Below are 142,089 nucleotides of genomic sequence, written 5' to 3' on the forward strand. Positions count from 1 at the left end.
AATGCTGGAGATACCTTCCAGGTTTCTGGCCTCTAGCGTAGTCCTGCCAGGGGATGCTACCAGGGACACCTGCTCCAGGATAGACTGGCCAGCAGTGCTGGCCAGTGCAATTAGAACAAAAGGTCTCTAATTAGACAACAGACACCTTTTTGGATGATGTTACGTTATGGGGTAGGGGGAAGTGCTTTTGTTTTGTTTGTTTATCAGTGGTGCTGGTAACTAGGAGCCTGTTTCCTGAAGTTTTCTTTGAAATGCCACTGGAAGTTGAGCAAGTAGCTCCCTGGGAACCCTCAGGTTGTTACTTTCATAAAACTCGAAGTATTATAATTTCAAGCATAAACATCGGATACATTTCAACTAGCTTCCTAGCTGAAGCTTTTCCAAGAAACTTTATTGTGTCTCCTTCAAAAGGTCTGCGTATGAAAACAGCCAACAGAGGCATGCTCTCAGACAAACAGCCTGACATGCAATGGTTTCTGCGTACGAAGTGAAAGGTGTAACACTTCCCTCTGTTCCTACAGAGTGCTCTTCCAGCAGGAACCAGCCTCCTGCCACCAAGAGCTGGGCTCAGCTTGTAGGCATCTCTGCTGAACCACCCAGGCGCCTGTGCAGCACTGAGCTGAAATAGGGTCTGGGGGAGGTTTGAGCAACCTGCCCCACTGCCTGAAGCTGCAGGGAGGTCCAGGGGTGCAGGTGGGTCATTTCATGGAGCTGCTCTATGGGTGAGATACCCACTGGGTGTTTCTTTGCTCCTGGTGGCTCTTGGACTCTTTTAGACTCCCCTACACTCTGCAAATTCTTATTGCTTCAGATCTTCTGTCCTCCTCTTTGCCCCTGACATCAGGACAAGACAAAGGCCAGCCCAGCGAGTCCTTCAGAGAGAAAAAGATGTGGAATAAAAATGCGTGCTTTCCTTTAAAAATTAAATAGAAGGAGGCTTATAATTTCTCCAGAGTGGAAATTGCACCTGCCAGTCTGTTTTCTCAGGCCTCGGCTCCGTGAAGTACTTCAGCACAATTCTAACTTGAATTGCACAAGTTCTGCTCCTGCCTGGCTTCGGTTGATTGACTCATGGGTTTCTAAGTTGGTCACGTCCTTCAGGGACCTGCTGAATTGAATGGAGCCTTTCCTTCCCTCCAGCTCAAGGATGAAGAATCGGAGCTAGTGTCAAACAGACAGCTGGTTCTTCAGCATCTCACCATCCTGCCTTCAAAACCTGCCTCCTGCCCAAGCTCATGTCAAAACGTTCTGCTTTGAAAGTTGCATTACGGTTTTGTTTGACAAGTAGAAGTACAGAGAGGTGCTAGGTACTTCATAATGTTTCATGTGGGAAACTATTTAAGATTTTTTTTTTAGTTTAAAAAAGTGTTTTCTCAATGTCTTGTTAACCTCTTGCTGCCCAGCTGGAAGAAATATTCCTGCATACCCACGTTTGCCTAAACCTTTATTTCCAGATGTAGAAAGGTACTAGAGGCAGTATTAAGAGAGCCTTGATTTTGAGTTAAGTTGGAGAGAGACTCTCCACGTGCTAAAGCTGATGGACGCCACCAGCAATAGAGCCTGATGCTGACCCTGAGTGGGGTCCATTGCAAGGAGGACCCTGCTTTGCCTTCTGCATCATCAACACCAGAGAAGTACCAACTGGACTTGCAGGACCAAAAGGAGGTTTTCACTAGACTGTAAACTCAAACCTATGTGCTCACAGTGATGTGTCCCTCTGGTGCTTTAGGATTTCCAAGGGAAATTTAGCTGTTCTCAGCATTTTACTTTAGGTCTTGAGCATCTTCTAGGAAGCCCAGTGAGCTCCTTTGTCCTGTTCCTTGCAGACAGTGGGTTTCTCCTCTTGTTCCTTCTGGGCTTGTCTCGGTTAAGCTGTCTGCTCAAGCCTGCATGTGAAACAGGACACAACCTGCGTGTCTCCTGCTGTCTCTGCCCAGGGAAATCACGTAAATACCTTCTGCTTATTATGAAATACCTTTCACCAAAGGAGGAGAGCACTGAAGTCTAGTTGTGTCTTGGGAGAGGATTCTGACAGATTTGTTCTGCTTCTTTTAGGTCCTAAAGATAAAGAGGAGCAGTTGTTTTCTTCATCCCACTGCATAACCCAGGCAGAGCATGAGGGGGCTCTGAGACATGGGCAACAGGGCAAATGCTGCTGTTGTCTTCCCATCCTGTTCCCTCTTTAACACCTGACTGCCCTGTTCCTTTACCCCACAAGCCCTATCTAATGTCAGGAAAGCCTTCTAGCCAACATAGTTTTCAAATTAAAAAAAATTACTTGTTATCCATCCAATTTCTATGAGAGGAAATTCTATTAAATCCCCACAAGAAAGTGCATTATAGCTGTACTTTCAGAAGCAGACCCTTGAATAAACTTTTTTAGTTATTTCACATAACTTCCATTATGACTGTCATTATGAAGCAGATGAACATTTTCTTGAACAATTAGATGCGGGTGTGTGGAATAAAGAGTGTAGTTCGCCTGAGATCATTGAAACCTATCTGTTTGGGTGATTCATTTTCTTCCAACTAGGCTGCCCATAATAAGCTTTTCTTCTCTGGCTTTGTCTTGTTTCCCATTTCAGTCGGCCACAATGCCCGAAGAATTGAAAGAATGTCTTTCCCCATGTCCTTGTGCTGCGACTGAGCCTGGCAAACAAAAAAATAAAATATTTTTTTAAAAAAAAAAAGCAGAAAAAGAAGAGAAGGAGGAGGCAGAGCAGATTAAAAATAAAACAAGCACTGTTCCTTGTGGTGATGGTAACTTGGGGCATGAGGGCCTTGAGAAATGTCATAGAGTAAAGGATGGGAGATGGATTCTTTCTGCTCCTAACTGGAAGTGAAAACATCTGTTTGCATAAAGGATGGTAGGATATCTCCTGTGTGGTCTCGGCAGTTGTATCGGGTGGAACCACGTGCAGGTATGGGGATGCACAGAAGACCTAATCTCCTGGTTCCACAACTTCAGTAAAGTGACCTGTGTTAGTAAGGTGCTCCTGGTGACCTGTGGAAAATCAAATTCAGCTATCCAGTGTGCATGTGTGTTACAAAAGTTTAACACCTGGTAGGCAGGGCTGAGCCCAAGGAAAGGAAACAGTATGTCAAAGTCTTTCTAAAATACAGGGTGTCCTCTCTACATCTTTCCCGTGTCCCCATCCCATGGTATGGGATTGCTCACAGAGGTGCAACGAGCTCAGCTTAATGCTTTGTTCAGCTCATTATTTCCTGACAGCTTCTCTTTGGAGCTGATCAGGATGTTGGTGTGATTCACAACCAGGCTCTGCTGTCCTGTCCAGCAGCAAGGAGCCCCAGCAGGGTCCAGTGTCTGTCCTGGTGAAGGCATCTCCTCCTCAATACGGCTCCCTCTCCCCAAGGGCAACAGATTTATCGTGCGTCTAAAAGTGCAGCTTACTCCTCCCATACCTCACAAACTGCTTTAGCAACTCTGATTTCAAGTGGATCAGTCTGATTTTCCTTGTTTTGATGGCTGTGCCTTAAAGCATGCTGTGAAAGCACGACTGCAGCTCACGCTCACAGGAGTGGGTGTCGTGAGTCTCCTACTTGGAGAGCTCATAAAGCAGGTGGGTTTTTTCCTGCACAGACAATGTACATAAATATACCTGGATAATGTGAGATGACTGATAATACAGGCAGATTTGTTGAGGATGTTGTCACTTGACAAACAAGTAGTTTTGTAGTGGGCTAAAGCCGTATTTCCATTGTTCATCCAAAATTAAACATCAGCCTGCTAGGGCGATCCCTTGCTGTTTTACCTCTTCTTGCAAGCAAGACAACAGCAGTACAGCTAAAATTCATGTCTAGTGGCTAGGACTGTAAGTGTTCATTTCCTGGGGTGGTTATCACCCAAGTCTCTACGCAGCAGCTTGATATTTAGTTGGTACTGCTGCAAATGATATGGATATCTCCTGGCCACCTCTAAGAATGCTTTGTATATCAGTTTGTAACTCAAGAAATTGCTAGAGAGTCTAAGAAAATAAAGAGCTTTCTTTGGTTCTTTTAAAACAGCAGAAGCAGCTGACTTGGGGTCTGCCCTGGGCTTCTTGTAGATATATATTAGCAGGGATTTAATTGAATGGAAGCTACTGGAGAATGTGAGGCAAGGGAAAATGTTTTTATAAGAAAAAGAAATGGCAAAACTTGGGGGAGAAAGCGGAGAATGTGAGACCTTGAACTGAGCCTCTTTGGGGAGGGGGGAATAAAAAAAGGAAAAAAGTGCCTGCTTGAATAATAGACTAACTAACGACCTTGAACATATATGGTGTGCATAATAAGAGTGAAACAAAGGAACCTCTGAATATGAGGCATTCTTAGACTGGAGAATAATAATCACAAGTGGCAAATTTTTAAAAATGGAAGATATAGAATATAACAGAAGTAATGGGGACCTGAACCAATCTGAGATGAGAGAAATGACTGAAGGGGTTTAGCAATAGGCTGGGCTCATGAACGGTCTAGTTACTGCTTGCAGCAAAGTCAAGCTTTTCTTTCTGCTCCGGGAGGATTTTATTGATGTTTTATTACATTTGCCTATGTGTAAACTCCACTTCCTACTCAGACCACTGGCCAAATTTGGGGGGAGTCTCTCAGCTCAGTTCTGCTACCCAGCTGCACCCAGCCCTCCCTCTGCCCTCGTCGTGACGCAGCCCGGCTCCAGCACAGCGACTGGCAGGGGGTGGTGGCACCCGTTGGTGCTCTGGGGTGGCATCAGTTCACACTAGCGAGGGATGTGGACTGATGTTCACCATGGGGCTCGATGGGTCTGGCAGGGTCAGTGGGTACATGGGTTCCCACTGGAAAGCAGTAACACTCCCAGTTTGTTACCAGCACTCTCCATAGGTGGTGGGAACTAATGCACAACACTAAAATAGCAAGGGCTCTCATACTGCTTTCCCAGTCTGTTACAGCATCTCAGATGAGCAGTGGCAATTCCTTAAGCCAACCTGACTGCTTGTGGATCATCTGTTTCTTGCTTGCTTTGCTTGTCGGTTGTCTGTTTATTGCTTTCTTCTTCTATTGTGAGTGCAGGTTTAACACTGTGCTCCCCTGAAGGCAAAGCCCCTGCCCACACTGTAGCTTCCCAGGCTCTTTTTCACATTGGGTATGAGCGTTGCAGGATATTTAACCCCAACAGTGAGATACCTTGCACTTTTCCTGACCAAATCCTATATGCTGTAGTCCCTTTGTAACTGGTATTCACAGCTACTTCTGGTTTAACTTGAATACCTCAAGGAGAAATGTCTTAAACATCTTCTCCAGATCATCAGTGAAGATGTGAGACTCACTTCTGAAGTGGTCCTCTGCATGTAACCCTAGTTTGGTTTCTTCTTAATAATCAGAGCTACTTCTTTATGTTGGTGGTATTGGCCAGTTTGAGATCTATGTTTCAAGATTTCCTCCTAGATCTCCCTTCAGGTTGTTGTTCGTCAGAGGTTGTGGGGGATGTTTTACTTTAGCTTCCCTCTTCATCCCCCCTGTCCTAGGAGCTTGTGAGTTTGTCCTCCAGGATGCTCCTCTAATGCTGCTGCCTGTGCTGTGGATTTACGTGGTCACTACCCAGCATCCCCATGGGTGGGCTGGCCTCACCACCTCCCAGCTCTCTCACCTTCCCAAAATGGGACCATATGAGAACAGATGTTTCTGTTGGTCAGAGATGGGATTTGTCTGGATCTCTGTGCTATGGAGGTAGATGTCACTGCTTGCGTGCAGTGGGAAAATCTTTGCTGCATCTATGCCTAGACCTTGGCTCTGCAAACAAGCACTAGAAGATGCATACAAGAGTCTGTGGGGCCAGATATCTCTTCCTCTCCCAACCCTGGCTGAAGCCACTAATGACTGGTACAGAAACCTCTCAGCCACACTGATGTGGCTTCAGCCAAGCTTTGCAAAGTCAATGAGGCTGGATTTTTCCTGGTGGGTTTCCATCCTATGAGGATGCCACTTGGCTGCTGGATCCTTCTGATGGAGAACCCATTCCTTCACAGAGCCCAGAGGGCCCTGCCAGGTTTCCTTCTGCCTGGGCCCTACTGCTTTGTGTGGATCCTTGTGTTGTCCTCATTCTTCACACCACAAAAGATTAAAGATAATGCTAATAATATAAAAATGCCTTTCTGAGAATGGCCTGCTGGCTGGTATTATGCCATATAAAGACTCTGTGAAATAGCTTGGGTAATTTATACTCATTAGGAGGAGAATGCAGTAGATTAAAGGTAGCAAGGGTGAATAGCTTCCCATTTTTGTCAAACTTGCCTAACCCTTTATTCACCTGCTGAAGCCATTATTTTATAATAATAAAAAAGAGGAGAAAGAGCCTTGCATGAACTTGGGGAGAAAGGGAGAGAGTGCAAGCTAGAAGCTATTTTCTCAAGAGAGAAATGCAGCATTATAGATTAAAGGTGAAAAGACAGCCCTCATTTAAATCAATCCACCTCTCCGAAGCATATTTATTCACAGATTAATTAGAGTTGCAAATGAAAATGATCTGGTTGGTGGGAACATTATTGAGGCCTTTAAAGTGCGGGAGTGAAGATTAAAAGGAAGCACACTTACCCTTTCCTTATGATCTAAAGAGGAGATCAAAAGAGTCGGTGTCAAATTAACAGCCCTGATGATTTCTCTCTTCTTCTAGTCCTCCGTTTATTATCTAAGGCTCATGTTGATACATGCAGGATGGAGACCGGCTTCCCTAAGCAGCTGGTGCGTGAAGTGTGTAGAGACCCTTTAGACAATTTGGATCAGTTAGGAAGGTCCACGGCTACCTGGCTGTAGGTATCATAGGGAACACGTGTACGAGGGAGGGAAACCTTAACATTGTGACTGTCAGAAGACATGGCAGGGAGAAAACTTTAATATGATGTATTGGGTGTTGTAGGGAATTGTTCAAACTGTAGTAACATAGCCAGATTGCAAATTACTTTAACCTGTGGTTAAAACATGTTAAATTGAATGTCCAGCCTCTTGTGGGGATGTGGGATGGATTTGGGACTTGTTAGAGAAAGAAACATGATTTTGCTCGGCTCGGAGGGAAGGGAGGCACATACAATCCTTGCAAGACTCCACCAGGAGCAATACAAATGCAGCAAAGCAAGGAAAGACTACTCAACCCTTCTGGAAGATGGTAGCAGAGGTGAATCAGCACTGGAAAAGACTGTATCTTGTTATGGGGTCTAAATGTCTGCCTGTTGGAGACAGGGTTAAGAGAATTGCAAACTCTGGTGCAGGTGGGTTGGAAGCAGAGTGGGGATGATGCAGAGCTGCCAGGGAATGTCCCAGCAAAGTCCATCACACTGAAGCTTCTTGCCTGTCGGGTCACAGGTGCTCCCTGGGGGAAGATGGTAAATGGCTGTGTTTGGAGGCAGAGGGAGAGATGTGCTTTGCTGAAGACCTGACATCAGGTTGGGTACATAGGGAAGGGATGCATTACTGAATGTGACACCAGAATGGGAAAAAGCTTGTTGGCTTGAGGGATAGACCAGATTACAGCTAATTTAGTAGATATTTAGCAGGGCAATTCTACTGCTCTCCAAATGTAAGAAACCCATATAGTAAGTACGTAGCTGTAGGTATCCTATCTGTTCTTCATTTTTGAGTGGATTTCCAGTCTTAGACCACACTGGCACACCTGGGTTTGCAGCAAAGCACCAAGCTCAGTTGCAGTAAGCAAATGAGAGGAATGATAGATTAACAGCATCGTTCTCGGGGGAAAAAAAATTCATCTTCCTCTCCTCATCTTGCCCCATGGAGCATGTTATGAACTTGAAAAAACTCCCAATAGGAGAGAAAGTAAGTTCACACTCAACTGTCTGCAACCCCAGGCTTGAGAACAGCTCTGTTCAAAGAATTGTCTCAAAAGGACCAGAAATAAATTTCCCCTGCTGAGATTTTTCAGAGCATGAAAGCTGTATTTAGATGTACTAAGAGCATTTTGCAAAAATATGTTCATTTAAATATAATCTTTAAAAAAAACCACCTTGGATTGTTCCATATTTAATTTTAAAAAATTAAAAGAAAGGTACAAAAAGGGATGTACTGAGAATGTTTTCCCTAAGCATGTCTCATCTATTTTCTGAATTTTGAAGGCTGGAAAAGAAACATCAACCATAATCTTGGTTTGTTTGGTTTGGGCTTTTTTTGGTTGTTTTTTACATGGTGGTCTTACCTGTGCAATGAATAAGCTGATCTTTCTCAACACAGACTCTCTCTGCTCTGGTGTTTTGGATTTGTCCCCATGTATCTAGTGAGGATAATGGTAGTGGTGGTGTAGACGAGGTTCAAGGGGTTGTCCAACTGGATGGTTGCAAAATAACTGAGGTCTCTCTCACTTTGCAGGCACACCAAAATATTATAGATGCTGCAGATGTAACATAAATGCACTTAACCGCAGTAGTTCTTTTTTTGAGCCCTATTAGAAAGAAGAAATGAGAAAGGGAGAACCAGCTGAATCCTCTTCTTGTCTGCTATTGGTGTGGGCAACACAGAATGGCCCTGAAGCACTTACAGGAAGGAGGAGAAGCAGCAGCCAGGTGTATTTACTGGCTCTTTCTGAAGGCAGACAAAAGCTTTCATTAAGGCCAGCTGTTTGGGCAGCTTCCTTGTGCCCAGTGCCTGATAAAGGGGCTGACCATCACTCTGGAGGAGGCTGTGCAGAGGATGGAGGCAGAGGCAACCCGGCAGACTCAGCTGAGCTGTGGCAGAGGGATGTCTCGGCGTCTGGACCTGCTTTGGGGTGCAAATGGCTGAGTCCATCCTGAGCTAGGGACGAGGAAAGTCTTGGCTAGTGATCTGGTACTGGCTGCGAGCGTTGGCAGTCATCCGTAGGCGAATCCAAATACATCCAGGCAATCTGGTGCACAGTCCTGTTTCATACCAGGAGGAACGTGCTGTTTCTGTGCTATAGCTATAGGAAGGGGGCTGCTTTCCTGAAACCCGTCCCCGAAAGGCATTTAATGACAACATAGTCCATCTCTCTCTGCTTTGAACTCTTATGTTGATGTACAGAGCATGCCATGCCCTGAACTCCTGAAATTTAATATTTTTTCTTAAGTCTGAAGCGGAAGGCGTGTGAGTTGGGTTCTAATGGCATGGCATGTTGGACACCCGAGAGGCTGGATCCTCTGCGGGAGACCTATCCACCCTGGGGTAGGCTGAGCTGTGAGTGATGCTCCCAGCAGACACATGTCCTAGACAGCGACTGATGTAGTATGAGGGACTGTTCCACCTATTTCTTCATTACTCCACATCTCTGTTAATTTGCTGGGTTACCCCCAGGGGATTTGGCGTGTCTGTGTGTACACAGATTTTTTTTTTTCCTTGCAATTGAGTGTTTCTGCCATCAGACACCCGAATTCTCCCACCCTCTGTACTGGGGAAAATACAGATTCATTGAGGGGGAGGCAGTATTGGCCCCAGCTTTTATTTAGCTTCTTGCTTTATTATTTTTTTTGTTTGTCAATCCCTATCCTCTCCACCTTGTATATCTCTCCACAGGCACGCAGGCGCGGCATGCTCTGCCTCCTGCTTGCCATACCAAGCTACAAATGCAAACTGGGGGTGCTCAGGCATCAGGGGCTCAGCACGTTTTGGAAACTACTCTGTGCCAAAAATTGGCTTGCCAAGCCTGAGAGAGGGCTTGAGATGCCTGCTCCGGACTGTGTGGGCTCAGCCAGACTTCCTCCTCTCCGCTGCAAGGTGACGAATATTTTTGCTAATGGGGCCAGTTGCTTCTCAAAATCTCGTGTATGTTCAGAAAAGCCCAGCTGTGAATATTTCCATGGAAGGGGTCAGCTCTGGCTTGTATTTAGTGACTTGGGAGTCTTTCTGCAATGTCTGAAATAAATGTTTTAAACTGAAAATACTACTTTTCCCCTTGAAGCAGAGTTTGTATTTGGTTGTAGATGCAAATGAGAAACCTAATCAGGTGGGTTCTTTTACTCTAAATATTTTGTTTCTGATTTTGAGAAAACAAAGCACCTGTGCACACAAAGCCATGGTTTGTGTTGTTTTCTGTTCCTGTTTTGGTTTTGATTTTGACCTGTCCACATAGGACAAACATTTTGCATGTAAAAGATTTAAATGAGTCGGGAGACTTGTTCCCCTCCCAGCTCTGCTGACAGGTTCCAGGGTGTTTTCAGATGCTTTCCTGAATTGATGATTTCTAGGTCAAGGAGAGTGTTACATTTTTTTGACCGTTTGTCTTCTGCTAATCGCTGTCAGCCTGGAGATTTATGCATTGATAGTGACAGCAGATGGGGTCACTTTTAATAGGAATTCACAGACCAAATAGTGAAAGGCATGTTGGGGTGTACAGCACAGGAGCTTTTACTGGGTAGACTACAGATACCCAGGGACTGTGCCATACTGAAAACATTTCTGTTTTTAATGGAAGTCCACAAGCTGTTATTTCTTGGAATAAATGCATTTACATATGCTTTTTTCTTTTGATAGTTTTTATGGGAAATTGTCCCATTTGTTGCCCAACATCTGTGGTTGTCTGTGTCTTCCTACATGCTTCAAACACACTGTGTATGTAGCTGGTCGTGCACGATGAATCTGGTTCAGGGGGTCTCCAGCTATACCCTAAATACATGATTGCTTCCTGCAGTATAAACCTCTAGAACCACATCGCAAAACATCTGTTTGCATCCTGGTTTCTTTTCCTGGTGGAAGGAAAATCTGCAGTGACAGTGCAAAACTAGAGTCATCAAGAATGCCAGAACAAATCACCACGCCCTAGTGGCATTGTGTACTAGAGTGGGAGGTGGGGGATCCCACCACAAATCCCCTTTGCGCTAGTGTTCAGGTCTATGTAAAATCACAGTTCCCAGGACATCCAATGTCTTAATTTCTTTTGACTTTGTCATGGTGAAGACCATATAAATCAAATTATGTTCTTCTGTGTGGTGAATGTGATGATTCAAAGGATCACAATAAACTTCCTGATGTTTGTAGTCTGCTTAAATAACTACATCAGAGTTACAGAAATAAAATGACCAAGATATGGGAAAAGATGTTCTTCATGCAGCTGCTTGTGAACTTTGAAGTAAGTTTATCTTAAAAAGCATCCCCACTTATTGTTAATGAAGAAAATAAGTGAAGACCTCTTCTGTCTCTTGTGAACACATAGAGATTTGATACAAATGTGTGTGTCTACCTTGCATTACATCCCCATTGATTAGCAGGGATTTCAAGCTTGCTATTTTCTGACCTTTTCTAAGCTTAGGTCTATTCTCTCCTAGTCACCTGTGCCTCCCTCATCTCATCTTTTACTTGACCAAGCACATCTTTGGGGCCTAGATCTCTGCATCCTCCTTGTTTCTCTTCATTTCTTTGTCTGCCATAGGAGTGTAACACTTTTCCGGTACAGATGTGAGAGCCTAGCAATGTATCTGGAAGTTCTTTCTTTAAAATGACCTGAACAAATCAACTTTAACTGAGGAATTGTGTTTCAGGACAACTTCCCAACATCTTTTGGAGTGGGGAGTTGTGACCTTGAGTCCTGCAGCAACACAAAATGTGTGATATGGGATTATAAGTTTGCATTCCTCTATTTTCCTAATGAAAACTCCATGCTATGCATCAGTTAACCCTGCCATGTGCTAGGTTAGGGGCTTGTCTCGGAGGACATGATTGAGTGGCTTCTTTGCAATGAGTGATAGAGACCTGGTGCAGCTTCAACAGGTCCAAGACATAGGAGAAAAAGGTTCTTACATGGTGCAAGCTCAGGCTCTTTCTTTGCTTTGTGGGTCCCAGATGCTCAGGATGAGCTCTCCCATGTCCTCTTTTCTGCCTGCTGCTCTGTGTGCTTGAAGACCTGAGAGGCACAACAACATTTTGCTGACCTCTGTTTTTGGGCAAGGGCCTCGTTGCTGGAGATGGTGTCTGCTGGGACAATGTATGTTGAAGGTGTTAAATCAGCTCAGCCACTATGTCATGCCAATGGGTAGATTTATCAGATCCATGAATGTAACATTCAGGGATAAAACAACAAACCAGCCTGTCGACCATGATTATGCAGCCACCAGCTGCCATCGTTGTCTATGTGAGATCTGGAAAGTGTCCCATCCTGGTCTGGTGGGTCAGAGGGGTGGCAGAGGATGGACATGAGATGTTCCAGCCAGAAAGCACATCCTGAGAAGAGGAGTTAGGATCCTCTTAGCCCACTTTGAGCCATGAGAAATGAGGTGAAACAGCCAAGAACAAACATTTTGTGTAATAGATATTAAAAAGAAAAGAAAAATCCTCCAAGCACCCTTTGAAAGCTCCTGAGCACAGGGAGTGATGCAGAGCTCCGGTTAATGGACACTCCCTAAGGTTCCCCCCCCCCCCCCCCCCCCATGTACCACAATTGATTGCAGTGAGATTACGATGCCATTAAAATTCACTCTGCCCATAAACTAACGCTGTGGAAAATGCTGACGTTTATAGCGGCTCCTACAAGAGACATATTTCAGTATGAAAGTGAGTCCTAATGCAAGAACTTTATTTAGGTAAAACAACATCCAGGGAGGGGGGAGAGGAGGAGGAGGAGTGGTGGCAATTGCAGAGAATTTTATTTCTTTCAACTAATGGGTATACGGATGCTAAATTTAAAAGACATTTTTAATAAATCTATTGGCCTTTGACAAAATCAATCCAAACCCCATAAACCAAGAAGTCACCCACTTGGTATTAATGAGGCTACATTTGCATTTATTTTTCCTTTACACTAGACAAACCATTAATTTCGTGTTTATGCTTCCTTTGAAGTCTGAATGCTTGTAGATAGATGGCCACATCAAGTCTCCTGCTGCTACATTAATATTTTGCTATAAATGATAAATTTGACCATTTTCTACAACACCCCTTTTTTCTTTAAGAAAGCTGAGAAAATGCGAGCAATAAGTCTTAAGCCCCTGAAAGCTTAGCTGTTTTTTTTTAAATACTCTGCAGTCATTGATTATTAAAGCAGTCATAGCTTTAACTTTGGGTTGCATTTGATGGCACCCAGCATTTTGCTGCTGTAAATTGAGAGATGTTCATTAACCAATCAGGGTCGCTCTTTTTGCACATCATCTTTCATTTGACCGATGTAAAAACTGGATGCAGCCAAGTCACCTCTGCTTCACCCCATCTCTGGCCTCTGAAGGTCTCTTCTTGACATCTTCCGGTTGCTTCCATGCAAGTGAAGTACATCCTTGTGTCCCATCAGGACAGCAAAGGTGCCTTTTGCCAGTTTTACAGTAATTCACATTTATTTTGTGCTTTTCAGGATGCTCTATTGCCTACATAGCTTCCTGGGAGTTGCAGGTACCAGCAGCTCCCAAAATCACCAGCTCCTAGAAACAAAGGGAAAGACCCTTCTGAAAAACTTGCAGGAGCCTAGGATGATGGGTAGGAGGGAGACTGAACTCTTGCAAGGATTATAGGAAAGGTTTGTAAGTTTTAGGAGTCCAGACCCTTCTCTCAAATCAGTCCCAGACCCAGAGAAGGGCACAAGTTTGGTGATGCTCCATGCTTGATGTGGGGCCAAGAATGGGTTTCGTTGATGCAATATGGGTGCATTAGACCTCTCTGAGGTGAAGTGGGAGAGCTGATAGCCAAGAGGGTCCCTGCAGCCAGCGCATGGAGTAGTGCAGCAGTAGGGAAAGTCTAGGAAACACCTAAGCAGGGGCTAGAGAAATGATGACTCTCTCTGATAGAGGCATTTTGTTGTAGCACAGAACACAGACCTGCTCTGAGGCTGGTATTCACATCTCAGACCTGTTCAAGGTTAACTGGGCTGCTGGGACACTGTGGAAGATGCGTTCCTTTTTATACCACTTTGATGGGATTGGTAAGGGGTGTCCAGCCCATCTCTGCCCAACAGGTTAGACCTCCTCCTGAGACACTCCTAGGAATTGGCCCAGAAACTTCTCATGGACCCTGCACCTTGGAGAACATGCAGCACCCCAACTGGCCAGCCCTTGTATGAGGGCAGTGCTTCTGTATGTGTGTTGTAGCAGGGATTTAGATGCTAGCAGACACTTGGCTGCCAAAAGAGAGATTTTCTGTTGTATGCTGCTTGGTGTAGGTGCCTAAATTCTTCCCTGATCACTCCTTAGGGGTTTTCAGATCTACCTGCTGTCTGTCACTCCTTGCTCTTCAAGGAAAGTAGAGACCTAAAATCTTTCAGGGTGACTGCAGGGCATTTTGAAAGAGGTGGTCATGTGTTTTGGTGCTTTTATCTGACAGAGTCCAGTGTTGCAGGAAGCCCGGCTGCCATGCCAGCACTGCCTTTACCCACGGGGCAGGGTGCTAGGGCATGAGAGGCAGATTCAGCGGGCCAAGCACCCCCCGGGTACCAGCTGTGGCTGCAGCAAGCCCCAGCGTGAGCTACATGTCTGCAGCAAGTTGGGGTTTAGTTCCTTTCCAAAGCCCTCTGGCAGCACATCTCTGATCCCTGCTCCCTTTCAGCCCTGCTGCTGTCTCCCAGTGACTTGAGGATGCAAAAAATGCATGGGATGTAGGGATGTTCAGTGGTCTGCGATGAGACTATAGATGAAGGGCTCCTTCAGCATCTGCCTCTTCCCCTTTCCACTCAGATCTCTTATCTGTTATCCGACAGGTCTCCCAGCAGCTTATGTGGTGAAGGATACAAGCTGTATTTTCTCCCTCTACCCTAATCGCAACTGTTCTGTGCTCACGCTTCTAAACAAGGAGCAGGGACCTAAGCACGAATTAGCAGACTAAATATTACTTTTTGGTCTTTTTTTATGAAGCATCTTTTATAGCTATGCTGGGGTTAGATTTCATATAACCCTTGTTTATTTTCTTTGCCAGCTGGAGTTTATGGAGGAGGGAAGGGATGTTATATTAATAGGGGAGTGGCTATTGACACTTGCTGCTATGAAGTGCCTTTATGTGCTTTCAAATGGCAGGATTATGCTCTGGATGGCTCGGTGCCTGAATTGTCTCATGCTCTATTAACAGCCTAGATATGGAGGCGTGAACTGATCTTGGGGGTCTGACATGAAAGAGGACTGAGTATTGAATGTGCAAGTTGCACCCACTCTGGCTTTTTCTTTGTGTTGTGGTTTTTTTTTTTTTTTTTAAATTGAAGAAACATTCCTACTTCTACAGATATTATGAAATTCAGCCCACTGGGATTCACACCTCCCTCCCAACATACCCAGGAAGGATTTGTGCAGCACAGCAGTCCGACACATCCCTTGCTAAGAGTTAGGCTGCTTAATTCAGGAGGTTGGCACAAAAACCTTGAGACTTTTTTTTAACAGTTGTGTTTATAATTTCTCATCATTCTCACTCAACTATTTCTCATTCAGCTCCCAGTGTCTGGACTTGAGAGGTGCACATGTCTAAGCTTCACACCAAACTGGTCAAATGAGAAACATACTTAAAGACATAACGCCTCAATGTGATGTTTCAGAAATAATACTGATCTCATGAGAGTCCTGTTTTAAGTTTCCCATCTTGGGCAGCAGCTCTGATAAACACAGTCCTAAGGCAGGTTTTGTGCCAATGAATCTCTCCCAACATCCAAGATTTGGGCCCAGCAGAATCTCAGTGTTTAGCCCTCCTCCAGCTGGCCCCTCTTTTTTGCCTGCCATCCTGCCAGCTGCTCACATTCTGAACTGGATGTCTTCTGGATATATCCATGGATTTTTTTTTCCCTTCCCCAACAAGTATGAACATGCTAAAGATCAAGTAAATGTGGTAGGCACTTCCCAACAATAATTAGAAATGAAAGCAAGCATGAAACAAGTCTGAGTTTTTCTCATGACAAACTCAAATAGGGATTTCAGAAACCAGACTCATGCCTTTCATTTCATATTTTGGCCTCTTTTTTATTTTTTTCTTTGAGAAAAGAAAAATAGGTCTAGTGTCTAGGACCTGGGAACCACTCCTACCCCATGCTTCTCACTGTCATTAACGTATCTTCTCGTGCCACGGTAATACCAGTGTCAGAAAGGGGCTGAATCTGATGGAGAGTCTGGGCACTGGGGATCCTCCCCACCCCGTCTGCAGGAGCTGTACTCGTGCTCTGGCAGGGGAGGTTAGCCTAGGAGGAGAGGTTTCCCCATAGCCATCAAAATCTGCCTTTGAGCAGAGCTGGGTTTGTAGCCACAAACCAAAGGAAACCTCCCAAGCCACAAAAACAAATGCAAGCATAAAGCCCAGACAATTTTAGTGGTGGTTGTTAAGGGTTTTGCTGCATGTTGCACCTGTTAACTTGTACTGCTCAGGGGCAATGCAATGTGCTCAGAATAACCAACCTTATGTGAGCAGATCACTCATTTTCACCTCTGTCCATCCTCTCCAACTCTGTAACTCTGTGTGTGTTCATAAAAGGATGTAGCTAACAGCATTGCCACAGCTTGAAGCCTCTGCCAAAGCTGGAACCTGGTCAGAGGAGAAGCAGACCCAGACCAGTGGTTACTGTTGGTCCTGATTCTGCTCGTTGAAGAGAATTAAGCAGAACCTCTTCCCTGTAGAGGTGATCTGCTGTATGACATAGGGGCCATCCCCATGGGATGAAGCATGGGAAGATTGCTTGCTGCTTCACAGATATTTCCATGGAGCGGGCATTATCAATAACCTTGTTATCTGATTCACAGTCAGATCTTGGGGCCTGGATTTTAGCTGCTCCATTGGCCAGAGTCATCAGTAATTTACTCCTTGATAGACCAGGAGCAGTTTTTCTTATTCCCGTTGCCCCCTGTAGCCAGCACCTACTCAGCTAAGGAAACTTGGAAATGGGGGAGCTTTAAGGTAATTCAGAAGGACATGATGTCTTTGCCCTACTTTCACTGCAGATCGCAAAGCGAGAGGAGGTAACAGATCTTGTGTGCCGCAGGCTTTCTTTGCTCTTGTCTTTGGTTGGATCCCTGACCAAGAAAAGTCCACTTGAGGGCTGCGGTGCCCCAAACCTTTCTCACAAACACTAGTGACCTGGACTTCCCACTGCCCATCCCAGACACATCATGGTGATGAGCAAGCTGGTTCCATGGAGCCCTCCAGCTATTTTTGCTGGAGGGGAGATGAACTGCTGGGTTCTGCCCATCCTTTCAAACTGGAGAGATGGAAAGGGAGGGAAATGGGGAAGAAGTGGAGGAAGCAGAGACACAAAGACTGATGGTTTGTGAGAAAAGGAAAATAGTACTCCCCCAGTCTAATATCTGCCCTTTATTCTGCATTATAATGTTGAGACTTTCAGACTGGACATGATGTTGCCGGAATCAAGGCTGAAATTAGTTTTCAGCCATTCATTCATAACTGTTATGTTTAAAAGAGGAAAAAAAAAAAAGAGGGAGAGAGAAGGTGGGGGAAACAAAAGTAAATACAAAAAGAGAAATGTTAACATGTGTGGCGCAGAATGTATACAGCAGACAAAGCTCTGCTTGTTCTTTGACAATGGCTTTGAAAAGCAGGTGTCATAGCAGCTGTACAAGGTTAAAGCACAGGGACCATTATGTACAAAATGAGTGAGTCTTTATCCGGAGTCTGCTTCAGCTCTTAAGAATGTGCTTCCTATTGTGCCAGTGTTTGCTGGAAGGACTCCATCTATACAATGGAGAAATTTTTCATTCTCACCTTCCCCCAACCTCCGTTCCACCATCCAAATCTACAGTTATGGATATAATACAGACCTCTGGCATTCAAGGTCCTCATTGCCCTATACTTCTGAAACAAAAGCTATTGTGCTGCACCATGAAAGCCTGCCTGCGGCAGAATAAAGCCGTTCAGCAGTGGACCCTGAGAGAGTATTTGTGAGGCGCTCTCTAAAGTTAAAATCCTGGTGAAAACAAAACACTTCCAATTAAAAATGTTCTCTCATTTTGTTTTGTGTTTTTGGTTTCCTTTTCTCTCTCTCCCCCTCTTGGAGATGTTCAGAGAGATGCTCATATAAAAAGGCAAGTGACCTGTCCTTGCTTTCATTCTCAAAGGGAGAAGATGGAAAGAGAAGCAGGAATGCACAGCCTGGGAGACAAGCAATATTATTAAAAAAAAAAAAGTTACAAGCCAGGCCGGGACATATTTTCTTCCCAGTAGGCAGAGAGATAGGCTGATGTGTTTTGAAATACAAGATGTGAGGCTCAGCAGCTATTTTTTTTTGGGGGGGGGAAATAGGTGGAAGTAGGAAGCACAGGGTATAGTAGGAGAACTATCCTATTCCCAGGTTTTCCATACCCCTTCCCCACAACATGTCCAGCATACCTCAGGTCTCTCCTAAAGGGAGCATGACAGGTAGTCCCTATGTTAAATAATTTGTCCCCTGGGCATGTCTTTCAGGCATAATGGTATAACAGGGTGTAGGGAAGACACAGAGCTGGTAGCTGTTTCTATTGCCTGCCCCCAACCCAACCTTGCTGAAAATGAGCTGTCAGAGCATGGGCAGCCAAACGCATGCTGAAGCTGCGGAAGAGATGGGCGAGTGCTTTGCTGTCACCACCAGTAGATGCTACTGGTACAAACCCACTCCCTTATTTCAGAAATATCATCCCTGTTGGGCTATTGGATCCTTCTTTCTGTGGCATATGTTCCTGTGCTTGTAGTATGGTCCTTGTTGGCTTGCACGCTCTTCCTGGGCACTGAAGGTATCAGTGCATAGCTGAGGAGGTTGTGCAAGGCCTGAGTCTGCCGTGTGTGTTTGAAATGAGTCGAACGCTGAAACGTTAACAAGCTGGCAGGAGGGTTGGTGTCCCCAGCTTCACCTATCCACACCACAAATAGGTTATGATGGAGGTGGAAAAGGCATGGTGTAAGGGGGAGGTGTGTGCAAGGGTTGCTCTAATACCTAAGATCTGTATCCTCTGTGGCTCAAAATGCCCAGGTTTATCAGTGTATCTTGCCTTTGGGATTGGAAAGAGATAGTAAAATGGAGGGGGGGGCGGGCGGGGAAGGACACAAGATACTTCGGGCTTGACTTTTCTGTGGCTAGCTACTTTCTGTATCGAGTTTTGCGTTTAGTGTACATCTGGTGGGGCATGGAGCCAGGCAAGTGAAGCTTTGATTCAGTACTTGCTGCAACCCAGTGCAAGCACACCTCTGTGTAAGCAATGTCTCTTTGAAATCACTGCCTAGCTTATTACTGACACCAGCATCCAGCAAGTCTTTACATCTGTGATGCAGACATGGCTGAAGTGGAACTGAGGTTGAGGAGGAATTAAGCCCGAGGACCCCGGTCCTTGGACACCGGCAGATGACAAAGGCTGGAGTTGTTCCTCTTCCATCCTTGGGTGGTAGCTCAGATGCCAGCTGGGAGTCCCCAGGCAAGCATCCTCCTCTGGGCTTCTTTTCAGTGCACCCATCTGCCCCGATGGCCTCCTGTGCAGTAAGTGTGGAGTTTTCATCAGGACCTGCTCGGACTCTATGGGCTCTTTTCACTTCTGCTTTCAGCACTGATTGGAGCACGCGTGATCTGGTGCAGGGGTTTCACACTGGTTGTTGAGCGTTGTGCATGTACGGTATCGGGTAGGATCTATTGGAATGTGAATTACTCTTATTTACCATACTATATACTATGCTCTGAAGTTAAAAACTAAAGGCAACAAGGGAAAGGGCAGTGAGATAGAGGAAGTAAGGATGATTCACAAGTCAGTGAATCAAGATCTACAAGATTTCTACAAGATCCCCAAAGTAATACACAAGGCATTTCCATGTCCACTAGTGCAAGACCCTGAGGATAAAGAGCCCCTGGCATGCCAGGGTAAAGACTTTGCCACAGCAGCCTCGAGGCATGCAGGTGAGCAGGTACAGCACTGCACGTGAAAGGCAAACCTTGAAACTCTGTGTGGGACAGGCCTTGAGTGCCTCACAGGTTACAGCACCCTGCAACACCTCCTGCCTTTTCTCACTCTCCTCTCACATTGGGGAGGGACTAAAGCAGGGTATGTATCTCTGGATGTCTTATATCTGTCTCGGCAACAGAATATTGCTCTTTGGTCTACATTTGCACAGCTATCCATCCTAGTGTTGTAACTTCTCAAAGTAGTGCCTGGCTTGAGTTTTGGGTTTATACTAAACATACTTCAGAACTGATTTTATCACAAATCAACTTGTCTTAACGCTTTGTCATGCAAATGCATTTAAAAAATCTGGTGAAGAACCTTGTTTCCAAATTGTTAGAAGCACTTAACGCTCTAGCTGTAAGCTCCTGAATGCATTTTATTTACTTTGCATTGCAATCACCTGGGTGCTTATTAAATACTGCATTTAGGAAGCAGTTGCATTCGCTGCACCTTTATGCAGCGTTCTTCTGAATGTCGGGTCTATTCCCAGTTTGATTTTTCGCTGGCACTGGTATTGGCACCCACCCTTTGTAATGCTGTGGTAGGTGTCTGTGGGAGCTGCTCACCCTGTGATCCTTGAGGAGCTAATCCTAGCTGACGCCTTGCAAACTACAGCTGGACCACTTCTTGCTTTGCCTAAGAGCACAAGCCCAAGAATGAATTAGTGTCAGGCATGGGAGGAGGGTGGACTTCATGGCTTGGCCACTGGACATGGAGGTCTTCTGAGTGTGAGAGCCAATGTTTTGGGCCACCAAGGCAGAGGGACAGCAACTGCATTGTTAGTTCCTTCTTCATGACACACTTCCCTCCCCATCATTCCCCTTTTGAGGTGAATGAATGTCTTCCAGAATGAAACCATGGTGGCAAATGGCTCACGAACAGTTTTTCTGCCTCTCACAAAATAACCGCTGGGCAGTATCCCCTTTCTCATAAGAGACGTAGTGGATTCGCAGTTCTTGTGTGGTTTCAGGGCAAAGGGAGAAATGGAGCTAGAAAAGCAAGCTGATGTAAAGAAATGAGCTAATGAAGTGAGATCACAAAGTGTGCAACCCCAGCCGGTTGTGTCTTTCCAGTTACCTTGGTAACTGTGTAGTGATATGATGTTGCTTGGTTTTGTATCCTTCAAGTGAAAGAAGCTCAAAGTACCCACCACTGGCAAAAATATTGGTAAGATATCATATTCATCTACAAAACATAACAATTAAGTTACGGACTCGCTAGATACTGTATCGAAGGGGGAAATGTATCTTCCCCAAAGCCTGGATAAAATGATTTCTGTTTTTTTTATGAGCCAGCAATTTAGTGCATCTTTTGATGGGATTTCTTAGGGCCAAATCAAAGGCATCACAACAGGACAACTTTTTTTCAATGACATGGCTAGCTGAATCTACATCCTTGCAGTCTTACATCTTTCTGCTGATGGTAATGTTGGTTAGAGAGAGATACGGACTCCAGTTCAATAGAAACAGGACTTGAACTATGTTTGGATGGGGATGGACTTTCTCAACAGAGAGTTGAAAAAACCCCACCATCTCACAGTGGTGTAGAAACCTCTCTGACAGATGATAGACATTGATTCGCATCGACAGTGAGCCTGGGCAGGTTCGGATCCACTGGTTGCCTTTCATGCCATTGGCAAGGGGCTGTTATGGACTCACCGGTGGGAGCTTTAGTGGTAGGGGGGGATGGATGCCGTGAGCTCATTCTCTCCCCCAGCTGTCAAATCTTGAGGCATTTCTTCTCTCTGAGTGTGACAGGGAGTGCTACTGCATCCCAGTTACGTTCCCCATCACCCCTCCAGCTCTACAGTTACTCAACACCACTGGGTAAGACAGTTTAGGGTGGTCAGCATGGGGGAAGGGACCTTCATCTGACCAACCACCAGCTCTTGCTCCCATATTCTCCCTTTCCAGCCTCATTTGTGGCCCCCAACCATGAGGCCTGGGGTAATGGTGTCGCACAGGCATAGCGTCTCTGGGGCACGGTGCTGTTCCTATGGTCTGGAGAAAACCGTGGTCTGCTTCAGACTGCCTTGGTCATCTTGGCCCAAGAGTTTCCTTGGTCTCTTTACAAAACCTGCAGCAAACTATTAAAATGAAAGGTGCTAGGAAGGTGAGAGGAAGCAGCACTCCTCCACTGAGCGGGGTGGAAAACACCCAAATAACTTGTTAAATACTGAATGTCATCTCCTTTCCAGCCTCTGCACCTGCAGGCATTGAAATAGCACAAAAAAAGTTAGGCTGGGAGTATTGTCAGCTCTGGATGCAAAATCTGAATGGCCAGAATTTTGCAACTAAACCCAGAGCCTCTCGGGGGGGAAATGTGAATTACATCTTTGCACTGGCTTCATTTCCCCATGCTGTTTTCTGTGCAGTTCTGCAAAGCCCTGGGAGTGTGACCTGGAGACTGGGATGCTCAGAGCTGGAGGGACGTGGTTGGGTTTAAGAGCAGATGTCTTGGAGAGGAGCAGGGCTGGATACAGAGCCTTGTCTCCTTGTACATCCAGGTAAAGGCGAGGCTGGCAAAGGTCTTAACCAAAAAGTCCAAATCTGGCCTCAGAAAAAGCACATGGCTTGCTTTTGCCAATACTGCAAAGAAATTAAACTAGAAAAACAGTCAAACCAACCAACTCTCTGGCTGGTATTAGTCTAGGGGCTGGTCGTGGGAGATCTGTATGTGTAATGTTACATTTACAGTTGGACTCCATGATCTTAAAGGTCTTTTCCAACCAAAATGATTCTATGATTCTGTTCTATGATAATTTATGTCTTAGTTCACTGACAGCCAATTCAAGCTCACCAAAACATGGAAATTTAAAAAAAAAAATAAAAATTCCTAGGGCTACCAACCTTACTTCCCTGCATAAACTTCTAATATCTGCCTTTTAAAGGAGAAACCGTAGCCATGTTACTACAAACAGAGCAGGTAGAAAGATCAGGGCGGAGGCGATAGCATGGATTTGAAGTTTGCAAAGTCACTCCACCCACTGCTCAGACCCAGCCGTTTCTGCGTGGTGAAGCACGTGGAAAGGAGGAAAGGCGAATCGGACATCCATACAGTGCTGTGGCCGAAAGCTGGTCCCTGCCTTTGGGAGGAGAGTCAGAGGATGACAGATGGATGGACAGGCAGGGGGAGCGGGAGGGTGTTTTGCTTTTCCAGTGCCCTGAGCAGGTTTGCAGGCGCCTGGCTGTGCGTTCAGGGCTGTAGAGCCAACCGGCCGCTATCGACAGCACAGCCCCACAAGTCGATAAAAAGGAGGGAAGACGAAGAAGAGCAACAACGCACCTGAAATGGGCTGGAAAGACTGCAAAGCCTAAGTATGTAAAGGCTGGCTAACCAGTGTCCTGGACAGAGGGAGCAGTGAGGAGGAGGGAGGTGGACAAGGTGGATGAACAACCTTTTTATATATATATATTTATTATTATTATTTTATTTTGTAATCTGTGTTCAGTGATTCTGCAATGTCTCAGATGAAATAGCAGACTACTTCTCCCATCGATTAACCCACCAGCCCTTTGTACCATGCCCTCGAGGGGTGCCCGTGTCCTGCTGGGGAAAATACGCCTGCTGTGGGGCACAGGACATGTGCGTGGGCACCGTCATCCTTTATCTTTGTACCATCTCCTTGAAACACCAAAGCAGGTCTCTGGATGGAAAACTGCAGAAAAATTCCTCCAGACAATAAAATGATTCAATTTACTGCCTATAATAGAGGAAGTCCATCATAGCAGGGCGAGAAGACATCAGGCCAGCACTGGATCGACGAGTTTCTGCTGCCATCCTGTGGCCACGGTCCACGTTGCTTTGCCTGAGCCTCATCTCTCTCTTTTTGAGAGACTTGTGGTTTGAGGAAGGTGGAGGCAGATGTCCTGGTGTCCTCTGGGCAGCTCGGGCTGGGGCTGCTCCGCTCCACGCTGCTGCTGCCATCTCCCTTCCATGTGCATCCAAACGCTCAATGCTTTTTCCCCGGCAGCCTGATGTTTTTGCAAAACTCTGTTTTTGTGAAAGTTTCCCCCGGGTTTAGATCTGCAGGGTTCATCTGTGCATGCTTCTCCACCATAAAAAGTCAATTTTTTTCCAAGTTGGGTGGGTTTGTTCCCATCACTCCTGCAACAGCAGAATCCTGAAAACTCCAGAGATCGCACAACTCCCAAAAAGACAAAGTAATTACAAAAACCTTTGTATATTCAGGTCACAGCCCAGAGATTTCTTTTGTTCAGATCAATAGGCTTATCAACACATTTAAAGCCAATACGAGTCAGGCACCCTGTGTAGGGTCAGGATGCTCTCAGGGTGATGTGAGGACAAAACGAGAGGCTCCGGTACATGCCACACGCTCAGGGGTCTGCAGGATCTCCTCCTGCAGCCTGTGCTTCCTGTAGAAATTAATTAGTCAAATGTTTGTGAGCTGCTTTGAAAAATGCAGAGCCCTGGAAATATTCTTGATGTGGTCAGTGACAATATTTATAGGCTTTTTTTTCTTTGAAGTAATCCACGCACTTTAAACTTTGTCATTGCTTTGGATGTGATTATTTTTTAATAGTTTCGCTACTTGCCACATCAGGAGGCAGCTTGAGAAAGTAATGTAAATGAAAAAGAGGACAAGAGGGGAAAAAAAAAAAAAAGGGCTACACGTAAGACTAGGAAAACCTGGGGGGGGAGTCTGGAGTTTTACCCTGGTTTGCCCAGTGAGGAGATGGGAGAAAGGTAACTTGGAAGACAGGAGGCTGGTGCACTGCACAAAACTTGAAATTCCCACCTGAGAGGGAGGTTTGGCCGAAACAAATGCAATAATTTGGCACTCCCATTTCTCCTACTTTTTCTTTTCCTGAAAAATCAACCCAGGATATGCATTAGACACCCTATGACTCTGAAACGGGGGTTCATGCGGCCTTACGTTAATGGCATTGTACAGAAACATCTACACTGTGCATGCTAGAATTCTGTGCCAGCTCCGTTTTGGTTGCTTTTCTAACAAATTTTACCTAAGAAAACTGAGTTGAAGAAGTTTTTAGATAGAAAATTGAGCCTTTTATTAGAAAAAAGAGCATATTTGCTTTCCTTGAAAGAGCAAGAGATACCAGCAAAGGATAGACACAACAAAAGCAAGTAGAGAAAAAGTGTATTTTTCTAGAGTGAAGCTGCGCTTTTCCTTGTGACTTTCCTGTCCAGCTACATGTAAGGACGATGGATAGATCTGAATGGTTTTGAGTAAAAAAAAAAAAAAAAAAAAAAAAAAATTAATGATGAATTTAAAAGACAAATATACAATGTGAAGGATCTTCTGGCACGTCCCCTAATGGGCTGGAGATTTCTTTTCCTTCCTTGCAAGGATGCTCTAGTGCAGCAGTGGGACTTCTGAGTTCCTGGGCTGTGTAGAAAGCTGCCCTAGAGGGGGAAAACAAATCCTGACTCTTCAGAGCCATACAGGGGAAGGTGGGAGAGTTTATTTCTTTGCTGGAGCCTTGCAGGGACATCTGTCCTCATTCCTCATGTGCTGCATCTTCCCTTTTTCATTCATCCTAAAATCAGAGGCTCGTGAAATCCACTCCTTGTTTCTTTCGCTCTACCCAGAGCGCTATAACACAGGGCTGAAAGGAACCTTGAGAGGTCTTCTAGTATGGCCCACATAGGCTTTCTTGGAAGGAAGAAGTAAACACAAGGAAGAAAAAAAAAAAAAAGGATGAGTTAGAAGAGTGTCCTAGGTGCTTTCTGCCCACCAATGCAGAGGAGCACTGCCAAAGTAAATTTTTTCTTTCCAAAGAAACTGGAGACAGACACAATTGTTCTCTTCAATGCCAGGCTTTAGGTCTTGAGAAAGCTGGGGCTGTATTATTTGCAAGCACAATTCCTGAATTTCCAGAGGGAATCTGTTGGTGTCAAAGCAATGAGAAGAAAACAAAGGCTTGGAGAAAAAGACTTGAAATGGTGTTTGTGACAGATGCGTCTGAGCCTTCAGATTCTGGCCACAAAACCTGAAGCAGGAATTTACCATCTGTTTGGGCTTTAGATGTTAAAAATCACCCTCCTCCCTCCCCCCAAAAATAATTGCTGCTGGTGGGGTACGTTTAATACCGTTTTCGATGTATAAGGAAGATGTGGCTGGCACGTGCACTGACGGTATTTCAGTAAGTCACCCGCTTCTGCCCAGGTGACCTAATGGCTGCAGCTGCAGCATCCCGGTGGGTGGGATGGAGCTGCAGGGTGTCACGCTTGCTCCCCCACGATGCGATGTGGGAGAGCACAAAGGCAGTGCTCTTGGCTAAGAGGGAACGCTGATCCATGTTGGGGCTCTTGCAGGTAGGTGAGAGGAGCTGGAGTACGGTTGTGTTCACTCTGGTTTCCCTCCAGTTACCTTGGGTCACCTCCCAGGTAACCTCTCCACCTCTCCAGACTTCTTGCTTTGGTGGGCATCCATGCTGCAAAGGGAGATTTGGGGATAGAGAGGGTTTGCCAAGGAGGTTTAAGATGGGGATTTGAGTCTGAGATACACAGATGGCTGGTGGGAGTGAAGTGGAGCTTTTCCAGCAGTGCTGATCAAGAGGCTGAAAACCACCGTGTTTTTGGCAAACCACAGAGAAGCAGGGCACCAGGATGTACTGATGAGAACTGATACCACAAAACACTCAGCTGTGCCTTCTGTGGGTGGTGGAGAAAGCCATTTTGCATCATGAAACCACTGACCGAGAGCGTCATCCTTGCGATGACGTTCAGCATTAGCTCTGTTCATGTCTTGGATATGGCAACTAGAGCATGCCCGCCCCAGGGTCCCTGCAGCCTCCGTGCAGTCTGGTGCTCGCTCAGTTAAGGTGCGACATCGACTTCCGGAGCCAGATCTTGAGAAATTATCACTGTCTTCTTAAATACATAAAAGCAGAAAAATCCGTTGCTCTGTGGCCCAAAACAGTGTTTAAAGTTGTTCTGGTTGGTCAGGTAAACAGATTTTACCATTGCACATCAAATGTATATGCTTTAATTTATATATTATGTAAAAATATTTCTGTCTACCTCTCGCAGAAGCAGAAAACTTTTCCATGGATTGCTTCCAGTATAGAAAGAAATGAAGGTATCAGGGTTCAGAACACCATGTTGCCCTGAAATGTTTGAGCAGCAGCATGTCATCACCTCTGAAGTCCTTGTGCACATCTAACACACCGACCTTTCAGGCAAGCACTTAATTGAAGACGGTAGGGGCTGAGTGTGTCACAACATGCATACAAGATATTGCAGTTTTATTCTACTATTAACCTAAGTTTCTGCTTTTCTTGGCTTTTAAGTACTTAAATACGCAACCTCGGTGTTGGATCAGCACAAGAGGAAGGTTTTGTAGCGAGTTGTAAAAATAATTAAAAAAAAAAAAACAACATTGATACACTGGAGGGGGCTGAAGTTGTGCAAGAAATACAATACAAGATTAGAGAATATGATTCATGTAGTGAGATGAAGCGATAACTCCCATGCCACCTAGATGTAAGATAAAAGTGGTGCACATGATATTTGTATACAAACACATGAGTGGAAACAGCACAAAGTGATCAAGAAATTATTTAAGGTGAGAAAAGAAGGCCTATCGATCTAAACCTGGAAAAGAAAGGAAACCTAGGCTGGCTGTCAGCAAGAGCATCGATTTATGGGTAAGTACATTGTGAAAAGGCACTATGTGCTCGTCGGGGCTTGTCCCGCGGGACCACTCCCACCTGCTTCATGGAGAATACCTGTGCCATTCAGTTCACAGTGCAAGTTTCTGCTGCCACTCAAAGCCACCGTGTCGAAGCCCATTATTTTGGGCAGTTCCCAGATTCTCTCTTGCAAAGCTCTGATCCAGGAGAATATCCACCGTTCAGGAATGTATTTAATTGCACGGTTAATTACACACGTGCTTGGCTTGTATTAGTGTCAGTGAGACAAGATCCTGTACCTGCAGGATGGTACAGGTACCTGTATTGCTTGTACTGCCTTGCCCGCAGATGTCTCTGCCCGGGGTCCGGGATTGAGCTCACTGGGTCATGTCCCTCCAGAGACTTGATTTAAATAGCCTGTTCCCAAACACCAATAAATCTAGAGAAGAAGTATTAGCAGAAGCCCTGGCAGCTAGGTTCATAAAGGTGTCTAGGTGCCAATGCAGGGTACTGCAGCTCCTGTAACGGGGAGGTGGGGGGCAATGTCATTCACTTGTCCTCTAGACGCACTTGAAGGTCCCAGCTTCTGTCCACCAGTCTGGTCTTTCTTCTTCCTTTGACAATAACAATGTCTGGGGATGCTTCAGCGTGGGTTAGTTTTAAGACTGAAAAGTCAATGGTAGAAAAAGGGAAGGCTGTAGAGAAAAGTTGAGGTTGGGTGAGAATAGAGGTTTCTCTACATCTTCAGACACTACCTCTTGTGTTGCTGCTCATTCATGGTGTTTCCTTATCACAAAACAGGGAAACAACCAGCAATTAAGGAGTTCTCCCGAACTCTTTTTGGCAGACAAAAGCTCTCCTGCCCATACATTTCCTCCTCCTCCTCCTGGGGACAGGCAGGAGTGCAGTAGTTGAGTGAAGTTCACCCTTCATGACAAGCTCATCTTGCTTGGGCATCTACAAAGAGCTGTCATGGTTGAACTAATGAGCTTGTAGAGGGAAAGTGCTCCTTGTTGCTCTTTGAAGACCCTGATAGTGTGAAGCCATGGCTGCTACTCTGTTGGGAAAAACAGAAATGCACAGTGCAGCTCTGCTTCTTGTGCCCTCCCTGGCTACAAACCCATTCTTATCCTGCTCCTCTGAGTCACCCCCTCCACCCAGCCCTGCCTGGCTAATTGCAAAATGTACTTTATATGAAGTTTCCTGGTGTGCTCAGCATTTCTGGGACCACGCTTACACGCCGTTCCCTGTTAGAGGCCACCCAGTGATGGAAGGAGTGACTTCTTGGCACAGCCTGGCTCTTTTGAGGGTAGCTGCCTTTCTTGCCTGATGACTAACACTCTCGAGTCAACCTTGGCAATAAAAGTCATGGGCAAGTAACACCATTAGAGGTCTCTAACCTCCTATAGGTAATGAAAAGCATACATAATTTTCTTGGGCATGTGGCTAAAAAAAAAAAATCATAGGAAAATACTTTTTGGCTGGACCAACACATTTCTTCTGAACCTCCTTTCTGCATCCTATCCTTTCATCTTTTAAATCTCTTTACGTTCTTGTAAGTAAAGTTAGAAACAGAAACGTCATTTTGAAATGAAAACTAGAGAAATTTTCCCTTTGCTGGATTTGCATGTGAAGATCTTGGCTTCTCTCTCCCAGATTAGTTTTTAAAACCAGACCTGGAAGAAAACTCTCCTGAGTTCATCTCCTTCCACACTCACACCAGTTCTGGGTTCTCCAGTGTGTTCACTTTGCAAAAATCCCTGACAAACCCAGCCCCCCTCAGCTCCTCAGACCCCCTTCTAAATAACACAGTACTGCAGCACCTAGCCCTGAAAATAATTAACGTGCTGTTTCACTTGGGCATACTTTGTTTCAGAGAAGCAGCCGAGGCCCGTGCCACTTTCCAAGCTCATTTTTATTGACCTCTGGCAGGTACTGCAAGTGCAGTGCCTGGCAGTTTATCTCCATCACCATGTAGGAGTTCAGCGAGGCTGGGAAGGAGAGATGCAAACAAAAGTGTTATCAGCACGCTATTTGGCTCCTCATGGGTAGAAAAGATGCAAGATTCTTTTGGCACGGTGGTACTTTTTTTTCCCTCCTCCTCCTCAAAAAAAAAAAAAAAAGGCAGGAAAAAGGACTTTAATTGAAGCCTGCAATGTTGTATAAATGGAAGATCTAAGTTTTAATTGAAAAATAATTATAACCACTTAATCATTTTAAATGAGGGCTGTAATTGCAGTCACTTCATAATAGCCAAATACAGACACTTAGATTCCCGCAATAAAGCAGGGATGGTACAGCTTGATTTGCTAATAGCTCTTCCACTTCTCTCCTCTTTTGTCTCAAAGATTAATTCAGGCAAGGGCTATTAGCGCCGTTAATTGGTTCTGCAATTTAGACCTTGTGCTCGTGAATGAGTGACTGATGCAGACCTATCAGCCAATAATGTGAACACTTTGTCAATGTGTTTCTCATTGTCCAGCTGCACATAACTCCCCCGGCAGCGCCTCCGCCACCCAACCTGATCTCCCTGGAGGGATCAAGAAGAGTGGGTCTCCTCCGGGGTGAGGGATTCACTTAGCTTTAGATAGGTCACCTAGATGCCTTTGAAATTATGGCCGGCTTATGAATAAAATAATTAGGCAGTCAAGGCATCCTCCTTGGCAGGGACAAATCCTGTATTCAGGAGAAATCTTCTCCACCGTGCTGGAGTGAAGGAGGTTCAACAGTGTTGTGAAGTCGGTGAGGAGACATATGAGATGGAGAGCAGATATTGGTGGTGGGAAGGGGCTTCTGGCTCCGGGCAGGGTCCCGTGAGGGGTCCCCTTCCTAGAGGCAGTAGCGACAACTGAAGCCAGTCTAAATCACCAAAGCCACAGAGAACAAGACCAACTCTACCCTCAAACAGGTGTCATTTTTCACTTAAGCACTCATGGCATTGGTGATGGGCAGTGGGAACAGCTGGTGGGACTTGGGCTAGCAGGAGCAGCTGGTGACATCCTCCCTGATGAGGCCCTTAATAAAACACCCAGGGAAGGTTTTTTCCTTGCCATATCCATTTTGTTGGAGGTAGTTGGCTGAGGTGAGACTACGCTATTTAGTCTTTACCAGAAACAATGTCCTTTTAGGCCCAGTGCTAGTGAAACTTCAGGTCTAAATTCATTGTTCCATCCTCCTGTTCTGTTTATTTTTAATTTGGTCTTCTCCCAGAACTTTTTATTTCTAACTTGTGTATAATTTGTTTATTTCATTACATTAATTTATTGATATATTGCATTATTCTAAAGCAACACTACAATATTTATGTAGTCCATTATTTATTCATTTTTACAGTTTATCCTTTTTCCATGGTTATTTTGAGGCCATTTCACAGAAAAAGCCAAACCCACTGCTACCACCATTTGCTGAAAATCCCACTGCTGCAAGCAGTGTTTGCAGGTTATTTTCCTCCAGGGCTGGTTTATCAATACAAGGAAGGTTTTTTCCTGGTTCAGCTTTGATCTGGAAGAAAACAGGAGGAGGAAGCAGACCCAGGCAGTAGCATGGGTGAGCATCTCCCACGGTCCATCAAGGCGTATCGTCCTGAAAAGAGGTAAGTTGGCGCTGTCTCTACACATCTCTTCACGAGACACCTCGCACAATGTAAAGGCCATTAACCTCTGTAGACAGACCAACTCCAGGTCGTCTGCCCGTTGTAGCGTCTTCCTCAACTTCAGCATCTCTTAGGCTATTAGTTGGGGAAATTCAGGTGGGTTGGACATCCAGGTATGAAAATAGGGTGTCCTAGGCTGAGCGTTGCCTTCCAGTCATGTCACTTCTCCTGTCTGCAGGGCCACCCAGTCCATCCGAGGTGGAGGGTGAGGAAAAGCATCAAACTATTGCTGAGGTTTGGCAGTGCACACCAAGCACATGAATATATATTCACAGGCATATCTTTATGCTTTAATCTTATTTGTAACATCAAAAATATGTTTACAACTATGCTTCGGTAGAGTTCAGCTCTGGTGCGCGTCTTTTTATCCTAAGAGGAGATACTGTGAGATTTTTGACCCTGTGGAGATATTTTCATCTCCCACTGTTTGGTTTTTTTTCATACCAGAGGTGGCAGCTATTCAGAAGGGGTTTACACTGGCATTCCTTCAGGTTTTTTAGAAATTAAAAAAAAAAAATATTGGTTTTATAACAGAAATTTAGCAGACCTGGGGAGGAGATTGGGGCGAACTTAATTTTTCCTGTTTAAGATATTAAATATTAAATTAACTAAAAAAAATGAAGAAAAGCCACCCATCACCTTCCTTTTTTCTTTTTTTTTTCGTTGTTTAAATCTATTCCCTTACAATGAACAAATCCTGCTGATTAAAAGCACCTGCATTTCCACTACCAAACCTTATTCTGACAGTGTTCATTGGAGGGTGGACCAGTCCTCGCTCTGGGGAAAACCACAGTCTAGGAATAAGCTTTTACAGAAAACCTAAGTAGGGCAGGATGCATTTTATTTCAATGCTGGGAAATCGCGGAGGAATTCCTCAGATGAGAGGTGCTGTGAAAGCTGGGCAGAGGAGGGGAAGCAGCAAAGGCAAGAGCCCGGGATGGTGGTTGATGACCTGGGTGAGAGTCGTAGATTGCACTTCAACATGAGAAACAGTTGTTAAAGGTGATGGTGAGTTTTGAATGAAGGAAGTAAGTGGTACTTTTGCGTCAAGTTGGTAAGTTTAGGTGGTTGAAGGAGTTCAGTCCTTGATTATTTTCACTGTGAAATGCTGTCAGTAGATAAAACTGTTGTTTTGGTTACAGCTATGAAGTTTCTGCTTGTGAGTGATGCTGATGTGAATGATCACCTTACTCTTCTGGCTGCTGTAAATTGGCACAGTCATTGAAATAAATGGAGTGATGACTTGAGCAAGAACTGTCCCTTTGCACATATATACTACTTCCCACCCAGGGACTGAGATGTTCCAAATGGAGATGCGTTTTTCAGGCCTCCCACATTGATCGGATGCAAGACAAATTTATCCTTTTAGTTAATTTATTGAAAGCAATCCCTGGCTGTCATGAGTCTTTGCCGTCACCAGGTGATCCAAGTTGTGACAAACACAGGGAGTGTATTTGCGCTCCAGTCCTAGGCTCTATATTTAGTTATGTGATACCGGGAAAGCTTTCCGTGATTAAGCTATGTTGACCGATACCAAAAGTAATTGCAGGCACAGCACACAGCAGCTGAGGTGTGTCACCAGGACTGGGTATCACTATGTCCAAAAAAGGGTCTGGGACAGAGAGTGAATTATGAAAGTGTACGTGAATCATGCATACTGTTCTTTTGGGGAAAACAAGGAAAATGGGGTAATGTTATGTTTAAACCGGAGGACTGTTGGTAAGATACCTGGAGTTATCTTTTCCCTGTTCAGTGTTTACTTTTGGGCACTAATTTGTGTGAATGGTGTGTAACAAACTTCAGTATTAGGCATAAAATTTTTGGAATTTATTTTTGAGACTCTGGGATAAATTATTTCAAGTAAGAGCAACATCTCCCTCATGGATGCTCTCAGATGGCAAGTCAGAGCTTTATGAAAAGTAGAGTTCCTCTGCTTTGGGTTGGGAAAGGACTGGATGACTTTGCAAGGTCCCTTCCAGCTTGCTTGGTTCTCTCAAAAAAGATGCAGAAACAAAATAATCTCCAGAACCAACCACTATGTTGACACAACAGGTCAGATCTTCTTTAGAAGCAGCTTCACAGGCAAGTCTGTCTACACATTAGACCAAGCATCTAAGAGAGACCCAATGGTCCTTGAGTGAGGGTTAATGTAGCTGGATGGGAGGGGTCCACTTCTTCATGTTCCCTGATGAACTTCTGCTTCCACCACCTAAATGTCACACCACTGGGCTCCACTTGCTCTGAAGGTCCCTTTCTGGATCCTTCACGTGTCGTGTGTGAGTCTGGCACTGCCGAAACAGGATTCATCATCATCTCCTCGTTCCCACAGAGAGCAGCTTTCCAGCAACGTCCCCTTTTATTCTCCAACCTCAAACAGATTGGCACCAGTGGAAAACTGGGCTAGGAAGGAAGTGGTGAGGGATGTAGCAGAACAGAAAAAAAAAAAACCAAAACCATTACCCAACAAAGTGATTTTCTGCAATAAGGTCAGGTCTCTTAGGTGCTCTTGTCTTACAGTAATGCATAGCACCGTGTCTGCCTTGCTCTCATTCTTTGTCCATCTAAACAAGTCCTTGGTCTGCCTGCCAGCCTTGGTCCTCCCACAGCAAACTGCAGGTTCACACCATTCACTCTTCAGCAACTGCTGCCTTTCCTGTGGGCTCCCAGCTCGACTTCACCACGCAGCAAGGTCCATCCGAGCATCTGCTGCAGCAGTGCACTGTCCTTTGCTATATGCTATCCTCTTGTATACACTATCCTTTGTTTAAATATTTTAGTTGCACAAAAATCTGTCCCCAGGTAGATGCATGGTAATAATTGCCTCTTCACCTGGCTCAAAAACATCATCTCTGCCAGCAGAGGATTAGGCTCTCCATAATTTTTGTCTGTTTCATCTGATTTAAGCATCTCCGTGCTTGGCATCCTGGAGCACGCAGTCACTTCTGCAGAAGCTCTCCCTCGGCTGTTTCAGAGGAACGTGCTGGTCCCCATTTGCCCCACGCCGGCTGCACCTCTGCCTGGAGGGAGAAGGTAAACAGAGAGCGAGGTGTTCATGCCATGCGTAACAAACGGCTCTTGGTACCGAGCGAGGAAAATTATCTCACCGAAACAGATAAAGGGAAAAGGGTAGGTTTGTATGGCGCGGACCAGACCTCTCCTGACTCCCGTCCGTGACGTAGGCTGTGCCTCCAGCTAAAAGTCCCTTCTGCCCTGGCTGCCTGCCCCAGACCCAGCTTGTGGAGGCTTGTGCGCGCTGAGTACCTGCCTAACGAGCGCTCGGCACCATGTCTGTGACAATATGCCAGTCCATGGGCTTCGTGGTGTCCGCTTTAGGAATAGGAGGCATCATCGCATCAACATGTATGGACCAGTGGAGCACCCAAGACCTCTACAATAACCCGGTGACGGCGGTGTTCAACTACCAGGGCCTCTGGCGCACATGTGTCCGGGAGAGCTCCGGCTTCACCGAATGCCGTGGCTACTTCACCATCCTGGGGCTGCCAGGTAGGGCTTGCTCACCGCGAGGGCAGAGAGGTGGGAGGGCAGAGCCGTGGGTGCATCGCCTCCCACCTACATTGCCAAAAGCCATGTGTGAATGGTGGTGATGGGTGATTCTTTTTTGGGGGGCGCAGATCGGGGATCCCAAGTTTTAGCCAAAAGAGACCTCAGGTGGTCATCCCGTTTGGACAACAGGTCCCTTGGAGGTATCTCAACCCAAATCCCCTCCCATGGCCAAGCTGAGATTCAGCAAAACTCATTACAGCTGATTATGCTTTGGGTGCCTGAGCTGTTGTCCAGGCAATACGCCCAGGGTAGTAGCTGCTCTGTGAGCGGGGATTTGTCCCCCGTGCCCGGCTTGGGTATACGCTCTTACCCCAGCTGCATGGCTGTGGATGACTTCCCACCAGAAACCACTAATATTCTTGGCATCGGAGAAGATCCTACTCTAAGAGGATATGTCACAGTTCAGCTCACTGTATTTCTGCACAGGCTAACAACACCAGGCTGGATTTCTCCCTAATTCTCCTTTGGTTCCAGTTTTTTCTTCCACGGGTATCATTCCTGTCCTGGTTGTGCCTGGAGTATCTAGGGGTGCAAACAATTAGGTTACAACGGGATTATCTGGATTGCCTTCTTGCCTTAACACAGTGAGAAAAAAGGCACTTAGACTGTTATATCCATCTAGCCTCTATGCTTTGACGCAGCAAGAATGGAGGGAAGAAGCCAATTATATCAGCAAATCATTGCAGAACTTCTGCAAAATGGCATTTCCAAAACACACAGAAATAAGCATTGTGCACAAAAATTGCTTCTTTCACAAGCAGTCCATGTCTGTGCAAATGAAACCAGTACAACCCAGTGCGGCTGTGGCCTCGGGCACCAGTAGGAGGAAGCGTTTCATCCCCTGAGCTGTTATTTCCATGTCATTCATCCTCTGGATCCTCGATCCCAACTGCCGTGCTGCAGCATCCCCGTGCAGGTGCCGAGGGTACCTGTGAGCATCATCTTCTTGCTGGACCCGTGTTTTTGAGTGTTCTTGTTTGTTCACACAGAGTCTGGGGTGCAGACAAGCATTTTCCTAGAGGGATGTGGGTCTGATTCTGCCCAGGGCATCCAATTGTGCAGCCCCTAGCAAAAGCTGTAGCGGGTGCAAGTGAATGCAGGATGATATCCAAAGAGGGATGTCCATGCGGGGCTTGTATTAGCACGCTGCTGTCGCAGTCAGCAAAGCTGAGTAGCTTCACCAAGGAAAAATGCGTGCAGTAAGGGGCAGGACAGGTTGGTAAAACTTGACTCCAACAGGCTAATTGCTTATAGGTAAAGAGATTAAAGTTGCTGTCTGAGGAGCAAATAGAGGTGTAAAAACATATCCTCCCCACGCACCCATACACCCATCACACACTGCACATCTTCCTCAGCTCTGAAAGCTTAAAACTACAGAAAATGTGACTCTACAGAAGAAGCAATTAAACTTTTCAAGTGTTCAGCTCTGGGAACTACTTTAATCTTTGAAGAAACCAGAATACTTGAGGTTTGGGATTTTGTTGTTGTTGTTGTTCTTTCAAAATACCTCCATTGCTAACCTCAGCATTACAGTAAAAAAAACCAAGAGTGGTTTTTTGCAGTTCTCAAGCTGATGTCTGTAGGATGGGCATTAAACTCCGAAATGGGAATACACAGTGATGATGAGGGGATGGATTTCCTTCCTTTGGCGGATGGGCTGCGGGACATCGGTCTGTCCCTTCTCAGCTACATCCAGCGAGCTCTGCGGTTGCTTTCCAGTTGCAGACGAATGGGCACCCTGTCCTAAATGTCAGGATTTCTGATGAACTGGTCGTCTTAGAGGGGAATTGCCATGTGCGATTTGCTGGGCTTATTGCTGTCGCCTACAAAAAGGGATTAAAAAAACCCATCCAAACATCAAAGAATAAAGAACAAACTTTAAAAATAAAGGTGGGTGGGACCCTGAACCCCCTGAAATTGCTGTCCTCATCCTCAGCAGTGTTGGAGAGTTGGTGACTTCCCCGCCGGTGTGTAGGTATATGAATATTTATGTACTTTTGTCAGAACAAGATGCTTTCTGTGACCGGTGCTATCAGCACTGCCCTACAAAGTGAGGTGGATTTTTTTTTTTTTCTCTTTTCTTTTTAATGAACAGGGCTTGCTCTTCTGAAGTCACTCCCTTGCTCCCCCCCCACCCCGCACACCTCACTTTTCCCTCCTGTTATATATTGTCTGACACTTCCAGTCTCTGGAGAAGCTGGTTCAAAAACAAGCGCCCCGCTGCTGTGCTTTATAGATTGGCTCCGTCTCCTGAATTCATCTCCTCCTACGGGCATTTCTTCCCACTCACCGTCGGCGAAGGGCGGCTGTATCCCAACCAGAAGGGCAGGAAAAAACCTGATGCTAAAAATCAAATTATTAATTTGCTAAGATATTATTTAAGTGGCTCATCCCAGTGTTTATTTTAACCATGCTGCACCTTGATCTCCATTAAACCCCCCCTTGCTAACCACGCCGTAGTTAATGGTTTGTCAGCATTTCCATTATAAACCCCTATTTATTATTCTGACAATGGCAATTTATATTGGGAACAATAGTGCCGGAGTGAATAAAAATAATAGGACTCTAGCAAAGCAGCGAGGTGACCTGAGTACATCAATGAAGTTTTGGTTGCTGAAGTGTTGTTTTTTCTTCAATCCCTTGGTCCCATAGCAAAGATTAAACTTGTCTTGCCCATCATCTATCTTCAATTTAGTTGGGAATTTTAATTTCAAATAGATTGAGGAAAAATCAAGATAATAGATGAAAATGAGAAATAACGCAGGTAGTTTATGGCTCTCACCCTTGCTGCTCAGCTATAAACAGTCAGTCTCTGGTGAAATATACCACTTGAGATCTGAGCCTGTTTGTTCTGATTTTGCTTTTTCTTATTATTTTTTGCTGCTTGCTTTAGCGTGTTGGCAGACCTTACTGTGACTATCTGGAGGACACGATCTGAATTTGAACGCACAAACAATAGACAAATAGCTGAGGTCTGGCAAGGCTGGTAGTTTCACCTAGTGCGGAAGCCACAAGGCACTTTCTGCAAAAAGGAGTATTTTTCAGTTGCTTGCAAGTTTGCTAAACTACAATAACATGGGCAGTAATTTTCCTGTTGTCTGTCTTGGTCTCTTATTTTCAGACCTCTTCAAGTAGACCGGTTCAGCCATTCTTGAAAAGGACATTTTTGACCCTTTCAGAACGGCTGAGGCATCTCTCTGCTTGTGGAACAAAAGCCTGGAGACTTGAAAAATAAGAATATATTTTCCTTTCCAACAGCAAACTTTGAAAGTCTGAGAGCACTCTGTTAAAATTCTCCAACTGGTAAATGGGTATGTGCTGCTAGAGTAAAAATTGCCCATGGGAACGTAGTCATGACTGTCCAGACTTTTGCATAAAAGGACTGCTTCCAGTTTTGTTGATGCAGGGTAGCAGAGATGGGTAGATGTTCCCTGAGGAGAATTCATGTCTGCGAAATCTTAATGTTGGTGGCTCTGGATTTTTTTTTTTTTCTTCTATACTGATGTTCCGACAAGGTTTTCTTTTATTTTATACAATGAACACGCGTTTTGTGGCGTAACCCTAGTAAAACCCTTGCTCTGGGGATTTTGGAGACAGGGCAGTCCCCTGGCCAAAGAAACAGCACCTCTGCTCCCTGGAACTGCTTTATGCCCAAAGTTTGTAAGGATGGGGACTGCTAATTGCCATATCATGATCATCCACTGGTGACAGCTGCAGCAAAGTCTCTTCCAAGCTCTGCTTGCTACTTAAAATCTTTTAACCCAGTCAGTTCAGCTGCAAATTTTGAAATGTCTGCAGGCAACAGCTGTGACTTGCCTAAAGTCTTTTGAGACCAAGTTTTGTGTACAGAAGGGTTTAGGTGGTCTGGGTGGGCTGGAGACTTGATATAACCTATCAAGGGAGTGTGTGAGGCTGTGGTGAGTTACACTCACAGCAGGAGCTGAATGAGGTGTGAGGATGAGGCAAGAGCTAATATGAGACCTTTAGAGATGTCTTGGACACCCTGATCTCCAGTGATGCTCAGGGTAGGGAGAGGTGGCAGGAAAGGACAAGAGACATGAAAGGACACCATGAAAGGACAAGAGACGTGAAAAATAATCCTAAAGGCTCTGGGCTGAGGGCCAGAAGAGGAGCAAGGGAAGGAAATGGCAAGACACTGTGGAGATGTGGGACTGGGCTACAGCTCATAGACATGTAGGGAAGGATGTATCTTCGTGCACCCCAACTCTCCTGAGGGACCTCCAAAGCTCCTCTGGACCACCTGAAGACCAACAGGATAGAGTGGGTTGATGTGGGATGGGGGTCTTCCATGACTCCCTTTCCCCACTGAGTTTCAGAAAGGCCAGTCAGCCCTTCTCATGCTATGGACCAGTGGACCACACGCTCCTGGAGGCTGTGATCATCACAGCAATGGAGGGACAGAAAGAGAAGGGTGCGTTTGCTTTGTTTCAGTCTGAACAAGCTGGAATGGACTGGCAGGGTGTGAGCTGTATTTGCAAATTTTAAAGTAAATATGAGCTGTAAGTGATTTTTATGGGAGAGGCGGTGATAACATTCAAGAGTTGCAATGGGCCCAGTGAACGGTTTTGAGATAATATAGAGTCAACTCCTGGGTAGATAAAGCAAGTATGAACTGAAATAAAGGTTGCAGAGGGGAGCGGTCACAAAGTACCTTCCTTTTCCTAGTTTGGGTAAACTACTGTGGGTGTCCCAATATTCAGAGTGGGAGCCAGCCCTGTTCCCTGCTCCTTGGTGAGGAAGCTTGGCCTTTGCGAGAGCTGTCTCCCCATCGTGTCCCTTCCTCAGATAATGCTCAGCATTACCACTTGGCATGGCAAGCCCTCTGCCCCAAGCATTCAACCACCTTGCTGGAGACCGAGCAACAGGCGCACGCTTGGAGAGAGGTCCCCCTGTCCTTCAACCACTCCTGTCTGTAGATATCTCCCAGGGGTGGCTGGTGGCATCAGGTTGTGGTAAAGATGCTTAGATATGCTCTACAGCTATGCTATCACCCAATCACTTTTCAACTTGTGCTCTCAGCCAACAGTTCAGATAAAACTCCCAGATGTTCTTCTGTTATTAAGCTGGGTACTGGAGAAAATAAGGTGATGAGGTTTTTTGCAAAGGGAAACTTATTTTTCCCTATCGTGAGTGGCTCAGAAACAACCGTTAACAATAAACTTAAAATAAGACCATTTCAGAAAGGCAGAGAAAATGGGCTAGGGGAGAAGTTGGAATAGAAACAAGTTTGTGGGTGTTTTTCCCCAGAACTTTGCTTCAACCAGCCACTGAGGAAGGTATTTGTGGGAGCTTTGAGTTCCTAGTGTCTACAAGTGTGATGCTAATCAGAGCATGAGAAATGGCAAGCAGCTAATGCTGGGATGGCTGGCTAGCACCTCAGGCAATGCACTTAGGGATGAGCAAATAGAAACTCCTCCAAAACACCATAATTCCTCAAAGACAGCAATACCTGGAGTGCTGAGCATGGTTGGGTGTTTGTCTCTTAGCTAAGGACTGCAGCATGACCCTTGTTACTGAAGTTGCTTGTTCAGCTCCATTTTTGGAGGGAGCATGCATGAAGTTTCAGGAGGGAATGTGCAGCCCTGTGCTGGTTTATCTTCTTCAGAGATGTTATTCAATTGGCCCTCAAAATCAAAGGTAGACCAGTTCATCTGGGCTTTCTTTCATGTCTGGAGACTGTCAATGATATATTTTCATTGCTCCACCATTGCTCCGAGGTTTCAATGCCTCTGAGTAAGAGGGATGATGAGAAGCGGCATCCTCCATCAGCAGGAGAAAACCATATCCCCAAGGAAAGACGAGGCAGCACTGCCTGGATGGCAGACTCCAGCTCAGGGCACCATAAGGGACAGCCCAGGGGATGGCCCTCTTTCCAGTAGGTGTGTTGGGGGGGGCAATGGGGCTTGGGGGTGTGAAATGGTGGAGGGAGAGAGAAGGAGGAGAGAAGGTCCCTATCGGTTTGAAATGCTGCTCCAGCTGCACGCAGCTGAAACCAGCAGAAAGGGTTAGAGGAAGGAGTGGTGGCTCCCCTCCCGGCAAAGCAAACACGCAGGCATGGTGCACAGGAGGGCCGCCTCCACTGGAATTCATGCGACCACCCAGTTGCCCAATTTAGCAGGAAAAAGAAAAAAAAAAAAAAAAAGGAGTCGTTTAAAAAGTGGTAGAAATTTTTGGAAAAAACATCTGGGGAAAAAAAAAATTGCCCTTCGTATTTCCCCCCTCTTTTTCTTTTTTCTCCCCAGGGTTGGTTTTGTGTTTTTTGTGAGGTTTTTTTTGTTTGGTTTTTTTGCTTGGTTTTTTTGGTTTGGTTTGTTTTGGTTTTGGAGCTGTGACCAGTCCGTGGGTCCATTTTTCTGGGCAGCTCCACAAGCTGTTGCACAATAATGCTGTGGGGTGACACCACCCTTGGGAATAAGGGTTATGTCCCAGAGCATCGTCTATCTCTGGGACTTGGTTCGAAGTGGTTTAGCCTGGAAAAAGAGCGATGTGGTCTCTTACCACTAGATGGCAAGAAGGAGGAAAGTCCTGGGGCATGAAGAGTCCTGGAGAGTGGCTGGGGAGCATCAGGGCTTAGGTGCCACCAGCTTTTCTGGATTGGGAAACAATTCTGGCTGTGGGGCAGTGAAGGATGGGGGGGAGAGCTGGCCACGTTACTTGTTTTAGCACTTATTGTGCTCCCAGCTTCTAGGTCCTCTCCAGCCCTGATTTTTCACAAAGCGTTATCCAAGATGAGGTATGTTAGTCAGCATTTCCTCTCCCTCACTGAGGATGAGCAGCTCTTACCATCTATGGTTCCTGAGGGCTCGCTTCGATGTTTTTTGTTTACGCTATTATTTTTGCTGGCAACTTCTGACCTTTAGATACATTGGCGCTAACCCTTCCCCCGATATAAACTTACCAAATTCAGTGGAAATGACTGAATTTGAATAAAACTGCTGGAAGCAAAGACATCTTCTGCCTCACCCAGGAGGGCTTTGGTGGCTGTGATTTGTGGCCACTAGGCATGTGAATCATGCTCTGGCTGCTACACCAGAGTCTGGTGAAAAGCATTTCTCTCCGCTGCCCACCAGCTTGCTGCTCAGCCACAAAAGCAGAAGGGATGTCCTGGGCGGTCATTCTCCAGAAGGCAGAAGCGATAGCCAACGTGTAATAACACCGGTGGAGCTCATCCACCCACAGAAATCAGCCTCTCCTCTCTTTTTGGTGGCTTTCACATGGCTTCACCACCAGGTGATGGTATTGACGGTGCCTGTGGCACAGAGTGGTATCAGAACTGGATAAAGCAGGAATTTATTTCTAGGTCAGGGCTGACGTAAATCAGCTGGGGCAGGGCATTAGACGAGAACAGATGAGCGTGAAGGCTGGAAGGTTCTTGTAACTCACCGCACACCATCGGCAGAGTGGCATGGTGAATTTATATTGCTCCTCTCAGCCCAGCACTTCTCCACTGTGCAAAATGATAATTACTTTCATACTTTTTATATCTTCTGCTCCTTTTTCCAGGACCATCCCCTCAGCCAGTATAGCACCTGTAAAATGGTCCCAGTGCCCCCCCCCCCCCCCCCCCCGGGGTTCAGTGAGGCCATGTAACGGGTGATGGGGATGCGGGAGGGAGAACAGGGTTGCAGGAGCTTGGCTGGATCAATTTGGTGCTCTTGGCTTGGTGCCATGGTCAGCATCCAAGGCAACCTCGGTGATGCTGAAAGTGGCTGTAAGGAGTGTCCATGTCCCTGTTTGTTCCCTGGGTCAAGCTGGTGGCCCTGCATCCTCCTGTAGAGCTCGCTCACATCTCTGTCTACCACTGCACCTCTTGTGTGGGTGGTTGCATGGGTGGCCGGCTGTAGAGATGTCCCTGTCTTGGTTTGATGGCAGATCTACTCCCTCTTTGCATAAGCAGAGGGCTGGGGAGGTGGTGACCTGGGCTAGGTGCTGAGTTCACCTGGGAACGTGGTCCTTCCCTCTGCCCCTCTCAGCATGTTTGCACCGTGCCAAGCACGCAGGAGAAGCCTGATGGACAGCAAAAGGGTTTCGGTAGGGGCACGGCGCATGTTCCGAGTGGGTTGCCCAACACTTGACGGAGCGTGGCTGGGGAAGGACAAGCACTTCTAAAGGACAAAAGCTCATATCTCTGGCCCTGCCAGCACAAACCTACCCGGCGAGAGTGAAACTGGACTATCTTGCAAAAACACTTTGAGCAAACACACCGCTCAATGGAAAGCATCTGATAAGAGCTACTGCATTTCTGGTGGCTCAGTCGAGAGGACTTCGGTGCTCCCATTAGGTCTGCGGCTTCATCAGGGCTGTCTCACCTCCTCTCTCCGGGGGAGACACCATGTCCACGACCATCTGCCAGGTGGTGGGGTTCATCGTTTCGTCGCTGGGTGTTGCAGGATGCATCGTGGCCACTGCCATGGATATGTGGAGCACGCAGGACTTGTATGACAACCCAGTCACGGCCGTCTTCCAATATCAGGGACTATGGAGGAGCTGCGTGCGGCAGAGCTCTGGCTTTACAGAGTGTCGGCCATATTTCACCATTCTTGGGCTGCCAGGTAGGGGCAAAAGATGCACCAGGTTTAATCCAGGAGCTCTCCTGTAGCTCTGCACAGTTTTCATCCAAAAGCAGGAGCAGATATCTTAAAGCACTTTGTGAGGAATAAAATTTCCGGGCTACTCAGTGTATGAGCATAAAAATAGGCGCGTATTTGTTACCAAAAATAATACCTTTACTGAGTGGAGGTTACAACTTGGAGCATGTGTAGGTGATCTCTAGATGAGCATCACAGGTTCAGCCCTGCTGCTGGCATAAATCAGTACAGCTCCGCTGATGTGAGGAAAGTGAGTATGTTTAAACCCACAGATATTCTGTCCCTTTGAATCGAAACACAAGGAAAACAGCTGCATGTAATTTTGCAGTGTTATCAGAATAATGGTTTCTACAGAAAACAATTGATCTTTTTTCTTTTTTTTTTTTTTTTTTGCAAAGAGAAAACTGGAATTGAAGACATCTGCCTGCGAACAGTGTGCGAGTAGGCAGGGTGAGAAGGGGAAAGATGCACTCAGTCACTTCATGCTATCTGGGGCGTTTTAGTGGCTACAGAAGTGGATTGCAGAGGGGTATTACTTTCTCGTTTGCTTGCTTACTTTACAAAACGAGCTGGTTTTCCCACCTGGCTGCATGTGAGGGTATTCAGGTGCTCCCAACCTAGCCGGACCCGTGGGATGGGAGCGGCCAGCCTGGCTCGCCGTGCCTCCCCGTGACCCGTCGTGCCTGTGCCCTGCCAGCTAGCAATAAATACGGCCCTGAGAGTGTTCTTCACTCTTGGTGCGCAATTGCAGACAGGTGCAAGCAAGCACTACCGTACGTAGGGCTTTTGCATCTGTTGATCGGTGTAGAAGAGATCCTGGTGTGGGCTCTCACCCTCAGGGATGCCAACCTTGCTTCCCTGCAAGGCAGGAGGGAGAGCTTTGCTGAAGACCGGTGTGTTGGCTGCAGTGTTTGCTTTTTGAGAAAAGCCTGTGACCGTCCCGAGGTGTGCGATGGAATAAATGTGTTTCTGTGTACCCAGCTTCAGGATTGCTAGGTGACTTCTTTTTTCGTTTGGAAGAGCAAACCTGGTGTTTTCACTTTTCCTACAGGCCCACTGGTTTTAAAGAAAAAAAAAAATTAAACTGTATATTCACATGTTGATCAATATATATATTTACATATCTTTATAATACTGCGTGTAGGTGATTGCATTTTAAAAGAGTACTGAGGCAATGGTAACCATCATTCTGATGCCAATTTATCATAATTGGGATTCTATTTTTTATGTTATTTTTAGGTAATATAGCAATAAGGAAACATGCAAGGCAGTCGTGTGCATTTTCCGTTGTGTCATAGAGATATTCTGTCAGTTTTATTCTCTTTTTGTGTCCGTTCAGTTGATGAGTACCTTAAAACATAAAGAAGGAATGCCCCTGCTTGAATTTGGTTAACTTAAACCCCTCATTTTTCCCCAATTTTTCTATATTCCATCAGTCATAACTAGTCATAAAGTTAGATTTCAACCTTTGTGTTTTGTATTAGTAAGAGAAATGCAGGTGATGTTAGTTGCAAACTATTTCGCTCTTGCTACTGACAGTTTCACTTAGGCCTGAAAAAACCCAGTGATGTGAACTGTGGTTTCAGATCGCCGACGTTTATTTCGGTGAATGTGCTTGCGTTGTTACTATCGTGTGCGCGCACCATCCCTTCGTATGGAAATCAGGTGTGCAAAATGAGCAACCGTACGTGTGCAGGTACAAAGCAAAGTTATCCTGCCTCATGCAAAATGTGTATGCAAAACAGCAGGTAGTTTCTGTGCTTGACTTTAACTATAGGGCTGTTTGCTACCCAGTGCTCCTGATACAATTCCCCCCCCCACTTTGTCTCCTATTTTGTTTGTCTAAGCCCTTCCACTCCTTCCTTCTAGGGTAGGTTGTTCACCTTTGGAAAGCAGCTCTATTCAGAGGACTTTTGCTGGATGCCAAAATTCACTTGAAACTGCAGTGTTCTCTTTCCAAACAGGTCTCACTTTCAGTCCCACGAGCCCAGCGAAGAGGCCTTCGTGCCACAGCAGACCTGGGAGCATTTTCTTCTCCTTTCTGTTCCTTTGTGGAGACGGTGCAAAAGTCAGCCTCATGGAGAGGCTGCTGATGGCTATTTTGCATTTTTTTCTGTGTGCCCTGCTGTGTTCCTCTCTCCTCCCTTTCCGACAGCTGCAAATTGCTCCTTTTCAATGGAGATTTCACCACGCTTGGACTTCAGTGCTCTAGCAGAAGTGCAGTCTCTGCAAGAGCTGCTTGGCTTTGCCTGCCTGCTGTGTCCTTCTATAGGCACCCAAGGCACTGGGAACATCTCTCCTGGGAGCTCACAATATCGCTGTGAGCTCTTAGCTTAGGATCACTTCTTCCTGAAGGGTTGAGAACACCACAGTGATGGCACCTAGGAACCATAAGGTCCATAGGAAGCATCCCAGGGATCAAGGACTGTCTTGGGGACAAGGACCTTCCATCACGATCCATAGTGTCTTCTGTTGCCAGCCTCTGTTCTTCTGTACCAGCCTCTCCTGCCTGCCCTGAAACAAAAGCAGTTGCAAAGAAACTTAAGTGACTGCAGAGACAAATGGGTATTGTGATTTTCTTCTCTTTGCAGCTTTCTGCTTTGCATCAGGTGCTGCGCGAACAACCTTTGAGGGCTGATAAGGCGTATCCGCCAGCTTCTAGTTCTGTGAATAATAACTAATGAGCTCGCACCTGGGGGCTGATGAATGGGAGATTGAAAATCCCAGGCTCGTTAGCACTTGTTATCAGCTGATAAGGGCAAATTGAGTCATAAGAGCAGCAGCCCTGGTGGGACTGCCAGATGGGAGAAGGTGATGTATTCCCAGCCTCTGGGATGGCAGACCTTCCTTGTGCGTTATGGTGCCAGCATGGTTCTGCTCAGGTTCATGGTACCCCACGAGCAAGGAGACCCACATGGGCACCCCAGCACCCACCTTTGCCCTCCTGGGGAGGGTTTATAAACCCTTCTCCCAACCTGTGCAAGGCCAGCAGGGTCTGCTCCCTGCTCTCCTGCACCAGTGCCTCCTGCTCCAGTCGGGCCATGTGGGACCCTTGGGTACCATGGCCATCCCAGCCAGCCCAGCAAAAGGAGTGACAGGCAAGCTGAGTGAGGTCCCTGGGGCTGTAGGATATCTATATCTATCTATATTGTCTGCCCCTCTCAGTTGGTCATGAGCCCACGTCACCTTCCCTGAAGATGGACAGTCATGTGTGGGGAGCATCAAAGCCAAACCCAGGGCTGCAAGAGCTCATGGGAGGGCAAGAAGAGGCTGAAATTAATCCCAGCCAAATCACAACAGCCCTTGAAATACTTTCGATCGGTGTTCTGCCAGCCCTGCCGCCTTCCTGTCTGTGCCAGGGACACGTGCACGGGTGGGGAGGAGAAGGGTCTGGGGCCAGCACTGAATGCAGGCGAGATGGGATATGTGCCATCTTATTAGAAAATCACCTTGGTATTCAAATGCATGGCCTTTTCCCTTAACTTCTCCATTTTAAAAGGTGCAAGTTTCCTTTTGCTTTTTTCCCCTACTTTTCTACTCTGGCCAAGAAGAGTCTGGAGGATTTTTGGTACCTCTATCTGACCCATCAGCATCACAACCTGCCTCCCAACCAAGCATTCGCACCTTGGCAGCAGGCTGCTAAACAAATGCAGGGCTAGAGTATTTGCGTGTTGTATCAATGAACGTGGACAGATGCATAAGGGACTAATATCGCGAATAACCATGGGAAGGAGATGCTGGGGAAGGTCATTGCCGAAGCTTTGTTGTTCTCCCTTGGTGCGTGTGTAATGTTTGTCAAGGTGATTTTCCTTTTCTCCTGCGCCATGTGTTTTACTGTAAAGCAGGAAGGTATAGAACTTCACCTTGAGTCACACAGTAGTTGGAAATACCAATTGGGTGGAGCTGTCTCTCTTCATTGTTGCTTGCGGAGGAAAAAAAAAGCTTTCTCAATCATTTCAGTTATGAAACAACTCATGCTTATCCCAGCTGTACACCAGCTCAGTTTCAGCTGAATAAATTGTTACCAGTGCCAATGAACATATACAAAAATTATGTGGCAACCATCAAACTCTTTCAGAAGTTGGAAAAAACCAGACACGTTTCCAGAGGTGCCCCCAAAAAAACCCACCGAGAGTAGATCCAGTGCCCATTTTCAAAGGCATAGTCTTTACTTTCAGCAAATAAATTGCAAAACATGTTCAGGGTTTTCTTCTTTAATACTTTTTTTTTCTTTAGACAGAAGCAATATTTAAGAATCTCCCAGGCTCTGACGAATGTCGTTTCAGTCATTCAGTGTGGCTCTTGTCAATTTGTTTTGCAGCGATGTTCCAGGCTGTCAGGGCCCTCATGATCGTGGGTATCGTCCTGGGCATCCTTGGCCTCCTTGTGTGCATTTTTGCTCTGAAATGCATCCGTATCGGCAACATGGAGGATTCTGCAAAAGCCAACATGACTCTGACCTCTGGCATCATGTTTATTGTTGCTGGTAAGTGGGTGGTGTCGCGTCTTTCATGTGCAAGGCATTGCGATTGCCTGGAATTGAGGACTGGGCAGTTCTTCGTGAACTTCTGGTCATAGGTAGCAGATGCTCTGGAGCAATCCAAAGCATTGCTGCTTGCATGAAGTTATTGGTATTTGTCTTCCAGCCTGTGTTTCTGGGGACAAGTGGTTTCTATCTCTGCTTAGTAGAAGAAAACCAGAAGTTTGTATGGGACAGAACATGGAAGGCAGAAAAAGCAGCCCACAGATAAAAAAGAAATTAAATCTCTTGTTTTATGTATATTGTTTTTATGTACTACTATATCATTTGTATACACATAGTAGTTTTATGTAGAGTCTCAGGCTTTATACATAATAATTTTATGAAGACTCTCAGGGTTGTGGTAGACTGGCTTGTAACTTTTTAATGCCTTGGTTTATCAGGGAGGCTGCAGGAATGCCTAGTGTTGCCCAGCTACCTCAGAATTGCAAATGCTTAAGAACATCACTTACAGGTTTTCCCACGTTTTATTGCAGATGAGTAATCAAATCAAATCCATATCCTAACGAAGGGAAGGAGAATGTCCCTATTTAAAACGCTTACAGTTGAACATTACTTTTTGCTGGGGTATGAGGCATACAACACAACTTAAAGACGTACAATAAGTACAAGCTGGACAGAAGAAACCACCTTCTGCAACACGGCTTTAATTTTCTGCTTAAAATCTATCATTTTATCAATCTGAGTCAGTGGGTTGAGAATTTGGCTGACGAGGACACTAGAAAAGCCCACCATGCATTCCCAAAGACAAGGTGTCCAAAGCAATGATGTGGCTGACTCTTGGGATGGGACAACCCTTGGTTGAGCTCACCCATTTCAAAACAAGGTCCTTAGTCTCAGCTAGCCGAGGAGTTTGGGGACCCATGTGCCATGGTAGACCTGGCCCTTTGTCACACCTCTGTGAGCTGGGGGTTGCGTTTCTTCCTAAAATAAGGGCTGCTTTCAGGACAGAAGTGTTAAAGACTGTGGCACTGAAGTACCACGATAGTGATGGCTATATGGGGACCTGGGGCAGAAGCACCACTAATGGCTCAATCCCTCGCCAGTGCTGTGAGTATCTGGGTTTCAGGAAAGACTCCAAGGTCTTGGTGGGCGTAGTGAGGATAAATAAGACTTGGTCTGCCCAGAAAAGCTGGAGTCCATAATTACTATGTGGCTCTCAGTCTGCCCTTGTGTCTGATCTCAGGTCTGTGTGCCATCACTGGAGTGTCTGTGTTTGCCAACATGCTAGTCACAAACTTCTGGATGTCCACTGCCAACATGTACCAGGGCATGCAGAACGTCCAGAACAGGTAGGTGATCATCTGGCTCGGGGTGCTCCGCAGCACATATCTCCCTCAGGACCTGGGTGTGCTGCAGCTGAAGGAAAGGCAAACTCTGGGCGTGTATTAGTCTGGTCCCAGGACTCGGAAGATTTATTGAGTCTCTCTCTTATCTGCGCTGGAGATAATTTCTCCTAGCAAATTGGTTGGGATGTCTCTGTTCACGCAGCTCAAGAAGGAGGTAGGGAGCCCATTGAGGATGAGCCTGCAGGTGGGATGGTGCTCACGGGAACTTCTGCAGGGCCAGAGAGAGAATGACAATGTTCAGTTTGTTTCAGACTGGACCACTGTCACAGCACTAACTAGCCACATCTCTGTGTTTTGTAGGTACACCTTTGGCTCAGCCCTCTTCGTCGGCTGGGTGGCAGGTGGCCTGGCCCTCGTAGGAGGCATCATGATGTGCCTTGCTTGCAGAGGGCTGATTCCAGAAGAATCCCGGTAAGCCTATCTGTGGTAGAGATGGGAAGGTATTGCATGAAGTCTTGGGTGTCGGGATAGCATACAGCCAGCTCACCACAGGAAACATCTATGCGTAATACCTCTGTTGGAAAAGATATCATGATGATGCATCTGTTTGCCCTGTGTCACGGGCCAAAAGTGACCATTTCCCATCCCTGACCACATGACTTGCAAACAAATAGAGAAGGGAGGAGACATCAACCTTAAAATCTAAAATTTGCAATGTGCTCGCTAAGTCAGGTCTATTAATTGCAGCTTTGACTGCAAATTGCATAGCAGATCATCAGCAGGTGTAGATTGCATCAGCTGAGGTATGATTTGCATCAGCTAGGGCTTTGTACACCTATGTAGTTTCACTCAACCAAGGATTTACTTATGGGAAAGAAAGCATAAGTTTATGAAAAAACATGAAAAAGACTTGTAGCCTGTCCATGGAGGGTTGGCTCTGAGCTCATTGTGTGGCTCCAAGTGATGACACAGTACGAAGTTGCCTAAAATCCAACAGCGAAGAGGAGCATCAGGTGCAATGTTGGGTAGTCACAGAGCCTCCAGCAGCTGATGCCATCTTTTCTGTCTCTTTCAGTTACAAAGCGGTGTCCTACAATGCATCGGGGCGGAATATCTCTTACAGAACGGGGCCGTATAAGGTTGGTTCAGGGTATGAACCAGAAACGAAGACTAAGAAGGGTGCAGGGTATGAAGAAGCTGCTCGAAGTGAGGATGGAAGACGCTCGTACCCTTCAAAATATGACTATGTCTAGTAGACTTTCTGGGCTTGAGATGCACTATCTTTTATAAAATATTTTTCACTTCAGAAGCAAAAACTATATGCAAACAAAGCAGTCTGTAAATAGGATTGCGTTTTCTATCATGTTTCCCCTGCTCTGAGATTGTATCCTAGCTTGTTATGAACATCAGTTTTATTCGACTGCCTGTTAGTGTACCTACCATAAGGAGGTCTGTAACAAAAGTAATGCCTTTTTGTGCTCTCAGAGTAGAACAGTTTGCTCATATTTTACATATAAACTCTGATATCCGGGAGCAGGACTGTGCCTTGTGCCCTTTTCTAATTCTTCTAATAGGTTAAAATTCCCATTTAATAATAGCCCAGATGTAAAAGCAATGCTACCCCATTGCCTTTTTCCCCTTGAGCAGGCTTTCATGCAAGTAGGTGGTGTCATCCTCTACTTTCTCAGAGTTTGGAGAGGTGAACAGCATCCCATGACCTTGGTGTCCTCTGTTCATCAGAAAAAACAGTGCTTTGCCAAAATGATAGTGTATTTTTGCTCTGGTTTTGCCACCTTTTTTTTTTTTTTTTGAGCAGGTTGAAAAGCAAACATAATCTAGTAGTATCCTATATTATTTTGCTGTGTATTTTAAGTAAATTCGGTTGTGTCCCTTTGGCTGTGGCCAATGCAGACAGACTCCGTAGTCATGGCCTTTTCCTCCCTGGTGACTCTTTCTAGTCAGACACACCTTTGCTTAGCTGGTTGTACTACGATGCCGATCTGCTGTGATATTTAATCTGATTTGTGTTACTTAGACATTTGCTATAACGCGTGACACCAAAGTGTATTTATTTCTTCTGATCTCTCCAGGGAATACGTATAATCCATTGTTATTCCTATGCTAGATGTTTGCTGCAATAGCTGAAAACCTCTGTGTGTGACCGGTGTTCCTGCAGATGTCATCTTTAATGAAACCAGATGAATTTCTCATTTAGAATTAATTAGAGTTACATTTGGAGCAGAAATCCCAGGGAGCATTAGATGTGTAACTCCATACCGACATCGGGACTTTCTTGTGTTAATTCTTCCCCCAATGATGTGAAGATTAACTCCTTAGTGGGACGTTGACTCTTCTAGCCAATCCACCAGAGAGGAATTTTATTCAAAGGGGTCAGAGGAAGAGACACAAGAGCTTGTGTGGGAGGGGAGAGCTGTGTGCCATTACCAGGTCCTCCTATCTGGCTCCAGGGCACGTCCCGGCAAAGCTCTGGAAAGTGCCTATGAGCAGAGCAAAGGGTACTGAGGGATAAGTTAGAAAAAAGAAGTCCCAAACCTCCAAAGTAGCCATTGTGATAGATATCTGCAATAGGGTTTAGCTCCACTTGTAATGATTGTAAGTTCTCTGCAGGAGCTCACTGGCAAAATTCTTTTGGTGAGATGCTGATATTCCCTTGAGCAGTTTCATGTTCTGGAGGGATCAGAGGTAGAGCTGAACATTTCTCCAGAGCTGGACCTTTGGTAGGTCAAGCCACGAGCTTCGGTGGCATCTCTGGTAGCTTGTATGAATAGTGGGAGCAGGCTGCCTCACTGAACATCGGTGCTCCCAGTGAGCACAAACAGTCCTCACCAGCTCTCCAAAACCATCACCTCACCATAGCTATCAGCTCTCCATAACCACCAGGTCTCCACCATCTCCATGGAGGCACATCTCCAGCACAGGTCCAGGAGACATGGAGAGGTTGCATCTCGGGTAGGTCAATGGGAAGAGGAGGAGGGAACGCCCGGCAAGGTGCGGCTCCAGGGGCTGATGGTCAGAGGAGACTACCACCACGCAGAGAGGTGGGAAGAGCTTACATCCAACAGAAGCTCTTGGTTCCATCTCAGCTGGACGTCGGCCCCTGCTGCCACCTGGGATAAATCTCTACCTCTGCTGCATGTCAGTGCTGACTTTCCCTTTCGTACTAGCGAAGGACTCGTTTTAAGGATCTGTTTTTAAAGGAGAACAGTTCAGTTTTGCAGAGGTAAATCCCCTCCTATTTTAAAAATATCGACAGTCTTTACAGCGGATTTCACCCCATCTCTCAGAGTAGACTTAGCCTTTCTGCCTCTTTTTTGCATGCTGGTTTTATTTTTTTTGTTTGTTCTGTTGGTTTTTTGTTGGTTTGTTTTTGTTTTTTTTTTTACTTGAATATTAAAAAAGAAAAAGTCTTTAAGACCAAAATCACTGTTTTCACTTGTTCTCTCCTTATCATGCACAACTACCAACTTTCCTACTCACCTAAAATTCACCCAGGCTTTGGGTTCTGCAGTATAAACAAGTATGTGTGGTTGAGGGGGGAAAAAACCAAAAGATGTGGCTTTTTCTTTTCCTTTGTAAGATATAGTTAGTTATATGTTGAGACAAAATATTGGAAAAGCAGATGAATAAGCATCTGAGGGCCCCAGCTCAATGATGGGATGAAATCAGTGGTCTTTGCTGGGACCCTGGGCTTGCTGAAGAGTACAGTTCAACAAGTGCATAGGTCTTTGGGGGTTTGAGGCCACTTTGGTCAGTCCAGCATCTGCCCGACCTTCAAGGTAGCAATTAACCACTTGTAAATACCTCATTGTTCTTAGGAGGGCAGAAAAATTACTGGCATGCTCTCATTCCTGCCAACCGCCACTGGAAAGGGGCTGAAAAGCACAGGAATGTTTAATTTAGATAGGAAATGTGTAAGTGGTGGTTAGGGAAAGGTACTCAGGGTAATGAAAAATACAGAAAAACACCCAGAAAAAAATTGAAATACAAGTTTCTGACTGCATTAGGGAAAAAGAAAAAAAAAAAAAGAACCCCAAAAAGCCAGGTGCACACATAAAATCACAAGGAAGCACCTTTGAAAGTTACATTTTATTTTATGCAACGCAAATACTCTGACAAACCCACCGAGCCGGCTATCTCTCAGTTTTACTTTGATGTGTGCAAGCGTGTAGATGACAAGATTGAGGGCAGAAGCATTATGGAGAGCGGCAGAGAGCTGAGACAGAGCTGTACCCGGGAATTCCTGCCCTCGGTAGACTTCTAATCTTCCACCATCAGTTTTCATTTCCTCACCTCGGCCAACAACTTGCAGTATGAAAAAATTTAACGTAGTGAACTTTACAGAAAAAAATATCAAATTCCGAAGCAGAGAATAATTTATTTATGAGCCTGTTTGCAGTGTAACAACACCTGATATTACGGCTGCTCCCGTCTTTTTCTGGCCATGATGGCCCTTATCTCGTGGTGGGCATCGTCCATCGGGGGAATGACAGTGTGGGGAGAGCTGGGATCCGCAGCCATGGAGCAGCAGTTCCTGCTGCAGAAAGCACTTGGTGTTTCCTTGTCTTGGAATATCGACCCGAATATCCCCTTTTCAGCTGAACTGATCTGTTTCCTGAAAACCCTGCAGCTGAACCCACCTGCTTAGGGAAAGGTCTTGGTGAGAACAAAGTTCCCATTTCCAGGTTTTCCTCTGCAGCCCCGCAGGCTAAAAAAAAATGAGGATACACTAATTATTTCTTGGACTTTGAGGAAAAAAGCGAGATCCAAAAGCCCCCCCAGGATGACCCAACGTTGCCTTGATGGCAGCTCGTTGTGTCCCAGCGCCCACGTGCAAAGGACACAAAACCCCGTGCCACATCCACAGCCCGCGGTGCTCAGCACCAGCTGCATGGGGAGGGGGGACAGCCGGTCCATATGCTGCCTGGGGAGGACCACCCCCCCCAAAACACAGCCCCCCACGCTGTTCTGGATCCCCAGCACTGCAGGGAGGCACTTTTTCCCTAAAGGGTGTGAATTTAGGCTCTGAAGCCAGCACTACGTGCAACACCGAGCTGCTCAAAGGAGCAGCACCCTGCGCTCAGCCGGTCACCCCACAGGCAGAAACTCGTGGGGGGTACGGTGCTGTACCGAGACACGCGCAGCAAAGCCCTCGCCATCCTGCCTGGCTGCAGTTTGGAAGCAGCAGGTAAATATTTGCTGGGCTGAAGTGGGCTTGCTGGTTTGACCGACTGCCCAGCGATAAGGGGGGTTGAGACTCCAGAAGTCTTTGGCCAAGTAAAGCCTGGAAATAACCGGAGCCCAGATATAGCAGATCTCTTGGCTCCGTGAATAAATCAGGTGTTTCCTCCTACGGTTGTTACTGGTGAGGGACAGAAGACCCCTTACCAGTTATTTTGTCTTTATTGCCAATAAACTGCAGGGCACAGGATGCATTTGGTAGCACTGGCAGGGCCAAGGGAGATCAGTCAGGGAAATGGTGACTGGCGACATGTGCGTGCCTGTGTGCACGCACTCAGAAATGGGTTTGTTTCCACAAATTTGATCGTCCTCTGAAAAAATGCATATCCTGTTTCAGAGGAGCTAATTAAATATAGGCTTGTCTAATAAAGCAAACACTGAAAAGGCTGTGTGCATTATCTGCCAGCAGAGCTCTATATAAGTTCTTTCTGAGCTTCTGCAGCATTTGTAAGTATATGAGAGCACAGCAGATTTGCATGGACTATGACCAAGGGAAGCAAAGACCCGTATCTGAAGCTACAAATTGAACTATGAGATAAGAACTCTCCTGAAATCTATATGCAATTAAAAGCCCAATCTTCCTTCCTATAGTGACAAGGTTATTGCTTTTATATAGCTGAACAGAGATGAATGAGTCTACGGATTAATAGCACTAAGATTTATGACACTGTGCTTGCCCCAAATATTATGGGAGAATAGCTCTCTGGGTGAGATATTCCAGCTGAATAAATTTGATGGGATTTTTCTTTTCCTTTATTTTGTTTAGCTTGCTATTATTCGGGAGAGGTGCATTGCATTTAAAGATCGTTAATGCTGTGGTTTGATTATCTACTAATTGTCCCACGCATATTCATGCTTTATAAAAGTATTACCAATAAATGGAGTCCCACGAAGACAAACGGCATTGAGAAAAACAAAATGCAAAACGTATTATTTTAAAGAATACGAGACTCCAATGGCATTAAAGTCCTGGCAAGGGTCTGACAAACAATTTCAGTGTAGCTTTGCGCCCATCGGAAGGGCATCACGCCTGTGCCCCATGGATGTCCTGAATGGTATGGCTCTGTTACAGTACCTGCCAGCTGGTTGAGCAGCATCAGCTGGAGTAGTGTTTGTAAAACCAACCTCAGGTTTCTCTTCGCCCCGTCAATTTGCCACGGCAGTGCAAAGGTCCCTTTTTCAGAGGGAAACCCTGATTTGCACAGTTTCTCCTTCATTAAATTGGCTAGTTCTTTATGTTGCTGTCTCTGAACTTCTTTTGCCGTTCCCAGAGACTCCAGTGAGGGTGAAGACAAAGGAGACACTTCTGGTAGGAGAAAGGAGGTTTCACCAATTGGTGAAGACCATGGAAAACCCTCCATGCTATGCAAAACCAAAGAGAAGGTTGAAAAATTAGAGGGAGGAAAATAAAAACCCACAGGAATTTAAGTGGAGCAGTTTGGGTATGGGAGGGATGGGGTGGGGGTCGTAGGTCAGGGCAGAGGGGTGAGGACTGGGCTGTTTGCACTGGAGGAGCGGTAAAACCATGGCAAGAGTCATGCCCAGGAAAAAGCATGAGTACTGGACAGGAACGGCTCCTCCAAATCATGCTGTGATGCTAGGGTCGCACCTTCCACCATTTAACGAGCCTGCAGGTTTCTTTAGCCTTTCAGGAAAAGCCTTTGGGTGTCAGACAGCACGGATGGGCATGTGTGCTCCAGCCCATGGACCAAGCCTGCCCCACCACCCTCTCCACCACCCACCACCAAGCAGCGGGCTGCCGGTGCACCACCACAGCGTGCCGGTGGGCAGGATTTGACCCGAGGAGCAGGTGCGACGGTTCCAGAGGTAGGGGATGCGGTCTCAGGCTCCGAGAGGTGCTGGCAGCACGAGGGCAGGATGCCTGTGGTTTGCACAGGCCACCGCTGCCTGCAGCAGCCTCCCCGTTGCCTTCGCTGCTAACAAAGTCACGTTGTCTCATGGTGTTGCAGTGACACATCTTTACGGAGAGAAACGAATTTTGGAGGCGGCTCTTGTTTCATTGCTGTTCTCCTGCGGGAGAAGCCGAATTTGTTTCCTTAATGCAGTCACAAAGAAATCTTTGTGTGAAGGAAATATCAGGACACCTGTCTGCCTATTTAACCTCGGCTGCGAGCGAGCGTCCCCACTTGTACTTCTGATTTTTATTTTTTTTTTTTTCCCCACTGCGTGCTTTCTGCTGGCTTTGTTTTGTTTTGCTTTGCTTTCTTTTGCCTTCCCCTGGCTGCAGCAATCCACCTGCTCGGGGAGCATCCCTGCTGCTCTCCGCTGGTTCGGCATCGTGCAGCACAGCGTGAGCACTCAGGTTCACCAATGGGCACGGGGAAAAAAAAAAAAAATGAGTAGAATTTCTTTTCTGGACAAGACACACTGGTGGAGCTGGTATCGTTGGAGTCGCTTCTCCCCTTTCTCTCCTCTCCGGAGAGAGCCCATCACCTGTGATAATCCAAGGTGACTCCTCATGGCTCCTCCATGCCCACTGCGCATCCCCTTGCCATGTGGCTCGCTGCAGCTTGCAGCATGCAGAGAACAACTTCCCGTGGAACATGCTGCCTCAAAATATCCAGTCTGAAACAAAAATGCTTTGTCTGTATCTATGCTTATTTATTTGTCAGAGTATAAGGGTCACCTTTCTCTCAGCACAAGGCTGTCAGCTGGTTTTGGAGTTTCCCAAACTTTTTCCACCTTTTTTTTTTCTGGCACCATCTAGACTTGGTGTTGAGCGCGTGAAGCTCACTGCAACAGCTCAAAAGCACCTCGGGCATGAAAACTGCCGGCAAAACAAATGTAAGAGCAATTCTTGCACTTGGCGGCAGGCGAATACGTGCAGGAGCAGCAAGAGCAGCCAGGGGCTGGCAGGGTTTGGTCAGCAGAATGGATGTGATTTCGATTTTAGCGCTGGGCAGGGTGCCTGCCTTGGCACTGAGCTTGCCACGTACTCAAGGCGAAACAGCTTCTGCTTTCTGCCCTTTTCCTACCTGTTTGCTTTTTTGGGTAGAAATTTATTTCCCCATGGGTTTTGGGCCATGCCAGCACCGGAGCCCAGCCCAGGGCTGCTGCACGGCAGGCAGTGAGGGCAGACGTGCGTGAGGTTTCCTATCACCCTTCTCCCAGGAGCAAATCCTTGCTGCTACCTCCACCTGTAATTTTTTACAGGTAAAAAAGCTGATTTCTTCCTCTTAGTTACCAATATCAGTGCTCTGAAAGGGATGAAAACATCCCTCCTTTATTTAATTTATTAAAAAGCAGTGTTATGATTTGACACCCACCAAAAAGAACAATAGCTGTTAAATTAAGCATGAAATAACACATAGCACTGTAAGCAATGTATAACACAAGCCAGGTATAGTCCTTAAACTTGAATGATTAAAAAGGAAAAAAAAAAAAAAAACCTTTTCAAGGTATGTAGCAACAGAGCCACACCGTAATTAATTCACCCTGTTCGGCTCAGCCCTGCTTGGGCTTTCCGCTCCCTAGCATTAAAACCCAGATGTAAACGTTAGAAACGGGGAACGGTAGAAGTCTGAAACAAAGGTTGTTGGAAAAGAGAAAAGAAATTGAGGAGCGCCAGTTTTTCCTGTTGCACTTTGCAAAATTTTGTACTTTTAGGGGATCAAGATCCTAAATGCACTGCTACAAATGTACTAAATACAGAGAGAATTAGGAAAATGAAATTAATTTACACAGATGAGCCTTGTCAGCGGAGTCAGGCTTATGTGGTCATGTTTACAGTGCAAAAACTCATCCTTTGGGTTGGAGTTTCCACTGGTTCAAGAAGGAAAGGAGACAGAAGATGTGGCTTGTTACTCCGTCCAAGTGCATTCAGGCCAGGTTCCTCCTGGAGCAAAAAACAAGACTTTTTTCCATCACCCTCACCGGCAAAGGACCCAAGGCGAAGGAAAGCTGCTTTCACCCCTCCTTGACTCTGGGCTAGTTTTTTTTTGGGGGGGGGGGTGCTTAAAGAATAAAAAAGCCACATGGAAGTGCCGGGCTGTGTCCGGCATGGAGAGTTAGCCTGCGGGATGCAGAGAGCTGCTGGGGCTCCAAAATCTGCGTTATCGCTCACGTGCACGATGAAGGCAGAGCAGAAACCACTCCTCTTCAGGCCACGCAGCGGCTCTCCTCCTTGGTGCGATCCACAGGGAATGCCCAGGGAGGATCCAACCCACCACCCCCCCCCCACACACACACACACCCCCCCATGCTGTCTGGGACACCCCCAATCTCGGGGTCTTCCCAAAAAGAGGGAGCCCCGGGGAGGCTGCAGAGCAGTGGCTGCCCGTTCCTGGTCTTGTGGCACCATCCAGTGGCTGCTGGCAGAGGACTCCCCGGGTCTGTCCCCCTACAGCCCGGCTCCCCCAGCCCCTGGGCATCAGCAGCCACCGGTGATGTCTCCAGGTCGCTGCTGTCACCCGCAGACTGGAGAGGAGCACCCAGGGGGTGAAGGGGAGCAGCAGGGCCGGACCCACGCCCCGCGTTTGCACCCTGTGCTCCCCTGCTACGAAGCCACAGGGGGTTCATTCTCCATCAGGCTGATGCAAAAATTAGAGCACCAGGATGCCACACAGGAGACCTTTTCTCTATTCCCATGGCTTGCAAATTGTCCCATAAATCTCTCGCTTTGCCTTTTTTTTTTTTTTTTTTAAACTTTGGCAGATGAAGGCCCAGAATTTCATCATCATTGCAACAAGAAAAAAAAAAATAAATTCCCAGTATTTGTGCCAGGCCTTCCTTGAGTATAATCTTTTTTAATTTTTTTTTTTTTCTAAAAAAGCAATTTGATTCCGACACTGCCACCACTTTAATTGCATCAGCTCTCCCCCATAAATTGAGGTTATGTTTAAGTCCTGTTTTTGTAATTTAATAATTTTGCCATTGCATCACTCCAATTATCTCTGGATTTGTTCCAGAGACCTTTTCTCAATTTGATTCTCTGGCACTTAGTGTTTTGTTCCTAATTGCATGAATACTGATTTTTTTTTATTTTTTTTTTTCTTTTCCCCACCTAAAAAGGGTGAACGGACAAACATCAGGGGAAGGACAGACAACTAACTGGCTGGAGGGGCCAAGGGCCAAGTCTCTGCTGCTTTGCCTGAACCCCCCGCACACAGACTATGTCCTGCGGCACCACTGATGGGTATGAGCCGAAAAAAGGGTTTGACATGCCTTTTTTTTTTTTTTTTTAATGGAAATTATGTCAAGAGAACATCCCCGTGGCCACATTCTCACGAGATACCCGGAGTTTCTTGGCGGGCTGGCTGGTTTTGGGTAATGCTGAGCTCAGGGCTGGGAAGGGTTTCACCCCACCGGGTGGTCTCTGTGCCACTGCATCCAGGCGTCTCTCCAAGAGCATCACCGGCGCGGATGGGGCTGTCCCTGCGCACGGCAGAGCGGGTGAAACGGGGACCCCCAGGGCACGGCCACGGCAGGGATGGGTGGGAAGGGAGGGGGCTGCCAGCTGCCCCAGGACAAATTGGTTTCTAAATAGCTTAAACTCACTAGCACTGTCTGGACCCATCCCAACAGAGCTGTTTCAGGAAGCAAATATTTTGTGCGTAGGGTAAAGCACGGGGGTTTCCCTCCCTGAGCAAGCACTGGGTGGGTAACGCTCCTGGGTGTGCAAGGATGCTGGAGAAAACCTCCATCTGCACACGCAGCCTGGGCTAGTGGTGTGCGGCAGAGCACTGACAGCTCATTTTGGCCTGGGATACACCAAAGCCACGTGCAAGGAGTACCTGCTGCTGGCTGCAGCCAGTGCGTAAGCAAGAGGTGCCTCCTGCTGCCCTCCCTCACCTCTCCGAGGGGCACAGGAGCAGTGCCCACCTCGCTCCCTGATTCATGGTTCACATCGGGTTTTAGCACATAGAGCTTTGGGTCCTGGGGGGGGTTCCCTGCACCCTCTAAACAGTCTGGTTTCCCTCCATGCAAAGGAACAGCCGCAGTATTCATTGAGCCCCAGGAAAATACCCTGGCAGGGTCCGGCACACGCGTGGCAGATGGTTGAAGCCACCGGCGCCCTGCTGCCTGGCTAGGTATGGGGGATGGCGGGGTGAGACTCGTCCCACTTCAGCCCCAGGACGAAGGTGACACGGCAGCGCAGACGGTGCTAACCAGGACTGTCCCCACCGCCTCGCTGACCCACAGCGGTTGCTACAAGAACAACAGGCGGTACCCAAACCAGCCGTTTCCTCCAGCGAGTCCAGGTCCCACCCGTCGGAGTCGGTCTCATCCCCCAGCACCACCGCGGAGAGCGCTGGCTCTTGCCGAGAGCTGAGCCTCACCGGGAACGGGGCAGGTCTCTTCCCTCCCAGTGTGGCTTCTGAACTGGTGCACAGAGATGGGTTGGGTGTGGGGCTGCTCTGGCGTCCCCCTTCCCCATTCCTGTGGTGGACACAGGGAAGCCCTGCGATGCTCCGGGCTGTGATCTGACCCTGAGCAGGGCAGCCCATGGAGAAGCTCTGTGTTTGCCATGGACGTGGCCAGGTCCATCATGCCCACTGCCTGCAAACACTTTCCTGCTGGCATCTCCGACAACTGCTCACACCCACACTTTGCCTTGCATTTGGGTATTGCTCTGCTTGAGTTTAAAACCTAGCTCTGGCTTTTTCTTGCTCCTGGAGCAAACAAGTAACTCCTTTTCCTCTCTTGGTCACAGATGAGCTCTTCTTCCTCTCTGCTGCCATCTCACACCCTCTCTGTTGTTTCTTCTCTGCAGGGTCCACAGTTTCTCCAATCTTTTGTTTTACATCTTTACTACTTTTGCTCCAAGCCCCCACGAGACCTCCTTCATCCCCTTGCAGAGGTCTTGGGAGGGGAAGAAGGAGCCGAACACTGGTGGGAAATGGCCCGTGTTTGTCTCCAGCACCACAAGGTGGGTACAAGCCCTCAGGTCTGACTTTGCCGAGTTGAGTCAACCTGTACGGGCAGGGACACCCCAGGAAAATCCTTTTCCAAACAAACCCCTCTGGGGTACCAAATAACCCACCACCCGGCAGTTTCCAAAGGTGCTGGTGTTTGGCCAGCACCCAGCACACCTGGGGACAGGTTGTGGCCGCGGGTCCCGGGCACTGCCCACCTGCCTGGAGACCAAAAGGAAGTGATGTGACTCACCTCTGCCGTGGGACAAGTCCTCGGTGGGGACTGCTGGCTTTGGAGGTCCTCAGGGTGCCCCAGGGAGTTGTCGGGGGGCTGCGGGTGGAGTGGGCTCTGCTCCGAGGAGCAGGCTGGGGGATTACTGAGGCTTCAGGCTCTGCTGCAGCTGGGATCGCCGTGGGCTGTGACCTCCGAAGGGACCTCGGGCTCTTTGGGCTTCGAGCTGGAAGACAATATTGAGAGCAAGGAGAATCAGCACCCACCTCCTCGTAGTCCTGTGGGCTGCCTTTGGGGGAGCCATGCCACCCACCCAACATGGGATTGTGTAGGAACAGGGAGGGGAAAGGGATTTTCAAGCACTGCCAAACCTGCATTTCACTCTGCTGGGGCTTTTGGGGACAGCTGGTATTTTTTTCCTGAATATGTCAGGCCAACCCACGTGAGGTCAAGATGCAGAGTGCAATTGCAGAGACTTGCATCACCCCAAATGCCCTTTCCCCATCTTCTTGTCTCACCGGGTAAGGGAATGGCATGCCGTGGCCATCGGTGGGTGGCCACAGGTCCCTGAGGTTGGTACATAGGGAGGACAGGAGGTCACTTCACCTGGGATGATGAAGGCCTGTTGAGGCAAATTAGTGCTGGGCTTCTTGCGTCGCCTGACTTTCCCCATCAACGCTCGGACCAACTCATCCCTCAGGTGGAGGAGACCGGGAAATTTCTCAGCCTTCTGTTGCTGCTGAAGCCTGACCAGAGCCTGGAGGCTTCTGTAGGTCCGGGTGGAGATCCCCTTCGCAACCTAAAGCGGAGGATGGCTGAGGGGCCCGACGTTGTCCTCCCACGTGTCGGGTGGTGAAACAAGCTCTCAGCAGCACTGCCCTTATCTTAAGAGCATCCTGCAAGCTCCAAGCCCTGTCCAAGCCCCAGGGAAGCTCTCACCAGCCCTGGGACCCACCGTTTCCCCAGCACGATGGTTCCCATGCAAACAGCCCACAATGAGGCTTCAGGAGTCATTTGCAAAGCCCTCGTCTGCTCTGGTAAACAATCACTGAAGCGTAAATCTCAGCTATTTTGGGCAATTTCTAGGCTGTGGGGGTAAGCGCAGCATTTTCTCTTAGGAGGTATTTATGACTCGAGCAGGTTTTGCGACCATGAATGTCCTGGGCTTGTAGAGATGCAAAGTGATAAGAAGCGAAGAGGGTTGCACGCCTGTGGGCCTGGCTTTGGGCACCTCTGCTGCTTTTAACACCGCCCCGGTGTTCCCAAATAACGTGCCAGGGAAAGGGAGGACACACCAGGGCTCCAGCCTACATGAAATGAACCCAGGAGTGCTCCTTACAAACACCTCCAGGAAATAATCACTCCAGAAGTCACTGCTTTCTCTTCAGGACCCGAAACAGAAATGCTGCCTTGCTCAGAAATAAATAATGCTGCCTTGCTCAGAAATAATGCTGCCTTGCTCAGAAGCGGAGGTGGATGGAGCAAGGCGGGTCCCCAGCAGCCATGCCTGCTCACTGCCCTTGCACCAGCTCTGCAAGGTGCTAGGTGGTGGTGTTGCATTGCCAGGAGCTCGGGAAGATGCGTAGGAGGTACTATTTAATATGCTTGGCATGAAAAGGAATTGGACAGTGAAAGTCCCCTTGAAATCCCTGTGACAGGGGCTGCTGTGCCCTCAAACACCCTCCTTCCCTAGAAGAGAGGGAGCACTGGGTAATTTAGCATATGAAAGGCTGCTTGTGAGGAAGATTTGCTGGAGAGATACTAATAACCAATCTCAGAGATGGGAGCACGGCGGTTTATTCCCTCTGCTACTGTGTGATTCTGCCTCCACCTTCCCATTTGCCTCTCAGGGTGTGATTGCTCCAGATGATAGGGATTTTTATTTTTTTACTGCCTGTTAGTGTTTGACTTGTTCTCTCCCCCCCACTAAAAAAAAAAAAAATAAAAAATCTTTGTGTCCCTGCATTGGCTCAGGGCTGGCATTGCAAACACTGCCACTGAAAGGGCAGACTTACCCTCTTGACCCCCATGCTCTCCAGCTTTTCCTCCAGCACTTCCTCCAAGATGAGACGAAACTGCTTGAGGAGGTTTGGGTTTCTCTGCAGGGCTTCCATCAGCCTCTGCTTCCCACCCAAGGCAGCCTCCTCCCTGTCTGGAGTAAAGACGGGTGCTGGCACCAGCACAGCCACACATGGTCTGCACCCCGGGGAGGGGGCTGGCGGGTCCCTCCTCCTCTTTGAGGACACAGGTCCCACCAGTCCCAGAGCAAGCAACTGGCTGCCCTCAGCAGACTACAAAGTGGCAACTTACTCCTCAATTTTGATTAATTCCTGGCCACAACTTTTCCAAAATCCCACCCACAACCCAGCAGCCGTCTGGCACAGCTCTCCTGGGTGAAGCGTTGGCAGCAGGGCTGGTCATGGTGCTGTCACACTCTGCGCACCCACGAAGGGACCAGCGAGCTCATCCCCTCCGCCACCAGCCCACCCCCTCGTCACCTCCAGCTTTGTCCAGGACCCCTCATCCTCACTGCCCAACACTCCAAACCAAATGTTGGCTTCATCCTGGTACTCTCAGGACAGGGATGATCCCAACTCCGATACCCACCTGATGACTCTTCAACAGCCACCTTTTTGGTCACCTCCCAGGTCACTGCAGGGAAGAAAGGAGCTTGTGAGGGTCAAAGAGGAGCCAAGGCCCCAGCGCAGAAGCAAGCACTGATCACCACCTGATTTTCCTACATGGAAAGTACGGACACAACTGTCCCCTTGGGGATCCAAGGATGGCCCAGGTCTGGCACCAGCCCTTGGAGAACATCCCCGAGGGAAACTCCAGGGCACTTGCCCAGCAAGGCCACTGGCTGGAGGATGTCAGTGGGCAAACAGCCCTCTGCCACCCTTAGGGCTGGGGTCAATGACGTACCCCTTGGATATCTGCTACTATATCCACCCCTGGTTTATGGCCTTTTTTGTTTTCCGAGCAGCAGCCCCTGGCCGGGTCTGCGGCTGCCACAGGCACTGGGGAGCTGAGAAGTCCCCGATTCCTTTCCCTGGCAATCGATTATAGAGAACCCAGACTGTAAAGAAGAACCCACAGCGTGCCTCACCTCCTTATTTTTATGCAAATAACCACTGGCATCATTTTGGATGATGCAAGGTCATCCGTTTGCTGTGAGCGCCTGATTGAAATCTCATTCCTTTGGGGTATGGCTGCAGTGCAAAACCCACCCGAGAGACAAGCGAGGTTTGTGCCAGCAACCAGAGCTGTGGTCTATGCTGTTGAGGCAGACAGTCAAGGGACTGGAACGTGTCCACCACTCCACGGCTTCGTGTGAGAGGACATACAGCCAGCTCCCTGGAGAGGCCTCCGTGGCACATTCATGTAGAGGGAGGCAGAGAAGACATTGTGGCCTGAAGGGCTGTTAGTGATGAAAAGTTTATCTAGATCCAAACTGATTCACTTTAAAAATGCAATCATTACCTTGAGGGTTGCTTGCAGATAGCAGCTTGATCTGTAAAGGAATAGACTGGGCATCATTCAAAGATCATTTCTTTGTCTATAATTTTGGGTAACTCTTCCGCTCTCTGCAGAGTATTATTATTAAATGCATTCAAAAACAGAGCAGAAAATAGCAAAACCCTGAAGTGGGCATACACACTCCCCAAGTTCCCTTAAGCAGACCATACCTGCAAGGGGTTAGGCACCTTCCTTTCCATCATATCTAGCACATCAGTTGTCATCCTGTTATACCCACGTGCCAGTCACAGATCTGATAGAGAGTAAAAGATGCTCCAAATTGTAATGCAAAGCGTTGCTCTGGTGATCTATGCCCCAGTGGGCATGGTTCGTGCCGGACTATGTGCATGTAATGCTTCGTGTTTAATGAGAGCAAAAAAGACCCAAATGTAGTAAAGCATTACAGCATGGGCTTGAAAGTAGGCTTAGTCTTAACTCAGTAAATATTTTAAAGCTGCTTAAACCCTCTTGATGAACTGAGGTCTCCTTTTTTTTTTTTTTATTTCACTTAACCTTCTTTTCCTGGGACTTTGTGACCTTGGGCTGCCCCCTGAGCCAGGTGCTGAGAGCATCCTTCTGCTGATGGACATGGTCCATAACCACCTGCTGATCCTGCGATGGGGCGGCACAGGGTGTCATCTTCCCTTTCTTCAGCTGAGAGGGGCAAAAAAAGGAACGAGAAGACTTGAACATGGTAAAAATGGGTTTGGAGCCACCTCTTCCCTTCACTACCAAGAGCAGCTCTCTGGATTTTTATTCATTATTGGGATCCCAAAGGGCAGATCTGGCCTTGCAGAAGATATAACGCCAGCTTTGAGGTCTGCTGGTGGCAAGCTCGTGCCTTCTCTTTGGTTGTGATAGGACACAGCTTTGGTCATTGCATTTCATTTATTCTTTCCCCTTGATAACCTAATAACTATACTCTGTTGTGCTGGGCTTTGAAGTCCAGCCAAGGCTCATTTTAGGCGCAGAGCCCCACTCTTTCTGGTTACCACTTGCTGGGCTGATCTACAGAGAGAGCGTTCCTGGTTCTTCTGAGGAGACCTGACATCTCTGGGGCTTGAAGCTAAGACGGACAAAAAACCATAAGGGAAACATCCAGGCCTTTTCTGAGCAAGGTGCCTGGGAGCTGCCGAGGACATCTGGCACCCACTTGGCCCTCCTGTGCCTGGTTCTCCCTCACTGCTCTGCTCTGCCAAATTAAGCACACAGGCATTTCCCTCCTTGGGTTGTGGGCTGGAGGCTTCTTGTGGGCATGGGCACCCGATCGTGTTCATACTCAGAGAAATTCAGCTTCCCTTTGGGTCCCGAAGGACAGCTGGCAGCGTAACAGCGGTGCCATTCCCACCCCACTCCATGTTCAGAGGTACCATGCATGGTAAAGCCTTCTTCAGATGTTTTTAGATGTTGAGAAGGCAGCTGATTCATGGGTAAATAAGTTTCTTTTGTTTATTTGGTACTTTAAATGCTTTTCCATGTGGTGACCTTCTGCAGTGCTCCACTGAAGAGGGGTTTCCCTGCAGCAAGCAGGGCTGACCTGGGACCATGACATGCCCTCTGCACCCTCCAGGTCCCATTTCTGGACTCGGACTGTCAGTGCTCTACACCAGGAGGAGCCCATTGCTACATGAACTTGAGCCAAGACCAGACATCCACAAAGCAGATGCACACATTGGTGCGTGCATGGAGGTCCACCTCCATCCAAATGCACCTCCTGGAAGGACATGGGGACCATGCTGCTCACCTGCACTGCCATCCTCTCCTGCTCGCCCCACAGCTCTGCCCAGCTCGGTGTCTGGCCCCGTGCCTCCTCGGTATCATCGTTCTGCAGGGTCCCCAGGTTGGACACCGCCGCCTCTCTGACCCAAAGCTCCTGCAGTTTCTGGAGCGGGGAGAGGAAGGAGTTGTGTGCCCTGCAGGAGGATCTGTTTTCCTCCTGGGGAACACGACCTTGGCCAGCCTCTCCTTCCAACCTCAAAATGCTTCTATGCCCCAGGAGCAAAGAAATGAGGCTGCTTTGGGCTGTGAACCTGTGATACCACCTGGATCAGGTGAGGCAGCAGGCTCGGACATCCCCTCGCCTGCCCTGAGGAGCCTGCGGGGTGCTGGCTCACCCCCTCCACGGCACTGCTCCTGCTGGCCACGTCCTTGCAGGCTGCGAGGAAGAGCCGCCTCAGGCCATCTATCTCTTCATGCAGCTTTGTCCTCTCCTCCTCTTTCCACCTTTCCAAATCTCTCCTGCCCTCCTCTTCTTGCCGGTGAGCTCTCTCCATTTCCTAAAAGGAATGGAAAAAACCGAGGCAGGAGACGTTTTGGTTGCAGAGCAGAAGCACCAAGGGCTGGGGCTTCTGCCCTGGCACCAGCGGGATGAGCACTAACGCTCTCATTACACCCATTGCTGCTCAGAGCCTGCCTGCACACCGTGGGGAGGTCAAGGCAGCACAGCCTCCCGGGCAGGCAGGCTTATACAGTGACATTTCCCACAGGAATTTTTTGGGCCAAATTTTCAAAAGAAATAAGTATGAGCTCCACCATAAAATATTTTTCAGTGACTTTTTCACTTGTGCTTTCAAAAATGCCCCATATTTCATCACTTCTCCCCATTTTTTCCCAAACTGGCAGCAGTACCTTAACCCCATACCTGCTCCCTGCGCAGCTTCTCCGCTTCCCTCTCCACTTCCAGCTGCTGCTGCATCTCCCGCAGTTTTGCCTTGAGCTCCTCCACCTCATCCTCCATTTGCTCCACCTGCTTCATCTTCTGCCTCTCTGCAAAGCCCGGGGAAACAGAGGTGCCGTGAGCAAGGGTGCAATCTGCCAGCTCCTACTGGGATTTTGCTTTGAGTGGGGTGGAAAATCCTACCAAAGCACTGAGCAAAACTGCTGTAGGGTTTCAGGGTGGAGGAGCAGGTAGCTGAGCTGCAGGAAAAAACATGGCAAATGTGGCCATGTGGCCTCTGATTATTTTTTTTTTTATTATTTTATTTTTGTAAACTTGGAGAGATTAGCAGCTCGTGGAGCAGCGTGGCTTTGCACTGGGCTTACTCTCCCAAGCAGCCAAAGTGCCCTGCACTGATGTTTCAGGCCGCACCGGTGCCTCCGGAGCAAAGCTCAACCTGTTGCATTGCATCAGCCCTGGGCTGGGGTTTCAACCTGCCAGCAAACGGCAAAAGCGGCTTTTTTATCTGCCAAGTTCAAGTGCTGGGTGCAGGTCAAGCTGTAACGAGGCCCCATGGCTCTCACACGGCGTGTTACACCTCCAGTTTTCAAAGCGTTTTGCAAAGGAGCATCAATTTCTTCCCAAAAAAGGGGCACAGGGAAGATGAACCCCTCTCCCACTCTAGCAAAACACTGTCTGGAACTCCCCAACATAGCTCCATCCCCACAGTCCCATGGAATCTTTGGGTGGAGAAGATCCTTAGGGAAACTGAGGCACAGAGATGAGTTGTAAATACACGTGCAGTCTGGTATTGGGCTGCGTGTCCTCCCTGTGCTTGAGGGAAGGGCAGCAAGCAGAAAGCACTCAGTCGATATTCACAGAAAAGCAGAAGAGAGAAGTTATAAGAAGCTGCCTTTAACCTCCTGTGGTCACTCTGGTTTCCAGCATCTACGTTAAACGGGGGAGAACCTGCCTGGGAAAGCGAAGGGAGAAATTATCCCAGTGCTCACCCGCCTCGGTGGCCTCTGCGTGCCGGCGCTGCACGTGGGCTCGCAGGAAGGAGTCGCTCATGAAGGCTTTACCGCAGAGGTGGCACTGGGGAGGGGGGAAAAGTCAGCGGAGGGACCGGGATCTGCAGAAAGGGGCACTCCCCACGTCCCCTGCAAGGCAGACAAAGCTTCGCTGCTTTAAAGCGAAAGGGCAGACCTCAAGAGACACGGCCGTTGCGTTGGAAGCACACAGATGGAGGGTGTTTGGAGTTTCTTCTGTCTGAAACCAAAGGAGAAGGCAGAAGCCAAGATGATGGTGCAGGGATGCTGCTCAGGGAAAAAAAATGCTGCTTTCCCCAACAGAGCAGTGCAGCATCAGTGAGGTCCTGGTTCTAATGGGACCCTGTGCTTGTAGGGTTGACTGGGCTGTATGAACCTAAATCACCTGGTTTGGGTGGCTTTTACTCTCCAGGAGTAAGTGAGTGCGTTGATTTGGTGATGAGGAAGAAGCAGACAAAAAAGGCACCACGAGGCTTCCTACTGGAAGGGTGGGAAAAGCTCAGTGAGGTGGGGGGAAAGCGAAATCACCACCAAATCCAGGAGCATCCATAAATCTTTCAGTGGTCTGAAGGATGCTTAAAGTCTCCCTGGCAGGAGGCATCCCCCAGGACAGAAGGATCTCCTGAGATCTCCCCAGGCAGCCCTCTACAGACCCCCTCTCCCACACTCTGCAGCCCTGACTACCCGTAATTAGCAGAAAAAAAGGGAGCTTCCCTAGCAAGGACTTTGCAGCCTCCGTGAAGGTGATGAACCAGCTCCGGGGAAGGCAGCAGGGGCTGACCAGGACCTTTCCTGGGGCCAAGGCAATGGGGCTACAAAGGCAGGATGCAGCAAGGAGCATCCTGCACGGGGACGCACTTTACACCCCTTACACCTTTCCACCACGTACCTTGCAGTAGGTGTCCGGGCCAGCTTGCAGGAGAAGCTGCTGCGTGGCAATCAGCTTCTTCCACCTCCTGCTCTCCTCCTTTGCCCCCCGGAGCTGCGCTGCCTGCTCTGCTGCCTGCTGCTGGGTGCAAGCCAGCTCGGCGCGGGCAGCTTGCAGGCGCTGTGCGTGCGCGGCCAGGCTGGTGCCCAGGAGCTCCTGGCAATGCAGCAGGTACTCGATGCTCAGCTGAGCCATCCTGAGAACCTTCAGCAGGACGGGGTCCGCCGGCTGCCCGCAGTGGGGGCATCGCTCCCCATCCAGGTTGCAGAAGGTCACGCCGGCGATGTGGTCCTGGAGCGCGGCCACGTCCACCTCGCGGGCCACCCGCTCCACGTCGATGGCACTGAAGCGACGCCAGTCCACGCCGACCCGACGGGGCTGGAAGCGGAAGGGGGGGATGTCCACCGGGATGGTGAGTCCTGGGGATGCTCCTGGCATCCCCGCAGGCATGGGCTGGTGCGGCGGGTGGTAAAAGGCTATGGAAAAGGGCTGGAAGGCAAAAGGGATGTGTTATGGCTGAGCCACACACTGCAGGCATCGGGGAGCGGGTCGGAGCTTATCTTACACAGCAGCAAAAAAAAACCTCTTCCCTCCCCATCCAGAGCTGCTATCTACTGCTTTGCCAAATTCTGGGGGGGAAAAAAAAATAAAAAAAAAAATCTGCCAGTTTGTTCACCATTTGCTTTTGGTAAGGGAGACTTCTACAAGTGTCTGTTGGAACTCTTTACAATAACCCATTCTGAATGAGCTTGTAAATCCCTCCTGAGCGTACGTACCCGGGTTTAGGGAACCAGAATTTTTGAATTTTGATTTGTTTTGAAAACAATACACGGTAAACTTTAATATCACAACAGTCTGCTTTGCCCTAAACCTAGATCACTTCCAGAAGTGGTTTTTGCTCATTTTCCTAGCTGCATCCTAAGCAATAGTTAAACAAATATAGTTAAAATACAGAGTTTTACATCTGTGAAATAATAGCCCTATGTCGTTCTCAGTCTCTAGCCAGGGATTTGCTGCTGCCCCATGTTACAATTTCCCCTCTGCCTCTTCATTTTTTAAAAAAAGTTCTTTGCAGAAAGGCCACTTACCATAGTTTTGGATGCAGAAGGGGTTCCTGCACAGGCTGAGCGCCCCGGGACGCGGAGCGGAGCAGCCAGCGCGGTGTTGGCGTGTTGCTGGGTGTGCTGTGTACAGTGGTAACGCCAGTCCCAGCCAGCCCATCGCCCTGCACACGCCTCTGCCTCCCGCACGCTTCTGCGCTCCCGAGACGGGGACAAAACAGGGTCAGGCAACCCAGGGAGACGCTGAGTAACCGCGTGCGCGGTGCGAGAAAAGCCAACCTTTCCTGGGCTCTCCTCTGCTAACTCAGAGGAAGAGGGGGCAGTGGTTATCGCTGCCTGTTTGCGGCAGAAAAGGTGCCCAAATCAGGTTTTTTGCCCTAATTTCAGTCCTCCAAATGTTGTTTGCAAGCAGGAGGCTCCAAGGCTCCCACTTGTGTTTCTCCAAGGCTCGGCGCTACCAGGCACACGGGGTGATGGTGGCATGGGCAGGGCAGAGCAAGGGCAAGGGGCTGCAGGGTTTTCCAACCGAGAGCCTAGCAGAGACATTTTTCATGGTACCTGCACCCATCCTGGGATAAAATGATCCTGTTTTCATCTTTTTTTTTTTTTTTGATGCTGGAGCAATCACAGACCTTCCCAGCAGTTATCTGGGGTTGCACACGGTAGAGCCAGTTAATGCAGCAAGCGACATCTGCAAGCCCGTGAGCATTTTCCATCTCATGGGACTGTTTTTCCACCCCTACCCCAGGCTCTCCGCTACCCTCCCTGCCAGGATTGCTTTACCTGCACGATGCTTCCTGTGTCCTTGCGAGGCTGGTTTGCTCTCAGTCCCGCTCAGCGGCATTCAAACCTACAGCAAACTCTGCAAAGCCCTCTCTTGCGCTCAGAGACAGAGAGCCTCCTCCTGCCCCACACATGCCCCTTCACATCCCTGCCTCTCTCTAACCTGCTTAGTCAGCTCGCCAGGCACCTAAATACCTTTGTGCCTGTAGCCCCATCTCCCACCGGGGCCTCTCCCCGTTGCATGTAAAAGCCAGGGGTCAACAGCTGCTCTAAACCGGCCTGGATGGACCTGGGAGACTCTTTTAAGCACTTTTTAGCTCTACACCAGTTTTACTTGCCCCTCTCTTCTTTCTCACCCTTCCCTCTCTTATTCCACTGCCTCAATACGGCAGGAGAAGGCAAGCCTTGATTCAGGGCTGCAGCTAACCTGGGAGGAGGTCACGCACTGCTGCAGACGAGGCACAAAGCCTCCGGCATCGGTGTGACATTCTCATTAACCAGTTTCCCTCTAGGGTTTGCTCATTTTTTTATCTTTTTTGGTGCCTACTAAAAAACACCAGATCAGCAAGCCCCTTCCCTTCCAGGCTTGCGCAGCCAGCAAAGATCATTATTGCTGCTACTGCTGTGATATATATGCTGTTAGCAGCACTGCAATGGCAAACAACCCAATTCATTGCATCAGGCAAGTGAAGCGTACGTATATATGCATGCATACATATATATATGTATATACTTGCGTAAACATAGCCCTGACTCATAGCTGCATGCCATGCAGACCTCTTGGGTAATGGTGCATGGTCCCTGCAGGTGAGGCTTTGTTGCACAAATTAACCACTCCTAAAGAGGAGGGGTTTGCAGAGACCATTGATTAAAAATCCCCTAATGACCTACTGCATAGCTCAGGGGGTAGGCTGTGCTGCATGACCTTGTTGTTAATATTAACAAGGTCTTCACGCACCAAAGCCAGCTGTGTTTCAGGGGCCATCAACCCTGACCCGCTGCTTTAGCAGCACGGCTGCGATCGCCCCATCGCCCGCTTCAGGCGTGCCTGTGGGTGCTGGAGCCTGCTGGGTTTTCCCCTCCGTTTCTTACAAAATGCTGTATATAAGGTCTCAGACAGTGCAACTGTGGCTTCACCGGGACGTTGGTACCGTAAAACCACTGCATTCAGTAACCTGGGCACCCAGCTTTGAAGACTTATTTTATCTCTTCAGCTCTTACTTGCATTTTAACTTCTATGCTGTAATGTATTGCAACGTCAGCTGGTGCAATGGAGCTGCTGGCAAAAGCCATCTTCATCACCCGCAAGGGAAACATTGGAATTCCTTCCACCAGGACTGAGATTTGGGACATGAAGACATCGGCCTCGAGGAGTGCAGGTCCATTGCTGAGGTAGCAGCTAGTGCCACCCAGCAGAGCTCAGAGCTGAAGGTGGTCACCTGCACCATTTCCACTCCACTGTGTTAAAACCAGCTCCACCAAAGTGCTGGTAGAACTGGATCTCAGAAAGCGTGATGGGCTTTCATTTTCCAGGCTGGCAACAGTGTGTTCGCTGTCCCAGCTCATAGCAGGTCTTCTTCCCTGCAACCCTCAGCCTTTGGCAGGGAAATTTCTCCTTGTTTCTTTCCCTTCCATCCTTCCCCACCGCCACCCTGGGGCCCTTCTCACCTTCCTGAACCCTTCAAGGGCTTCTCTGCTCCCTGCAACGTGTGAGGCTGCCCCAGGTGCCAGCATCCCTCTGCTCCCCTGCTGATCTGGGAGCCTGCAAACTTTGGGAGACACCTCAGCACGAAGCAGAGAAGTGTCAGGAGACTCAGAGTCTGCTCACAACCTGCTCGAGCAGCTTCCCCACCTCCTCAGGACCCTTCCCAAAAGCAGCCATCACCTCCCTCCCTTTCTCAGCTTCTCCTCTCACCGAAACGTAAGCTCCCGGGACTCACACTGGGTGGGCACAGGAGAAAACCCCCACGTGAGACCTTCGGTGAGGTTGGCTGCGCTTGCTGCCGTCAGCCCTGTTTTGCTAAAAGTCCTGACGGTGCACGCAGGCAGGAGAGAGAAGCGAGACGGGGTCGGACCTCCTCTGCAGAGGAGCTGCTACGTAACCCAGCAGAGCCTCGGAAATGTTTCTCGCCTGAGCTCATCCGCAAAAGGGACGGAAAGTCTCTGCCCGTCCCCCAGCCCCGTCCCTCCCTTCCACGGACACAGCCATTGCCCACAGACGGGAGCCTGGAGAGTCGAGCCACGGGGCAGAAGAAAGGGAGATACTCACTGATTGCTAGAGATAGAACTGGAGAGAGGGGATGAGGACGGGAGCAGAGCGATGCACGGCGGCTGGGAGCAGCTGGGATTGCGCGAAGCCGTGCAGGAAACGGGGGGGACTTTCTGGGCTGTAACCCTACGCTCCTCCCCTGCATCCCCTCAGCCCAGGAAAGTCAAAGTCATGGAGGAAAAGCAGGTCCCGATGCCGCAGGCAAGAGAAACCTGCTGTAACAGAGCAGGGAGCAAAACTAAACCGGTGCGGATGGCACCGGGGCGTAAAACTCATAGCCCCGGGCAGAGGCACGAGAGCTTCACCCTGGGAAAAGGGAACGGCAAAAATATTCCCCCACGCCACGTGTCTGCTCTGACAACCCGCAGCGCTCGGTTTTGCACCGCCTGCCCTTACACCGGTGCAGCTCGACTGACTTTAGCAGTTACTGGGGGGTGGGGGATGGATGACACACTGGGCTGGAAGGAGACTCGAGCCCGGTGTCCGAACACGGCACGAAGCACACGTAAACCCCTTTCTTCTCTCGATTAATCCTGCTGCAATTTCTAGCCGCAGAAACCGGGTTGCCGATTGCAGCGTGCTCATTAGCTGCTGTGTTTACAGAAGATAGCATTGTGCAAACGGCAAACATTCGATGACGGGCGACCGATTCGCCCCCGCCTTTCTGCTCCTGAGTTAAAAACAGCTGTTCAGACAGACTCAGAAGAGATTTGCAAGCTGGGCTTCTTTTCAGGGGGTTGGGTGGATTGGCATCACCCTGGCGGAAAAAAGTAAATGCAAGGGGATAAATTCATCTCCTGCAGCAAAAAAAACCACTGGGTGCTCTGCTGGGGTTAAACAGGGATTTTTGCACAGCTGGACGACCTCATGACTACCTCATTTCCAGGGTAGTTGAAGTCCATTTATTTCAAAGGGATTTGGGAGCCCTGGAGGGCCATCCCCATATCCTTTCTTGGTGCCTCAGCATCTCTTTTTCCAGGGAGATGTGACTCTTTCCAGCCAGAACTGACCTCAGAGGATGGAGCAGTGCAGCCCCTTCCTGGAAGGAGCCAAAGTAGAAGTGCAGAAGCACAAACATTTGAAGAATGGGACTCATTTTCCAGGGGCGTGCAGGGGAAAGCAAGCTCAGAGGAGTGGTGGTTTATTAACCATTTTATTTTCACTTGCACTGGTAAGGTCCCTCTCAAAAACGTAGGGTGTAAAGTTCATGTGAGAAAAACACAGATTAATGAAAAGAAAGTAGTTTGGGCTTCTCTTCATTAGCAATTCCTCTCATCCATCCTCTGCTATATGTTTGCATTACACTTGCTTCGGAGGCCTCAGCCCAGTCCAAAACCTGTTGTATTTGCTACTTTTCTGACATGGGTAGCTGCCAATAGCTCCAAGAGGTGCATCTGAAGTTCCTCCCAGGAGGCCATGCATCTCTTTGGGAACTTGGAAAAGCTCACTAGCAAGGCCTGTAAGTCCCTTCAATTCAAGAAGGTTTGGTTCATGAGCGCCTACAAGGAAACAGAACCAAGGCAAAGGTGTCCTTTGTGTCACTGGAGGCTACGTTTGATGGATACCCACCACCATTCTGCACATGCTCCTTAGTGTCCCAACGGAGTAGGGATGGTGGTTATGAAAAGGTCTGTCTTTCTCCTACAAAGCCAGCTACTGACACCAATGGTGACTGTGTTTTGGCCCCAGGATGGGGAGGGCTGGAAGGATCACCCCCCTCCTGCTCACAACATGTCACACAACATCCTCAGAGTGCGTGAAATCCCTCAGCTCTGCGTTTTGGATCAGGTCCTCGTACGTGGTGGGGCAGTAGGCTTTGTAGAGTTTTTCAGCCAGTGTGTTGCTGCCCGCAACCACAGCTTTCCGGTTGTGGTTCATGAAGTTCCACAAGTGCAGAGCGTAGGAGTGGTTGAAATTGGGGCTTTTGTCCCACACCTCGTAGTACCGGCCCCAGGCTGGGTACGGTATGGGGTAGAAACGCTGGGGATTGAGGAAGGAGATGTTCTGGCAGCTGTGGTCCTCGGTGCCTTTGAAATCCGTGAGATTGCAGAGGGTTTTGAGCATCCTTGTCATTAAAAAGGGCCCCTGGTTCCCCCAGATGTTCCCGTTGTACTTGAGAACAAAGTTCTCCATGCAGTCCCAAATAAATTTGTGGTGGGCAGGGAAGCCAAAGATCCCGTTGCTGGAGAACTGCGACTTCTGCGCTGCTAGGAAGCTTTCCTCGGGGATGGGCCTGATGGAGATGACATCTGTGTCCATGTAGATACCACCATACTTCCAAATGAGCGCCAGTCTGCTGGCGTCGGAGCTGACGTGGACCCAGTTCTTCTCCTGCTCCGGGACTACCTGCAGAGTTGGGAAGGTGAAAGAGTGATGCCACCGGCAGAGAACGGACCACATCCATCCATTGGATGCAAACGCACCGTAAAACTGCAGCTGCACGCCTGCAAATGTCACTGACCACCTTTTCTTCCTCCAGCTACTGAATTTTATTGGAATAAGATAAGGGGCCAGCGCAGAGCAATGCTTTGTTAATACGAATGAGCGCAGGAACATTTCGTGGGTGTTTTTTTGATGGAACCTACAATGTTAAAATCAATGATGCCATGAATCATTGCCTGCTATTTCAGCGGGACACGTCCCACTTCACACACTCCCTGATCACTCCCAGCTCTTTGAAATGGGCTGGAGGGTTTTCATTGGCACTGCTGGTATTTGGAGTCATTTTTTCTCAGGAGAAGGAAGAGTTTGGAGGAAAAGTTTGCCTGCCCTGCACAGATATGGAGCCAAAACAAGTTTGACAAAGCTACATGCAAGCAGTTTGCCAGGAACTTATTTCCAGGGCGGAGCTCACAAGAGCCCACCTTGGTTTTGCCTGTTGCTATTACAAAAACTGAAATCTCTCCCGCATCTTGTCTACTGAGGGCTCTACTGGTGCGTGGCAGCATTAATGAGCGTTCAGATGACTCAGGCAGCACATTTTGTTCAACCAGCTTCTGTTGAGAAAGATTATGAAGTGATGTTTTATCAAAACACTTATGCAATCTATTTTTACCAATGTTTCGTTTGCCAAAAAAATCTGATTTGCTAGATAGGGGGGGGAAATGCTGATAATGTGTTCAATAAACAGATAGACGAATACACTGCAAAACATGGCAAAAATGAATCTATCCTGAACCAAAAAATTAAAAATTACTAGTTTCACATAGCCAATCTTGCATTCCTCCATTCATTTGAAGCCTACTTCAGAACATTTCCTCCCCCTATTTATAACTATTTCCCTATTTTATTATAACGCTCACCTGGTTGTACCACTGGAGCAGAGGGGTCTCCTGGAAGACAGTTTCCATCTGGAGAGGAAAAATGAAGACATTCTTCATAGAAGACAAAAGCGAGAAGGCTGCATAGCTGGAGTTCAAGTCCAACGCCGTGTCATTTGTAAGTCCCTTCATGAAGAGGATGATGGGCCGGTCCTGGTAAATCCTGGCGGCAGACTCCACAGAGCAGGACACCAGCGGAGGCGGCTCCAAGCGCTCTGTTGTCTCCAGAAAGATGATGCTTTTGCCGAGGTTCAAGACCTGCTCAGGTGTCAGGAAGTGCTTGGACATAGGCATATAGGAGAAGAAGCAGCCAGACAGCAGGGAGATCTCGTACAAAATGCCCGAGACAAAGAAGAAGCAGAGGCATATCTGGATTTTCGTCAACATTCTTGCTTTCCCTGGGCCTTTGGGGTCATGCCTTGGACATGGATGCTAAGGAGAGACAAGGAACAGCAAAAATATATGCCAGTGTTATTACTTAGCAGGATTGGGAAGCGGTAGGACATGGCTTTGGACAGCGTAGCATGAGGGCAGTTTGGTGAAGCTCATGCCTTTCCCCCAGGTCAAGCCTAGCAAGATGTCTCACAGCACAGAGGGCTTTGCCGTGGGGGGTGAAGTGCTGGGGTCCCACCTCCTCATCCCCAGCTAGGCATGGGGGACCAGGAGAGGTCTTGGAGAAGGGGCATGCGGCTATGTCTCACAGCACAGCTACGCAGTCATTGCGTTGGCAGAGAGGGAAGGACCAAGGGAGAGAGTGGGAAGAGCAAAGTGAGAAGGATCACCTCACCCCATGCAAGGACCCCCAAGCCCATCCCAGGGACAGGCTGGTGTAGCAAACCGTTCCCAAGCACTGCAGCATCATGCCAACATGTCCTTGTCCACAAGCAGGAAATGTCCAGGAGTTTTGAGGGGTAAACCCTGATGTGCCGGTGGAATTAGGTAGCCAAGGGAGCTGTGAGTCCCAGCGAGGGGAAGGTCATGATTACAGTTTGGGACATGTCAGCCAAAGCTAAAACATTAGCATGTAGGCACCAAAGGTTTTTCTCCCAATTCACCTCTTCTGCTCACTCTTCAGCCCCAAAGGCTGTGAGGGACTCATGTCCTGCAGGGATGGGGCTGCAGAAGGACCAGAGACAGACAGATGTAAGGACAGAAAATGAATGGGTTTGTACAAGCGAAGAACTAGGACCCACCTGGATTATAGTTCTGACAAATCCACATTTCCAGCTTGTTGGTTTGCCATCGTGGTGGCAATCAGGATCCCTTAAAGCCCAGCTCCCTGGTGAAGACACCCAAAATGTCTGGAACATGCAAAGGGATTTCTGAAGGCAGGAGACCAACGCACGGAGGAAAAATGGCTCCGCTGTGGGCTGAGTATCAGTCCCAGAAATGGTTTGGGGCCAACGGGACCCGCCTAAAAGGACAAAGAAAAGACAGGGTTTAGGTGAGACCCGTCCCACGCTTACATCAGCCTGGCCCAGCTCCGCGTTCCTGGTCTCGCCACGACACGAGCCCATATGGCCACAGAGAGTTCCTGCCAGTAAGAGGCAGGATTGGATCTTATCTGCATTGCACTGTTTGACAGGCTCGTGACACAAGGAAATTCCCTCCTGAAATGCCACCCGGTTACATCTGAGCAGCCCACATTTCCTCTGCAGAGACCACGAGCCAGGGTCCAATGGTGGGGAGACACTTTGCATGACAACCCAATGTCCAAGCGACCCCTGGAAGTGTTGAAAGCTTGATTAATGAAAAGGAATGGGAAGGAAATATGGTTCTGTGTGCTCAGTTAATTAATGAGACTCATTACCATGTCACCTAACCAGAATGTAGATAACTCCGCAGCGTAGCAAACCCCGTAGAAATTCCCCTGCAAGCGCTGAGCACGCGCTTGAAGCTGTGGCAGCTCCTGATCCATTTCTCAGAGCTAGATCTCATCAAATTAAATATTAAAGCAGCGACTGTTCCCATCAGTACAACTTTCCACGCCGCATAGCAAATTTTGTTAGTTTTCATTGCCACCGCACAGAGTTTCTCATTACACCCCGCGTTCCCGCAGCAGCATGGGAGAAGATGCCAGGGGTGAAGTGGGTGACGATGCTACGGCCACCAGGCACCGATGCGGCTGCAGGTACGATCTGCTGGACAAAGCCAGCTGGTTTGCAGCCTGCAGAGGAGGGAATGCTGCTATGATTATTATTATTATTATTATTATTATTGTTATTCCCTTTCATTGCCCCAGCACTCCACAGGAGAGCCCCTGCTCTGAGAGGCAGCACCCCGTGCCCCAGGGCCTCTCTGCAGATATCGAATTTGGACGGAAGACAGGGAACGGAGAGCAAATACAAGCGGTTTGGAAAGGACCTGTTCCCAAGCCTGCAGATAAAGCAGCCCGTGCAGCAGAGCGTCGCAGCCCCAGCCACGTCCAGGCCCAGCACGAGGGCTCGGGAAACAGCAGCAGAAGGGGGATTAAAATAAACCACGTTACTGGAACTGCAAAACTCCCTTCCACGTTCCCCTCCTGCCTCTCTCTCAGACGCATTGCTTCTGACTTACTCCAGCCATTTGAAAATAAAACAGAAAGAAAAAGTTGCCTCCTAGCAGCTCGCTCACCAATCTCAGCTTGGCCAGATTTTCAGGCTTTTTTTTTTTTTCTCTTTTTTCTCTTTTTCCCCCCATTCCCAGCTCTGACCTAAACCGTGCCTGCCGCTGGTTCTGTGCTGCTCCAGCACAGTCTGGTACAGGGACCGGAGCTCCCTCCCTCCGTTCCTCGCAATTTTGAAATCTTGATGCCACTCTCTTGGCAACGTTTGCTTGAAGCAGAAAACTCAGGCTTTACTTTGATTAGAAATGGGACCATCAGAACATTCCCATTACTGGATTAATATTTCTTCTTTGATGGCCTAAAGATCCGATGTCTGAGGTCTTTACGAGCAGCCTAGCAAAGCCACGCTCGCAATAGTCGTTCAAATTTAAAATAGTCCGGGAGGCATTTTATTTGCAAATTGTGGGGGGAGAATAAGTAGACACTCCACCAGATACCGGCTCTGTGTACGACATTGTGAAGAGAAACGCGAATCTTCATCGTCTCATTCTGGGAAATTGTTTTGCTTGGTTGGTTTTCCAAAACCCCTATGTGGCGAGTTATGAATTCTCATCACATTTGACCTGGAGGCTGCTGTTATCAAAATGTTCACTTCCCTGCTCAAGTTAAAAGGACTGCAGAACCGAATGTTAAAAATAAATCCCAGCCATTGAATAGATTTCCCTGCTGAGTGGGTTGCTTTTCTGGATGCAGCAGACGGCATGCTGGCTTGATGGCCCACCTTGTAAAGATATTTCTTTTCTCGGGGCGATTTCAGTATTTCAAGTGCAGGATGAAAACGGGTGGGAGACTACAAGAGAGATTACTACGAACGTGTGATAATCCCTCCGAGGTGTCCGCGACACGCGTGCGGCGGGAAGTTACCGCGGGATTTTTTTTCCCGTAAAAGCCACCAAAGTGAGTAAAATCGGCCTGGGAGCTGTGCGGACCCCCTGCCACATCCCAGCCGCCCCCCCGCCCCCGGCAGCCCTGGGGTGCTCCCCGGGGCTCCGCTCGGCACCAGCCCGGCTTGGCAGGAGCCTTAGCGGGGTCCCCACGGTGGGAGCCCGGCCGGAGGGACCCACCCCCCCACCCTACCCACGGGCACGGCCGGCCCCCCTGCAGGTACAACCCCAAGGCTGAGCTTGGGACGTGGGCTCAGCTCGCACAGGGACTAAGCCTTCTTTCTCCTCACTTGCCAAAAGGGTCGGGTTTAAGGAGAAGATGTCGGCACCTGCAGCTTTCCCTTTGCACAGCCCCGCAGTTCAGGCTGGGTTTGAGGTTTAGGCTGCGCTATGAATTACAGCTTATGCACCACACGCACAGTCCTCCGGCAATGCCAAACCCCGCCGTCACTGAATCCTCACCCCCCCACGGCTCCCGGGCATCCCTCGGGATTCAAAAAGAAAGACTCCCATCCTCTTGGCTATCCCCAAAGGCTGCGGCTTTCCTCAGTGGGGTTTGCGTTTGGGTCTGCACCCATCCAACGGGGTGCCGGTCCTTATTTCTCCTGGCAGGGAATAACCCCGGGGCAGTCCCCGTTTGTAACGCACGCAGCATCGCTTGACCCTCCACCGGTTTACTGTCACGCCTTTACAGAATCTGCTCAACTAAATTACAGCCGCCATCAAGTCAACGCACGTGTGTGCGCTTCAAAGGCAACTTCCTTCCAGATTTAACACCAGGCACGTTTGGAAACCTCTTTCAAACGGAAAACCTGTAGAAGAATATATCGTATTCATTGCAGGCTGTAATTAATGCAGCCTTTCCAACCTCCAGCAAGGCGTGCCAGCGAAGGGGCTTCTCTCTCACCTCTTTTCTCATCCTACAGCCTGACACGTTTCGAGAGAGAAAGGAAAACTCACCTCTTGGCTGCAAAAAGCAGGCAAAGCGTGCGGTCCGTTGGGAAGCAAAGCCAAGCTGAACCACGCTGGAAGGTGGCCACAGCCGGCGGAGAGCCCTTTGCCTCTGCCAGAGGAGCTGCTCTGCCTCTCCGCTACCTTCTGCCCTGCCGGGGCTTGGAGCAGCCTCATGGCTTGCTCTCCACCAGCTCTGGTGTTTGCATTCTCGGTGAGCTGAGATAAGGCTGAGGAAGGAGCTGGGGCTGTGTTTTCAAAGGTGCACTCACACAGGAGCCCGCAGTGCGAGGTCCTGCGGCCAAACCTCTGCGCAGGGCAGGGGAGGGGGGGTGGGACTGAGTGGGTGCCAAAAGGCCGGCCATTTGCACCTTTTTGGGGGTGCTTTACAGCCTTTTTGTATCCAGAACAGCACTTTCGGGGGCTACTTTGCACCACAGCTTAAATCTCCTTGCCCTACGGCAAACAACAACTTTGCTGGAGTGGCGTTGATGCTCTGAATAGTTCCAAGGAAAGCAACAAAAGGGCCTCCTGCACAAACACATCCCAAATAATACCCCACATCCTGAGCTGGCTGCCTGACAAGGGCTATGAACTTCAGTGGCCGTCCTGTGCTGGGATTGCTCAGCCCATGCGAGGGGACCAGAGCATCCCGCTGGGATGCAGCCCCCCGGTTCCTGGTCTCCCACTCCAGTCAGGCTCTTTGCAGTTCCTCTCCTGCTCCTTTTCCCCCCCCACCCTTCTCCTCTTGATTTTTGGCAAGGCTGTACATCCAGGGCAGATTTACCAGCAGGGCTGGAAGCTTTGGCCAGCCAAGGCTTGCCAGCAGCCCCACACGTTGCACACACGCGAGCATGGCAAACACACTCCTTCGCCACTCAGAAAACCACCTCTCTCCACCAACAGCAACCCCTTAGTGCTTATAAGCCACCAAAAAGCGCTCAGCTCATCCCCTCCACACAGCAAAAAGCCAACCTGCCTGCTCTTGAAAAAAAAAAATTTAAAAAAAAAAATTAGCCACCGAATACGTCAGGGCGTGCCCGTTTGCTCCTGGCCAGCCCGGGGGTACCCCACCTCGGCCCACGGCAGGGTGCAAAGGGCCTGCCCCCGGCTTTGTTTGCGCTCTCGCGTACGTGTTTCCTGCCGTGGAGCGCTGGCGGAGGATGCAAGAGCAGCTAATGTTGCCGCAGCCAGGCAGAGCAAACAGTGCCCACGGAAAATTATTGAGATAGTCAGGGCTTAATCAGCAGATAGCGCCCTGGGCGAAAACGCCGGGAGGGCTCCAGTTCCAAACAAGTCCCTTGGGCAATGACGTAGGTGAGGAGCCCCCGTGCCCCGGCACACCTCTCTGCGAGAAACCCTCTCCTTCGGCAAACACTCGCTCAGGTCCATCGTTTGCAGCCTGACCTGCAAGGAAATAGGATGGCCAGTGTCCACTTCCAAAGCTGGGAGCTCCTCCGGGCATGAACACGTCCATCCATCCATCCCTCCCCAGCGCACGTACGTAGCGTCTGCTGAGTCTAGAAGAGGCGTTAATACGGGGCACACATGGGAGCAGACGGCAGGTGTTATTAAAAGTTTCAGCCTAGCTTTCATCTTGCACAGCTCAAAAGCATCCCCTTCCTGCACCAACTCCCCCCCCCCCGTTGCCTTGAGGTGCTACTGAGACCTTTGCCCTGGACTTAGGAGGGGAATTTTCTAGCAAGCCCCATCATGCAGAAGGTAAAATTATAGCCTGGAGCAGCCTGTATCACCAGCATACAGGGGAAGACGATGAAACTATGAGCCAAAACGCACAGGCTCAACGTGCAGCAAAGAGTGAGAGGGCTGTGCAGGCTTACAGGCTGCCCACAGCCCTGGCTGCTTGGTGGGAGCATTTGGGAAAGCACTTTAAGGCAGAAATGGGGTTATTCATCTTGGGGGGGGGGGGGTGGAACTAGGTGATCTTTAAGGTCCCTTCCAACACAAACCATTCTATGATTCTGCCTACCCCTGCACCTCTACAGGCAGAGCCCCAAGATTTGGCTGGGCTCTGATCTCGTCTATGAGCATCCTTGCCCCAGAAGAGCTCTTTCGAGACTCATCCTGTCTCCTAATGTGTCAGAGGAACTGAGGCAAACCCCTTTGTACCCTTTCTCAGCCCCCTGAGCTGCCAGCATCTCACCGGGACTCTGCCCCGTTCTCCCGCTCTGTGGTGTGATGGGCCAGATACCACTGCCGTGGCTTCGCCTTGTGCCCTGCCAACCCGACACTTGAGTTTGGGTCCCCAAAAGCCTGCTGGAAAGGCAAGCCGGGGGGCAAGGGGGGACAAACAGGCTCACACACACCAGTGAGCCCAGTCTGCGTGGAACTGGGCGCTGCGCTGGTGGACGGGGCACTGCTGAGTTACTCGGACTGAGACCGCTGCGTGCTTCACACCCACACACAAAAAATTGAATGCAGGGAGTAGCCAAAATCCTGGCGCTGCTCCTTATTGCCCTCTGGAGGAGCCTGCGTTTTGCTTTGCTACATGAGGAGCCCAGAAAAATGGGAGTCTGCAGGCAGAGCCTGTGCCAGGTCCTCCAGGGAGGCAGAAATCACACCTCCGTGTCATGGACGCAGCCTGCAGCACGAGGCCCCAGCTCCCAGCAAGGTGACTAGTGACAAAGTCACGCTTTCCCTTCAGCTCTCCACGCTGCTGCACGTCCAGCAAGTGCGGAGCGACACTTCAGCCTTGGACACCATGGCAGATGCACTGTGGTTATAGGGAAAGCGTTGCACCAGCTTTGTCCCACGGTGTGCCTGCTCGCGTTGGGTTCACATGCAATACTGGTCACTTGTAGCAGCACGTCCAGTGTTTTGGGCTGCAGATGTTGAACCATATCACCTGACGTTCTGCAGCAGGGACAGTACTCGCTCGCTGGGACAGCCTGGTTTTCTGCCCTAGAGCCCACCCAAACCTTCATCTTCTCCACGGCAGACACCCTGTGGAGATTTCTCTATATCCTGAATACCCTTAGAGACAGGAATCCTACAAAATCACCCTTGCTCCACTCAGAGATGAGGTTCATTTTAATCCTGAGCTTCAGAATCTGCTTTGATTTTGCTCCATGAAAGGATGAACATACTTACTCTGGAGATCTCCAAAAATAGAGGTGCATTGATGTGACTGCTCGAGGATGCTCCAGCAATGGCTGAGCATTGCTCTCCATGAGCCCAACCAGCTCCTGGTCTGGATTTGGCCCCAGTAATGTTCGAAAGGACGATTTCTCACCTGTTCAGTAGGGAAGCCAGGGCCTGGAGACAAGCATCCCACGTGGGCACTGGTGTTCCCCTAGAAGCATAAGACGTTATATTATTTCCGTACGCACTCTCAGCATCACCCAAAACAGGTTATTAAATAATATTAAAAGATAGGTTGTTCCCTAAACCTTGCCCAAGGTCTGCTCAGGTCTGTGCCTGTGACCGCTGCCAAGTGCGGGGGTTAGGTAAGATCCCGTATCTCCCCCCTTAAACACAGACACTTGTCCCGAATGAGCCAGCCGATGCCTGTTTGCCAAGGTGGCTCCAAAGACCTCTTTCTAAAAAATTTCAGCCCATCTAACAACAATCTCAGGAATTCACAGCAATTAAACTCAGGTGCCTGTCATTCAGGGGCTGTACTCGGGGCTCAGCCCAGCTTTTCACCATCACCTTTCACTCTTTTGCTGTGCACTTCCAAGAAAAGCCTGGCTCAGCCTTCTCTCTTGAATGGGGAGAGACAGCAACCTCTTCACATCCTCTCTCATGGGTTGAGCAAACGCAGTTCCCTTGGCCTCTCCTTGCACATCCTCCTTCACCATCCTGGTAGCCCTCCATAACCATCCTGGTGGCCCTTCGCTATGTCCTCTCCAGTTTTCCAATGCCTTTCTTATACCAGTGGCCCAAAGCCAGAGGCAGTAGCCAGCTATGGCCTCCTAAATGCCAAGACAAGGGGGAGTAAACCCTTCCTCGCCCCACAGTGCTCGGTTTTGAGTAAGACCTCTGGAAGACCAGCCTGAACGTTCACAAACATGGGGAGAAATGTGCCAGGATTTGCTCCCTTTGTACACTAATCCTTTTAGGCATCCTACTTGCCGCTGTTAACTGCCAGCATGTGTATCTTTTGGTATTTACTGAAAGCTTGTGTCTTTTTTTAGAATTATGTTGATCTGGTAGAAAACTCGTTTGTTCCTTTTGAGCTTTCTTAGTTATTTTACTAGAAAATCAATAGCTGTCGCTTGGGAAACAGTAAAGTACTTATACCGTACATGCAAATGGACAGAAAAAGAAGTGAAGTTCATCTCACTTTTTGTTATAAACAGAAGGACCCCGAGTTACACCTCGAAACGCGAGCTCATCAGTCGGTTCAGAGGAAGGCAGGACCCTAGGCACTAATGCACGGAGGAAAAAATAGCAGAGGAAGGAATGCAAGGAGCTGAACTGTGCCAAACTACAAGCAATTGTAAAGCAATATATTTGCGCTTAGAGGTTTCCATATTTATACTTCTAACACTTGCAATGTCCATACTGCTTTAGATAAAGCGAGTGTAACTACTAAAAAGGCAGCCACCATATCTACAATATGAGAAGAGTTTCCTTTTAAATGCCCAATTTTCCTTTGTTAATCTTTTTGCAACTTCCCAGCATGTGACAGCATCACACTCCGCAAACACATGTGCATTATTACAAGCCTTCCTCCACTTTAATTTAGTCACCCTTTGCAATATTAATGTATGCATATCAGGACTTTGGGGAACTAACTGATTTTAAGTGTCTTCTGCACTGGACAGCTGTCTTTTTTTTTTTTTTTTATGAGGGGCTGTTAACTGAAGACGTGATGTTGTCAGTTCAGTAGAGAGGAGAATGGTTCAGTCAGGGGTGCTCCCAAATTTGCCTTTACATCACGAAGGCTTTTCGTGCCAGTATATCAGAGTGCAAACACCATTAGACCTCGGGGGCCTCACTTGGCAAAAAACACTTTCTAAAAAATCTCCTCCCATTAGAAACAGCTCTGTTACCTCTGACCAGAGCCAGTGTAAACCACCAGTTTACACGCCACAGATTATATTTCAGCCACTGAGATTATCCCGCAGTCCCTCTAAGGCAACCCCCCTCCCCGTGCCAAGCAGAGCCCATCGGGTATCTGCAGGCTCTTCGCACGTGAGCGGGGTGGTCCAGAGCAAATCCACCCAGGTCTTACACAAACATTCATAAATGCTGTGCTAGCACGGTGCCCTGAGCAGGTTGATCCGTCCCACGTCGATACCTGCCCTCCGGGGACCGAGCGGCTGATGCCATCCCCAGAACAGCACCAGGAGGAGAACGCTGCCCGCACCACAGCGATCCCACCGCTGTCGTTGCGAGAAGGCGGATCCAGACGCACGGCAAGGCCAGGAGCTGGGCGCTGAGCAGTGATGGATGCACGACTGGAGGAAGTGCATTAGAAATCTACAGAAAAAGTCTGTCAGACTTGATTTTATTACCATTTTGTGGACAGCGAGCAACAAGGGTTTTTTATATTCATGAATTCATCAGATTTGTATTTCAAAAATAATAAATGTTGTTATTATTATTGTTGGAATGAATTCCTCTATTATGTACTGAGTGATTGTAACTACTTACTGCCTCCAGCACAGGAACCACCTAAAGAATAATACAAGCAAATAATATTTCTGTAGTGGTTGCTACAGGGTTGTGTTAGGCTTTTTTTAAGTGAGAAAGGTATTAAGCAGAACAACAGCAACAATCATAACAGAAAGAAAGTCATTATAAGGTTGTGTATAACACTACCAGGTTTTTTTCAGGTAAATTTAGTTTGGGGCACACGACTCACGCTTCTCAGATTTTTTTTTTTTTTTTTCTTTCTTGGAGCTCTGCCTCTAATAACAGCTTCACACTTTCTGCCTGCTTTATCCTATGTACAGAGGAAGGAAAGCAAACCAAATCTCAGCAGAATGACTTCCTGATCCAAAGATTGCGAAGGAGGACGACGAGGCTGTTTGCTTCAACCCCCTTATCGACACCTATTAGCCCGCTCGTTCCCATGGCCCGTGTGTGCCTCCCTGGCTCGCGTACTTTGGAGGTAGGGCTTCCCCTGCTCGTGGGCACCTTCACAACTGTAGCTTTTATTTTCACAAGCTCGTCCACAAAATGCTCTGCATTGACAAAGAGCAGAGGAGATGAACCAACTGACCATAAATTATGCACTTGCAAGCTAAATCTAGATAACTAGTGGACAGAGCGGATCAGCTGTGATAGATGGCTTTCCTCCAGCTAGCTGACAGCATGGGGAGCGGAAAAAAGGCAGAAGGGGCTGCAGAGCTGCCTGGGAGGCACTCCAACTATGGACCGGTCTCCCCTGCCATCACAGAAGGGTTTATGGTAGAAGTAATGAGTCCCTCTTCCCCCCAGTTCTTTCCTTCCAGTGGTGATAAGCAGGTGCCCTCACTGCCTCCATCAGGCTCCATCCTCACATGATCAACAGGGTGCCTCTACCCAAAGAGCTGCCATGGCATTGTAATATAGAAAATTAGCAAAACACGAGACTTTCCAAGAGGCCCGATCTAGTTGTCAGCGTATTTTGACATGAGTCCAATACGATGGATTCAAAAAAAGATGGGATCCCACCATGCCAAAATACAACATTTGGTTGAGCATCTGCCAAAACAAAACTAGCAGACTGCTAGGAAGGCTGCATTTTCCAGGTTTTTTGTAGGGTTTTTTGAGTTTTTTGTGGGTTGTTTTTTTTGTTTGGTTGGTTTTTGTTGGGTTTTTTTTTTGGTTTTTGGTTTTTTTTAAGGCATGCACGATGGCAAAGAGGATCACTGTGAGCATCTACAGCTACCCAGCCTATGGGAGCAAGTACCCGTTGATAGCTGGAGGGGACATTTATTACAAATGCTAGGCAAAATTTAAACTTGCAGCCCCAGTGTGATGGTAAGTTGCTCCACCACCACACTGTAATAATCTCAGCATATCCCTATCCAAAATTCACAATTTTCCCCTGCACTAATGTGGAATAATTCTGCAAGTTGCAGACCCTTGGTCTGCTGCAGAGTGGAGGAACCAGTCACTTCCATGTTACCTTCATTCCAGTCATGCCATGTCATTATCTGCTGAGAAAAATTAGAATTACATTTCTGGGGCTAAAATTCATAGGGAACTTGCTCTCATTAACTCTGCAGACCACTTGCGCGTCCATGACATCAGAGACTGTATGAGACCTTCCCATGAGCAACACTCTGCACCAGCACATTTAGAAGAGGGCCTCTTCTCTCCCAAGCGTAAGAATAATTTTTGCTATTACTTGCGAGTTGCAGAGGTGTCTCTGAGCCATGAAGATCTATCCTGCATGGACAACTTGCGGCCATCCCTTCTTGCCTTCTGCTCCCACGCTTTGGAAATTTGTGCTCATATGAGGGACAGAGATAAGCTCCAGATCTTAAAGAGGGCTTATAAGAAAGATAGGGACAGCCTTTTTAAACAGGGCCTGTAGCGATAGGACAAGGAGGAACGGTTTTAAACTGAAAGAGGATAGGTTCAGACTAGACATAAGGAAGAAATTTTTCAATGAGGGTGGTGAAACACTGGCACAGGTTGCCCAGAGAGGTGGCGGATGCCCCATCCCTGGAAACATTCAAGATTCGGTTGGTCAGGGCTCTGAGCAACCTGCTCTGGTTGAAGATGTCCCTGCTCATGGCAGGAGGGTTGGACTAGATGAGTTTTAAGGTCCCTTCCAACCCAAACCCTTCTATGATTTTATGATCTCCAGAGCAGGGAGAGTGGATGGACAGACAAAAACGTCAGGACAGCAGAAAGTTACATCTTCAAAGTGAGGGGAAGGCTAGAGCCAGACCAAGCATGACCACGCACACGTAAGGGAAAAAGAAAATCATTGAAAGTTTCCTTAGTGAAATATATAAATGCAGGCAGGGAGGGGGACAGCCAGCAAAAGCAGGACCAGGCTGCAGGGTAAGCAAATTAAACAGGTCACTAGTTTTTGATGGTAAAGGTGATGCAGATTGGGGAGTGAAGGTAGACAGTTACCTGGAATAAGAGTTGGGGAATGAAAGCAGCCACACTTGCATTGGAAGCAGGACCCTGGAGGGGACCCCGATGAAGCCTGAAGGGTTGGGGAAATCTCCATCCCATTCGGAGAGAAACAGGACACGGTGCGTAGAGGGGAGAGCAGAGATTTCTAATGAGCTTTGTGGGTCAAATGGCACCGATTGAACCCCCACAAGCAAACGGGTTGTAAAGGAAAGTAAAGGAAGATAAGGAAAATGAAAAGCATGAACTAGCCAGCTACAGATGTGTTAACCCTTTTATAGTTATACCCAAGATTGTAGGACAAATTCTGAAGGAAACATTAATTAAAGGCACTGAGAAAAATGAGATAAAGTGCAACACAGGTTTACCAAAGGCAGTTTGTGCCAGACTATGCTGACATCTTCCTTTGATAAGATAATTGGTTTTCCAGACAAGGGAAATTTGGTAGATCTAATCTATCTAGAGTTCAATAAAGCATTTGATATGGTGCCGCATGGGAAATTATTAGTGAAGCTTGAGAAAATGAGAATTAACAGAAGAACTCTGAAGTGGAAGTTAGCACAGAGACAGCAGCGGGATTGTCATGGGGGAAACCGGACCAGCGAGAAGTTTCTGATGGGTGTCCAAAAACCCTCTCTTGAGGCCGATCCTGATAAAGGTCCTCCATCCCTACGGCTGGGAGCACACTGGTGAAGTTTGCTTAGTTACCTGGATTTTTTTTGCAGCATGACTCACGTGCACTCAGAGCTCTCGACCTTGAATGCTGTGGATGGGAACATCCCTGCAGACTTTGTAAGGATGCACCTGCACCATGAGATGGCAATGTTGTTCCACCAAAGAGCATCCCTCTCTTCTCATCTTCCAGCTCTAGTTGTCACTGTCTGGACACATTTCAGTACATGCTCCAAGAAATATCGGTAACTGCAACTGTGAAGCGACGATGATGGTGGAAGCTAAATCAGTCCCAGCACGGCTCAAGCAACGTGGCTCTGGACAATCAGCCTTCGTGTCTTGAGACTGAAAACGTGCAGGTGACACGGGAAGGGAACATGTTTAAATACATCAGATGAAAAACAAGGCATCGCTATCTTCACTGCAGATCCAGTCCAAATAACCTTTCCCAGTTTACAGAAAAAACCCAACCAACCAACAGCCCCAAACCAGGCAATGTTGCACGGGGTAAGTGCAAACGCGTACACACATGTGCGTGGCAGAGAAAGAGGGAGAGGAGACAATTTTATATAGCAATAAAATCTGTTTATTCCTCCCCTGTATTTTTAGCTTAAATTACACCCAAATGCCACCTGATCAATTCAGCTGAAATGAGCCCTTAATCCTAATAAGTCTTGATCACCTTTTTAAACCTTGGGAAACAGCAGGGAATGTGTTTGCGTTAAGTATTAACACCTTGATTCAAATTTCTTTGGCATGTGTCTAACTTACATAAGCATAAAACACTCCCATTAATATTAAACAAGAAATTGGAGAGGGCGAAAGAAATGCTTTGGGCTACTTTTTCCTCCCTGTGCATCATGTCTGATCACTCCAGCTCCCTTCTCAAATGAGGGGGTATGGAAGATACACTAAATCTTTATGAATTCACCACTTAACGCAGCAGTGCTCTGCCTGGGCTGAGCTAAATACACCCCGTTTGGACCCTTTCTGCATACTAGAGATGTTTTAATCTGAAGTAAAGCAGAGAAGATCAGGCAAACAAGAGGATGCTGAAGGCACCTAATAGGAAAATAGCTGATGCTGAGTTTCACCTGTGCCATGACAGATTTAGCCAAGGATAGGACTCATGGTTTTCTTTAATTCTTTGGGGAAAAAAAAAAAAAAAGCTTGGAGGAGCTCATTACTCCTCAAACCTAGAACAATTTTGTCAGTTTTAATAGGTCTTCAGGGGGACTTTTAAATATTGAATTTGCCAAAGGATGCTGTTTCAGAGAAATGTGGGTGTTAGCAGTACACTGTAACCCTACTGTAATCATTAGACATTATGGTGCCTCCTGAACGTTGAAATTCATGCATTATTATTGTTACTTTCCAGATTTCTTACCTTTTTTTCAGTGCCCGTGCAATCACTTCTTTGCCAGTGGTAGCCTACACAATAAAATTGTTTCTTTCTCCCTCTCATTTTACAGCTACCCAGGAATTTCTTTAGGTCATCTATCACTTACTAAATTATGGGTTAGAGTTGTAAGAGAGGAAGGGCTGGCAGGCAGAATCTCTTTTTATAGTAGTCTTGCACAAGCCTGGCCCCAGCTGCTCCAAATTACTGTGGACCCAGTGGTGTAAATCAAGATGTATTCATTTGAATGTAGCTGTGATTATTTTTCCCAGCTGAGTGTTTGATGGGAGGGGGCTTTTTTCTGGTAAGCTGCTCATCACCCTTTGGGTTCATCAGTAGGCTTGGTGTTGAGAGTGCTTGTGGTGTATAAGCTTCCCTGGCCCTGATGGGAGAGGAAAGGTGTGGGGGGAATCCTGAAGGTGGTAGCATTTCCATTGCTAACCAAGAGCAAATTTACTGTCGGCAGCAGTGAGAGCATCTGAAAAAAAACCCCAGGATGGTGTCGGAGGTGCCCCCATGGGGATGGGGTCAGCTGTACCAGGGAAGGTGATGGGGGGCACCCAAGTGGGTGTCAGGATGGGGATGAAAAGAGCGGTGCAAAACTGCCTGTGCTGGGAAATAAAGCAGTGAGAAGAGACTAGAAGTTATCTTAGCAGCCTGCTTTGCAGCTCAATGCTCCCAGGTCAGCTGGGTGGAAAACCATGATCAGGCTCTCCAGCTCAGCTCTCTTCTGGGAGGACCAAATATAACTGACAGGGAGAGCGTATTACCTGCTCCCTTCACCTCCAAAGCAGAGTGGAGGTAAAACTTTTGCAGGATCTTAACTTCAAAGGGATACACAGAAATGGGGCTCCCCTCCTGGGACCCACCTGAAAAGCCACACCAATCTCATGCCCTTGAGCAATGCGAGTCTGAGTATTTGGTCTCCACCTTCTACGCATTCTCCTGTAGGACCAAACACTGGCTTTGTAAATCCTTCGGAGCTCCATCCTACAGCATGTCCTTACACCCAGGGCACCGTGTAGATCCCGAACCGTGGTTGTGTGGATATCCCTCCTCTTGTCAGCGCTTTCCTTTCTGGAGCCCTGCAACAACTAAACAGTGTTAGAGCTCCCCTCCCATTTAGCTATAAATAAAAGGATCAAGGTCTTGACCTCTGGAAACTCACTGTGACCCCATCATTGTGCAACCATGCCCAAAACACTGTATTGTACTGGCAGAGATCATAAATCTAAGAGGAAATAATGAAGACCCCTAGGGCCACCGTTCTCCGTAGCTGTCTTGTTAACGTGATCTAGGAAAGAAAGGGGGCCCTTAAAAAAAAAAAAAAGCAGATATAATAAGTGTCTTATCAAAGTCAGGGAGAGACAGAATATTGTCAAGGAGGTGTTACAGTGCTGGATGAAGTATTGCAGAGCATTGCACTCGCAACCGAGCACCACTGCCAAGGGAACTGGAGGGGGCAGTTATCCCTCCAAAACTTCAGTGACCTTCATGGCCCATCCAAAATCAGCATCATCGTTAGAGGCGATGAAAGGTCCCATCCTGTGACCCGTCCCTCTTCTCACTGTCAACAGCAGAGTAGAAGTGGAGGCCCTTTTGGTTTTGTCTTCATGCCAGCGGGGACTGCACAGCTTGTGAACGGTGTGATATTAGGGTCTCTCACTCATTTAAAAGGTCCAGGATCAATATTTTACGAGAGGCAGGGGAAATTTCAAAGGCGCCCAAGGTGGCTGGAGCAGAGGGCTGAGGTGTGAAAAGCTGCCTCAGGGATCTGTACACCCGGCGCTGGTTGAAGGGGTTGGGAATCTGGAATTGAATACAACAGGCAGCATGAACATCACCGCTAGCGCTGCCTTCCCAAATACTCAGGGGTTGGTACCCGCAGGGGCGGTCCATGTCCATGGGGTGTTCTGTTGGTAAAATTAGCCTCTGCCAAGTCCACGCGGATCCTGAAATCCAAGGTGGGACTCCAAGTCTTTGGGTGATGAAGGTGGCAATGACAATGGTTTTGGGTTCGACTGTCACCTCCACGATGGCTGATAGGGTGGCCGATGGTCTGCTCAGGAAGCCTCGGTGGCCAGGGCCATCTGCCTGTGGATGACAGCAAACCAGAATTAGATGCAGCAGTGAGCCTCAGGTCCCCAAACTTGCGTGTCCTTGCTCTCGACCTTTAAAAATGACTGGCAGATGGATGGAAAAATTGAATGGGACAACAGAGAGTCAGGTAATGATTTTAAAACTGTTTCCAAGCCTGCTGCTTCGTCACAGTTCTCAGAAGCTACAGGACAGAATTACGCTGGCTTTCCAGGTAGCGCAGGCGCTGATTTCCCCTAAAATTGTGTTTTGGCCGCTCACAATGCCGTTGCTGTCCCAGCTGCCATTGGGGATCCCAATGGCACCAGGAATCAGGTGGGTTCCCATTGTGTTCATCTGTCAACGAGGACAACATGCCAAGAACGGATTAAACCTCGACACCAGAGACCTCGGGAGCCCTGGTACCAGCCTGTGTCCCTCACTAATCCTATTCTCTATTAATTTGTTATCCCATTAACACCTTGCACATTTCTTTCTCTCGCCACTGTGCTATCCTGAGAGACTTCTGGGGACCTTGTAATATGGTATTTTGTTGTTAAGAGTGTAAGCCAGCAAACTCTTCTCATCTGAGCCTAGAAATCCCTTGATAGAAAGAAAGAAAACCGCTGCTTTGTTTCTTTCAATCAATACTATCCATTAAGATCTGTGTCTAACAGCTCCGAGTCCAAGTGAATAACCGAATGAGCTACCTCCTGCTCTCTTGAACCTTTGGAAATAGTAAATGGTCTTCTAAAAAGAACAATTTGATATCCCAGCCCTGTCCGGACCAGGCAGGGGGGCAGCTTTCCTCTCGGATGTATGAAAACAAAATTCCTCATGATTTTCAGAGAGAGCAATGGAGGGCAGAGGGAAACATGACCTTGCTTCTCCGGAGAGCCCCACAGCACTGGGTGGCATCAGCTGGGGTAGACCTCCCCTCCCCATCACTTGTGCACCAGCACGTCAGAGCTCGCAGGGGGTGTAGGGTGTAAAATCTCCAGCATCAAGCCATGGGTGGTGGAAATTGTGCAGTTTCACATACTTTAGGGGTTGGCTGTGAGCTGAGCCTGGCCTTGCTGCGCCGGCTGGGAGGTGTGGGCTGCGGCACGGGAGGGATTACAGGGGACATGGTCCCCCTGTACCTCCTGAGCTCGGCTGACTTCAGGCTATAGTGGACCCACAGCATGGGCAGGATCCTGCTGCACTGTGCCCACACCAAAAGTAAGAGGTTTGTCTCCCCGGAAGGGCTCAGCTGAAGCCTCAGGAGCCTCATGGTTAGAAACCTTCTTCTCATTCCTATCTTCAACCTGCCTGAGTCCAGCTGTCCTTGTGCCTATTAATAGAGGTGCAATCAATATTACTGCAATCAAAAGCAGTGCTGATACTGGTGCCCCTCTTTTCTTAGGAACCCCGAAACAAACTTTTTGCTTTAAGCAGGGAACCTGACAGCAAAAGACCAGGTTTTCAACCCTTCAGGCGATCCTGCCATGAAACCATACGTGCAGCCCTCAAATGCGTCAGCCGAGGGATTCCTGGTAGAGGTAGGCAAATACTCACACCTTGCACAGGCAAGTGCAACAGAATATGTCTCCCTGTCAACATTTCAGAGAGAAACAGCCAGAAGCAGGCTTAGCAAAGGCTAAGAGGGTGATGACAGGTACGGAGAGCCTGTCTGAGAAGGGGCTGGTGCCTAGAGAAACGTATTCCCTAAGCAGTGCCTGCTGCAGTGCATCGCAAAACATGTGGAGCTATGAAATGGTTTTCCCTTCCCACCCGCCACCCCAAGGAGCGTGCCACCGAGTGAACAGTAACTGAATGTGCTACGGGAATGTGATCTGTGTTCATTATTGATCTGAAGGTTCATCGGTTAGCATCAAGGTGATCAATACTTTATTATTCCACCAATCAATTCCTGCTTTGTTTGTGAACTTTACCCAATTGATATACATTAAAAAGTTTAGCAGCATTGATAAGGTTTAAATCACGAGCTCTAGTCGGAGAAGAAAAAGAAGCCGTTGATATCACAGAGCTCCCGGCACTGCAATATCTCAGGTGCAGTGAGACCTTGCAGGCAGATACTGCTCAGTTAACCTGGGGTGCTCTTCTCTCCAGGCTGACAGGCTAATGACCTCTTGGTCACATAAAGCCTAATTAGTGCTAGACGCTGCATTGGGATAAGGTGAACAGGTTCAGCAGGGGTTGTGCAGGCAAAGTTGCTGGGGCAAACAACAGCCGAGAGGTTGTTTCTCCCTGACCAAATCACTTGGGGGCCCTTCCTGGCTATAGGGTGCTGCTTGTGGGGTGGTGGGAGTGGGCATCGCTCTCCTAAAGAGCTGGGCTTGGGCTACCAGAGATCCCATCGGGCTGGGAGAGTGGTGGTGGTGGTGCCCCTCGAGGAACTGTTGGCCAGCCCAGACTCGTTTTACGACATCCTGGCATAGTTCTTCTATTTGAGTCCTAAGCATCCTCAGCTCAGGGTGATCCTAGCTGATGCAGTCTGACACGAGGAGCGAGAAGTCTCCTGATGAGCCAGGACTGAATTTCTTTGCAGTCCAAACCCGAACCTGTGCAGTGCCCTTGGAAAGAGATCAAGGAGTTTTCGGCTCCGTTGCCTCCATGAGCAGAACCACACTCCTCTGCTCCACGTTCCCTTGGCCATCTGGTGGCAGAAGAAAACTCTTGGAAAAGACGTAGATCTGCCTTATGGCCAGGTGCAAACGGAAAAAGGGCCCTACGCAATGAATTTTGCTTGTCGAAAGACGAGAAGTCCCCACGCCCTGCCCAGGGAAATGAAACCAGAGTGGTGTTCGGGTTGTACACGGTGCATCTTCTCACCGTCCCCTCCGCACACCCAGCGCAGTGTTTTGTTCTCAGGATTGCACGCTGACTCCCCCTTCTTTTATCCCAGGCTCTGCATTGCTCTGGCTGCACATCTGCCCGCTCTTTGTTTGCAACATCCCCTCATCTGCAAATACAGGAGGTGGGGGGTGAGCGTGGGAATTTGGGTGCTGAAGGCTGGCCACGGTGGCGTGGGGCACAGGGCCACCGCTAAATACTCATCTACCATGCAAACAAACCTGGGAACACCCCGCTTTAGCTGGTGCCCTGCCAGCCCCGATGGCCATGGAGACTATTTCCTACAAGTGCTGTTTCAAAATGCCTCTCTCCCTTTACAACCAGGCGCTGGTTGTCTCTGGACTCCAACGAAGAGTCACACGCCCCATCTGTACGGCCTGTTTCTGGCTTCGAAGGCACCGCAGATGTGCAGAACATCTGCCCCGGCACTTCTTAAATCCTGCGCCATTCTCTGGCGTAGTCCCGGTAACGACAACATCCTTTGGACCTCGCCCTTCCCTTTTTCTCTGATGGTTATCAAGGCAGGAGTGAAAAATATCAAGCAGCTTTAGGAAAAATAAAACACACACACACATGTATATATATTACCAAAAGCATCCTGATTAAAACTGATTTTATAGCAGGATGTGAGCTGCAGCTGGAGTCAGCATCCGATTTGCTGGCCCCTGCTCTCACCAAACTACTTGTATATTATTCACAGTTGTAAATTGCTTTGAGATTTCTGGAAGACGTTAGAGCGGATAAAACCCTATTTCTCTGCAGTCCTTTTAAACATCCCCATGTAAAATCTATTAACATTCAGAGGGATGCATGGGGATGAAAGGCAGGGGAAAAAAAAAAACTATCGCTAAGAGTATGCAGTGCCCCAAGCTTCATGCAATTTTACCTGAAAATGAAGCTTTTGTCAGTGTCTTTTCTCCATGGGGCTTTTCCATTCCCTGATGTAATCTGAACATTTTACTATTTGTGTCATTACTGAACAAAAGGGTGAAAATGTGATTTTTTTTTTTTATTTTTTTTTAAATTAAAGGGCTTTTTCCCCCCTATAGAAATGCTAAAAGAATATCAAATTATGGCCTGACAAGGTACACTTCTGAAAGAGAATCACCAGAGTACAGCAGATCTATATCTTATCTCTCTATGAAATTGCATGTCTATGCGGTAGCATTGTAACAGATTTCAGCTGGGCATAAATTCGTAGCATTGCAGGGTCTAAATAGGAAGCTTATTGGAGCCTAAATTGCAAGTGAACTATGTATGAACCAATTTCAATACTAATGAGCTGTTAGCCACACAGCCGCAGAATATTAGCAAGAGGCTGTGGGTGAGATGGCGGGGAGCTATTCTTCCCTCCGCGCAAGTCCCAAAATCGTGTTAGCCTTTGCCTGGAGCCGGGATGGGGATGAAGGGAGACATGGTTCTTCTTCTCACCATAGCTGGAGTCCTTCTCAGCCACTGTGAGGTGGGTCGCTGGTGGCAAAGGGTAGCCCAAGGTGGACAGGCTGCTGCTTCTGCGTCCTCTTCGCCCCGTGCAGAAGCAACAGATCATGCTTTTTCACGGGCTTTTTTTTTTTATTATTTTTAATAAGAAGTACTAATTTTCAACAGTTCTGGTTGAAACACCATCAAAACTACTTTTGACAGAGTTTTTTTTTCTTTTGCCCAGACTTTATAGAGGATCCTCAAAGACTCAAACACCCACCTGAGGAGTGCGATTAGCTAAGGGCGCTGCTTTTATTAAATACGAAATAAATGCTTCCTCCTCCTAGCGCTGTCTCCTTGAGCCTGAAGTCCTCGCGTATTTTTAATTGGTGGGGTTTGGTTTTATTTCGCTTTCATGATCTATCTTTTGAGTAATTCATTCAGATAGGAAATATTTTTAACAAATATTTTTTCAAATGATGGTCGGATTACTTGTTCTCGTGTTCATAAATAGCTTCCCTCGATAATAAGGTTGCATATATGGTTTAACGGAGAGAGCTGTTGATTTATGGTAACATTAAGCACGTACGTGAACTTACATTTGAGACTGATAAATACGAGTCTTTAATATGCGCATGCATCATTTTTATGTTTCTTTTACAAAGAGGCTTTGAGTTGTGTGCGTATTATAAAATTACACCGAAAAGAATGCCTGCAGTCTGCATGGGAGCTAAGGCTGTTGAGCGGTAATGAAATATGCATTTTCTGGTATACTGTGTGCAGGTTTGCTATGGGAGCCGTATAAAATTTATGATATCCTGAGCTATTCGCTTTCATGGGTTTTCAGAACTTGGGCCTTGTAAATGCTGTTACTGATAACTGTTGAAGCAGTTGTTCGTTTGCAGCTTTAACTGCTTTTTTAATGACCGAGTTTTATTGTTATTGTAATTAGTAAATTAGCCGTTTTGTGATTTCGTGCTATTTTTCCTCCACATTTTCAGCCTGCTTTCTTAAGGCAGTGAGGTTGGCACGCTGGCTGGCAAGCTCTCCCGTAACCCTTTCTAAACTGTGGATGATTTCAACCAACAGTTGGTTGTGCAGATGATATCTCAAAGATAATTAAGTTCCCGCAAGCCTTGTGAAAATTGCTAACAGAGGAGTGGGGGAGACTTCTGCCACTGCCGCCATTGAGGGAAGGGCAGCAGGATCTGGCCGTTGGGTTTGGCAGCAGCTGGCTGCCCACACCAGCCTGGAGGATCTGGCCAGCCAAACGCACCCTGCGGCTGGATTTCTACATGAAGGGGTTTAGGTGATGAAGTCATAGAATCACAGAACGGTTTGGGTTGGAAGGTACCTTAAAGCCCATCTAGTTTCACACCCCTGCCATGGGGAGGGACACCCTCCACTAGCCCAGGTTGCCCAAACCTGGCCTTGAACACTGCCAGGAAGCCAGGGGCAGCCACAGCTTCTCTGGGCAACCCGGGCCAGGGCCTCACCAAGTCTTCTCCCTTCAACTCATGGCAGAGTTGCAAATAATGTTAACTGGGAGAAGTGTGGTTTGGTATATGGGAAGGCGGCTGTTGGAGGCGATCAGATGTTTTAAGTGCGGTCGTCCTCTGCCCACCCATCCCACTTTAGAGTCGATACTTCCAGGTGGTCAATGAAGATGGTTCACATCCCAGTGTCATCGTTTCAGTTTCTCTGCAAACTCAGAGTTATTACCTTGCCACAAATACCTGCTGCCAACAGCTGGGCATGGACCCATGGGCTATGGGTGGACAAGCCAAATGAAAGTTTGCTTTCAAAGCTTGCCCATGCCATCACTGTATGACTTGTTCTGGGTACAGCTCATGGGACAAACACCCAGCTAAATGCTTTCTTTTATTTTTTTCTTTCTTTCTTTTTTTTTTTTTTTTTTAAATGACATGTTAAAATAACAAGTTGGTGGGGTCACTGAATTATGAACGCAAGAGGAGAAGGCTCAGCAAGGTGAACCTCTTCCAGCCCTGAAGCCCTTACTCAAAAAAGAGCAAATGGGTTGGTTTCCCTTCCACACCTTGAGTCAGGACCCAGACAGACACACGAGCTCAAGACCAGGAGCTGAGCCTCCCTAAGGAGATGTTAAGGAGCCTGTCGACATGGTCTGGTACTTCAAACCATCAACTTCATAAGCCCTCAGGATTTTCACGGGGAAAGGAGAGGATAATGAGCTGCATAAGCACCAAGAGGAGCAGCAGCAGGAGAGAGAGGAGGTTTCTCCAGGTGCAGGGAGGTGGGAAGATCCATGACACTGTAATTTCCATTAACATTTTCAGTGGACACAGAAAGAGGCTTTCTCACTCAAGCAAAGGCCCTGCTAGCAACTGGAAAGATCATCAGGGGAGAGCTGGGATGCACAAGGCAGGGTGAGGAGCCAGAAGCACTGGGATTTTGTAGGCTTTTCTTCTGCTGCCATTCGTAAAAACTAACAAAACCCAAAAAAAGCTGCAAGGTTTTCCTTTTTTTTTTTTTTTTTTTTTAGGCTGATAGGAATGTGTTGTCCTTAATGTCACGAACCACTCTTGTGTTTTCTGACCATCAAACCTACAATGCGTGGGCCACACCATCGCTGACCTCCTGGCTCGCCCCTTTGGGACATCATGTCATAAAGGGGCTGTCAGGGACCATCCGAGGCTTGGTAATGGGACAAAAACGCCCAATGTAGTCATCTTCATTATGGATTTGAAAAAAAGCTCAAAGTAATATGATCATTTTTTAACAGTTTCAGGTATGAATTTGCATAAGCTGTCTGCGTGCTTACTTACCTAAAGACAAATTTCCTCAAGCATTCATCAGATATGGTGGTTTAATCTCATTATTAGTGGTTCAATCTCATTATTAGTGGTTCATAACACACTTTTGTACAGCTAGGCTCGTGAAAATAATGTGTGTTATTACCTTAAGGGGACATTAGGCAACTTTTCCAGTTAGCTTCTACACCAGCTTCATATAGACTGTGGGTCCTATGCATTCATGTAGCTTAAGCTCTCTATAGTCAGCTGGCTGGATGTATCATTGAGGATGATGTTGATGTTTTTGTGTGAGAAAAACACCCCTAAAGGATGATTCATCCCATTGTAAAACAAGGAGACCTCAGACAGGTGAGAAATCACCCATTACAACTCTTAAATCTCCAAGGTGCCTAGGCCTCCAACCAAACCAAACTATTCCTATCAACATCAACGGTTTATGAACACGCCTCCCCAAAAGCCCCATTTGCAGAGGCCCGTGGGGAAGCCCACAGCAGTTCCCAGAGGCATGTCTTCAACCAGGCAGGATGGAAAATAAATCAGTGCCTGTGGTCTGGTGCTGGCTCGGATGATGAAAAAGCTTTTCCTGGCTGTCCTGGATGAAGGATGCCTGGGAAGGGTGCCCGTTGCGCTCTCCCACACTCTGGTAATGCCTGCGTTTCTTGCCAGAAGCACGGTTGTCTGGTCGTCTTCTCTAGTCTAATCCTCCCTTTCATTTGTAAAATTATTCCCAAGTGGTGTAATTGGGGAATATCCTCCGCTCAAGGGGTATCAGCTGTACACGTTGGCCTTGACTTGTTTTTGGTATGCTGCTCCAGGCAACATGGAAGAACCTGTGAAATGCAACTGGTAAGTGCATTTTTCAGATCTTTTTCAGAAGAGTATTATTCCAAAAAGAAATTTTTTGTAGGTTTTTTTTTTTTTTTAAACCAAGGACTGGGTTCCAGCTCCCAAAATATACCACGGCTTGTCGTTTGAAGAGGGCTTTGGAAATGAATGGAGCACTGATCACAATTAGTACAAAGTAATTTAAAATTATTTGAAGGGCTTTCATAACATGAAGTGTTCCAATAATTTGTAATTACTTAATGTTTCACCTGCTCTGAATCCCATTTACTTCCCAAATCAAGCCCTTGAAGGGCTTTGAAGTGGCACATATCAAAATGAACAGGGCAACCTGGAGTAGCTGCTAATTCTAGAAGCACTTCTGGTGCTCCTGCATAACAACGAGGCTTTTTTTGGATGCAATACCCAAATGGTCACTTAAAGATTATCTCCCAAGGCAGGCAGGAAAGGCTTAGGTAAGGCATGGGATGTCTGAATGCAAACAGGATGGGCATCCCATCACACGGCAGCTGTGGGGGCAGCAACAAGCATGGGAAACACGCTCTGCAGACCGCCTCCAAAGGAGGTGATGTGACATGAACCTGTGAAAAATGATGGAAAGCCACCAAAAAGGAACAGAAAAGTCCAGGCAGTGACTTGTCAGAGCAACGTGAACACGACTGCAGCTGGTAAGGGTTATTACTGCCACATCCACCACCGCCAGGAGCAGGATCTGCTGGATTGATGGGCAGATGTCTGGTGGTCTCTTTGGTCAGAGCTACTCCAGGAGGTCACAGCTGAAAACAGACTCCATGGACTGGCCTCAGAAACTTGTCTTGCATGTCTGGAGAACCTCTTTGCTGATTCCTTCTCCCATTTCTGCCTGTCCCCGGGGCGCAGGAGAGCGGGGCTCGTACAGAGAGATCATCTTGAAGAGTTTTCACTAATTTTGAGCATCATCAACGGGTGAAGCCCACTTAAGGCTGTCAATTGTTATACAGTGATGCTTTATAGACTAAGATCATCCTCATGTAGCACAGCACGGGTCCTCCGCGCTGCACACAAGCAGACCCCCGGGAGCACCCAATTTTAACCTTTCACTTCAGAGCTGGCCTGAAGCCAGCAGAAAAACCTGGCTGGAGACAGTAGCAAACCTTAAATCTCAGGACACAGAGGACAACCAACCGATTATCAACCAAGGGGAAGAATAATCGTATACTCATGGTACTGGCCAGCTCTGCAACACCTCTGTGAAATACCTTCTCTGGGGAATGGAAGATATCAGGTTGAGGGCAGCCTTCATGGAAGATGCTGTTTCCAAAGTGTCTCTGCAGAGATGTCTTGGCAACACGTCTAACAAAAAACCCCTGTTTTTTCTCCAGGATTAGTTACAGTAAGAACAAAAGTTTAAGGTGATACCTGTGCACAACCGGCCATCAGGCTGCGAGGGGAACACATGGTCAGGAAACACCTGCAAGGGCTCTATCCAAAGGGCTGCAGCTGATGTCCATGAAGGAAAGCTGTTCTGCATTACCTCCCCCTGGTAACCAGTGCAAAATTGGGTTTACTGGACGTCTGCACTCCTGAAACTGCTTCCTTTTGCCTTGAAGGCAAATGATACCTTGAACAAGGAGGAAAGAGCAGGCAAAAATGTCCTGCAGGGGCTTGTAATGAAGGATCTGGATCTCAGGCACCAGCAGCCCCGAGGGGGTTAATGATGGGGCTTGTTAGCATCCCACGTGTGCCTGAGCACCTAATTGGGAAGAGCTGCTATAAAAATGTACAGCCCGGAGAGGGGCAGCTCTGGGAGCTGTGAGCAGGGCTGGGAAGGGAGCAGAGGACTATAGGACTAATTTCAGCTCATGAGAAAAGCCTTCCTCTAATCTGGGGGAGTCTCCAGAACCCCCTTCTTTTGGAGGGGAAACATCTCTCTAAGCAGGAGGCTCACCTCCCTGCGGCACGGTGCAAGCTGCAGACAGAGAGACAGCTCCATCGTGGGAAATGAATCACTCCTATACAACCACCGAGAGCAAAACTTTCCCCAGGAGAGTTAGCACTGATGGCAAATAACACACCGATAAATAAGAGGGAGCAGAGGTCCTAAAATCTTTTGAAAAGAGGCAGAAGATAAGGGGAGGAGGGATGGCAGGTCTCTGCTGGTGTGATTGAGTGGGAGAGGGGGTCCTCTGCTCCTTTCTGAGGCAGGAAAGTGGGTGTCGGGGTTGGTGGGGCTGCGTGTATGGATACCAGCGATGTGGAGCTGGGTGGGGGGCTGCGGAGGAACGCTGGAGAAAGTCAAATAAATAGCGAGCGTGCTATGTGAGTGGCGTGCCGACAAAGTCAGGCGGTGGCTCCCAATGCTGCTGGGGAGAGGGAGGGCATCCCCCAGCACCGTGTGCCTGTGCGCTGGCAGATGCACTGCGAGGAGGAGGGCAGGAGGCACCAGTTTAGCTTCCAGCCATAAAGAGCTTGCAGGGTAACAGCAAACCCTCCTAAAAAGCTTTTCTCTCTTCTTTGAGCACTTTTGCGCCTTCCCTTCCCACTTTTTTTAACAGCGCTGTTATCACCGAGTGTATCATCTGAAATGTTATGAGCTGTGGTTCTTCTGTGGGAAACGCTGCTGGGGCCGAGGAGTGCAGAACAGTGATTTGTCCCAGTGGGGCAGGGGCACCCAGCGACAGTCAGGGAACGGGGGGGGCCGGGGGGCTGCTGAGCAACAGCTTCTGTCAGAAAACGGTTTTGCAGACAGGCATGAGAAGAAAGCCATAAAGGGGCTGAATGCATATGCGCTGAAAGCTTTATATGGGATATATGAATGTTACAGCTTGTTATCGTGCTTTGTTTTTGCTGAAGTTTAAAGAAGCTATTCAGCTTCAAAGTGTCTTCTCAGTAGAACTTCTTGCATTGCAAATTATTCTTAGCAAAACCTTACATCAAAGAAAGGAATCTATGCTAGTACCTTGGATGGGAGGGGGGAAAATGCCTCTAAAATATTTTCCGGCTAAATTTCAGAACTAGAGAGAGGATTAACGTCTTGCAGTGAGGTCCACAGACTTGCCATCCTTGAGCTCATCTGGACTTAGGGTTCAAACAGCAGCTCAGAGGTATCACAAAATATAACCTGTATTCCCTCAGACCTTTGCTGGGGAAAATGGACTCATTCCCTCTTCAAAGTGTGACTGGCTCTTTAAAAGATTTGGGTTGAGAAACGACACTTTTGGGAACGCTCTGCTATGGACCACTTCTACTTATTAGAGCGTGTTAGTGGCTCAGGAGAGAAAATTTTCTCTGAATACATTTGGGTGTGAGAATCAAGCTGCTGCTGCTTGGGATGGAAGGTGTCTGGGCTTTCCATGGCTTCGTGCAAAGATCTCGCCGCAGAGCCAGGCTGCACGAGGGACACGGGTCTCTTCTCCTCTTCATGGTGGGGCTCCAGCGGTTGCATTGCAACAGTCCCTTGCGCTGGTCCTGCTGACCCTGAGTCCTCGTTAGCTTTTTGAGAAGGGGGTTGTGATGCTGCACTTAGTCCCGCTGCTCCCGGCAATGATTTCGGCGTTCCTCAGTGAAGAAAGAGGGATGTGAAGTGGAGGAGGAAAAGCATAAAGCATTTAGAGCAAAGGACTTCTCATTCTCCTCTCCCCCAACAAGAACAACATGAGACCCATCCAGCAGAGAAATCTGAAATGCTTTATCCCGGCATGGATTTCATTTGCAGCGCTTTCCAGCTTTCTGTGCATAAGAGACAGGAAAGGCTTCAGTCATGTTTCATTAAACCTAGGTTTTGACACTGTTCCCTTCTGGAGAGCCTTCAAGAGGCTTCTGAGCCTCTCGTGAAACGCGGTTTGGTTGGAAAACCAAGGAACTCGCGTGCCTGCCGAGCCCATGCGCGCTCCCAGCCCACGCCCGCGTCGGTATGAGGAAACGTGGATTTCTCGCCAAACCAACCCAATCGATTGAATAAACAAGGAAACGGGTCCCCGAGCTCTTGGGGCTGCAAACCCGGCACGCTGCAGAGCAGCTCAGCAAACACAGCGTGAACGGAGGGCTGGGCCGGCTCCTCCTGCACGGGCAAACACGCGCAGCGGCGTGCGCACCGTAAGCAAACCACCTCCTCTCATTTCCCGATCAAATGCAGAGGGTTTAATGACTCTGACGAGAGAGGGCAAATATTTACACTGATGAGCTCAAGTAGGCAAATAAACCAGGCTTTTAACAAATGAGGCAAATATTATGCACAGGCTGTAATTCAGAGGAAAGTTTGTATTTTGGGTCTGGGTCGCCAAAGTTGCTCTGTTCCTTCGACAAACTTCTGCAAACCACATTCCTTGTCAAAGAGCATCAGAGGCGAGGATATTCAATTAAGTCCGCGCAAACACGCACAGTATTAGCAATCCTGAATTGGGATGGAGAAAGAAATGGGTTCTCATTAGAGCTGCAGTCACATTAGATTAATTTTTGCCTCTTTGGCAAGCTGAGACCAACTTTCCCGTTCTCGTGCTGCCGAAGTCGCGCATTTCAGCAGCAGCCCTGTGCCCTCCAGCACACAGTAACCACCTCTCTGATCAGCCTTTCGTGACAAATAGCTACTGTTGAAACGCTAAAAGTCCCTACGAAGCCTCAAGTAAACACAACATTGATCTTTTCATAGGCTCTGCGGGTTCAGCTGGAGAAAATGAGGGTTGGTGGTGCGGGGGCCGAGCGCATCTCACCCAGCTGAAGCTGTTGCGGCTGCAGAGAGAAATCTCAGCTGCTGACGGTGGGATGCAGAGCTGCTTCGGAGCTGCTGTAGCTTCCCTGTCTGAGCAAAACGTTCGCGACGGTGGCCCGAAAGCCTGTGAAATAAATCATGCTCCCTCCTGCTCCTGGTGTGAGGCAGATGCTCCGGCAATTAAGGAACATGCATCTCAGAAGATGCTCCGCCAGGCTGGGACATGGGCTCACGCTGAACCGAAGGTGGGAACAGGCTCAAAAAGAAACAGCAGTTCCCCTGCCAGTTTGTAAAACCATCCATCTACAGCCCGGTACGGCTGCCCTAACGCACCGGCTTTGCTCCTGTTGGGTAGGGACCAGGCAGCTTGTGTCCCTGGGGCTCTGCAGGTCCCAGGCAGGTCAGCGTGCTGCCTCCAGACCCGTGTTTTTGGGGCTGCCTGCCCCCAAGAGCCTCTTTGCAGCAGCCCGGTGCTGGTGGCTGCCTCGGGGTTTGGGCTGTACCGGGCAATGGGGACTTGGGATGTCTCCTTGGCTGGCGGGTGCCAGGCTTTCCCCTCGCTGCAGAGGTCTGGGGGTCTCGAATCCCATTGAGGCTGCCCTAAAAACCACAGGCTGTTGCTTTGGGGTCCAAGCAAGAAAGCTAACGAACCTTTCCTAGAACACAGCACAGCGGGAGGGGGGGAAGAAGTCCGGAGTGAACAGGCAGTGATTTGTTCTTAGATTTTTGGGGTCGAGCCGAGCTAAGTAGCATTTTAGTCGAGAGGGTGGTCTCAGGCTCTCTCCAGCTTTCCCAGGGCAGCCCCTGGTCTGCCCAGCCGGGGTGGGGGGTCCGTCCCCTCTGTGCCCCTGAGCCAGCGGCTCCCAGCACACCGCAGCACTCCCCCCCGGCATCGCCACCAGCAGCCCGGGAGTGCGAGCTATCGATTAGCGGGCGCTGCAAGCTCATTTAAACAGATGGGCTTTTAGGAGTGAATCAGAGGAAGTGTGCAAGTAGAAAAGCATGAAAAATGTATATGATTCCTCGAGCTAATCACAGCAATAATGCATGTTTACTGACAAGGCTTTCTTCACGTAAAGAGCAACCCCCATTTATCCAATTTATCCATTTATCTGGAAAGCAGATATCACGGTAGACAATGACTTAGAGGCAAGTCCACAGCAATAAATCAGCGTTTTTTCCGAGGACTAAGTAGAAGGACTGGCCTCGGCGTAACAGCTTTGCACCTCGCGTAGAAATTACTCAATTCCGAAGTCTGAAAGGACACTAGCAGACCTTGCACCTAGCAGGTGCTGAATTTTAGTTAGGTTTCTTCTTCATTTGCCATGCCAGCACCGGGCTCTGAGTTAAAAATATTATCTTTGCTTTGCTTTAACAGAGGACCGTACTCCAGCTGAGCATCCCCACTGCTTATAGGAAATGACAGTATATTCTTATTACTTCTCATGATATCCCTCACAATCAAATCACTTCTCATTCTCCTCTCTAGGCTAAACGACTTCAGTGCTTGTGATGCCTCTCTGCATCGTATTGTTCTGGTTAATTATTTTTTCTCACTGCCAAAAAGCTAACAAACAGAAAGGGAGCAAGTGAGTGGAAAAAAAAAAAAAAGAAAAAAAACCCCATGAAAATTTGACATGGTTGCAAAAATATTTACTTTCTTTGCATGAAAGGCATCCAGTGTGCTTTAACATTTCTAGGTTCAGTAGAGAAAAGTAATTTCTGCTTGTAATTAAATGCTTAGATAGAGTCTGCATCCAAGTTTGCCTTCCATAAATGGGAAAGCAATTAATGGCTCGCATCAATGCTATTTGTCTCCTTCTTCTTGCAAGTCCACCTGACAGGAGAACAGTCTATTACAAGGAGGAGATACCTGTTTGGGTCAAAAGGATGCCTTTTCAGGAATACGGGTTTCAGGTCCCAGCCTGCTGGTGATCTGTATTTGCGGTTCCTATCATACACCGAAAGATTCATTAACGAGAGATGGGAAAGGCAGAACCAGGATGGGAGATGCAATAAAAAGCCTATTTGTTATTTCAGCAACATGAGAAACATCTCGATGGATTGGTTTCCATTAGAAAGAGAAAAAAAATAAAAAATTCTTCCTTTCTTGTCTTTAATGGTGGTGTCCATTGCTGCTGATGGAGACAGCCAACAATCTCCTCTCCTCATCAATTTTGATTGTGAATTCTCTTCTGGAGGTGGAGTCCAATTTTTGTTAGAAATGTTTGCCCACAGGACAGCAAATGTCAGCCTGACCTGAGAGTTGTTCTCCGCTGGCTGTCCTTCGCGTGCTCTTTGCTCAGAAAGCTGCATACAACTTGCCTCACATTAATTACAGCCCTATATAGCATCCTCTCCCAATTTTTTTTTTCTACCGCAGGCATCACACTGCCACGTGTCGATGGACAGCCCACGTTTGCTGGTGAGCTTTCTGGCAGTCTTTGAGCCTCTTAAACCAAACATACGAGAGCATTTAGCAAGCTACATTTCACTATAAAACGTCTTCCCGGGTAGTGTTCGCACATAAGCATGTCATTGACGTTCCCAAAGCACCAGTCTTGCCAGATGTGTAATGGGGAAAGCTTCTGCTAATGCTCCAGCTTCCCTCCAGGATGCTGCTTTGGCCCCGGGAGGGGAGCGGCTGAGCGTATCTGTCAGCTCTGCGAACGTGTGCCACCAAAATGCTTGGTGGCCTGTCTGGAAGACGTGCAGATCTGGGTCCCTGGGCACAGGAAAAACCTTAACAAAGATGAGAAAAAGCCCCTTCCTCAGCTGGATGGCCTGCTGAAAGCTTGCACAGCTGCAGCAAGTGGATTAGAACAGCATCCTGCAGAACACGAGATTAGGTATCACTAAACCTCCATGACAGGTCCTACCTGAGCACGAAGCTGATGAACTAGAAGGATTTTTGGGGTAGAAATCGTCGGGGATGTTCTGATTGGGAAACGCCACCAGCGAGGAGAGTCTCCTTCCACACAGGAGGGCACTTTGAGCATGTCTGCATCGTGGAGCTGGGAGAACATTATTGTTTAAAGCACCGTGGTTCAGGGTCTACAGCGTGTAATAAACTTGTTGAACAGAATAAACGAAATACAGGGTGAATGATTGGCCAGAGAAAGCAAAGCCCAGACTTTCACAAGCATTGAGCAGCTGAGGGGGGCTCCTCTGCCACCCAGGCGTCCGAGACATCACGTCTCCCTGCAATTTTAGCGCAACTGGTTCAACGCACGGCTCCAGCAGACCCAATCTGGGACTGCAAATGCCTGGCAGAGCCAGGGATGGAGTTCCTCACACTGCACACCCACCCTCTGGAAGCTGAATATCCTGTGCCGGGTCATTTCCAGTGGGAAAAAGCCTCTTGACCTCTAGAAAGTATGACGACAGCTTCCTGGAATGGGTAGGATGAGTCCCCTTGGAAGAGCTTTTCTCGCATCACGTTGGCTGGAGAAGGAGCCTGGATAACTGCTTATTTCTGAACATTTCATCACAGCGCTCGCTCTTTAGGTCATGCATGAGTGTGTGCATGTGCGTGCTTAGGGGGTGGGAAGAGCAGGTTCCAATGCACAGAGCAACAACGCTCTTTCCAGTGCATCCCTCAGAGTCCATGGAGAAACCAGAAGGTGATTTTTTTTCTTCCCTGGAGGGAAGGAGAAAAAAGAAAGATGGTTCTTGCGTCTTCCTTCACCCCTTCCCAGCTTCATCTCCTCATCCGAAGTCATGCTCTTTGGCATCCTCACCTCCTATCCCACCTTGTGCCATCTTCTCCTCCACATCCTTTCCAGCCCTGCCCCACTGCTAATCCTTCATCCTTCTCTCCCTCCTTCCCATTTCTTCATTGATTTTCTCCTTTGGTTAGAGCCCGGGCTCTGAGGTTTCAGCTTCCAGTCACCAACAAATAGCTACAGGGATGGTGCAAACCGGCTTTTTCAGGAGCTATTGGCTGGGACTAAGTTTGGGTGAATTTCCAAGAGGTCACCATTGACCTCAGCTGCTCTGCCAAACGTTGTGGGTTGTTTGGGTGTTTTTGCCTGGGAGCATGGAAACTCCTCAAGGTTGTAAAACTGTATAAATGTGAGAAGGAAAAACCAAGATTTTGCTTACCTCACTTTTCAAGGAAAGCTGAACCCTGCTAGGCACCCAGCCAAGGAAGTTTCATTCCAAAGAATTAAGATCTAGCAAAATTATAAGCAAGTTTGTTTGTGGGTTGTGGGTTTTTTTTTTTTTTTTGGAAAGGAGATATTGTCAAGGAAATAGAGAGTAAATAGAAGTATTTATTCTTGTTCTACATAATAACGAACAGTAATAATTGTGTACCATATATGTGCTATTTCTCAGAAACAAGCATTTAAAATAATTTATTATGAAGATACATTCAGAAACTAAGAATACTGAATTTGTTATTATTATATATTATTCATATAATGACGACACCCTAAGTTTGCTCAGCACTGTGCAGAAAGAGAGGAAGATAAAGCCTCTGGCCCAAAGAGACTTCTAAATAAATGGAAATAAGGTTCAGATCTGTGTGTGTGTATAATTTTTAAGTATTACTGAAGAAACTGTGGGGGGAAAATTGAATTATACATCAGCTTATTCACCAACACAAAAAAAAAAAAAAATATGGGCAAGTCTGCATGCTCTTGATAACATTTTAATAATTTACAAACTCAAATTTCACCCTGGGAGTGACTTTCATGAGAAGTAAGAAATCCTGTGACTGTAAACACAGCTGGAAGTAAGCAGAAAATCACGGCGAATCCTCCGCACGGGGAGAGGAAGCGGCAGGAGGAGATGGCTCGTGTCGGCTGCAGAAATGGGGACCCTCCTTGGGGACCCTGTTGGAGAGGACGGCAGGGAGGGGGCAAAGCGCTGGCTGCCCAGAAGCCTGCATTCACACCCCAGTAACATCACGTCCATCCTTTTACCTCCCCTGCCCCCCCAGGACACGCACGGCCTCACTCTGCGTGCAGGGACAAGGCGCAGAAATTCCCTGCAGATGCAGCGCTGTCTCCTTGCTACGCCGCGTGAGGATGAGCGGCACGGGGCGAGGCCGAGGGTCGGATGCAAATCCGACAGCTGGGCAGCGTAAGCTCCTGGAAGAGCATCCCTTAACAGTCCTCACAGTAAATCTTCATTTTAATCCTAAAAGCAGGCAAATTGTAAGTTCTCTTGTGCTCCCTGCATTCCTCTGGGCAGTTTTTCCCTGTGGTAAAGCCTTCGTGCACCGAGATTTCCTGCTCTGTGGCTGTCCTCAGCACAGCAGGAGCAACCAGCGCCACGGAAATGCTGCCGTGGTTGTCGGTGCAAGCAGGGTGTCATCCACCCGCAAGGTCCCGCTGTCCCAAAACCGCTTGTGAAAGCCACAGCTGGAGGCGATCGAGCGGCGGGGGTTCGTCTGTCCATCCCGTGCTTGGTGCCTGGTCTCCTGCGGCAGGCAGCGATTCAGAATTACCGAGACGTCCGCAGGAGCTCACTGACGGACACCGACGATGTGTTACAGCGCGTTTGTAGGGCCGTGCTCCACCTCGCCCCATCCCAGACCTGCCTCACCTGCTTAGGTGGCCACCGGCCCCGTGTTGCCCCACGCGGGCACAGAGCTTGGGTTTTGGGAAAGACCACGGCACCACGACAGCCCTCCCCAGCTGACGGTACAGGGTCGGTGCCAAACTTACAGGGCGGGCAGCGCTGCGGCACAACCTCGGGTACAAACTGCTGAAACTGCTTTGAAACGTACGGGTCGTGGCTCTCCTGCATTGCTGAGAAATCCGGTGTCAGCAGGGACAAACGGTGGGAAAAGGGTGAATGCCATCCTTCAGCTTCCCCCCGGCCCCTGCCTGCAATGCTGCAGGGCGTGCAGGTACCAGGGGACTGGTGACAAGAACACCAGCCCGCATGAATCTCTCTGGGATCACTCTTTGCTGCTTTTTTTTCTGCTTCTCAAGCTGCTTTTGTGTGAATTTCTTCACCCAGCGGACACTGAGGGATCTACATTTCTATTTACCAGGGAATACAGGGCTGCCGTATTCACTGGAAGTGGTGTGAAAAGAAACTATCCCCACTACTCAGTCGCCCTCACTGCCTCTGTTTCTGGGTGGTTTCTACCCCTGTGATTATTTTGGTGCCCAGAGGGGCTTGGGGAGGATTTCCAGCTCATTTTAGATGGAGGTGATGGCAGGCAGCGGCATATGGGGACCTGGGCAGCGTCTGGGGGACGTGGCAGCAGGCAGGCAGCAGGGTTTGGAAACCCAGCGGGTGGCACAGCCAGGGGACAGGGACACCAAAAACACGGTGCACAGAGACACCACCTTGCCTGACCGAAACCCAACAGCCTGTTGAAAAAAACAACAGGAACCAAAGAATTTATTAGCCATGACGTTATTAACAGCATCCCTCAGAGTGGTGATGGTTGCCGGTATCTTTTTTTCTGCGGAAAGGCTGTTGGCTGCATCCGTGGAAGGTGGCCTTTGGAGAGAGCCTGTGGTGCCTCCTGCTCAGCCCTGCTCCGCTTGGCTCGGGGATGTGCAGGATTTGGGTTCTGGAAGCCACTAGATGTCAGGGTTACTCCGTCACAGCCGTGACACCCGCCAGATGTGGCACAGCTGGCTTGACCTGGTCGAGGCAGGTCCCCTGTGACCCTCCAGTGCAGGTCAAGGCCAAGCGAGGCACAGGAGCTGAAAGGCACACCAGGAATTAGGGGAACACCTGGAAGAAAATGGGATGAAGGCTTTGTCCCCTCGCTTGCATCGTGAGCAGACTATTCGCTATCTGCCTTTTGACCGACAGCCATGGTTTGGTTTGTCCAGTGAACTTCTGACCATCCACGTTGCAGGAACAGCCACCCCAAATGGTCAAAAGCCTGTCCCCAGGGTCACGAGTGTCTTCAGAAGTGGTTGCCGGTGGTCTCCCAGCCAGGAATGTGCATTTACAGCCAGGGTGGGTTTGGTGTGGCTGCCGGATGCGTGTCAAGCCATCACCTGAACCCCCAGCTCTGCATCGACCGTGCCGGTGAGCACCGTAACCCCTCAGCCCCCAGCCCACCCGTCCCACTGCTCAGCTGGAAACACATTTTTAATTCAGTATCATTTAACCCTTAAAACCACCCTCATCTTTGTTTAAAAGCCTCAGTACCAAAACCTGGTACAGGTTTTGGGGGAAAAAAGTAAGAAAAAGTTGAGATTTTACAGAAGTCAGAAAAAGTTCTGATTTTACAGACCCTAATGTTTTCTTTAGATTAAAAGTAATGTAAAATACAGCATTTAGATGAAACTGCAAAATCTTCTGAAAAGTGCCAGTTGTTTTATTACATTTATTGTAATATTGTAAGCTGAGTTCATCTCATAAATAAGGATTATAAAAAACCCCTTCATTTTAATGTATTGGAAACTAAAGGAAGTTATTTCATTATAAACAGGACGATGCAGCAGTGGCAGCTTAAATGATTGAGGCTTTTTTTCCCTGTGGAAATATGTTCACCTGATTGGAGTTAAACGGCAGATACAGGGATATCCAAGCTTTGGTAGGTCAAATGCTCAGCTAGTTGTTGACCTTGCTTCTCAAGGTGTTTAGGACCCAGATACTTTAGAAAGTGGTACGAGACCCTCAGTCTTTAGATATTTTACTCCCCCCCACACACACACCCCTTAAGATTCATCCCGATCCCTGGAAGAGAATAACAAACTTGAGATATGCAGCTTCATATCATTCCAAAACCTTTTCGGCAATAGCTAGGATAACCGTAGGCTTCTGACTGCCCATTTAATGCCTGAGCTTTTGTAATCTTGCAGCGTTCTTGGGCTGAATGACTTTCTGTGGTGAGAAGTCCCACGAACTAATTACGCTGTATATGAAAATTTATTTTCCTTTATCAGTTTGAATTTTCTGCCTTTATGGGAAAGCGGGTTATTTATTAGGAAAAAATAACTCTATGGCTTTTTGTAGTTAGAGCTTCTAAGATCACCTTCTCACTGAAAGAATCAACAATTAAAGTTGGCTCTGAGTTACATCACTACTTAGTCATGATAGATATGCAATTTCATAGTTTTCATTATAGAAAATAGGCACCAAAGTACATCAATAAACTATATAATGTGAAGGAATACTGATAAAAGCATGCTATTAGATTCATTAGTGCTAATCAGAAGGAAAGCATCTATGGTTACTCATTGATAATACTCAGTTAAAAAAGCAGTTTCTTAGGGTGAATGATTTTCAATGATATGGGATCGCTGAAAAAAGAGTCTAAAAGCAAATGTCAAACCTGCCTCATTCATTGAGCATTGCCACTAAAGGAAGGGGAAAAACCCTGAGATGACATCATACAATTAACATTTTTATTACAGATGAGGGCAAAGGAGAGAACATAATGACAGCAGATGAGATGGTGTAAGGAAGAGGTGAGGCAGTGAAGGTCTGGGTGAACACTTCTGAGAGTAGGTATGTGATGGGTGCTGCTTTGTAACTACAGCATCGCCTGGTGCATCTCATGGGGGTGTTGGGGATGCAGCCAGAGATGGAGGACAGCCTGGGACCTCCTGGCATGCAGAGGAACGAGGAGGTCAGGAGAAGAACCCCAGATCTGTAGACAGGACTGTGGATGTGCTGAGAAGGTTTCTTCGGATAGGATCCAATTCAATAAATTTGTTGCCATTTTAGACTTTGTTGCAGCTAGTGAATTGGTCATAGAAAATAACTGTGGTGACTAACCATGAGAAAGTCATTTGAGATTGGAGGGGAAGAAAGTAAAGGTAGATCTGTCTCAAATTCACAAGGGCAAAATTGGGGAAATCCAGGAAACTTGTTAGTAACTTGCTGGGAAAGTTGGGAGCCTGAAAGTTGGGAGGCAGTCTGGACACTGTCTGACACATAACAGGTAAAATATGTCTGCGAAAAATTCCAGCTATGACAGGATGACTAACCGTCTCTAAAAATATATTAGCAGTAAGTTGAGAACCTGCAGAAAGGGTAGAAAAAAGACTGATCATCAAAGAGAGATGTGACATTGAGGTCAGGAAACGTAGAGAGAAAATGAAAATTGAGAAATTCAAACTTAACTGGAACTTGCAAAATATATTAAAACCTCTAACAAAAGGCTGTCTCTAGAGCCTCAGTTCTTCCTTGTTCTTTCCTTGTGTAGCTAGAGATTGTAGCTAATCTAGGTAGGACCGAGATGAAAATGAATGTGTTTCTAGGGATTATGTTGAAGGCTGAAATGAAGGCAGAGCAGAGCTGCAGGAACAGAAATGAGGTGGATGCAGAACGAAAACCTCGGTGCACTCAGACTGGTGGGACTGAGACAGCAGGAATGGTCTCCATCTCGAATCCTGAGATCCTTCCCGTGGTTTTGCGGGTCTGCTGGCCAGGGCTGGATGTCCAGCTGGTGGGGGTATCATCCAGCCAAAGAGCAAAGGCAGTGCCCGTATGTATGAAGGGGAGAAGCAGCGACTGGAGCAACTACAGGGCGAAGTTCTGAGTGCAGTCATGTGCAGGACTGCAGAACAGGTCTGGAGGGGAAAACTGAAGATTTTGAAGAAACATGGAAAAATCAGAAAAAAACCAGAACATGGGTCTGCTCATGCTAGAACACATTCCAAGTAGATCAAAGCAAGCTGGGCACTGCCATGGTGGTTACTGATGGTGAAGGAGAGCCCTACAAGACCCATAAGCTAGATAACATGGCAGCAGTGATCATCCACTGCTCCTGCCCAAGGCGTGCTTTTGTGCTCACCATTTTTAGTGACAGCCCACTGTATCTGGCAGTCAGTGGCAAAGCTTGGCACTTCCAGTAGACGTTGGCCTTTGGTATTTCCACACGATGCCCGAAGGAACCATAAAGCAGCTCACCTTCTGCTCCGGGGCATCGCCTTTCCTAACAACATAGGTCTGTACGTAGTGAGACTTGCCCTTGAAAATTAAAGTGGAACTTCATCTGGAGCACCTCAAAAAGACAGAAAGTGTGTCTTCCTTCATCTTCGACTCTGCCACAGTCCCTGGCAGGGATGCAGGGGTCTGGTACAAGGCTCAGCTCTGCCATCTCGCTTGGTTGCCCTTTGGCAAGTGGCTTTGTAGCTCTGTTTCCCCATGGTGTAGATCACAGAACGGCATTACCTTGCTCTGCGTGTACGTGTGTCATCTGGCATCGTGGTGATTTGCTCTTGAAGCCTGTTGGTCTAATCATGATGAGAAGGACAGATGTTGGCAGAGGCGATGTGTCTGATCAAAAAGAATACAGAATTTAGCCAGACTGCTGGATTTTTTTCTGTGGTATGGACAAATATTGACTGGGGCTGGTTCCAACAGCCTCCTTTCTTAATAGATGCTCTAACATTGAACACGAGCGGTGACAAACTGGTGCAATTACTCACCATGTTACTAATCACACCATTTCCCTCCCCCCGTTATTGATTTTAGAAACATTGCTTGAAAAGAAAAAGAAAAAAAAAACCCCTCATTGCCTGTAATACCTAAATGGAAATTTAATCCCTCTTCCATCTACCATCCCCTCTCCGCATTTACTTTCACGACATATTTTGATTGTTTTGTTTACTGCTTACTGTGTTTATGATTATTTTAATAGAAAGTGTTATGCGATACATTTTGTATGAAGGTCACTGCTTAGATATTCTCCGTAGATGCTTTATTCGAGCAGCACTGATTCGTAATGAATTCATGCCAGCCTCTTGCAGGGGGTTCTCTCCATTTCCAGACGGGGGTCCCGTTGTAATCCAACATTAGCAATGTGCTGAATAAATAACATTATCTGCTGCGGTATTTAGCAGTCGCTGCAAACAGTGTAAAGGCCACTGTGAAGTTGCTGAGGCCTATCATTTCACCCAGAGGTTAATATACTGTCAATAAACAGGGACACAAACGACGCTGGAGCAGTTGGCTCACCAGAAGCCAGAGATGCGGTAAATGGAAGATTTCATCTTTTCTCCAGCTACGTAAATACTCGTGCGTGCCTTAGGCATTCCCCTCCTCTCAGCGCCAAGCTCCGAATGAGCTCCGAGACACTGGTGCTCACTAACCGAGGACCAAATCCGGGTTTCTTAAGTGCCCTATTCTCCCCAAAGGATCACTCTCAGCCTGCTGTAATCGTCAGTATTTGCTTTTCTTCTGTGCAGGGCCATGAACACTGTTGTGTAGCACTCAATGAATCCTTGATGTTCCCCAGGTTCTCACCCACCTTTCTCCTTCCTCCATATCAATGAACAAGACTCGTTTCATCTTCTTGATCTACTTGCATGGGGTCCCCTTCCTGGCTCTGACCTCCGCCCCGCGCAGCCACGAACGCTTGAACTGCACGCACAGCGAGCGGTGGTGCATGAGTTGTAAGGGATACCGCTTGGCAGAAATATTCCTTCCGTGTAATGAAAATAAGGGGCTACATCCACTTGCATTTACCTGGATAAGGTGCGATGAGCATCAGATAGCAGGTCTTTCCCAGCTGTGAAGACACTGGCTAGTAAAGAAGGATCTAATCTACCTCCATAGGAGTTTTAGTGGATTTTGTGAGGACCTGGACCAACCAGGGAGAGGGAGAAAGCCTGTACTGCCATAATCATCTCTCTCGACCTGGGCAGATTACAGTCCGTTTGGGCAAAGGATCTATTTCAATGTGAATTCAGTTCCGAGCCAGCTAATGCTCCCCACAAACACTCCTTCGGACTCCAACAGCAGGGCTTTCGCTGTCCGTGTTTCATTTCTCTCTATTCACGGATTTCTTCTCCGTGAGCTTCTCTGCCCTTGAGTCCATGCGGACTCTCAGTAGTCACCATATCCTTTGACACAGAGAGCATGCAGGGGAAGCCATGTCCTTCTGTTCGTCTGAACCAGCTTCTGCTCGCTTCCTTTGTGATCCCTCACTCTTGCATAGGAAGGGAGGATTTCCCAGGGATACCAATGGATTTGTAGCTCAGGTTGCTATGGAAAACTTTTCGTGGTCCTTGCTCCGCTCCGGCACATCTTTCTTGCTCCTTACTCCAGATATGAGATGGGAAGGGCCCTGATGGTCTTGCTGGTGTCGACACCTTTGAGTCCTGTTTGAAATGGCTGGATCCAAACCACCTTCAGACACTTTGGGGTGCTTTGCTTGCTTTCTTTCTTCCTGGGAACTGGACATTGAAGGGCTCTGGGCTTGGTTCCCATCTCCTGGTTATGATTAGATGCTCAATAGCTCAGAATTGGCAAAGGAAGAGATCCCTCCAGCTCTCCCCCCAGCTATTATTGTTTGGTTTAGAATGGTCTGGGATCCATTAGCATGAGGAAAAAAAATCACAGATAATAAAAAAAAATGCAGCTCCTAATGATTTTTATGCAGTCTGGCTTCTATTTCAAGAAAACACAAGCAGAACTATCTTTCCAAAAGTTCCCGGAGAACAGACAGACATAAATGCTTGACTTCACTGTACAGACTGCGTGCTTTCATCTGGATACATCAGGAGGCACCACATTTATCTCTGCATTCATCATCTTTTATTCCTACCACCTGCTAATACCTGGAGTCATACCTGGACTGAATTTTTGCCTGTTTAGTAATCTTTTTCTTTTCTGTTATTCTGTTCCATAGCTCTGTGCTGTGTTTCATGGTTCGTTTTCTCCGTCCAAGAAGGGCTTTCTCATTTAAATACTCGGTGATACAGCCTCTGAAATGTAAGTGGGATTTTAAAAAAAAAAAAAAAAAAAAAAAAGAGGGAAAAGGATCTGGAAAAAAAAAAATCCCTGATTTACCTTAGCCATACAAGAGTTTCTTCTTCCCTGCAAGGCAATCCAGGTACATGGCCAGGAAGGTTGGCAGATATCAGTGGTACGTCCCTGTCTCATAGGTACAGTCAGGAAGGAAAAGCCATCCCAAGGACTCTCCAGAAACTCTGGCTACCAAACCCAGCACTTTCTAATTTTCTTCGTGGACAATAGAAGCACTTAAAGTAAAAAAGTATCTGATATATGGCCTTATTCTATCATGTTTGGGGCGGGGGGGGAGAAGAGGAGCCCAGCATTCATGGCCGAAGAGATCCCTCCTGCACTCGGCTCCTCATCCAGGAGTCAGAAGATGCCTTGCTTGTCAGCTTTGCCAGTCTCAGCATCTCATCGCAAGTGAGGGCTCTAATTACAGCACCTCCAGTTTCCTCCTCTCAAATAATAAATTGTCCATGCCTTCATGAACTCTTTGGACTAGGAATTGTCACCACCTGGCATTTAACTTTTCATGCCCAGACTGGAAGGTGAATCTTTTCAGTCTTTGTCCAGATCTGGTGGTGAGGACAGACTGACTCCAGCTCCGAGTCATTCCCAAGAAGACTCCTTCTCTCTCCATTGACCAGAGAGGGAACAAAGGGCTCTGACTCTGGCACCACAGGCTGGAAATCAAAACAGACTTTGTGAAGGACCTCCTGGGTGATTAGTAAGGAGGGCTCTGGACACCACGCCAGTCCTGGAAGTGAACAGGACCATTTCTCACAGCCTTTCTACAGGCATAGCTGGCACTTGTAGCCTGAGATCTGGATGTCGCTGACTTGAAACATGAAGACTGACACTTGGTGTGCTATTGCTCCTCCTCACAACCACTCACCTTCCAAAAGAGCATGCTGTCTAGCACAGAAAGATGACGCTTTTGGGAAGAAGGAATGGAGGTTACACCAGTAACATGAAAGACAGGGAAGATGGCATCTCCCAAAGCGCTCAGAGCAAGGCTGCGCAGTTTTACCACTGCAACCCTTGGTGTGATACAAGGGGCATATCAGGCAGGGCTGGGGAGCATCTCTTGTCTCAGATGCCTTGGTGCGTTGTATCAGGTTTTGATGATCATTGCTTCAAGACCAAAAAGAAGTAGAGAGCAGATTCAAACAAATCTGCTTTCAAAGCATCCAGGTCTGGAAAATCACTTCATGATGTGAAGCTTAAGGAACTCAGCTTAGGTCCTTCAAGAGAGGTGAAAAGTAGTGTCCATTACATTATGTAGGCACAGGGTGCTTGTTCGGAGTTTTTTTCTGCCATGCCCATAAATCTAAAAATATGTTGCTAACATCCTGCTCTCTTCTGTCCTTGTCTGTAACAGATCCATTCTGTCTTTAGGTTTGAAATATTAGCCTTAATTCACATTTTGGCTTGATGCAGATATCTGGATGACCTTTAACATCCTGTGATATATAGAAAAGCTGATTTTATGTTCTTTTGTTTCATAGGAGGGATCAATATGAACAAGATTAGGAAAAAAAAATACAGTTTCATTCGTGTTAAACAAATTCTGACATTGGTTTCTTTGAGAAACTCTACACGTCCAGTACTTGGAATGGGGACTTGAAAATTGGCAGGGAGTCACCCTGCTGTCACAGATGTGTCTTTCGACATAGCTGTAAAACATCTGCCCAGACTTGTCCAACTTACAAACCTCTAAGGATCTTCCTTCACATGGGATCAGTGCTTGGTTGGAGAGAAGGAGCTGAGGCCCCTGAGAGCAAATCTGAAAGCACCAGAGAGATGAGAACCTGCTGCCACAAGAGTAGCCCTGTGTGGGGGCTGTCCTCTACCACACTGGTTTCTTTTTTAGACCTCTCCACAGCATTGCATTTTCTTGCAACCTTCTTAGTAGCAGGGCTTCTCTTGGTGAGTCTCAGCCTGCTGGAGCAGCTCTCCCTGATTTCCATCAGTAGCGTTTTCAGTAGTAATTCATGTTTGGATAGTAGAAGTCTCATTGCCAAGATCTAGAGTAAGTCCAACCACAGTGGGAGTGTTGGGGAACAAATTAGGAAAGGCTGTGAGTGAGTGGGTTTGCCTTCATGGACATCACAGGTCTGGTTTGACTGGTAACTCCAACCCTGGGGCATGAATTTGCCACCGACGTTCTATCAAGCAATTATCTGAACATCCATGTCTTCATCTGAGCTAGCGTAATGTTGTGTCTAAGCACACAGATTATTCTCAGCCCTCCTACGTCAGGTAGGATTAGGAGAGCGTTTACTCTCCCTTCGGGAGAGCTCTGCCAGCTGGCAGTGGAAGTGTTTGCTGTCTTCTGCAGACTAACAGCGGAGTCTGAGGGACTGCACAGTGTGTTATGAACACATTACATCTCCAGCACAAAATCCACTCTCACAGATACCCTCCTGACTTGAATTTCTTCACAGACTGAGTCAAAGCAGCTCTTGGTCACTGGAGCCTCGGAAGAAAGACTGAACCAACCTGTAATGCTGCAAGAGCCTCATGATGCTAATGAAACAATGAATTGCCGTCCCCTCTGTGAGGATAAAGACGCTGGCTGTAATCCCTCGTAGCGTCTCCCGTCATTTCCGCAGTCACCCAGACAGATGAGCGTGGCAGCGAAGCTCACAACCTCTACATCTGCCCTTCTCCGTTGACATGCCTCCTCAATAAGGGTGATTATTCCTGCTGCCGGGGTGAGCAGCTGTGCTCCTAATGCCAGCTATGCTATCTCATGTCTCCACAAATAATGCGAGTAATTATCTCATTTGTTTGGTTTCCCTCTCAGATAAATGTATTTGTTCCGTATCCCCCAAAGACCTGAGAGTTTGCAGATGCACCTGCAAACACTGAGTCTACTCTGACTTCTGGGTGGTTTTATCAGAGGACTTCAGGAGAGACTGAGCCCAGTCCTTCTTTGTCATTGACACGTGGCAAAGTCATTACATGAGAGAGGACGCAAGTGCATCAAGTAGAAACATCTCCCCACTCTTGCTTCTTTCTATCAGCTGCCCCTGGGAAGTTCTTACACTGGACACAAAAGGGTTAATTGTTAAGCACAGAGAAGGGACCAGTGGTTGAAAATGAGAAACCCAGGCTTTTTTGAGATGATAAATTCTCATGGTAATTTGTGTTAAAAGGCATTAAGCGCTTTGTCTTTTGTTTGGGGCAAAGTGTGACTGGAAGGGCCCCATTCGTGTCAGTCGAGGAAATGCCGTAGCTGTGCTTGGCTAGCCCTTTCGGGAGTTTTATTAGGTGGAAGAAAAAGCAGAAAATCGGTCACATGAAACTGCAGCCTTATTTTACATACAGAAATGATTTCTCAGAGAACGCTTTTTCGTTAGCTATCAGTGAACGTTACTACCACAGATCTGGTCCTTTCCCCTGCCCATGGTATCTCGGGCTGTATGTAGCACAGAGTGTTTTGATACCTGATTTGAATAGATCTGATATGCCTTGGAAGACCATTTTCAAGCAGATAGTCGCAGATGAAATCTGTGTTCCCTTTATGCATGAATCTCTTATGCTTATTATGAAAGCTCTTTTCTTTCCTAAGCAGTTACAAAAAAGCAGAGAATTGAGGCATTTGTAGATTTTTTTTTCTTCCTAGAAGAGGCTTTAATCCAGAAGAGAGAGAAATACATCCTCCTTTGAAAATAAGGGGAAACACATTAAAGAGTTGAACAAACTCTTTCTATTGAATATTAATTAGTCAAAGGGATGAAGAAAGACTTGATGCTGTTTAAACCTGGAGTTACAGCTAACTCTTTCCTAAGACTGGTATCACTCTGAACGGTTTATTTTGCCCCAGTTATTATAATAGGATGGAGGTATAACTATACCTGCCCAGAGGTATAGTTATATTTTCAGGCTGTCCCTGAAAATTATAATAGTTATATTACAATTTATATAATTTTATATATATATATTTATTTATATATAAATTTATATAATTTTTATATATATAATTTATATAATTTATATTTTATATAATATAGTTATTATAATAGGATGCAGGTATAACTATACCTGCTCAGAGGTATAGTTATATTTTCAGGCTGTCCCTGGTAATGTAGGCAAGACTTATTATCACTGACATACCCCTGATAGGAGTCTTCGCAGGATGGAGAAGTCTCTTTCTCTGCCCAACCAAGTGATTGACAATTTCCCTCATTAGTCCTCCCATCTCTCAGAAGCCTTCATGCCATTGCATGCCTCTCTCTGTCCACCTCATTTTTTTTTCCCCAGAAATGTAAGAAAGGCACAGACTGGTTTCAGGCTGCAAGAGCCACCTGCTATTTCTGTATTATCCTCCCGAATGAGTGCAAGCTGAGAGCTGGAAGTGACAACGCGCAAAGTAATTTATAGTGAGAATAAGAGGATCACCTCTCATCTGATACGCTCAGATTAAAAGAGGGTGATCTGTCCTTTCTTGGCCAGTGCTCCTACTTCCCATCTATCACGGTGCTCGGGGGGGGGAGGTTTCCCAAACCAGGGGAACCTCAGAGGGAGCCAAGAGAGCTGCCAGGAGCCCACAGCTGGCATGATAACAAACGACCAGGGCATCACGCATCAACACCCAGGATGTACGACACAGAGGATTCCCATCCTCTCTCCGCCTGGCTGAACATGGTGACTTAAGGGACAGGGGGTAATGGGAACAAGTTCCTGCCCGGCGCAACAGGAACATCTCCTCTGTGACTACCCCACCTTCCCAGGTGCCCTGGCGTAATAGGTATGAGGCTCTGCGATGGAACTGAACAATAACGAGGACGATGGTTCGTCTAGCTTGGAGGTGTCGCTGAGGTTAATTCGGCCTACGCCCTGCATCAAAACTGTTTCTATAAAGAAAAAAAGACGGGTCATTGTCACAGAAGGTCATTGTCATTGTCTTCCCTTCTGAAGGAAACAGAAGACCCAACATGCAGACCAGACCCGCTCCTTAGGGAAGTCTGCTGCCTCCCTGGGGCCTGGGTTAAAGATGTGAAGAGAAAACTGGCGACAGATGGGGTACACCTGTCTCAAAGAGGGAAAAGGATTTTTGCACAAGATTTAGCAGGGCTCATCGAAAGAGCTTTAAACCAGATTGGAAGGGGGAAAGGGATAAACCCAGGTTTGCTAGAGATAAGCCTGGGGACAGCACACCAATGTTTGAGGGACGGTGTGCTAGTGAAGTCCTTCGGTCTGCCATCGCAGTGGAAGTAGGGGATGGAGATCCATGCAGCAGCAAAGACGCAAGGATTATTGATGTGTTAGAAACCATGGAAGCACCTGAGAATGGTCACATAGGAATTAGGGCTTTTCCCCAAAAAAAGGTGGTGGGAACAATAGCCCAACTAAAGTGTATGTACACCAGTGCGTGCAGCATGGGCAACAAACAGGAGGACCTGGAGGCCATTGTGCAGCGGGAAAACTATGATATAGTTGCCATCGCAGAAACATGGTGAGATGACTCGCACAACTGGAGTGCTGAAACGGATGGCTAGAAACTCTTCAGGAGGGCTAGGCAAGGAAGGAGAGGTGGTGTGGTGGCCCTGTACGTTAGGGCGTGTTTTGATTGTCTAGAGCGTAATGATGGTGACAATGGGGTTGAGCGTTTATGGGTAATAATCGGGGGAAGGCCAACAAGGCAGATATCATGGTGGGAGTCTGTTATAGACCACCCAACCAGGACGGAGAGGCAGACAAAATATTCTGTAAGCAGCTGTGAGAAGTCTTACAATCGCCAACCCTTGTTCTCGTAGGGGACTTCAATTTACCAGATGTCTGCTGGAAATACAATACAGCAGAGAGGAAATGGCTCAGCAGCTTCCAATGGAAGAGACTTTCCTGACATGGCTGGTGAGTGAGCCAACTAGGGGAGGTGTCCTGATGGATCTGTTGTTTGTGAACAGAGAAGAACTTGTGGGTGATGTGGTGGTTGGAGACCGTCTTGGGCATAGCAATCACAAAATGATAGAGTTTTCGATTCTTGGAGAAGCGAGGAAGGGGGTCAGCAAAACTACTACCTTGGACTTCCAGAGGGCAGACTTTGGCCTGTTTAGGAGTCTGGTTGGCAGAGGCAGTCCTGAAAGGCAAAGAAGCCCAGGAAGGCTGGACATTCTTCAAGAAGGAAAAGGACCTGGAGGTGTTGGTCGACACTGGCTGAATATGAGCCAGCAGTGTGCCCAGGTGGCCAAGAAGGCCAACAGCATCCTGGCTTGTATCAGGAATAGTGTGGCCAGCAGGACCAGGGCAGCGATCATCCCCCTGTACTCAGCACTGGTGAGGCCGCAACTCATGTACTGTGTTCAGTTTTGGGCCCCTCACTCCAAGAAGGACATTGAGGTGCTGGAGCGTGTCCAGAGAAGGGCAACCAAGTGGTGAAGGGTCTGGAGCACAAGTCTGATGAGGAGCAGCTGAGGGAACTGGGGTTGTCGAGCCTGGAGAAGAGGAGGCTGAGGGGAGACCTGATCACTCTCTACAACTACCTGAAAGGAGGCTGTAGCCAGGTGGGGGTTGGTCTCTTCTCCAAGTAACAAGTGATAGGATGAGAGGAAATGACCTCAAGTTGTGCCAGGGGAGGTTTAGATTGGATATTAGGAGAAATTTCTTCACCTAAAGGGTTGTCAAGCACTGGGACAGGCTGCCCAGGGAAGTGGTGGAGTCACCATCCCTGGAGGTATTTAAAAGACGTGAGATGTGGTGCTTTTAGGACATGGTTTAGTGGTGGGCTTGGCAGTGCTGGGTTAATGGTTGGACTTGATGATCTTAAAGGTCTTTTCCAACCTAAACAATTCTATGATTCTAACTGTTAAACTGGGTAAGGTAAAAGCAGTGGCAGGAGACAGCAGGTCAGTGGGTACCATTACAGGAAGTTCAAGAGGACTCTGAGGAGCGTTGAGGAGGGCCTGGAGATGAGAAGTGGGCAGTGGTGGCACTGAAACCTGCTGGGAATGATGTGTGTGTCAGGCTCCCAACTTCTCAATGGATGCCCCAGCTACTGCAGTTATTTCTGGAAAGGTGAGCAGCCACAAACACCGGCACCACCACACAGTGCTCGTGCTGTCCCATGATGTCCCAGTGCATCCCATAGCTGAAGAACTCCAGAGCTTCAGACAGAAGCCCAGTTCCCAGGGTTTTTTTGGTGGACCAGCTCCAGGTCTGTCTGCTCAGCACACGGGGCTTTACCTTGACCTGTCCTCCACAGGGAAATACCATTCAGTTGTCACCATGAATTTTCCCCAGCCTAACTCAGCACTCCATCCGACAGTTTGACATTATCTTCATAGCATTTGTGGTTAATTGCATCCTCCGTGGATTTAAACAAACTTGCCAAATCCTAATTGTTCCTGGTTTAAGACCTGTATGTGCTGTTTTGCCTGCAGGGTACGTAGCACATAATACACTGAAATCAGTATTTAGAGTCAATGTTAGGCTATCACCATGAAAGCTTATTGTTGCTATATAATCATATATTTTGTATTGTTACGAATGTACATATGCGAGTATATTCATACTTCATATCCTGCACTTCAAGTCATGACATTTGCCATCAGTTCAATTAAGTCCATAAAAAGAAAATCCATGCCAGTCGTATTTCTTTACAAAAGGCCATCAATGAAAAGGAAGGATACAGGAAATCAAATTCTATCATCTTGTCTGCAAGAACGACAAAACAAACAAGAGGAGGAGAGAGAAACGAATCTGAGTTATTTACAGGATTCTGCCCTGGAGAAATGAACAGATTAAGTTTATCAATGACTACAGTTTCTGTCATGTGGCTCTAAAGGAGATTGTGCAGATAACTGGAAATGCAGTGTGGTTCTTCAGGAAGACGCATGCCAAGCTCTTCAATTCTCTTTTGAAAGTTATTTGTAGAATTTTAAAAGTGTATCAAATATTAGGATTGTCCTGTGAGGACTGCAGAGTCTGGCAGTGAAGAAGCTCATTACCTCGTTGCATCCCCACCATGGCCTCTTCCCTGGGTTCAATGGACAACCACGTCCTCCATCCCATGGCCAACATCTTCATCTTTCTCTCCACTGAATGAACCTTAAGGTGGGCTCCAAACTCCCTCTCCCTGATTTCAAGGAAGGCTGGTCAGTGTTTTTGGTTAGTCTGAACGTTCACAATCCTTGTTTGTATCACTTGCTGCAGATTCTGGCCCGGAACCCATAATTGCTCATTTCCCTTGGGTTTTTTTGGTGGGGCTTTTTTCCTGCAACGCTCTTCACAGTGGACAAGGGCTGGTGGAGTTATCTCTACAATCCCCAACCCAGGTCTGAGGGATCAGAGGTAGGGAATGAGGCACAACTGAAACTTGGCTCAGCTCTGAGCTGATTTGGGGCACTGTGTGCAGGCAGAAAAGCGACTTGGATGGATGGTTCCAGTTGCCCACAGAGATGCCCAGTGTCATTTGAAGGAGTATCCACCTCAGATATCCACCCTGGGCTGCTGAAAGCCACTTAAGGAGGACATCATGTGCCCTTCAGAATTCCTCTGCCCTATTTCCCAACCCTGTGCAGACATCTCATATATGTTCAGGTACCTCTGATAGCACTGGGAGACATGGTTGAGGGCAGAATATTGAAGTCAAGAGAAGTTCTTCTGTGTGACAGTTAATGTGCTCTTTCCACGTTAACTCCCTGTTCACACTGCTTTTACACGAAGAACAGAATCCCCAGAGACATTTACGGTAGGTTTCAACGTGAGCTTTGTGCCGAGGAGGTCTCTTCTCGGCTCTTGATGTGTTCACGGGCATCGCTGGAGAACTTTTCCTACCCATACCTTTCCAGCAATAGACACTTGTCCTTTCCTTGCCCACCTTTCTGAAAGAATTCTAGCTACACGCACTCCTGAGTCATTGAAATACAAAAAAAAGACATTTACCAAGATGGAATCGGGAACAGAAATGCAGTCAGTGCTGAAGTGTTTGTGCGGTGGCGCAGAGCCAAAGGCAATTAGCAAGCGACATGAATCTTTCTTGCTCGCCACTCAACCATGTGCAAATGGCACTTCTTGTCCTGTGGGTTAAGGAATGGCAGTTTAGTCTGTCAAGTCGTGCTAAAGTTTGCTGATTGAAGGGGTTTGGGGCTGCACTATTACAAAAACTGTGTTTTAAAAAAATGCTCTTAATCCCTATTTTATGAGGCACGCACTAAAAAAAGGCAAAGCCATTTCTTTTTGGAGAAGTAGCAGAATCAGCAGCTAGCGACAGGAACACATTCATACCCTCCAGTTTGAACAAAGTCAAATTGAAAACTACAAATAACGGTGTTTATGAACTTGTGAGGGCTCCTACGAATGATCTTGGGCTTTCACCAGGACCAGAAAAACAGCACAATGAGGTGTTGGTTTCCTCTCCTGCCCCCAGCCCCATTTCTTTCTCTCTCAGTCTTTCTTTTTTTCCCCTTTTTAACCCAGTGATGTGGTTTTACATTGTGATTTGTCCAAGACTGTTTGCTGTTGGAGACGCCGTGTCCCACGGCGGGAGGCGGAGGAGAGGCCAAGGGATCAGCTCTCACTGCACGACCAAAACTGCGCACGGACTTACTTTTAATTGCGGTGGAGAGGAGCTATTATGCTGGGGCCTTTGCTTGTTTAATAGACTCCAGCCGACGTCGCACCCCTAATGTATTCACAAAACACTCACACTCCATATGACCCATTGATCTCAGCCGTCTGGGATGAGGGGCCGCGCTGCACCCTTTAAATTCACCACGGGCAAGCCTCCAGGTACTGGAGATTTGCTTCGTCTCTGAGAAGAAGCTCTACTTGTGCTCTTTGTGCCTGTGATAAGGGACTTTACGCACTATTTTGAGGTCCCCGTCCCCTCCTGCTGCTCTTTGCAGGGCTCCTCTCACCCTTTCCTTTCTGGTTTTGGGCATTTTTCCATCCGAGCCCAGCACCCATCCTCTCTCCTACCACGGGCAGGCACGCGGCCGCTCACACCCCTGTAACCCTTGACGTTGCGCAGAATAAAAGCTTATGGGATCTTTCTTTCTCTAAGACGGTGTTGACCTCTCAGCCAGTTTTAACCTAAGCTGCTGGAAGAAAGGAGTCTCCAAAATACTAAACCTCCTGAAAAAGTCAAAGGTGGAAGACAGAGATAGACACACGAGGAATATCCTCACCGAGAGCAAAGCTGTACTTTGAGCTCATGGGTCATTCAACCCTCATCTCCTCTTCCTACAGCAATACAGGTCATTCAGACGTGGCTGAGATATAGAAAACAAGCCACTTCAGAAGTAAACCCTTTTTTTTGTTTTTCAAGTCATGATGACGCACAGGAGACAAATACATCCCCAAATGCCTAGGAAAAGCTGTATGGGAAATCAGCAAGCAAATGGGAAAGTGGAACAGAAAATGGATGTAGGAAATAAAATCTGTTAATGCTCGGAACTTTTCAAGCTACCTACTAATTTTCTCCATGCTTTATAGCATGGTAATGAGCACTACGGAGAAATGAATGGCCAGCTTGTGATACAGATAGGCTGAGGAAGAGGAATCATTTTATCTGGTCCTATCCTCTAAAGGTTAATTTCTACGTTCTACCTTGCTTTAATCGTTTTCTTTAGTCTGCTGATGTACCCTGTCTCACCCCTAGCCAGCACGTCCTCACTGGCAGACACTAAACACTTCTCCTTCCTTCCAGTTACCAAAAGCTGTCAAAAGTGGTTAAAGCACAGTAAGGTGAGAAATGCAGATGTGGTTTTGCTCCAGCCCCATAGCTTTCGCAGTTTCCATAAAGCTTTAGCACAGGGTGGGGAATTCCAGCAGCACCCCAAAGCGTTGGCAGCAAAGATCAGCACATGAGCAAGTATGTTATAAATATATATATATATAGCGCATGTTGGGTGGGGCTGAAGGGCATCTGAAGGTGCTGCGGTGGCTTCTCCTCGGCTCTGGCACCTGCAGTGGGTTGGGATTATTTCTGCTTCTCTGTTTTGGTGAGGGCGATGGGCTGGGGCTGGCCAGCAGAAAGGTGGGCTCCAGCTCCGGCTCGGGGGCAGCTCAGCTGCAAGCGGTGACCCACCTGAAACGCTCAAGTGTTTTCCGTTTCGGTATTTTGACGCTTACACGAGGTTCTATTCAGGCTCCTCGTGACAAAATACAATGTTTTCATGGAAAGTGAAAGTCAAAACTAAACTAGGAGAAAATCAAACCCAAATGTTTTTACCTCATGGAAATGAAAGATTTTGATACTGTCAAAACAAAACGAGAAAGTTGAAACAATCTGTTTTGATACTTCCCAGTCAAAATCAACACATTTCCTTCAAAATGTTTTGATTTCAGTCCGACTGCATTTTCCTATGGGGGGGAGAAAAACCACAACATTCGTCTGAGATGCTTTCGACCAGCTCTAAGTGTTGAATTCATTACAAGAACCTCGTAGCGGATCTAGAGGGCTGGTTAGGGAGCAACGTACCGTCAGATTAGATATTGAAAATGCATCCATTATCACTGTATTATGAAAGTACAGGAGGAAAAGGCATCCAGTAGTCCTGTATTACAACAGAATAGGAGAAAAAGGCATCCGGTGCCTTCAGTGTATTACAATAGACCAGGAGAGTGACCCTTAGAAAAACAGGATGATGGTGGCATCTCAGCCTCTTTGACCTTCAAATGGAAAATGTTGTCCTGCGGAAGCCAGAGCCACTGGAGTCCGTGCAGGGATAACAGGACGACGTGAAGGAATGGTAACGGGCATCAGAGCAGGAATTTGCATAGGTAAATGGCTTTGAAGGTAGAAAAAGAGAGAAGAAGGAATCAGAAGAAGTTGCCACCGAACACTTCTTGGTCTTATGGAAAGACAATGAAGGACTGAAGTAGGAGATGAAATTGCAATTGCAGTATCTGAATTAATTTCCTAAGGATGCATACGCAGCCCACCAGGCTGGTGCCTGGGTTTATAACCTCATCTCGAATTGCAGACACCCACCTGAGGGAGGGAAGAGCTCCCCGGGACCGGGACCTGAAGGATTGGCCTCATGGTGACCAGCCAGCGCTGAGCCACAGCCACCACCAGCCCTGCCACCGGGAGAGGTGCCATCAAAAAAGAAATTGTCAGCACCAAATACTGCAGAGGGAGGTGCCGGAGGTCCCCTGGTTCACAACTAAAACTCAACCGAAAGCTGAGCAGCAGTCTTTGTTCCTCCGTCTGTCTGCAGGCACTTTGGGTTAGCAAAACACCCAGGAGAGGTCAGTGGGCTGTAAATCAATCCAAGGGCTTCGGATGGGGTCCCAAACCGCAGGAGCACAGACTCCGCGCCCTGCCGCAACCTCACGTTGTTATAGAAGCATCTCATCCCTTCGTCCCCGGCTGCTTCGCTCTGATCATCCGAGAACAAAAGGCAAAGTTTTCTCTGCTTTTCTTTTTAACTCTGCTTTTTTGGCAGACCAGATGCCTCCGATCCTAACTTCTTGGCACGTGGACGGCTAATGTACATGGAGACAGGCATGCACTTCATGACATTTCTGCACTGTTATTATCTCTTGATCTACTGATTGCATAAAACAGATAATTCCTTTTTGTGTGTGCTCTGCTCACCCAGGGTCACCCATATTCCCCTCAGGAAAGAGGATTTCGCCATCATTTTCAACATGCAGTAATGATCGAGCTGCTCTGGGGTCACAGAATTAAACCGTCCTCTCGTGGTGGCGTAAGAGGAACATTATTATCTCCACAGCAAGGTCAGATCTTTTTCCTGTGTTAATTAATCAGCAAAATTAAACAGTTTGTTCAGTTAATATTACTCCCTGGGAAACCAAGTCACTTATTAAAATAAAGCGAGGAGCCAGGTGGAGTACGACATGCTGTCAGTACCTCTCAAGCTCACCCTTGGGCACCGTCCTGACTGTTCCGGCCAGGCATTTCCCTTCAGCGAGGTGGATATTACAACGTGCCACGCAGGGGAAAGGGGAATGAGCTGGAGCCTTCAAGGTCTCATCCACAGATCAGGCAAGTCTGTAGAAGGACCCCTACGGACATCACCAGGCTTCGAATTGGGGTCTGGGAGTCGTTGGTTGCTTGAAATGATGGGTTTAGTTTTGGCAAGCACACAGGTTCACCCCGACACAGAGCTGGGACCAGGTCTAGGAGCTAGAAACAACTTTCTCAGCCATACCCATGGGGCTGGGATGCCTCGGGCTGGACGTGGGCTCTGCAGGGAAAGCCTCTGCCAGGAGCTCAGGCAGTCCTTCTTGTGAGTGGAGTCTATGATGGTATTCATCTTTTCCTAAAATAGGAAAAAAAATTAAAACTCCCATTTGGTTGGATGACTCCCTCTCCGAGCTCCATTAACTTTATTGACTCGACTCCACCGAGTACCGAGGGAGAGAAACTCTTCTGGAGGCATCTGCACCGTAGATGTGTAAGTCAGATGTGATGAAGCTGACACGAGGAGACTGGTTTCTGACCCGAACAGACTTTGGGTCCCAGTTTGCCCTGTCAACCTCCTCGGGTTTAGCCGCTGTGATTCAGCATCGCATCGAAACTCGGTGGCTGCCCCGGTCTGATTAACACCTTCATCACCAGACTGGCAGGCAGCACAGCAGAAATTGCGGCAAACCCTAACGCTCGCCCAGACGCCACGTGCGAGGGAGAAGTTTGACTCTGAGGAGCCATTGGTGCTGGATAATTCTTTTTATTGGCTTGCAGGAAAAAACAGGGCAAATCCGCTTCTTTGCGAATGTAAAGCAAGCAGAGGGGGGGAAGAGGTCTTTCCTAAACAACGTGTCCCAGTGAATTCCACCCCAAGGCTTAAATGGCAGCAAGATCCAGCTCCTGTCATCAGCCTGGCTCTGCGTGATGACCCAGACTGCAACGCAGCACGTTTCCCCTATAAATCTACAGAAATACCGCCGTGAGAAAGCACCACATTTTCATAATTCTCTGTCAGAGCAGAGCTGCATTGAAAGGATCCCAAAAGTAAGGTCTGAGGCTCTGAGCTGGATGTGCACGGGAAAGCCAGGCAGCTAAAGCACAGGTATTTAAATTTTTTCAATTAAAAAAAAAAAAAGTATTTTAAGTTTTTTAAATCCTCCTTGCCTGCGAGGCTGCCTGCTCTGCCCTGCATCCTCTCCTGCATCGCCTTCACATGCTGTCTAACCTGGAGGTGGCAAATACCTGGGTGCAGCGAGCTTGCCTTCCTCCTCGAGACGCCCGCCAAGTCCCCCCCGCATCGCCGGGGTGGGAGGGAGGCATTTCCCCCCGCGGGAGGCTGGTGTAAGAGCAGAGGCAGCACATGAAAATACATGACCCAGAACAACAGAGGAGCTGCCCTCGGTGAACGCCGAGGCCCTGACTATCGCGGCAGGATTTCTAGTCAGATGCTGTAAAAAGAAGATAAAATTTTTCCAGCCTGTCAATATTTTGCAAAGGACCCTTCAGCCAGAGTTTATCTGTGCTGTAGACGTTGACCTCCCGTCCTGACCGTGGGGGCAAGGGGAGGCAAAGATAAGGGAAGGGAACGGGAAAGGACAAGACTGTCGAGGGTTTGATTCACAAATAAAAGTAGCTGTAGCAGGCAATTAAAGACACGTTCTGTCGAGAGGCACAGCACCGCACGGAGGGGTCACCATGGGGCTGCGGGACAGCGGCTCTTGGGGCCATCGCAGCTGATGGCGCAGATCTGCTCATGCTGGGGCGGCTGCTCCAGCCGGGCACGCCGACCTGCAGGCAAGACAGATGATGGGATTTCTTCAAAGCCTTCCTTCAGGCAGGAGGGAGGGAAGGGGAAACACTCCGTCTTATCCAAGCTAGCAAGGCATGGGGTGGCTTTGGCACAGGCTGCAAAGCCGTGGAGATGAGCATCAAGGTGGAGGTTGGGGTGAAAGGACTCCTCGAGGCACGGGACGAGCCGTCACCGAGCCTTTTCGAGTCTCGCCTCTCTATCCGGGCTTGAACACGACCATCATTTCCAAAAACCAGCTCTGATTTCTCTGGGATATTATAATTCAACCCTGAATGACAGAGCAAAGTCATAGATAGGCCTTGATACAGCCGGCTGCAAAAGCCTGCTGCTTCTCTCTAGAAAACTCCAGGAGGGAAAAAAAAGGAGTTGTCCCTCTTGTTTTCCCAGGATCATGCTCCAACTTCCATTAATTTCATTCTCAAAGACTGTTTTTTCCCCCAAACTGACCTATTTTTTCTTTTTTTTTGCAATCCATCCTCCTCCCCCCCCCCCCCCCCCCCCCCGATACCTCCAGGTTTAATTTATTTAATTTCAAAACAGAAAATATCAACATATCAATGAAAATGCCACTTTGGCCATCTAGTCGAATTTCATTTAACCTCTCGTACAGAAATAACAAGATCGTTTATAGTACAAGGTGGGGCAGATTATTTGGCAACTTGCTTCGCAACGAACTGTCTTGATGTTTTCGATATGGTATCTTTCATTGGAAAATTTCAGCTGTTCTCCAGTGATTTAAATCTCCTTTCTCTGACGCACCGCAAGGTTACTGCATAATCTGCTGCATACTTCATAGTTAGATAACAATTATTGGCAGATATAAATAGACGTTTTCATGAGCAATATTGTTTAGTATGCTAAATGTTGCTTTAATTTGCTGGTTCAATTTAAAGTGAATTCCTGTCATGCACAGAACAAAATAGATCAATTATATTACTACTAATTATTGTTATTATTTTAAACTGTGCTTCTCAAGCAGATTTAACAAATTTGTCAATCCAGCTTGTTCACCTTCTTGAAACCAAACCCGGCAGTCTTGCATGCAAATCACCCTAGATTTTCAATGAGCAACAATGATAATTGCAACTGTTTTGTAATTATCTCGCCCTAGCCAGCCTCAATTTATCACATCTAGGCCTGAAGGCTCCAACGTCTTCATCTTTCAAAAGTATCGATATATATTCCTATATGTGAAGAGTAAAAAAAAAAATGCATTTTGCAGCAATCCTTACTGTAAGAGTCAGAATAAATAGGAATAAATAAAAATATTTTGGAAGAAAACATATCTAGAACTTGGTCAGAAATTTCTTGCTGGAAAACCAAACTTTTTCAGCAATATTTTGAGGTAATATGTTAAAAGTATCAGAAAATATCTTAATTTTCTGCCCAGCTCTGATAAATAGCCTTTTATATATGTGTTTCTAGCACCAAAATAGATGTTCAAACTCCATAAACTATGTGACATCTCTCCTGCCTACCTATAACTGCATCTTTTCTCCATCAGGATATCTTGATTAGAAGGTCATAAATCACAGCCATTCACATTACGGTGACTCTGATAGGGCTGTGCTAAGGCGGGTTTCATCTTAAGGTATTCATTTCTGTAATTCACCGCCGCATTATTTACTCGTTTTGCTGCAATAATCCATCTGAGGTCAAATATATGTACTTATAAACCAGATTCAGTGCCGGGGAAAAAAAAAAAATAAAAATTATAAAACCTGTGAGTAATGGTAATGGGTGGACAGAAATTCTGTGTTTGTGAAGGATGTTGAGGTCTCTGGGTGTGTTGAATTCCTCCCGAGCTGGAGCGAGGCTACGCTTGCAAAGCCACGAGGAGGTAAAAAGTGAAAAAAGAAGGGAAAAGCAGAGCCTGTTCCCAAGCACGGAGGATGAAGAAGAGCGTACGCCCTGCCAGGGTAAACGTGAAAGCCCATGACAGATGGGACAGGCGTGGTGAACGCATGAAAACTGAAACCACAGACCTTTCCAAACACAGCAGAAACAGGAAGCCTGCAGAGACGAGCAGGGGCAATCAAGGAAAAGGGAAAAAAGAAACAGATTATTTCGTTCTTTGTTCGCAAGCAACACGTCTCCAGAAGCCGTGGCCCCGAGCCGCTGCCAAGTACTCCATTCAGCCCGGGGAACCAGGGAGATGGGCAAGGCTGATCTTTAAAACGAGCTCAGGGGAAACCCTGCGAGGTTGGCCTTTGGGTTCATGGGTGGAAAATTGCATTAAGGAAAGGGTCAGCACTCCTGGATAAATGAGATTGTTCTAAGGAAGGGTCCCCACCCTCTGTAACCGGCACTCATGTCTCGCAGATCTGTGAGAATACGGAGAGGAGCGCGGTCTGCCAATGCGCTCCCCTGCGGTTTCCCAAGGCTTTTGGCCAGATCCTGCACCAAAAGGCCTGAGGTATCACGGAGAGAGGCCAGTCTGTGAGGGAACACACGGCCGGAACACACCAGCAGTTTTCACAGACCAGCCAGATCTCTGCTGAGACCCGAGTGGCTCTGCAGAGGCCGAAGCGATGGGGGACCAGGGGAGCATGGCGGGGACCAGCGCTGTCTCGGCAGGAGCCTCCCTGGAGGCACCGGGCACTGTGCACAGGGTTTGGCCAGCACACGCAGCCACCTCTAGAAAGACCCTTTCCCCAAGAATCCAGCGGTAAAGGAGCTTTAAGTCCTTTTCCTAACCTTTTTACTTGGTCTGCCTCGCCCAGCTGCTCCGTGCTCTCTGCGCAGAGCCACCTTGCTCACATGCACTACGTTTGTGCGCTAATAAAACACAGCTTTAGCCCTCGGGGTGCCTCGGAAGGAAGGGGAAGCCGCTCTGCTACGCGGCTCAGCTGGCTCCACGTCCTTTTGCGCGAGGCTGAATTATTTGGCTTCATCACATCCAACAGCGAAGAGCCGCGGTGGAGCCGGAGCAGGAGCTCCCGGTGCTGAGTTACGGCGGTAAAATGGCAGCTGACATTCAATGTTGTTAAAAGAAAAGTAAAGCACATAGGGGGAAAATAACCCGGCTCCGCACTCACCATGAAAGGAACTAAATTAGCTATTACCTCCGAAATGAGATCTCGGAGCAGGCGGTTGTCGGCGGCTGTCAGCCCAACATGCCGCCGCGGCCGGCAAAGGGGCTATGGCAGCAGGGGCTGTTAGGGGAGGAAGAAAGGATGAAATAGAGAGCAATGCTCCTGCACCAGGCCCTGCTGCTCTTTCATCTCAGGTATATCATGCTGCTTCAGAGCGTATCACAGAGCGAGGAAAGATTCGGAGAGGGTGGCGATGCAGGAGAGAAGCAGAATGTGCCCGAGCCCAGGATGCTCTGTGGGAGCATAGCCGTGCCACGGTGAGCAACGTGGGGGGATGATCACTCGCCTCGTGAGATTATGGGGTAGCAAGGTGCTCCTGCCCTCCGCCTCCCTCCCCTTCCTGTCTTTTTTTTTTATCCCCAATTTCCCCAACCCTTTTACAAGCCTGCAGCCCGAAGGAGCAAACCCCTCCGATGCGTCACCCACGCCAACAACAGCCGTCGTACCTCATTTGAGGGCATATTTTTGGGTGGGTACAAGCAGATTTTATGCGCGTGTTCAGACAATACCTAACAGGCTGTGCCCACGGTGTGATACGGAGGGCGACGCTTCGCGGCAGATGCGAACAGCACGGCACGTGCGGCACTGCGGCGTTGCTGCCGGTGGGAGCCGGCGCTCGGCACGCTGCCAGGCAGAGCAACGGGATGCAGAGGACTGAGCACGGGATGAACGTACGTTGTGTTTCGCTACAGCAGATTGCCAATTTTACACATCTCCATATCTCAGAACCCATGTAATGAAGAGAAGATGTTTAAAGCAACAGAAACACAGGAAATGTAATAAATGCAAAAAAAAGAATTATGTGGAAAATACACTGAAGGAATGTTTTCCTGGCTGTTGAGATGCTTACAGTCTACTTACTTCATGAATATTTAGAAACAAGAAGGTTGGCTCCAAATGTCAGTCTAAATGTACACAGTTTTCCTTTCCATAAATATTACCTTTTATTCCAAGACAGCAGAATGCAGAAAAGTAACAGCTAAGCCCTCGAAAGCCCCTTTCTCTTGCTCCTTGAAATTGGTTCATTTGGACTGTAAATTCTTCTGGGCTACGTGATAAAGATACTTTGCTTTCATCTTCTCCTAAGGTTGCCAAATCCGAATGATAGGTTGACCTGGAAAATAAAAGGGGGACTCTTGTAAACATTTCACACTCTTTCTGGAACCAAGACCAACAATTGCTAATGCTGGAACGAAGCGAAATACAGAGACTGGCAGCATCAGAGAGAGAGTATCGTGCATGAGAAGAGCTCGTTTTGTTGGCATCTGGCAGATGAAGATTTTGTCCTTGTAAACAAAATACTCTCTGAGGACAAAACGCACTTGATTTGTAGAGGAATTGTAAATAACGCCGTGACTTTAGTCCTCTTGTCCCGCTCCTGGAGGGGAAATTTGGGGTTCTCCCATTCCCAAGGATAGCCAGCCTGCTTGGGGTTCAGCCAGCTGAGGGGAGCTTTGCTGGTCTTGACCGGAGGAGAAGTTGGCATTTGGATGGGCAGGTCCCGTAAGTGGAAACGGAGCCATCCCAGCATGTCTCTGCAGGGCACTGGGCTCGGCAGGCAGACGGGAATCGGACGCCTCAACCCAGGCAAGGCAGGAGCCTCGCTGGAGGAAATAACAGGGGATTCCCCCTCCTCTCCATCAAGACCGTATGTCTGCTGACTGTTAATGAGATTTACAGTCTTCCTCGAGCCCTGTCTGCTTCTAGAACCTGATGATACACAGCAGCCAATAAGGAAGAGCTAATAATTCATTATGAACCACTTATTTGATGAATTACGGGCTTTTTTCCTGGTTTTTAAATTGCCTGTGAGCAGCATAGTGTTTTTCTCAGTCTTGCAACTCGAAATACTTGCTGACTAATTTCTGCAAGCAAACCCTGGCCAAGAGCCTTCCTTTCCAGGCAGTTGCCATGAATGGGTGAGATTTCCACTTGGAGCTCTGCTAAACTGTAGCTGCTAGAGGTGAACGGCCTCTTGCCCATGTCAGTCCTCCTACATTGAACCTTCACAGCCCAAAGAAAGAAAGGTGAATCAGGAATTACTGATCTGACAGGTCTTTGCACCAGAAATGGTCTCCAACTTGGGTTTCAGACAGCTGGGGCAAGGATACCCAAACTGTAGAAGCAGTTGCTGCTGTTGAGAGGTGTTGTGTGGTCCCACCTCGTGCTGGATGTCCCAATCAACCTGTTTGGATGCTCAACCACTTCAGAAAATGGGTCCAAGAACACCCTCGTGCAAACATCGAGGTGCAGGCAAACAGCTAATAGTCTTTCAAGCCGTCTTGTTTCCTGAGGGCTTCATGGAGAAAATCAGCGTCACTCTCTGAACTCAACCAAGTCCAAACACCTCAAAACTGCAAACGCAAGACCGGGAGCCATTTCAGAAAATGTAGGGCATAGCTTTAGCTCTGCAATGTTACAGTCTTCGGTTAGAAAAAAAAAAAAAAAAAAAAAAAAAAAGTTCTCTGAGACAGTTCTCAAAAGCTTGTGCACTGACAAATTCCTAGCAAATCAAAATTGGGATTTTGTTCTATTTATACTTGTAGCAAATCCACAGACAATATAAATGAATTTGAAATACAAAATGGAACGTATTAGCCAGAGTAGTGAGAGATAGTTACATATCCTTCATACAGCAGTACACAGTAATCCAGCCAAAATATTTCAGAACTAATTACTCTACGGCCTTCTAATCCCTAGTAGAGAAAAAAAAAAAAAACAAACCAACAACCACCCCATATATTTTTGGATGTTCATTGGAAGCATCTGTTTAAGATGTTGTTAATCCTTCATTCCAAAATCATTGGCTGGATGATAATGAAACAGTCCTGTTTGCACTCAGTGTGTTGAGTCCTAAAACTCATCTTGGTTAAAGCTGATTATTTCGTACAAAGGAACATAACTCAATCCCTTTTCTTCTTGTTTTGCTTTTCTTTCTTTCGGTGAGCATTTGTCATTCCTACTTTGGTTTTCTAGATGGCAGCTGGCAGTAGAAAATGATTGGCTTTAATCTCAAATTTCAAAATCAATACAGCGCGGGTACTATTGATTTTGGCATACCGGGATGACCCCAGGGGTTCACAGCACCAAAGAGAACTTTTGATGTTTCTGGACCTTCTTCAATTAGAATTGCTAACAACCTCCCACCCTCCTAAAGACCAGCAGTGCCAGAATAACTTTGCTTTGCAGTCGCGGTCTGAGCAGCAGCACAGCGGTGTCCCGGCACGGGCCGCCCGCAGATCCAGTAGAGAAGGTGTCCCTCTACACCTCCGAGCAAGGGAAGGTGAAAACATGCCATTGTGCCCGAGATAGTTTAAAGAAAACTCTTAGAACCTCGTTTGCTTTCATGGAGAAACGCTCGTGAATTGCCATCAGAAACACAGCCAGGTTGGCTCTCGTATCCGAGTTCTGGTTCTTGCCATTGCGCTGTTGAAAGTGCATGTGCGAGCAACCTTAAACCTCAGACTTCCTAACTTTTGAGTACTCGACTCTGTGACTTTAATACTCTTTAACCATATGGGTTTCTCTGTAATTTTAAATGATTTTTTTGAAAGGTCTGGATTCAATTCTTCTAATAGCCTCAGTGTTTTCAGGCCAGCTAAGATCACTCCTGCTGTTTGGTGTGAGTTTGGGACATTGCCCAGAGCAAACAAAAGAGGAGCTGTGGGGTTTTCCTTTTCTTTTTTCTTTTCTTTTTTTTTTTCTCCTATAAATTTTACGAATTTCAGATTTATGTTTGTGCAGTCTATACATTTTTTTTTTATCTTATTAAAGACGGATGAAGAATGAAATAGATTGCTCTGAGCTGCCACGCATTGTGCTCCAATACAGCATCTGTCTCTTCCTCCAAACCGCCACCAGCTTGGGACAAATTAAAAGTCCTTTCGGTGCTCCATTTTTCCCACCTACTGAAGACACCTACAGTAGGATTGCATGAGTCACCAGGTCAAGGGGCCTGCCTCTCCCTCCAGCAGCCACAAAAGCTACGTGACCACCCTGTAGATGACAGATGTTAGACTGATATGCGGCCCACCGAGTCTCTCTGCGAGCCAGGTATTCAGAAATAAGAGGAATGATTTCCTTTCCTCCAAGAAGTGTTTCAAAACACCTAAACCCGAGGTTTTTGCAAGAGCTGGTCTTGTGTTTGGCCCTGCAGAACACTTCTGGGGGATGGAGTGGAGACTATCTTTCCAAAACGTGTGGTTTGTTCTGCAACGGGAGAGGCCGTAGATAACCTTGAACACAGGGTGACCGCTGATAATGTAATAAAAAGGTCTAAAAAAACCCAAAACAGAGCAGAATTTAATGGGGATGAGAGCAAAGTATTACGCTCAGCACAGGGAGGAGCTCCTACATCCCAACACAAACTGGAAAGGTCTGGCTGGGCAACACGGCCCTGGGTCAGCAACTTCCCACTGCTGCAAACTGGGGGCCAGACCCTTCCCGGGGTGTTTAAACAAGGAGGCAAAACCTGTGGAGGAACCGGGCTGGGCCGGGGGCCCTGGGCGCTGTCCCCCCAGTTCCACCAAGGAGGTGGGCTGGAGGGAGCCCGGGGCAGGCAACGGGAGCGGTCAGAGGTGTAGAAAATGCGATATTCAAGGATAGATGGGGAGAACCGGGGGGGTTTCACTCACAGAAGAGAGTAGTACAGGGAAAACACGCCACGCTACGGGAATATCTATTTAGTGTCAGCAAAGGAGAGAAGGTTTCGCTCGGTGGGTCCTTGGAGGAGGATAGGACAGAAAGCGCACCTCTTTCTGGAAAAGGGGGCACTTTTTAAAGAATATTGGGTCTTATGGAGCTGCTTTGAAATTTCAAAAATATCTCCGTGCTGGTGGGTGAAACTGGAGACTTTGGGAACACCAGAAACAGTAAATGCTTCTTCTAAACATTGGTCAAAAATTATCTTTTTTTTTTTTTTTTTTTTTTTTTAACAAAAGAGGCTTGTATTTTGTAGTTTTCCTGGCTGTTTTCTTCTGAAAAGGCAAAACAAGTCCAAACCCTGAAAACTTTGGGTTGTGACATACTGAGATTGGCAACTTTGTTTCCTGCATTCAAATCAGCATACTTCTGCAGCTACAATAAAACGAAACAATGCTGGGAGGGGGTGTCTTTCTTTTATTATTATTATTATTATTATTATTATTATATTTTTTTATTTAACTGTTGAAACCCAAGACGAAATATTTCAACTGGCCCGAGCAGCAGCAACAACAACTGTTTCACATTCTCTGCTCACTAAAATGTGCTCAAGCGTAGCCAGACCCCCGCTGTCCCAGCTTGGGGTGGGATGGAGGGGGAGAAGAACGCGTCTGGATCCTGCAGCTCATCTTGGGGTGGAAGAGCTGCTCCCTGCCATATTTCCTCGTCCGACAGCAG

The 142,089-nt window shown here is 47.7% G+C and overlaps 3 protein-coding genes across 4 annotated transcripts; 1 reads left to right on the forward strand and 2 right to left on the reverse strand.

Moving 5' to 3' along the window:
• Positions 1-34,339: 34,339 nt before the first annotated feature.
• Positions 34,340-52,498, forward strand: CLDN18 (claudin 18). Of its 2 annotated transcripts, none has more exons than XM_010301880.2 (5): positions 34,340-34,559; positions 47,550-47,714; positions 48,955-49,060; positions 49,418-49,528; positions 50,133-52,498. In XM_010301880.2, exons 1-5 carry the CDS (start codon positions 34,340-34,342, stop codon positions 50,308-50,310), a joined length of 780 nt encoding a protein of 259 aa, XP_010300182.1. In that variant the 3' UTR covers positions 50,311-52,498. The 2 variants fall into 2 exon arrangements, with proteins under 2 accessions (XP_010300182.1, XP_010300181.1); XM_010301879.2 differs by lacking the exon at positions 34,340-34,559 and adding an exon at positions 42,707-43,192.
• Positions 52,499-58,688: 6,190 nt separating this feature from the next.
• Positions 58,689-73,661, reverse strand: DZIP1L (DAZ interacting zinc finger protein 1 like). The gene is made up of 14 exons (XM_075760731.1): positions 70,661-73,661; positions 69,534-70,061; positions 68,606-68,690; positions 67,581-67,705; positions 67,054-67,215; positions 66,684-66,821; positions 65,453-65,593; positions 64,904-64,934; positions 64,031-64,075; positions 63,439-63,575; positions 62,030-62,222; positions 61,445-61,649; positions 60,507-60,658; positions 58,689-59,710 (listed from the first exon to the last, which is right to left on the reverse strand). The coding sequence occupies exons 1-14, from the start codon at positions 70,661-70,663 to the stop codon at positions 59,532-59,534; spliced, it is 2,124 nt and encodes a 707-aa protein (XP_075616846.1). The 5' UTR covers positions 70,664-73,661; the 3' UTR covers positions 58,689-59,531.
• Positions 73,662-74,823: 1,162 nt separating this feature from the next.
• Positions 74,824-81,588, reverse strand: A4GNT (alpha-1,4-N-acetylglucosaminyltransferase). Its single transcript, XM_075761837.1, has 4 exons — positions 81,455-81,588; positions 78,199-78,419; positions 76,988-77,437; positions 74,824-76,031 (listed from the first exon to the last, which is right to left on the reverse strand). The coding sequence occupies exons 2-4, from the start codon at positions 78,313-78,315 to the stop codon at positions 75,420-75,422; spliced, it is 1,179 nt and encodes a 392-aa protein (XP_075617952.1). The 5' UTR covers positions 78,316-78,419; positions 81,455-81,588; the 3' UTR covers positions 74,824-75,419.
• Between the last annotated feature and the right edge of the window lie 60,501 nt (positions 81,589-142,089).

Source organism: Balearica regulorum, chromosome 9 (genome assembly GCF_011004875.1).
Source record: "Balearica regulorum gibbericeps isolate bBalReg1 chromosome 9, bBalReg1.pri, whole genome shotgun sequence".
Lineage (NCBI taxonomy): Eukaryota > Metazoa > Chordata > Aves > Gruiformes > Gruidae > Balearica > Balearica regulorum.

What these genes read in the sequence shown, in the direction of transcription:
- CLDN18 (XM_010301880.2), top strand. Translation starts at nt 34,340, where the DNA reads ATGTCTGTGACAATATGCCAGTCCATGGGCTTCGTGGTGTCCGCTTTA. An exon ending in ATGCAGAACGTCCAGAACAG is followed by an intron (nt 49,061 to 49,417) that starts GTAGGTGATCAT and finishes TGTGTTTTGTAG; the next exon opens with GTACACCTTTGGCTCAGCCC. An exon ending in CTGATTCCAGAAGAATCCCG is followed by an intron (nt 49,529 to 50,132) that starts GTAAGCCTATCT and finishes TGTCTCTTTCAG; the next exon opens with TTACAAAGCGGTGTCCTACA.
- DZIP1L (XM_075760731.1), bottom strand. An exon ending in CGCAGAGGCCACCGAGGCGG is followed by an intron (nt 67,706 to 68,605) that starts GTGAGCACTGGG and finishes CGGGCTTTGCAG; the next exon opens with AGAGGCAGAAGATGAAGCAG. An exon ending in AGAGCATGGGGGTCAAGAGG is followed by an intron (nt 62,223 to 63,438) that starts GTAAGTCTGCCC and finishes CCTCCGCTTTAG; the next exon opens with GTTGCGAAGGGGATCTCCAC.
- A4GNT (XM_075761837.1), bottom strand. Translation starts at nt 78,315, where the DNA reads ATGTTCCAGACATTTTGGGTGTCTTCACCAGGGAGCTGGGCTTTAAGG. An exon ending in TTGTCAGAACTATAATCCAG is followed by an intron (nt 77,438 to 78,198) that starts GTGGGTCCTAGT and finishes GTCTCTCCTTAG; the next exon opens with CATCCATGTCCAAGGCATGA. An exon ending in TGCTCCAGTGGTACAACCAG is followed by an intron (nt 76,032 to 76,987) that starts GTGAGCGTTATA and finishes CCAACTCTGCAG; the next exon opens with GTAGTCCCGGAGCAGGAGAA.